The sequence below is a fragment of the Panicum virgatum genome, chromosome 4K (assembly GCF_016808335.1).
Source record: "Panicum virgatum strain AP13 chromosome 4K, P.virgatum_v5, whole genome shotgun sequence".
Classification (NCBI taxonomy): Eukaryota; Viridiplantae; Streptophyta; class Magnoliopsida; order Poales; family Poaceae; genus Panicum; species Panicum virgatum.
The window spans coordinates 38,230,392-38,368,848 of NC_053139.1; the positions used below are offsets into that span (position 1 = coordinate 38,230,392).

General features: G+C 46.9%; 11 protein-coding genes, 1 long non-coding RNA gene and 1 other non-coding gene across 23 annotated transcripts; 7 read left to right on the plus strand and 6 right to left on the minus strand.

The window, feature by feature from the left end:
• The first annotated feature begins 1,113 nt into the window (after positions 1-1,113).
• Positions 1,114-2,571, plus strand: LOC120703872. Its single transcript, XM_039988066.1, has 2 exons — positions 1,114-1,961; positions 2,081-2,571. Exons 1-2 carry the CDS (start codon positions 1,213-1,215, stop codon positions 2,220-2,222), a joined length of 891 nt encoding a protein of 296 aa, XP_039844000.1. The 5' UTR covers positions 1,114-1,212; the 3' UTR covers positions 2,223-2,571.
• A 98-nt stretch (positions 2,572-2,669) lies between these two features.
• On the minus strand, positions 2,670-6,433 carry LOC120703871 (protein WVD2-like 5). Its single transcript, XM_039988065.1, has 8 exons — positions 6,286-6,433; positions 5,736-6,068; positions 5,459-5,641; positions 5,266-5,327; positions 4,520-4,676; positions 4,361-4,432; positions 4,149-4,259; positions 2,670-3,276 (listed from the first exon to the last, which is right to left on the minus strand). Exons 2-8 carry the CDS (start codon positions 5,958-5,960, stop codon positions 3,067-3,069), a joined length of 1,020 nt encoding a protein of 339 aa, XP_039843999.1. The 5' UTR covers positions 5,961-6,068; positions 6,286-6,433; the 3' UTR covers positions 2,670-3,066.
• A 17,619-nt stretch (positions 6,434-24,052) lies between these two features.
• On the plus strand, positions 24,053-29,571 carry LOC120703873 (cyclin-dependent kinase 12-like). 2 transcript variants are annotated; one of them, XR_005687296.1, is made up of 9 exons: positions 24,088-24,394; positions 25,214-25,260; positions 25,889-26,046; positions 26,522-26,699; positions 27,053-27,355; positions 27,507-27,581; positions 27,987-28,466; positions 28,851-29,384; positions 29,453-29,570. XR_005687296.1 is itself a non-coding variant. In XM_039988067.1 (8 exons), exons 1-8 carry the CDS (start codon positions 24,169-24,171, stop codon positions 29,292-29,294), a joined length of 1,911 nt encoding a protein of 636 aa, XP_039844001.1. In that variant the 5' UTR covers positions 24,053-24,168; the 3' UTR covers positions 29,295-29,571. The 2 variants fall into 2 exon arrangements, 1 of the variants encoding a protein (XP_039844001.1); XM_039988067.1 differs by having other exon boundaries at positions 24,053-24,394; positions 28,851-29,571.
• Positions 29,572-33,777: 4,206 nt separating this feature from the next.
• On the plus strand, positions 33,778-37,804 carry LOC120703875 (glucan endo-1,3-beta-glucosidase 14-like). 2 transcript variants are annotated; one of them, XM_039988069.1, is made up of 4 exons: positions 33,804-34,209; positions 34,347-34,700; positions 34,865-35,904; positions 36,914-37,804. In XM_039988069.1, exons 2-4 carry the CDS (start codon positions 34,442-34,444, stop codon positions 36,986-36,988), a joined length of 1,374 nt encoding a protein of 457 aa, XP_039844003.1. In that variant the 5' UTR covers positions 33,804-34,209; positions 34,347-34,441; the 3' UTR covers positions 36,989-37,804. The 2 variants fall into 2 exon arrangements, with proteins under 2 accessions (XP_039844002.1, XP_039844003.1); XM_039988068.1 differs by having other exon boundaries at positions 33,778-34,700.
• A 7,587-nt stretch (positions 37,805-45,391) lies between these two features.
• On the plus strand, positions 45,392-53,280 carry LOC120703877 (phosphatidylcholine:diacylglycerol cholinephosphotransferase 1-like). Of its 3 annotated transcripts, none has more exons than XM_039988075.1 (3): positions 45,392-45,848; positions 46,835-47,333; positions 53,076-53,280. In XM_039988075.1, exons 1-2 carry the CDS (start codon positions 45,453-45,455, stop codon positions 47,312-47,314), a joined length of 876 nt encoding a protein of 291 aa, XP_039844009.1. In that variant the 5' UTR covers positions 45,392-45,452; the 3' UTR covers positions 47,315-47,333; positions 53,076-53,280. The 3 variants fall into 3 exon arrangements, with proteins under 3 accessions (XP_039844009.1, XP_039844010.1, XP_039844008.1); XM_039988076.1 differs by having other exon boundaries at positions 46,835-47,324; positions 53,067-53,280; XM_039988074.1 differs by lacking the exon at positions 53,076-53,280 and having other exon boundaries at positions 46,835-47,501.
• A 160-nt stretch (positions 53,281-53,440) lies between these two features.
• On the minus strand, positions 53,441-59,216 carry LOC120703876 (phosphatidylinositol/phosphatidylcholine transfer protein SFH2-like). 3 transcript variants are annotated; one of them, XM_039988070.1, is made up of 11 exons: positions 58,707-59,216; positions 58,516-58,544; positions 56,408-56,491; positions 56,261-56,314; positions 56,102-56,179; positions 55,234-55,287; positions 54,911-54,970; positions 54,726-54,821; positions 54,362-54,463; positions 54,211-54,291; positions 53,441-54,048 (listed from the first exon to the last, which is right to left on the minus strand). In XM_039988070.1, the coding sequence occupies exons 1-11, from the start codon at positions 58,762-58,764 to the stop codon at positions 53,755-53,757; spliced, it is 990 nt and encodes a 329-aa protein (XP_039844004.1). In that variant the 5' UTR covers positions 58,765-59,216; the 3' UTR covers positions 53,441-53,754. The 3 variants fall into 3 exon arrangements, with proteins under 3 accessions (XP_039844004.1, XP_039844006.1, XP_039844007.1); XM_039988072.1 differs by lacking the exons at positions 58,516-58,544; positions 58,707-59,216 and adding an exon at positions 58,359-58,440; XM_039988073.1 differs by lacking the exons at positions 58,516-58,544; positions 58,707-59,216 and adding an exon at positions 56,590-57,159.
• A 7,079-nt stretch (positions 59,217-66,295) lies between these two features.
• Positions 66,296-70,915, plus strand: LOC120703879 (26S proteasome regulatory subunit 10B homolog A-like). The gene is made up of 10 exons (XM_039988080.1): positions 66,296-66,548; positions 67,625-67,744; positions 67,947-68,083; positions 68,574-68,735; positions 68,851-68,937; positions 69,018-69,102; positions 69,492-69,631; positions 70,110-70,301; positions 70,395-70,493; positions 70,589-70,915. Exons 1-10 carry the CDS (start codon positions 66,449-66,451, stop codon positions 70,661-70,663), a joined length of 1,197 nt encoding a protein of 398 aa, XP_039844014.1. The 5' UTR covers positions 66,296-66,448; the 3' UTR covers positions 70,664-70,915.
• Positions 70,899-82,543, plus strand: LOC120703878 (C2 and GRAM domain-containing protein At1g03370-like). 3 transcript variants are annotated; one of them, XM_039988078.1, is made up of 10 exons: positions 70,899-71,781; positions 72,178-73,539; positions 73,762-73,950; positions 74,081-74,352; positions 74,429-74,545; positions 74,789-75,048; positions 75,315-75,480; positions 75,558-75,830; positions 76,048-76,240; positions 82,256-82,543. In XM_039988078.1, the coding sequence occupies exons 1-10, from the start codon at positions 70,932-70,934 to the stop codon at positions 82,264-82,266; spliced, it is 3,693 nt and encodes a 1,230-aa protein (XP_039844012.1). In that variant the 5' UTR covers positions 70,899-70,931; the 3' UTR covers positions 82,267-82,543. The 3 variants fall into 3 exon arrangements, with proteins under 3 accessions (XP_039844012.1, XP_039844011.1, XP_039844013.1); XM_039988077.1 differs by lacking the exon at positions 82,256-82,543 and having other exon boundaries at positions 76,048-76,439; XM_039988079.1 differs by lacking the exons at positions 75,315-75,480; positions 75,558-75,830; positions 76,048-76,240; positions 82,256-82,543 and having other exon boundaries at positions 74,789-75,052.
• LOC120703880 lies at positions 76,390-78,887 on the minus strand. Its single transcript, XR_005687297.1, has 4 exons — positions 78,482-78,887; positions 76,980-78,373; positions 76,806-76,875; positions 76,390-76,729 (listed from the first exon to the last, which is right to left on the minus strand). It is a non-coding gene; the product is annotated as an uncharacterized LOC120703880 (long non-coding RNA).
• A 4,255-nt stretch (positions 82,544-86,798) lies between the features above and the next one.
• Positions 86,799-86,879, minus strand: TRNAL-AAG. The gene has a single exon. It is a non-coding gene; the product is annotated as a tRNA-Leu (tRNA).
• A 292-nt stretch (positions 86,880-87,171) lies between these two features.
• Positions 87,172-101,650, minus strand: LOC120703881. 3 transcript variants are annotated; one of them, XM_039988082.1, is made up of 16 exons: positions 101,202-101,650; positions 99,982-100,580; positions 99,370-99,556; positions 98,531-99,264; positions 98,352-98,423; positions 92,105-92,176; positions 91,992-92,026; positions 91,819-91,906; positions 91,602-91,730; positions 90,955-91,146; positions 90,801-90,880; positions 89,027-89,099; positions 88,857-88,958; positions 88,485-88,596; positions 87,761-87,845; positions 87,172-87,680 (listed from the first exon to the last, which is right to left on the minus strand). In XM_039988082.1, exons 1-16 carry the CDS (start codon positions 101,521-101,523, stop codon positions 87,500-87,502), a joined length of 3,063 nt encoding a protein of 1,020 aa, XP_039844016.1. In that variant the 5' UTR covers positions 101,524-101,650; the 3' UTR covers positions 87,172-87,499. The 3 variants fall into 3 exon arrangements, with proteins under 3 accessions (XP_039844016.1, XP_039844017.1, XP_039844015.1); XM_039988083.1 differs by having other exon boundaries at positions 98,531-98,727; positions 98,860-99,556; XM_039988081.1 differs by having other exon boundaries at positions 98,531-99,556.
• Positions 101,651-102,428: 778 nt separating this feature from the next.
• LOC120703882 (110 kDa U5 small nuclear ribonucleoprotein component CLO-like) lies at positions 102,429-109,394 on the minus strand. Its single transcript, XM_039988084.1, has 10 exons — positions 107,474-109,394; positions 106,075-106,143; positions 104,800-105,993; positions 104,595-104,693; positions 104,316-104,474; positions 103,970-104,055; positions 103,679-103,877; positions 103,427-103,537; positions 103,123-103,329; positions 102,429-103,007 (listed from the first exon to the last, which is right to left on the minus strand). The coding sequence occupies exons 1-10, from the start codon at positions 108,239-108,241 to the stop codon at positions 102,912-102,914; spliced, it is 2,988 nt and encodes a 995-aa protein (XP_039844018.1). The 5' UTR covers positions 108,242-109,394; the 3' UTR covers positions 102,429-102,911.
• Positions 109,395-130,412: 21,018 nt separating this feature from the next.
• On the plus strand, positions 130,413-133,945 carry LOC120703883 (vacuolar protein sorting-associated protein 32 homolog 2-like). Its single transcript, XM_039988085.1, has 8 exons — positions 130,413-130,593; positions 130,683-130,825; positions 131,641-131,740; positions 132,153-132,238; positions 132,346-132,437; positions 133,032-133,146; positions 133,255-133,453; positions 133,684-133,945. Exons 2-7 carry the CDS (start codon positions 130,739-130,741, stop codon positions 133,447-133,449), a joined length of 675 nt encoding a protein of 224 aa, XP_039844019.1. The 5' UTR covers positions 130,413-130,593; positions 130,683-130,738; the 3' UTR covers positions 133,450-133,453; positions 133,684-133,945.
• Positions 133,946-138,457: the final 4,512 nt, after the last annotated feature.

A 138,457-nucleotide genomic window follows, 5' to 3' on the forward strand; every position in this document is an offset into this window, starting at 1 on the left:
ATGTGTGTACATGTCTGTGCGTTGATGGGCGCTCACTATGTTCAAGGAACGAAAGAGAGGGTTGGCGTCAAAAAGAAAAACTAAAGAGAGGGTTGGTTACTTGGTTTCCTCTTGCTTTGCGAGGGGCGCAGGCGCGTCCAGCAGGCCTGGATTCAGTCGCATGGCATCTTTGATGATGCTACATATATGATGCCTTGCCACACATGCATCGTCTTTGCAAAGAATTTGCAAGACCCCATGCTTTCAATTTTTGGTTTGAAAATTCGAGCGAACACCCAGGAGAGGTCAATTTTCCAATTTACGGCTTACACAAACATTATAAGAGCTTAGACTGTCAATGTCGCTGGGCCCTGGGAGTGCCATGGTTCATGATTGTGATCGCTTTTAGCTATTGCTAAACTACTACTTATCGAAATACATGCAAACCATAATTTGAAGAACTAAAAGGGGTGGCTTCCCTTTTCTACGGAAGTCTGGATTTTGACAATTGAAGCGAGGAACTATCATGGTAAAAAAAAAAATCAGTTGAAGGCTAGCGCGGTGGTTCCAAATTCCAATGGCTTAGAGACAACACAGTACATCAATATATTGACATTTCGCAATTGACGAAACGAATCTAACAAGTTGTGCTGCAGCACGGTAGCGCCGCCAACCTTACATTCTAAACCAGGATCTCCCACCCCATCTTTGAATTTGTCCTCTCCAAAACCATTCTATTCGTGCACACAAGTACACAACTATGACCGATCATGGCGCGAGCTCCACATACCTATACCCCCTCCTCTGGCCTCTGCCGCCGTTCACAAAAATGGCGCCCTCGCCGCGGTCAAGCAAGCACCCGTCCATCGTCTAACCGCCGTCGCGCTCGCCCACCCCCTCGGCGGGCCCACGCCCCGGCGTCCGTCGCGTAGCCCGCAGCGCATTTGGTCCGTCCGCGCTCGGGCCCACTGGCCTCCCCGGGGGCCCACCCCGCGGCGACGCCCACCCCGGTAGGCCCTGGTGGGCCCTCCGTGGACCCACCGCGCGTCCCAGGGCGCCCAATCACCGGCGGCCAAGGAGGACGCCGTCACGTGCGCGGGCCGAGCGGGCGTATAAATATTCGCGGCCCCGCGGCGTGTCAGCGGCGGACACGCAGGCCGCCGCCCGCGATATTTGCGAGAGCGAGGCAGGGAGAGGACGAGTAGGGGGACGGGGAGTGAGGTGACGCGCGCGATGCTGCTGCGGAGCGCGTCCTCGCCGCTGCTCAACTGCGCGCGCGCGCCGGCGGAGCACCACGCGGTGGTGTCGCCGCCGGTGGCGGCGGCGCCGAGGCAGGGGGCGGTGCTGTGCCGCGCGATGTCCGAGGGGGACCTCGCGGCGCAGCTCGCCCCGGCCGTGAGGGGGAAGGTGAAGGACGAGGGGGCCCACGGGTGGGCGCCGAGGAGGCTGTCGCTGCCGGCGTCCTCGTCCTCGTCCGCCTCCATCTCCGTCGAGGAGGAGGACGGCGAGGGCGAGGAGGAGGAGGAGGCCGAGGCTGAGGTCGCCGGCGTGCCGCTGCCGCTGCGGCGGCTGCTGACGAGCACGGGGCTGGACGTGTCCGCGGCCGCGGCGAGGGAGGCGGCGCTGGCCCTCGCGGAGCAGGGCGTCGCCGGGGGCGGCGGCGGCCGCGGCGGGAAGGCGTCCGGCGGCCAGGGCGGGGACGCCGGCGGCGACGGCCGCGCCGCCGCGGACGCGCATTACCGGCAGATGATCGAGGCGGACCCGGGCAACCCGCTGCTGCTGGTCAACTACGCCCGGTTCCTCAGGGAGGTGGAGGGGGACGCCGCACGGGCGCAGGAGTTCTGCGAGCGCGCCATCCTCGCCAGCCCCGGCGACGCCGAGGCGCTCTCGCTCTACGCCGGCCTCGTCTGGGAGACCAGCCGCGACGCCGCCCGCGCCGAGGACTACTACAGCCGCGCCGTCCAGGCCGCGCCCGACGACTGGTGAGTGCCGCCGCCACGTCACCTCTCTGCTCTCCCACCTCCGTGCACGGCGCCGGCGCCGCTACGTGCTGTCCGCTCCTCGGATCACACTGACGACGCTGCTCTCGCTTCTCATGCAGCTACGTCCTGGGCTCGTACGCCGGGTTCCTGTGGGACGCCGAGGAGGACGACGAGGAGAGTGACAACGCCGAGCCCTTCCCGCCGCCGCCTTCACCGTTCCTGGGGGCAGCTCAGCATCCTTCCATCACGGCGGCCTCTTAGACGAACACATGAGATCTCACCCGCCACCGACGGTGTACTAGCTGGATCTGGGCTCTTTGAAGAGCAACACCTGAGAAATCAGAGCAGCCGCTCCGACGACGAGTCACCGCCAGCGGGCTGCCTCGCTGCCGCTGGTGAACTGAATCACCGGACACTTGTAGAACTGAATCTGGAAGAGCACCACTCGTACTATCGGATTGAATTGCAGGGCTATGTATAGTAGATAGTAGATATCTTGGCCTGAGACCATGCAAAGCTTGTACATGCAGAATGTTCTTGGTCACTTGTGTATCAGTATTCAGTAGTAGTACCACTTGTGAAATAAACATCAGAATCGGGTTTTTTTCCAGCTAGTTCATCAGAGGCAGAAATCAAACATCCACAGAATTGATGTGTGGGGTCGCAGCTGGGGTTTGTGTGGGGAGGAGAGGATGGCTAAGAGATTGATTTGGAGCAAGAGCTAGCCCTGGAAACAGGACAATCATATGAAATTATTGCCAACTACAAATGCCTCGTATGTGAAGTTGTGAACAGAAACTAAGACAAACAATACAGGGGGTCACTTGCCATTCTACAAACTCCTGGGGATGAGACTAATTTTAGTACATAATACCAGCCAGCAGTGTACTGCAGAAATAGCAAAATGTGATAAAGGAAGATGGGGCACAACCCTCCCAGGCTCCCATTTCATTGGAGTCGGCTTGATCGGTTTCATCTAGCCAGAGAGTCCAGGTTCATCAGGAGTAACTTGGGCACGGATTGGCTCTCGAACAAGATCTGTCAATGACTTGTTTTCTATCTCTTCTCCGGACGGAAGAGGCGCTGCGACATGAACTTTAGCCGTTTACTCTGATGGCAATTTAGGGAGAGATTTGCGCTGGGGCTTCTTCACTGCATTTGCAGTGGGTGCTTGCTTGACACCATTTAAGGATGCCCTTTCATCGAGGCTCAGACGGGCTGAACGGACTGGAGGATTTGTCTTTCCTTCTGTGCCTGTGGAGGTTGTGTTCTTGGAGCGGCCAAGCTTTGGTGATCTAGGTCTTGTTGTAGGGATCTAAGATCAAAATAAAATAATGTAGCATCCTTCTGAAGTTAGGAACAGTAACCTTATACCTGATAACATACTGCCAAATTAAAGCCCTATATAGCTGTTATTGTAAATCAAAACCAACCATCTAGTGAACACAAGTTCAGAATAGGCATTTGAAACCTCATAACTGTTGCCTTGTTAGCACACTTTTCCAAATGGCTTATGCTTCACAAAGTATGGATTATGAACTTGCAAATAATCAAGCAAAGAACTACATATTAGGGTACAAACCTAATACACAAAATGACCCAAAGAAAGACATGAATTGTATGATGCTCGAGGTAATTATTCATTTACCTACTAAACTAAGTATAAAATAAGAATATTTACTACATCTGTGCAAGTTACAGAAAATATATATTCAGGTGTGCAAAGTGTTATTGGAGAAACTATGTCAATTTCTTAAGCAATGTATAGGCAAGACTGTGTACTTGGACATTAGATATCACTGAATTTGATATCTTTATATTTGAATAGAAGAACGTCAAAGTTCTTTTGTTTACTAATCAATAAAGTAAAAATAAATATGAGGCCCCTTCGTTAACATGTTGAAGGATAATACCAAGATCAATGTTTTCAGTTCACCATGATAGTAAACTGAATTGAAGAGTTAGCAAATTTTTAGACATGATGCTAGCTCTTAAGTCTTAACAGACAGAAATTTTTAGCAAATTAATAGTCTTTTCAGGGTGAATCTTTAGTGCTAAAAATGTTTTCCACTTTAGCAATAAATAAACTAAAATGTTTCATCATTTAGATTTAGCATATCTCTGGGACAAGGAATTCACTGAGGGGGGGAAGAAGAAAGTTAGCCATGGGTAGGGGAACACAGTTACCTTCTTTAACTCAACCTTGGGGGGAGGTGGTTCCTTGTAAAAGCTAGGCATTGGTGCTGCCTTGAAATTTAAACTTTTTCTAAGCATTTTGAGTTCTGCTTCTTCAGCTTCCTGCACAGTAATAACAAACAGATAAAGCTAACAATGTATTCTATGTAGCATTGTGCAATGTCATATCCATAGTTCCATGAAAATAGAATATGGACACGAACCTTTGATTTTGCCTGCAAGTTGCTTTTCTCTAGTTCCTGTGCATGAATCTTCTCCTCAAGCTTTGAGTAGAACTATATCATTGCAGAAATGTGTAAGTAAAGGAATTATACCCTGTTCTGAAACTAAAACCTGCACAGACTTAACTAATGATGAATTACCTCTCTTCTTTTTTCAGCTCTCTCATCACACTTGAAACTAAATCCATAAGCAGGAGTGCTGCCAACCCTTTGAGGTTTTATACTTTCATTTGATTCTTCTTCAATATCCTTTTTGACAGAACGTTGGTTTGATGGCTTCTGAGTTTTCTTCTTCTCTCTGGATCAGAATGAATCGCATGATATTGTAAGAAACTCTTAATATCTAAGTGTGCTCATATAAAAAGAATAAATTTACAGAGAAAAAAATATTTAAGGTACGTCTTGGTTTGAAACAGGCATCTAGAGACAGAGAAACTTGTGTAGAAACTAACGTTACCACTTGACATTAGTACATTACAGAACTCAGTCAAGTGTTGCAAGATGGAAATCGCAAGTGAACGGTGGTTTCCACAATGGCAAGTGCCAACATATGAACGAATTAAGGAAAATATCTGTATCTAAAATGTTTGTGGCGCAAACAACACTAACTGTTCGAAGAAATAAGAGGATCCCAACTCCTAAGGGGGGAAAAACTCTGCATATTTGAGGGAGCAAGTACTTCAAAAGATGCATTAAATCACGTACTATCTTACGCTCCAAAAAAAAATTAGCGAACTTAACGTACTAATAATACATAGCCTTGTCATACTCAAGGAAATCTGGGTAATTAACAGGCCTTGCTTAATTGCATGCTTAGAGCAAAGACTATGAGTCCAGATTCAGAAAACAGAGTCACAAAGTACACAATGAAAAACAATTTAGCTTACTTAGAATCCTCAAGTGATGAGCTCTCCTTGGCAACTGGGCGAAAACTGCTCTTTTCGGCCTTCTGAATGAAAACATTAACAAATATGTATGAGATCAAACTGCAAACTACAAGCAGTATAGCAGCAGTTATGACTGTAAGCACTACAAAATATAGGTATGAATATCATGAGTCAAAACAAAAAATGGTCTCACTTTTTTACTGACACTAGCATCACCATTGCTTGAAGAGCTATCAACAAGATCCGGATCAGAAACTCGTGCGATGGGTGCCTTAGGATAAGGACTAGGAGAGCTTTTCCTAGCTTGACTCTTATCTCCGCCTCGAGGGCTTTGTTGCTGAGATCTAACAACCTTTGGTGAATGGCTTTGACTGTCCTGGAACACATGAAAATGCCAGAAATGCAACTGTCACCAGATCATTGATTGAAGATATCAGCACCGGCAATGAGTAGACATGGCAAACCCTTACCTCAGGAACATGGGGCTTTACGTCCTGCGATGGTGAGGTTGCTTCCCCTTCCACCTCTTCCGATGGGTTGATCACCTCACTCTCACCCGAATGAGCACCATCAGCCAGCGCATCGTCTTCTTCTCCATGCCCCTCTATAACATCACTGGGCGGCAACTTCCCCATCGCCCCATTGTCAATGCTCATTGCACCGATAGCATCAGCAACATCCGGGCTCGCATCCATTTCACGCTATTGCCTCAGGATTTCTCTGGAGCAGATTACCAAAAGAACTCCCAAGCCAGCAGCTTGCACGAGCTATCTGACGCTCACCGCAGGATCATGCTCTACTGACTACTGGTCGGCAAATGAATCCGCGTCAGGGTCGGAGTGGCGGACCCAGCACAGGACACGAATGTACACATGTACACCCAATAATTTTTGCAAACGAAATCGAAGTTAGTAGGTACTAATATATTGTAACTGGATTCAGATCCGAATACAAATAGTTTGTTAGGGTTTGGGGTGCTCCGTCTCGCACAGCAGAAGGAAAGAGAAGGGGCGGGCATACCTGGAGGATGCTCGTCGCCGGCAAAGGGCTGGGCGAAGACGAGACAAATGGCGCCGCCGCTCGCCCAGTCGTCGCCGCCAGTGAAGGAAGAGGAAAGAGGACGGAGGAGAGAGTGCGAGAGTAGGGAAATGTTCTGTCAACGAGCCTTGGCACCTGAGCCCTGAGCGGCAGGGTTGGCAACGAGCCGAGCTCGAGCGAGCCTGCCACTTAAGCTGGAGCATCCCGAGCCGAGATTGATTGAGTCCGAGGTGTTCTTAATCTTAACTATTTTTTTTCCGACTCGACAGGAGCAGTATCTATATATCTTATATAGATTATATAGATAGCACCAACTAACTATTTCTCAATTCATGCACTAAGTGTCCCACTAACTTTCAACTACCTTATTAATTAAAAAAAATGTTCATGTCATCTCTACATTATGCAATACTTTTAATCTTTAATTAAGTAAAGTAAAATCATATACATACTCTATTTTTTCATCACCTATTCTTCTATAATGTGATCAAATATTCTATTGGTGTTTCTTCTTTTAGCTTATCGATTTTTACGAGATTCAATAAACAAGAAAATGTCCATATGACCTCTACTATGTGCATACTTTTAATCTTTAATCTATTAACGTAAAGTCATATACATACTCTATTTTTGCAATACTTTTAATATTTAATCTATTAACGTAAAGACTTATATACATACTCTATTTCTTTGAGCACCTATTCTTTTATAATGTGATCAAATATTCTATTGATGTTACTTTTGTTAGTTTATCGATATCTACCAGATCCTGATAAAAAATAGCATGCAAGCAAAATTCATATCGCCTATATAGCCTATATAGATGACATCCACTAAAGTCATTAACTCTATTTCTCTTAACATGCAAGTTATCCGCATCATATAGGAACCCATTATATCAAATGTCACATCAACGTCCACTAGGGCCATCTATTTATGTTTTCCATCGATTTTTTTGTGAATGTTGTCATGCAATCATCTTAATTTTTCTACTTTCAAATTTCACGTTAAAATTTTATTTAAGAAATCCCGCAGCAACGCACGGGGCATCACCTAGTTGTTGATAGATGAGGATGTATAGAAAATGAATTTAATTTGATAAATAAATAGAGAGAAGCATGTATGAATTCTAGGTTGTTATTATTATTATTATTATTATTATTATTATTATGTGCCTATTTTAAATTGTAGAATACAACAGTTCACTAACTAACAGAAGGCTTTAGCCTCCGGCTATTATTTTAATTATGCATGGTTAGAAATATAGCTGGCTGTTGACACCGTTTTTTGACACGTGTCAAATAAAGTGATTTTTGTGGAGGGAAAGCGGCCGATTTGAAAGAAACCAAAAGATGCATAAGATTGGAATCGGCTGATGGAGTGCGTCCGATGAGCTAGAAGAATATGCTTTGAAGATGCTGATCCGCTACCTTTGGTATCCAGCCGATGGAGAGTTGCCGATGAAGTCAAGGAAAGAGAAGAGGATCCGGACTCTACGAAAATACTGATGATTCGGTTGTAATAATTTAAGTAGTTTATCTTTTAAATAGTCTTTTTGTAAGATCAAGTAATGTTTGCCGTAATCGGCTAGGACTTGATAGCGCTAGACTATATATACCAGTTGTAAGGGACTGGAAAAACTTGATACACATCCAATACAACAAACTTTACAATTCATTTGCACTTTTTCGACGACTTCGCCTTTTCTCTTCTTTTTTCGACGAGTTCTTTCAAGTTGATCAAGAATGCCTCACATTCGAGCGACTAGATTTGCTGGTTAGTTTTCGTTTTACCGAGTATATTTGAGATTTAGCTACCGGGCGCATCGTTGTGGCTTCGTTCAAATCTATTCAAAAGTTATCGAGTTTATCTAGACTTTGACTTCTGGGCGCATCGCTGTCGTCTCGTCTAGATTTATTCACCAATTATCGATATCGGCTAGATTTGTAGATTTTCCTATGCTTTTTGGCCATTATCATATCTAAAAACACACTAGGTCGGCTTTAGTTTTTGGAGTCACACCTTTGTTATCTTAAGAGCCGGTTTAAATCTGTTTTTAGCTTCACATCATCTAAGTTACACATTTGTAACTTAGATCTTGTCATACATACATGATCGGTTATTCAAAGCCGGTTTTATCGTTTAGTGCATCGGCTGATCCTGCCGATGCGATCTTTACTACACGCTTGCATTTAATATCTTTTTGTCGTCTATAGTATCGTCAAAGCTAGCCGATACGCCCATCTGAGAGATATTCGGAATCCCAGCCGATACGCTCTCGAATTTGACTTTGTTTTCTCCCTTGTCAATTCTAGGTCAAATTGACTGGCACGCTTGGTTGACTTTCCGTGACTCGGCGAACACTTGCCCTCGGATTCCAGTGTGTTGATTTTTGCGTCAACACATCTTTTGGCACGCCTTGTGGGACACGAAAGCTTCAACATGGTGAAACTCACAGATAAATCTACAGTTAGTGAAGAAAAACAGATTCATGTTCCTAAAGATAAGCTCAAAGAAGAACAAAAGAAGCAATATGAAGAGCTGGTAGAGAAATTCAAACGTAAATGCCTCAAGTCGTACAGCGTCAACAGATCTGGTGAGGTGATCAAGAAGTTTAATCTTCCATCTTTCCAGCCATTGACAGAGGCTCAACATGAAAGCAAGATGATAGACGCAGTTGGCCAGGCTGTGGCACAAGCCTTCATCAAGAGTGCAACAGTCATGGGCAATACGGCGCACAACGCAGTGGTCAAGACTTTTGCTGAAGGCACGTTACAAGGGTGCATGAGTCCTTGCTATATACAACCAGATCAGATGCAATATACTCCCTTGGAGGTGTCTATGGCAGTAGCCCTGTCGGCTCAAAATAGCCAGGCAGGAACAAGTAACAGTCAAACTCCACCCCAGATGACTACTGCAACATCGGCGGGTACGGCAGATCCTATCTACACAACCACGCCGCCGATTGCTACAACTGTGCAAGGTGGATCTGCGTCCGTATTTCCTAAATGATGGGATCCTGCTACTGGGTATGGTATGCATCCGGATTTCTTTTCTACGCCACCCAAGATGCAGTTTAATGCATCGGCTTATCAGCCGATAGCCTCTCAGCCTGATCAATCGGCCGTTCAGCCGATGGGTGCACAACAGGATGCACTGGCAACACAGCTGAATGCACAAGGCGCATGGAGTCCATAACAGATGACACAAGTTAATGCATCGGCGCCACCGCCGATGACCCCGCAGCAGCGTCTTGCTATCCTGCTCCAGCCCCAGTCTCCTTCAGAAGTGTTGTTGTCGCAATCTCCGTATCAGAAAGGAATCAACTGGGTATTCCACAATCAAGCAACCAGACAGATACGGTGTGTCAATATGCCGTACATGGATATTACTGGTCAACAATCGGCTAACCCATCAGCTACACAGCCGACAATGACTCAGGAGACACCTAATCGGATAGCTCAGCAAGCCCAACAGATGCAATCGGCTGGACAGCCGATGAACCATGTAGCTCAGCAACTTGCAATGATGACCAATGCAGCGAACACAGTTTCCCCTCAGCAAATACCAATAGTTGAGCCGCAAGTTGATTGGAGCACAAAGATAGCTGAAGTGATGAGGGAGCAGTTTGGTTTGAGGCCAAAACAACAATCCGTTATGTACAAGACTCCCTATCCTCTGGCTTATGATCAGATTCCTCTCCCACATAAGTACAAGATGCCTGACTTCACGAAGTTCTCAGGGTAGGGAGAAGTTTCTACGATGGAACATGTTAATAGGTTCCTTCTACAGTTGGGAGAAGCGGGCAACCAGGATGCACTCAGAGTCTGTTTGTTCTTCTTGTCTTTGTCTGGATCGGCCTTTGCTTGGTTCACTACTTTGCCAGCAAACTCCATATTATATTGGGCCGATCTAGAGAGACAATTTCATTAGTTCTTCTTCTCTGGTATAACTGAGTTAAAGTTGACCAATTTGACCGGCTTGAGATAAAGAAACGATGAATCGGTTGCTACTTTTATCCAAAGGTTCAGAGATGTCAAGAACCGATGTTATAGTTTGGTTATGTCCGATCAGCAGTTGGCCGATGCAGCATTTAATGGACTCTTGCCGCACATTAAAGATAAATATGCATCGCAGGAGTTTGAAAGTATTAGCCGGATCGCAAGTCGGATGACAGGAGAGACTCGATCCTACGAGTCCAGGAAGCCTTTTCAGAAGAAGATCAACTATATGGAGTATTCTGCTAATGATGAGTCTGAAGAGGAGCAAGAAACGGTCGCACCGGCTGAGTGGATACAGAACAATAAAAAGCCGGTGACGTGTCCGTTTGGAAAGAAAGAGCCGGAGTCGTATGGGTTCGACATCACCAAAGCCGACAAGATTTTTGACTTGTTATTGTCGGAAGGGTTGATCAAATTGAAGCCATATCACAAGATTCCATCGGAGGACGAGCTCAAGAATATAAAGTACTGCAAGTGACACAACACCACATCGCATGATACAAATGAGTGCAAGCTCTTCCAACAGTAGATTCAGATGGCTTTCGAACAAAGGAGATTGAAATTTGAGGCTCCCAAGAAGACAATAAAGATCGACGGACATCCTTTCACCACAAACATGGTTGATGTGGCCAGAGATGAAGGTTCTTCTCAAGTTAAGATTCTGACGTCATCATCGGCCAAGAAATCTGGAGTTGTTGATCCTAAAGCGCAGATAGCGGGCGATGAGGTCAAAGGAAAGGATCCAATGAGGGATGCTGAACGTTTATCGGCACCACGTAGATGTGTAACGTCTCAAATGCTATTGAACAAGTTTCAGCGTGATCGTGAAAGGCGACAGCGTAGAGAAGAAGAGGAGCGACGCGAGCAAGATCATTGGAGGTGTCCTTTCTTTGTCTACTGCTGGGAAGACGGGTTGATATTGCCATCGGCATATGATTGTCCCGAATGCAATGGTCAAGGCAGCCGATCATATGAAAGGTCGCGTCATGAGCCCTATCGGCGTGAGCGCACTCCTGTGCATGATCGGCTAGGAAAAAGAGTATCAGTGCATGATCGACTGGGGGGCAGGACAATGCTACGTGATCCTACTGGGAGAAGAGTGCCTGTACACGATCGGCTAGAACAGGTGGCCGATGACAGAGTACAAGATGATCAGCCGATGCGGAGAGATCCAGAACATGAGCCTGATCGCACGGATCAATCTCAATGGTGCCCAGGGGGTTTGACTAGGTCTCATAAGCGACATATTCAGAGGTTACGCCGGCTGGAGATCATTGAGGAAGAACAAGAACAGACTCTGAACAAGAAAAGAATCAAATCACAAGTCTGGCGTGTCAAGGCTAAGGCTGATGGTGAATCGGCCAGTAACAGTTCTACACCGATCCAAGCAGTCGGTTCTTCAGAAAGTTCCTGATGGATGAGTTCCTAGAGGAAGAAGGAAAGTTGGGGCATAGGTTTACGTCGGCCGATTTACTAGAGGAAATTGACATCGGAGATGGTGATAGACCGAGGCCGACGTTTATTAGCGCCAACTTGGATCCCAAATACAAGCAGGAACTGAAAAGTTTATTAAGAGAGTACAAAGATTACTTTGCTTGGGAATATTATGAGATGCCTGGCTTGTATAGATCTATTGTGGAACATCGTTTGCCTATAAAACCGTGATATCGGCCATATCAACAAGGAGCGAGGCGATGTAATCCTAAGATTTTGCCAGATATAAAGGCCGAGATTACACGGTTAATTGAAGCTAATTTTATTCGGCAGTTTCGTTATGCTGAATGGATTTCTAATGTGGTTCCTGTTTACAAGAAGAATGGCAAACTACGAGTGTGCATTGATTTCAGGGATCTCAACAAAGCTACGCCGATGGATGGTTACCCTATGCCAGTAGCTGATATGTTGGTAGATGCTGCTGCTGGGCACAAAGTGATCAGTTTTATGGATGGTAATGCTGGATACAATCAGATTTTTATGGCGGAAGAAGACATCCACAAGACTGCGTTCAGATGTCCAGGACATCTCGATTTATTCGAGTGGATAGTCATGACCTTCGGATTAAAAAATACCGGTGCTACGTACCAGAGAGCCATGAATTATATCTTTCATGAACTCATCGGCAAAATTGTAGAGATATACATTGATGACGTGATTGTGAAGTCAAAGGGGCACCAAGAACATTTGGTCGATCTGTGTAGAGCTCTGGAATGCACCAGAAGACATGGTTTGAAGATGAATCCAAACAAGTGTGCTTTTGGTGTATCAGCTAGCCAATTCTTGAGTTTTATGATACATGAACGAGGAATTGAAATTAGTCAGAAGACTATATCAGCTATCGACAAAGTTGAAGCCCCTACAACGAAGGTTGAACTTCAGTCATTGATCGGCAAGATTAATTTTATTCGAAGATTTATATCTAATCTGTCGGAAAAAATTCAGTCATTCAGTTCTTTACTGAAGTTGAAGGCCGATCAGGAATTTGTATGGAGAGAGGAACATCAAAAGGCATTGGATGAAATCAAACATTATCTGGTAAATCCTCCGGTGTTAGTTTCTCCCCAAAAGCACAAGCCGTTTAAATTGTATTTATCGGCTGATGAGCGTGCTATCGGATCGGCCCTTATTCAAGTATTTGAAGGAAAAGAAAGAGCTATTTATTTTGTGAGCAGAAGATTGCTGGATGCTGAAACTAGGTATTCTCCTGTCGAGAAATTGTGTCTTTGCTTATACTTCTCCTGTACCAAGCTTAGACATTATTCATTATCGGCTGAATGTGTTGTTGTGAGCAAAGATGACGTTATTAGATATATACTCTAGTTGCCGATTTTAAAAGGGAGAATAGGGAAATAGATTTTGGCATTGTCAGAATTTGATTTGAGATATGAATCGGCTAAAGCAGTTAAGCGTCAAGCCGTAGCCGATTTTATTGTGCAACATTGTGAACCAGAGCTAAACATGATAGATCTTATTCCTTGGACTTTATTCTTTGATGGATCTTCATGTGGGAATGGTTCTGAAATTGGTGTGGTGCTGATTTCACCTCAGGGGGCAAATTTTGAGTTCTCATTTCCGATTGAAGCCTCTGCAACCAATAATCAAGCTGAGTATCGTGCTATTCTCAAAGGAATTCAATTACTTTGAGAAATCAAAGCTGATGTTGTTGAGATTTTTGGAGATTCTATGCTGGTGATTAATCAGTTAGTTGGGGACTATGAATGCAAAGATGATATTTTATAATTATATCATGAAGAATGTCTCCGGCTGCTGAAAGAATTAAAGAAGGTAACCATCGAGCATGTTCCCAAATTTCATAACAGTAATACAAATCGGCTGGCTCAGCATGCTTCAAGGTATCGGCCGATGGAAAGAATAATGGCCTCGGAGTTAACAGCCGATGACTGGAGGAAAGAGATTATTGATTATTTGAAAGATCCATCCAAAAAAGTGAACAGAAAAATTAGATTCCAGGCAATCAAGTATGTATTATTGGAGAAAGATTTATATTATCGGACGATTGATGGAGTTTTGCTCAAATGCATCGATAAAGAAGAAGCTAAGGTATTAATGGGTGAAATTCATGAAGGGGTCTGTGGATCCCATCAATCGGCCTATAAGATGAAATGGGTGATTAGGAGGAATGGATATTTTTGGCCGACGATATTGGAAAATTGCTTCACATATTATAGAGGTTGCCAAGAATGTCAGAAGTTTGGAAGCGTGCAAAGAGTTTCTGCGTCAGCCATGAATCCCATAATCAAGTCGTGGCTGTTTAGAGGATGGGAATTGATTTGATCTACAAGATATATCCTCCATCCAGTAAAAATCATAAGTTTATCTTGGTAGCCACTGATTATTTCACCAAGTGGGTTGAAGCAATTCCTCTGAAGAGTGTTACGTCGAAAGAGCTGATTGAATTCGTCAGAGAACATATTATCTATCGGTTTGGTATTCCACAAACCATTACTACCGATCAGGGTACTTTGTTTACGTCAGATGAATTTGAGGAATTTGCCACTGGAATGGGGATTAAATTGCTGAATTCTTCTCCATATTATGCCCAAGCTAATGGTCAGGCAGAAGCATCTAATAAAGGAGTCATCAAATTGATCAAGAGAAAGATTGGTGAGTATCCTAGAAAGTGGCATACTGTGCTTCATGAAACTTTATGGGCATACAGAATGGCCTGTCATGGTGCTACAAAGGTGTCTCCATATCATTTGGTATACGGAAATAAAGTTGTTCTCCCATGGGAGTTGAAATTTGATTCACGGTGTGTCACGTTTCAGAATCAATTGACGGCCGATGAGTATTCTGCTCTAATGAAAGGTGAATAAGAGGATTTGGCTGGCCATCGGTTGAAGGCTCTTATAAATGTTGAGGCAAATAAAGCCAGAGTTAGCCGATGGTATGATAAAAAAGTAAAAGCCAAGACCTTTGAGTAAGGGGAATTGGTTTGCAAGTTGATATTGCCGACAGGGACAAAGAGTTCAAAATTCGGCAAATGGTCGCCAACGTGGGAAGGACCATTCAGAGTAAACAGATGCGTTCCTGACAATGCTTATATTTTAGAGACACTCGAAAGGGAAGAGTATTCTAGAGCTCTTAACGGAAAATATTTGAAGAAGTATTACCCTAGCGTTTGGGTGGATGGATAGCCGATTAATTGAATTATCGGTTGAATTGTTATGGCCGACACGATATGTGTCGCCCTTAGTGCAAAAAATCTACACAATCCAGATTGTTCGAATTCGGGTCAGAGTTAGTTTTTTGCCACGTCAATTGGGAAATTGCAATGGAAATTGGCAAGAAAAAGAAAATACTTCATTAATGATACTGTTTACAAAGGGGCCGATCTAAGGATCTGGCCGACACAGCAAAAGATTGTTTCTAGGAAGATGCTACTCCTAGAAATCTAATCATCGACAAAGACGCTGCTGATGACCGCCTCTATGCTGACATCTTCAGAGATGGCGGCGGCTACCATCTCCATGTCGTCGGCGAGCTCTTCGAAGGCCCACCAGTCTTCGCTGCCCAGCGGGAAACGGAACGGTTCAACCTGCAGGAGATCGTGACCGGTCTCGAACTGGGCCGTGGCGAGGGCTACGGCAGTGCCACGGCAAACCCCATGTCCGGCGACCTCCCGAATGTGGTTGGGGATGTCCTGCAGACGTGCGGCGAAGTTGTCGCCGCGCGCGTTCACCGACTCGGTGGCGGTGGCTGCTGCGGAGTGGAGGGTCTGAACCTGCGACTCCAGGACTGAAGTAGGATGTCAGAAAAAGAGTTAGAAAAACAAGAGAAAGCAATGCTTCGGAAGGGGCGGCTTACAAGCAACCCTGGAGTCGGCGGCGGTGAGCTAGGCCTGGAGGAGTGCCCGATCGGATTGCACCGCCCCCAGTTCGGCGGCAAGAAACTGAGACCAGATGGTCTCCTGGGAGTAATTTTGCCGAGCTTCATCCTTCTCGCGAAGGAGCTGGCGAATGTACTCCTTGATGCCCTCTGGAACACCAGGGAAAGGGGGTCCCTCCGATTTGGAGGAACCAGAAGAAGCATTGTCACTTTATAGAAAAAAGGCAGAAAAGTTAGAGATCAAAGTTGAACAAAAGCATGGTAATCCGAATACAGAAGAAAGAAGGGCTTACTCCACGCGGCGACGGATCGCCGGCGGGGCATTGGAAGGACCCTCATCGGGGCGCTTGGAGCCCGCCATTGCAACAGGAAGACCTAGGATTTTTGCTGGAGAAAGAAGAAAGGAGGCTCTGTAGCTAATGGAGACTTGTTGCCGATACAAGGACGGAAGGTGATATTTATGGCCCAGTCTGGGTAAGTGAAAAGACGAAAGGTGAATCGGCGCATTGGATTTGTGCGGATGGAAGGTGAAAGGCCAGGGGCAAAGAAGAGTTTTACCCAGTCGTATGGGGTAAGCCGTATGCATGGGGTACGAGGAATGGCTTTAAATGATGGTTGGAGTAGTTTCGGAACAAAATAAATTATTCCAAAATTGAGGGGCATGTGTTGACACCGTTTTTTGACACGTGTCAAAGAAGGTGATTTTTGTGGAGGGAAGGTGGCCGATTTGGAAGAAACCAAAAGATGCACAGGATTGGAATCGGCCGATGGAGTGCGTCCGATGAGCCAGAAGAATATGCTTTGAAGATGCTGATCCACTAGCTCTGGTATCCGGCCGATGGAGAGTTGCCGATAAAGTCAAGGAAAGAGAAGAGGATCCGGACTCTACGAAAATCTTGATGATTCGGTTGTAATATTTTAAGTAGTTTATCTTTTAAATTGTCTTTTCTTTAGAATCAAGTAATGTTTGCCGTAATCGGTTAGGACTTGATAGCGCTAGGCTATATATACAAGTTGTAAGGGACTGGAAAAACTTGATACACATCCAATACAATAAATTTTACAATTCCTTTGCACTTTTTCGGCGACTTCGCCTTTTCTCTTCTTTTTTCGACGAGTTCTTTCAAGTTGAGCAAGGACGCCTCACATTCGAGCGACTTGATTTGCTGGTGAGTTTTCGTTTTACCGAGTATATTTGAGCTTTAGCTACCGGGCGCATCGCTGTGGCTTCGTTCAAATCTATTCAAAAGTTATCGAGTTTATCTAGACTTTGACTTCTGGGCGCATCGCTGTCGTCTCGTCTAGATTTATTCACCAATTATCGATATCGACTAGATTTGTAGGTTCTCCTATGCTTTTTGGTCATTATCATATCTAAAAACACACTAGATCGGCTTTAGGTATTGGAGTGACACCTTTGTTATCTCAAGAGCTTGTTTAGATCTGTTTTTAGTTTCACATCATCTAAGTTACACATTCGTAGCTTAGATCTTTTCATACATACACGATCGGCTATTCAAAGCCGGTTTTGTCGTTTAGGGCATCGGCTGATTCTGCCGATGCGCTCTTTACTACGCGCTTGCATTTAATATCTTTTTGTCATCTATAGTATCGGCAAAGCTTGCCGATACGCCCATCTGAGAAATATTCGGAATCCCAGCCGATTCGCTCTCAAATTTGACTTTGTTTTCTCCCTTGTCAATTCAAGGTCAAATTGACAAGCACGCTTGTGTAACACCTCAGGTGTTTAAAAATAATTAGCAAGGTCCTTAACCATGTCATCATGCATAATCACCAAGATTAAACTAAATAATACATTTCTTGTATGTTTACAAATGCATGTGTATGTATGTATGTGTATATGTGTATGTGTGCAAGTATAGTGTGCCTTGGTAACTTTTTATAAATAACTCAAAACAATGGCTAGTAAAATGCATCTACACATCCCTAATTACAGGGTCTACAAAAGCCTAGTTGACATCATGATCAAAAATAATGATGACTCCTCATAAAATGACAAGTATTTTTGAATCATAGTTTTAGAAAATTTAAAATAACTTTCAAACCATTGCTCAAATAAAATTTTTCCTAAAACCAAAGTGGTAAGGTTTCAAATAATGAACAACTTTCATATTCAAAGTTTTTTGAGTTTCAGTTGAAAATTTTGAGAAGATTTTGGTCAAACCTCGCTCTCTCTCTTTCTTTCTCTCTCTTCTCTCTCCCCTCACTCTGCTCCTCTGCTTCGGCCATGGCAGAGCAGCTCGCTGCGCCCTGCCGCTGCCTGTGCCGTCGCTGCGGCCACTGCCGGCCACGAGTGCCTCTTCTGCACGCCCCCTGACCTTCCCTATCGTCCCGTCGCCGCAGCAACACGCCTCCCCCTCGCGCCGTGGCGACAAGAGAGTCCTGCCGCGCGCATGCTCGCCACCACTGCAGCTCGCCTTTCCCTCTGCCGTGCCCGACCTCTCCTCCCTTCCCTGGCTCGCCTATAAAAGGGCATGCGGCCCTCCATTGCCGCGCCCAAGACCCGGCGCACACCCACGGCCCCGCCGCCCCGCCATTGCCGCGCCAGCTCGAGCTCCACGCAGAGCCGCTCCTCCGGCCTCCCTCTGCCCGAGCCGGCCCGGGGAACCGCTTCCCCACCTCCCACCGAGCCTCCCCAGCTCGACGCCGCCGCCCGCTCACCGCCGGAGCGCCACCGAACCGGTCCCGACGGCCGCCACTGCTCCGTGGCCGGCCCTCCACAAGCCACCCCGACCCCGATTCGACCCACCACAGGGTAGCTCTCGGTCTCCTCTTGCTCCCCCACCTCTTTCCCCTCGCCGCGGCGAGCCTAGCTGCTGGAATCGGCCGTTCCCCGTCCGCCCCCTTCTTCAACCTCCGTCCAGGGGCCTACCTGTAAATAGTTTCAGGATTTCAAGGGCCTCTGTGCAAAAAGTTCTTTTCCCTTTTTGTTTTCCAAAGCAATGAACTTGTAAAACCGATATAAATTCGTAGAAATATTTGAAAAATGCAAACTCAATTGTTCTGTGTTCCTAGTGAATAGATCTACAACTTTTGTTAGATTCACTTTTTCTTTTGCATAATAGTTTTTGCTCTATTTTAAATACAAAGAAAAGGTAACTTTTATTGTATCTCAAGTTGTATCCACTGAATGTCTACCATTTTTTGTCAGTATGTTTAATGCTATGGGAGTAGACTTGTGTGAAAATTTGGTGGTCATTTGACACTCCGAGCTATAGGATTTATGTAGGTCTTGATGTATGCCTAGGATAAATAGTTATTATTATCCAATTTGTTTTGCTATAATTCATGGGTTGAATCTTTTACAGTACATTTGGTTTGGTTCCTAGTTTCTACAGAAAAATTTTCAGAATTTTTAGTTAAATCCAACTGGACCAAATGATTTTTGGTAAGGAGAAATACATTAAATCAAGGAAAATAGTTCCTATGCCTGGAAAAACATGATATTTTGATCATAGGTCTATTATGTTCATCTAATCACTCTGTAAAAATTTGAGGCTTGGTATCTCAGTATAATGGTCTGTATAAATTAATCTTGATCTATGCCACTATAGTTTGCTTTATTTCTCATGCCTTGTATAATGCTTAGTTAAATCTGAAATTTTTACAGCAGCTTCATAATAGGATAATAAACACTCAGTTTAAATCTCATTATTAGTACTTGCATATTTTTGTCTATACAATTTAATCTTGATTCTAGTAGTAGCGGCTTACACTAGTTTTAATGATTAATATACTTGATGAAAATGGCTGAAAATTTGACAACAAGTTTGTACTCATGTAGTGTACTCTGCATAAAAATTTCACCTTCAGAATTTATCTCTAGTAGCCGTTTTGTTTAATCCATGCCCACTTTTGAAAAATGGCAATTCTAAAATTACAACTCCCACTTGCTTAATGAGTTTAGTGAAATTTATTAACTACTCAATTAATGAATGCCCCTGTAATGATAGCAAGGTTATTCCATAGTTATAACTTGAGTGGTGTTGTAAATAGTTATATACCTTTTACCATCAATACAACTCATGCATATGCATTCATGTAGATTCGACTACTCTCGCTGACGGTACGTACGAGCTGGTGCTGGAGTCCGAGAGTGAGCAGTGTGAAGCTCAAGTTAATCTAATTGAAATTGCTGAAGACCCGAACTAAGTTTCGGAAGAGCCCAAGGCTAGCTACGCTCAGGAAGGAAGCCTCGGAGCATAACCTATTACTTTCAAACTTATGCAATTTAATATTTCTATCTATTTGTGCATTTAAGTTTACAGGAGTTGATTGAAATCTTAGTTGCATGATCCTAGGTACCTATATTTGAACACTAGTATGTGTAGGTCGCTAGATGGCTATGCTACTAATTCGGTAGAAGTTGAGTGATTCCCTGTCACTCGCGAGCTTATAGGAGTTGAATGTCTACTACATGCTGCAATCATAAGGCTCACAGTGGGATCATGGGACCCCGTCGGTTTAGTGACAATGTACTAAGGCCGCAGTGTAAGGTAGTGGTCGTTAAGCGTTTGAACGTACTAACCATATGCCGAGAAATATGGTAATCAGTAAGCTTAAGTATCTGATTGGACCGGAGCGTGGGACATACCACCCCACCGTCAGCGGGTGCAGAGTCGTCGTACTTGTAGTTGAGGGTGGTGGGCCTGTCCCGCGAAACGAGAAGAAAGGGGAAATGTTGCGTGGGTGACTTCGGTCCCCATGCGTGTGGGTTAGATTTGCCTTGCAAGATTAATAAACTCGATTCGAATCGTTCCACCGCTCACGGACAATGAGACTGCTTAACACTTTTGCCACATAGAGTAAGAAGTGGAACAATGATGATGAGGAATATGGTTGAATGATAAAAAATAATTATTTTCCACCATGTATGCTATTGGATAGATGCTCACTTAGGGGGGTTAATTGAACTAGAATTTTGAAGCTAAAATCAGAAATTAAGGATTTACTCTTAGTTGCTTTTTCGATGAAACAAACACATCCAGCCAAAAGCCTTGCATGTCTATGTAGTGGGCTAAGTATACCCATAGTCGGGTAAGCCTTGTTGAGTATTAGTATACTCAGCCTTGCTTGTGGCTCAACTTTGTTTTCAAGTGATACGTTTGAAGATCAGATAACTAGCTTGACTTGGCCGTATACTTTACCACCTGGTTGGTCAGTGGAGTGGGATCCGACTCCGGCCAATGATGACAATGCCGAGTGATGTCATGTACGAGCTTCATCATGACATCTTGTATCGTCGTTTAGAATTCACTTTATTTCCACTGTAGTTGAACTCTGAACTACTTTAAATTTGAATTTCACGTACCTTTCTGAGATTTCGAACTTGGTTTGTAATAATTAAGTTAAGACTCGGTAATGTAATATATTTGTGAAATATTGTACTCTCTGGACTCACCTTCGTGTGAGTTGCATGTAAGCTTTGGGTTTCGATCGACGCGTACATGGATTATTCGGGATTTCACCCGACAGCGCTGCCAGATTACTCCGTTTGAAGTGTGTGTTAACCCGTATTGTCTTTATGGAAAGGGTTAGCGCACTTGAGCCGGATTAATTAGGGATGTTCTGCCATAGCTTGGTTGACTTTCCGTGACTCGGCGAACACTTGCCCTCGGATTCCAGTGTGTTGATTTTTGCGTCAACACTGGCCAAACGGGCCCAGCCCGACGGGCCGGCACTGGCCCGGTCCGGAATAGCACGGTCCGAGAACGGTCCGGCCCGGACCTGTTCGTGCCCGTGCCTGGGCCGTGCCAGGCCCAGTACTGTTCTTGGGCCGCGATTCCGGCACGCGGCCCGAGCACAAGCACGGCCCGTTTAAGACGACGGCACGGGGCGGCACGACCACGGCTCACAGCCCACCTAAAAACCCTAATTAATCTCCACCTCTCTCCGACTCTCTCTCAATCTCACGCTCATGCGCCGCCCCTTGCAGCTCGCCCACGCCTCCTTGCCCCGTGCGCTCCTCCTCGGCAAGCGCCTCCCTAACCCCGCTCCTCCCCGACACCGCTCAGCCGTCGAGTCCAGCGCGCTCCTCCTTGGCCAGCGCCGGTGCCACTGAGACCAGCCCCGTCTCGCTCACCCTCGCCGCCGCTTCTTCCCCGATGCGCCATCGCCTTCCACGGCTCCTTCGCAGCAGCTCCTCGTCGACGCCGGAGGCTCGCCCGCCGCCTAGGCCGCCGCGCCATCCGTCCCCACGCCGCCACCTCGTGCTGAGGCACGGCACGGCACGCCGACGGCCTCTAGGGCCGTGCCTGGGCCGATGCCTGGGCACGGCGGCACTACGCGGCACGACACGGCGGCGCTGCCGTGCCACGCCGTGCCGTGCTTCATCGTGCTAGTGCCGTGCCATGCCTGGGCGGCCCGTTTGGCAAAGTATAGTTGGAAATTTAGTAGAGGTAGTAGGATGTATACACGTGCCATGCAAATAAAAATACTTGAATTTCATCGAATAGCTCGATCTCATATTGTTGGAGCTTGCGAGCTCCAGATTAGACCAAGCTCAGTTTGATTAGGGCGTCCACAATGGGAGGTAAGAAGAGGGCAGTAGTAGGATTAGACCAAGCTCAGTTTGATTCCTAGTAGTAGGATACATTGTGAAGGGTAGGAGAAGAGCAGGTAATAGTTGATGTCGGCAACAGCGTTACTATCCGGTAAGATAAATTAAAAATTATTTTCTCTGGCACCGAACAGACACAGGACTGGAGGAATAGAGTTTGGATTGCTGATTTTTCTATTGCAAGGCCCACCTTCTTACCGAATGCACATTGTGGGAGTTGAGAAATCACTGCTACCTCTATTCTTTGGCCCCACCTTCCTACCGAGGTCGGGAAGATACGTTGCTGCTGCCCAATACAGCTAAGCTTTGAATTGAGTTTTTAGCGAATCAAATTTAAATAGCTCGCAAGTCTCGAGCTTTCCTGGTAGCCCTAATAAGGGATAGGGATGAACCATAAATGCTCAGCAAGCCAGCAGGTATATAAATCAACTTTACCTCTTTCTATTTTTTATACTCCTATATTTTCTTTTCAAAATAATGGATAAAATAATAAAATTAGTTGATCATGAAAAATGTTCTATTTATCTACATAAACATGTTAATTAAATTGGGCTCCTCCAATCATTATTGTACTGGACCAATCTCTTCAGTATTGGCTATTAGTCAAAATCTTACACATGTACACACAACATAAAATTTTAGCAACTAAGATGAGGAAATAACATTACATACAAATACTAATCAGCAAAATTCTAATGACAAAAGGATCAAACATTTACAATATGTCTAACAAATAAGGGAACAATCTATCATCTCCAGCTCGACTTTAGGAACTGTTTGTTTGAGCTTCATAATAATTTTTCAACATGAAAAGCTAGAAGCACAAATAAACGGCGAACTTCCTATGCACCTTCCGAAAAGCCAAAAGCTTGGAAATATAGAAATTTCGGCATTGCTTCTGATAAGCATTTTTTGCCATCAACTGTGAGCAGACAATGTGATTGAGGCATCAAATAGTTGAGTTGTTTATGATTACAGTTATTTAAATATCATGCATAATCCTTCATCTTGGTACTCCTGTAGGCTTTGAGATGCCTCGAGTGTGAGAATGTACCAAAGATTGGTGAAAATAGTGTCTTTCATGATCTGATTGGTGGGTAATATCTAATTTCAAGCACAGTATTTGTTTGCCCTTGAAGAGCGAAATTAGAAATATTATGCCTGATCCCTTCAGTTTTGAGTTGTTTTCTCTCCCATCTTTTCTATTTTCCCAATTTGTGCATTGTTTTGCATGAAACTTGATTTAGTTTAGAAAAAGAAAATGACTAGTACCTAATTAGAGTAAAAAAGGTTACATATTTGATGTACCTAATTTATTAAATCCTATTGCATATTACTAATATATTCCCTGTTTCGTTTGGACCTAATCAAGCGGAAGGTCTCTCAATTCCCAGTGGTGTAGTGAAAAGCCTAAAAACCAGGTGTCCCCCCTCTCCACTTATGCTAACACGTTGGTTCTGCCTTTACTTTCATTGTTCATGTGTGTTTACAGAGTTGTGTGCTAATATTATGTGCCACCAAGTTTGCATAATCAATATAAGGTTTTCTACCCTAAAAAAAATCAATATAAGGTTTTCCATAGTACATTAGAATGCTTTTAAAATTGCGGATAGGAATTTCCAGTTACAAATGGATTTTTCCACTGCCACTAAATGTATAAATTTCACTTTTGAACAGCTCAATGGTATACCGTAATAATATGGTTTTTATTGACGGTATTCCCAAAACTTCAAATTCAAAATTCGAAAGGAAGAATCAGTTGCAGCACAAGCCTTGTCCCCCTCTACTGCTAGACTACATACATACATGTGCATTTGGGCCCTTTTGGGCCCGTCGCTATTAACCCAGTCGCCGCGCCGCCGCACACAAAACTGGAGCGGCGAGAGCGAGGCCGAAGCGGGGAGCACGGAGCAGAGCGCCGGCGAAGCGGGAGGCGAGATGATGGATTCGCGCCGTTGGCAGTCTCCGGCTGCTGCGGCGGCGGCCGCCGAGGCCGCGGAGGAGGATACTGGCGGCGCCGGGGGGCCGTCGAGGCGGCCGGCGCGCCGCGGGGTGCACCGCGCTTCGCCCTACGGCTACGGGGGTGGCCCCCGCCGGTGGCTCCCCAGCCCTCCCGTGGCTTCGAGGATCTTCCCCTCCATGCTTCGCGACGGCGCCCCCGCTGGTGATTCCCCCTCACTGCCCTCGTTGTCCCGCGCCTCTCTGCCGACGGCTGTTGCCCCGTTTCCGACGAGGATTTCAAAATGGGGGAAATCTGCGACGTTTTGCCTGTTCTGCTACCGAGTTTGTCACCATTGGCGGAATAGGATCACCGTGGCTCGCGTTTGTTCATGAGATTGGCGTTGTTCTATCTAGGGTTAAGGGTTGAGCGCCCGTGCTATTTCCACGGTCGCCGTGTATCAGTGCTCCAACCTAGGGTTCGATGTGGTGGGCTTGTACTGAAGGGTTATCTAGTGCCTACACTGCTGAATATGCTAGCGGCCTCGTGATCAAGCGTGACAAAGGTCTATCAACTGACGCCACTTAATTGGGCTCTTTTGCTATGTAACCTGATTATTACTACTAATTTTGAGTTTCAGATTGCTCAAGGTGGTTGTGATTGTATGGCTTATAGTTTTACTCTTTTGGAACGAGCATAATAGTTGGTGTCTACTCAACATGGGATTCCCATTCGTTGTTCTTGGTGTGAGACCATACTGATGACCAAACCCTATTGTAGGGTCATTGAAGTAACAAAAGTAGTTTAAATGATCACATATTATAATATTTTATTGAATTTATATATGAACCCGTCCTTATTTTTGTTCTCAACTGTAGCCTGTAGGCGAGTAGTCTTCATAGTAGCTCTCACATTTGTATCCATGTTATAAATTTTGATGTAGCTATGAAGTTAGATCGCATGAGTTAGTGCAAGAAGGGTTCCATTTAGCCTGCATCTCAATGTTTCATGTGGATCTCTTACTGGTGTTTCAAATGTTTGCAGACCATAATCTAGAGATCCATCGTGAATCACTGGATGCAATTCCTGAAGTAAGCAGAGTTTCTTCTCTTCAGAATAATAATTTCATTCTTCTGATTTGTAAAAGTATGATTTTCAATCTATGGAGTCTACCCTTTAGAATAAATTGTTACAACGTTACCTCAAATAAAATGTTGCAGCTGTTACAGTCAAATGTAACCATGCTAGATAAGGTATGTTCATGCAGTTCATGGTCAATTACTATGCATTGGATACTTGAAAATAGTTAGTACAAGAAGATACCCAATTAAGCTCCCTTCTCTAGCTTAGACCGTTAGATGTTGAAAAAACTAGATCATATTGCTGATGTATCTTGGCTTATTGTGCAGAAGGCACACTTTAGCTGCTATTACAACTTTACAATGATACCTAGGTTTCCTACTCCACATGGTGTACTTTTGATTTCATAACTTTTACTTTATTGTTTCCAAGTTCATATACTGTTGGAGCTAGAATGATTGTGATTGATGACCCTGTTTTCTTTTGCATTTTGTGCATTACTTGTAAACTGCAAGATCAGTTGTCACTTGTCAGCTATCTACCTTGTTTGCCTATGCATTCTCCATTGCATTTCAATCAAGATGCACCTGTTACTGAATGGTGTCTTTTGGTTTCTTACTGTGTAAAATTAAACTGCAGAGACAATCCACAGAATCAAACACCAATGCTGCAGTTGTTGGGCCAGCGATGCATATGAGCAATAAATCCAATCTGCTTCTAGAAGGTGACAGAAATCCAAGACATGGCAATGGGCTTGCTGAGATTGAAAGTATAATCAACCAGAGACATTTTACTAGGCAGGTTTTTCTGCACCTTCTGAGCTTTGACCGTTATGTAATACTCCCTCTGTTTTAGTAGGCTTATTGAAATAATATACTTCCATAGAAATCACTATGATTAACTTTTTTTTAAAAGGGAGACCCTTAGGGGGAAAAGGAGGCCACAGTGGTTGAGTGGGGATCTGAGTTGACCGATTACCAACAAATACTTGGCGCCGTTTTTTTATATAAATGTACTTGGCACAGTTAGTGTTGGCAAAGTATATTACAACAATGTATTTTGTGTTACTTGTGAATGTTGTATCATTTCCATTTATCTTTTCTTCTTTCCATTGATCTCCATAACTGGACTACTATAGTGATTACACATCATATGGAGAAATATTTATCTCCTTAACAGGCTATAGTTGGTGGTTGTCTGGTTTTTGACTTGAGTCTGCTGTTTATTTAAGTTAGGGATTTCTGATGCCTGCTATCCTCTTTGGTGTTACAGGGAAGAGACAGAACGTCTAATAGAGATCGTGCGGTCAAGGACCCCTGATCTTAGTTTTGAAGACCAGAGAGCTCCAGGATCTACAGCAAAGGGTTTTGAAACCACTCCATTTTCAACACCTGCAAAATTGATTGATCCTCAGTCATCTTGGGGTACTGATGCCCTTCCACCATCAAATGTAAGAATGTCACAACTTCACAACAGCCTCGTGATTATTTATCTGTACAGAAGATGTTTGTATGCCCCTGTCGATCTTGTTGCCTTTTTAATTTCTATGGGTTGTAAATTCTGTCTATATGCTTTTGAAGTTCAATTATGTTTGTATCTGAGTAATAGTTTTCTGAAGTATGCTACAATTTTCAAAATACATTGTGATTCAAACATTTATAATCTCTTCTTTTGCATATTAACAGATTGTGAGAGTGTGCGTGACCATAATTTATGCACAGTGCTTAAGCAATACTATGTTAATCCTTCATTTCTGTTTGATTTTTTTTATTATCTGATCTTATGCTTTTATTGGCATTCTAGGTGCTTAATGTTGATTGTTCACCAATTGAAATTGCAAAAGCCTTCATGGAAGCACAGACCTCAGCCTCTGTACATGAGTCTCAGAAGCGGAAATTCAGAGCTTTGAGTCATGGAGTTGAGACTGATAATTCCACATCAATTTGTTTCCCTAAAGTAGCTACTGATTCTTCAGTACGCTGGCCTGGTTCAGTTGTCCGAGATTATCCCAATTATCTTACACCTCAGAGCAATAAAGGAAGGAATCTGCCTCAGCCTCTCTCTCGCACGCCTTATAGTGGCTCTGTATTTCGGAGATCTATTAAGGTTGTAGATTGACCTTACATTGCAATTGATTTCTATACCAAGCTCCACCATGCATCTTTTTGTCATTAGCTGTGTCTATCACTAAATAGGAGCATTCAAATGTCACCTTTGGGAACTATAAAATTAATGTTTATTTGTTTTGTAATTACAGAACAGTAGGCATGGTGACACCTACAATAACTCTGGACAGTCACAACTTTCAACTCCTTTTTCTGTTGGAAGTAAGGTATGAATAATTATATTTTGTGTATTTTACTGTTACCATGATACATCTCTTTCTCTTTTGCTTCGTGAAAACAAGAAACCTTGGGCAGATCAAAGCCCACATAGCTGTATTATATGTTGGAACTATTTGTGCAAGTTTGCAATTACTAATCATCCCATTCTTGTATGGGATGGGGTGATATCGTTCTATGTTTGAAAGGTTGTCAAGCATGAGTACATTCAACAACGAAAAAAGACTACATTCAATATAAATAATTCCTGTAATCCTTTCTCTACAAAACTTTGAACAGTGACCCACAACTGAAAAATGAGTTATTACATTGTGTGCTATGTATGTACAGAGCTTAATGTGCTGTATGTATGCCCATCTGTGCCTTTTGTTCTAATATTCTTATTTAATTTGTAGACAATACTAGAGGATAAACTGGCATCAACAAGTGGCAGTATGGTGCAACCACCATCATCTTCCAGAGCACAGATTGATGTTTTCGGGTCTACTACTTCCTTCTTTCCAAGAGAAGGTTCTGTTGCTAGAAAGAATATTGCATTCAACCTGCAAGAGCCTGATGGCAAAGGCACAATAGAAAGCAGAGCAGCTTCTCAGCGTGCTTTGGCTGTAGATAACATCTCCAGAGGTGCTTCGGTATCTGTTCATCCAAAGTCAAGCGTAACAGCTTTCAAAATACTTCAGCATCTTGACAGAACTATTCCTTCCCCTACATCAAAGCCATTAGAGCTAAGACAGACTTTAGCGAAGAGAAAGGCTTCTTCCGTAGCCACCAATAGACAGGTTCAAGGGCCTGATTTCAGTATTGGTAATGGTCATAGACAGAGTGGCATTAACGAGAGTGGTACCGTTAATTTGGAGATTGCAGATGCAAAGAAGGTATGTCTTGTTTGCTTTTATAGCATAATCTACTGTCACTACTGTTTTCCAAATGCACAAATTTAGTGTAATGAAAGATTTTTAGCCATATACGGCCAATATCTACTCTGAATCGTATTTAAACAAAGTCAATTGGATGTATACACTACTGAATCACTGAAAATGTGTTCTGTGGAATATTATACTAAACCAATTTTAATTGTGGCAGTGCAATGCAAAACAAAGACTTTTATTTTCATTTTGCCCTGATCAATTATCCAAGCTTGTTCTCTGCTGCTATCATACATCAATTATTCACTTCGGATTAGATTTTAAGGCAGATTTCTGGTAGCATCAAATTAAAGATACTCCTAATCAGTTATGTTTTACCTTGTGTATGTTCAGGTACCTCCAAGCAGCCCCAGTGTGCAAGAGTTGAGTCAAAAAATTCAGAGCAGTGGCCCTAACTTAGAGGTTCCCGAAACACAGACTTCTCAGCAACCTTTGAAATCGGACTTGACATCCACCTCAGCTGCTGAGGTCTCGGACAAAAATACTAGCAAAGGTTTCACCTTCACTTTCCCTATTCCTAAAGCCCCAAGTTCTCTCTTTGAGCCACCACCTACACCAACCCTGGCTTCACCACCGAGGACCCTGCCAGTCACTACCGAAGATATTCCCAAGTTCAACTTCGGCTCACCCAGTATGACAAACAAGCTCATTTTCTCCTTCGACTCCACAAGCGGCTCTCTTGACGCAGATGGATCAGTCCCAACCTTCAAATTTGGGTCCGATAAAAAGCGAGAGCTGTGTTTCGACATAGCCGGCAAAGATGCGGTTTGTTTTTGAATTTTGGTAGACGCCATGCCTGTGGACCTGAATTCTATCACGATTTTTGGTGTTCTGATGAAAGACAAGTTGGAACGCACTACCATCGAGGTATGCATCGGGACAATAGCTCATCCGGGACATTCAAGTTTTTTTTTCATATTCATGGTGGATGGCAGGATGTTTCAGCACTCGTGCCCGTGTCATCGTGCACCAGTCTATCCGGTCTACAATCCAGATGCTTTCCTATCTGTATGTGAACGGAAGTCCGTAAAGCCTGATCATCCTTTTTGGCCCTTTTGTTTTTTGCCAAGTGTCGCTGCTGATACACTGCTGATACAATCTGTTGAAAAGACGGTGCTTTCTCCGCGGAAGCCGCGTCTGATCCTGCGCATTTTGACGCACGCCTGCACCAGCCTATTTTCCATGGCCAAAGGGGAAACACGGAGGATGGCCTGGCAGGAGTTGAGTCCGAGTCATGAGAGGCTGAGACTACGAGAGGAGAGCGGCCGGTTGATGCTGAAGTAGCTGCCTGATTGCGTCGTCGTTGGGCCAGGCCACAGGCTGGAGTCGCCTGGACTGATGGCGCCACTGAACCAAAGGCGTGGCGGAACGCAACCCCCTGGAGGCAGGAATGGTGCCATACACGTAACAAGGTATACTACACGCCGTGTGAATCGTGGCGCGAAGAGGGCCCCACGCGTGACGCGTCGACCGTTATTTTGGCCTGGCTCTCAATTTTTCCGCCTCACATATATTTTATAATTGTATCTCAAAAATATATTTTATAATTATTAGACAAATGTTTGGTGAAGAAAGTAAGCAAGCAGGCGAGGCGACGCCATCACGCGGGATGGCGTCGGTTGCGTTGGAGACCTGGACAACAGGGAAGAACCTCGTCCGTGCATTATTCCTGTCCCGGCAGGCACTGCCGGTATGATTGTCGAAGGGAGGGGCGTCAAATCACCCGATTAAGAAGGCTCACCGGCTAACCAATCAACGGCCACGATTTGGCCTCAAGCTATCGTGCTCACTCGAGCAGGTGGTAATGGGCCATGGCTCTTATGGTATCTTCACAGCCCAATAAAGCCCTTAAAATTTTTAGTTCAAAAATACATATGTTTAGAGCCCAGTCCTTTTAAGGCCCGATTCTTAAATTTTCTAGTTCAAAATGTTGGGCCCTTTACCACCTAACTGTACCTTCTATTGGCTATTGCATTCCAGTTGGAGGAAGGAAGAAGAACATATCCTCACCGACTGACATGACACGTTAGTAACCGTGTATCTTTCGCATAAGGCCTGTGGGAGTTTTATGGCACTAAATATTATCAATTTTACTGATATGGCAAGGAGAGAGACGGATAGAGTTTTATGAGATGTGAGGAGAGTTTCATTACTATAAAATTCATCTAATATTATTATTTAATTCTCAGTCTAAATAACTGTGCTCGTAAAATTTTCACTCTGGCCTAAGCACATGGTCCACACTCCACAGGGGATCCAGCGTCGCTTTCTCCGGCGGGCCCCGGCGCGACCCATGCCGCAGCTGATCGGGACGACCCCGTTCATCCCGTCGCCCTCGCGGCCGGGCCCTCCGCCGGAGAAAAAGCTTCCGCACGGGTCGCCGTCGCGCGCGCTGCCGCGGCCAACTAGGGTTCCGCCCCGCAGCTGCTGGCAGGCCGACCACCCCCTCTCCTGTCCAGGACGACGACGACATCGCCATGACGGCTTACCAAAGCTTTTCCCTCCCAGGCCTGCGCCTTCTGTTTGCCCTTTTATTTTGCCCCTCTTTCCAAACAGCATCTTTCCAGGCCTTCTTTGCAAAAAAGAAAAAAACTTAATTCTCCGATCGATGTTCATCTCCAGTCAATGGCGAGGTCTTCGGACGCCTCGGAAAAGAGCTTCTGTGGCGGTGGCAGTGGAGTGCCTGAGTCTGAGTGACGTCCACTCCCAAAGGCACCACATCAGCGTGGCCTCGCAAGCTTTTGGCACCCAGACCCAGTAAGCATTGCACTCACTGAGAGCACTAAGAAAAAACGTTTTGGAAAAAGGAAAAAACGTTTTGGAAAAAAAAAAGGGTGAGAAGGCTTAGTTGCAACAGAAATTGGCTTTTCTGGTGCCACTGAACACGGTACGGACGGAGCTCATCAGGTTCGAGCATGAAAAGGCCAACGGCCAGACGCGTGTGATGGATGCGGGGCGTTTAGTTCCCAAAACAAAAAATTTTTGGATGTCTCGTCGTTGTTTGACCAGATGTCGGGAGGGTTTTTCGAACACTAATTAAAAAACTAATTTCAGAACTCACTTGGAAATCGCGAGACGAATCTTTTGAGGCCTTTGACCGCATCATTAGCACATGTGGGTTACTGTAGCACTTATGGCTAATCATGCACTAATTAGGTTCAAAAAATTCGTCTCGTCGTGTACATCAAAACTGTGTAATTAGTTTTGTTATTTAATTATATTTAGTGGTTCATATATGTGTTTAAAGGGGAGGTGAAAATTTTTGGGTGAAAATTTTTGGGAACTAAACGGGGCCTAGTCGCCTTTCGCTCCACCTGCGAACAACCACCGGTGGACGGTGGTGCTGGTCGTGGATACCAACCCGGAGTTTGCTTGCTGTGTGTTGCAAATTAAATCTCTTTCTTTTTTTTGTTTTATATTAGGGCTTTGCACGAGTGGTCGATCAAGTCGTTGTGCGGCTATACTGATTCGCGAAGGAGAAGAAAAGTTGAAGGAAAAGAAGTGCCGTGCCACAATAATACTTCGCTCAGTACACGACCGACTAGCGTGGAAAGTCGTGACACCTAGGTCCAAATCGCCTGATTTGCTTGGATTTAAGGGGAGCATGTCTAATTATCTGCTAATCATTCCTTGACTTTTGTTTAACAAGCTAACAATTTGCATTCTGTTGTTCTGATTACAGGTTTATAGTATCTACTAAAATTTGCATAATTTTTTTATGTGGAGAGTTTTCTTTTTCTAGATAAACATTTAAAACATTGGCAACTCTACTAAGAGGTGTATATATTCATATCTTTTTTTTAAAAGATCCTAAACTTTACGATTCGGTGTATATTAATAATAAAAAGAGAATTGACTCAATTTATAGGTAAACCCGACTCGAAAACCGTATTCATATCCCATCTAACATGCACTTATTAGAAATAGGAACTAAAAACAACACGATCGCTCTCCACAATTGAGCATTTGAGTCATGCCAAGTAGGATCTACAAGTATCCAACGTGACCTCCATATGAATACTCCTACAAAGTAGCATCCTTCCTTTCCCCGCTCATATGAGGTTGTAATAAGTCCAAAGTTGATGAAATAAGCCGTGTTCTCCTTTCATATCTTCCTTACCCGTGAATTATCATGTCCCGATACCTTAACAATGTTACCTATCCACTTTTGATGCCAATCTTACTTTTTTTCATGAATCCTTATCCTAAGGAAACGTTTAATAACACATCCAAAGTTGAGAACTCTTAACCCACCGGTACCAAATGCATGATCTTATACATCATGAATACAATAAATTCACAGCACTATACATCAATAATAAGTCGTTACTTATTTCACGTATAGTGTGAACACATAGCCCCCACTGAGAGGTTCAACTTAGAAAGCATGTGGATAACCGACACACTTTTCGTACCAACTACTATGCATGTTGCTCCTTAGGTCTTGCGATATTTCTAATTTGATCTGTGCTCATCATATTGTTAGCACGTCACACGGTTAGAGGGGTAAGTACATCTCCTGTTTGGAAATATAGGCAAACAACGCCCATCAATTCTGAAACAAAAGCCAACCGCAAAAGTAGAACAAGAAAGTCCAAGGGCTGTGGTTTCATCAACAAAACCACTACTTATAACTTCAAAATCTAGGGATGGTAACGCGAGAGACTTTTGGACTTTTGAGGGGCAATCCGCAAAACGGCCACACGAAAGCCACCCTCCTCGTTAACCCTGGGCATGAAATACCGAATACCGAGTACCGAACTGAATTTACCGAGAACCGAACCGAAAGTACCGAAACCGAAATATTCGGTTCCCTGTTCGGTTCCTAGTTCTGGGGAACCGAATTTACCGAGGTATATTCGGTTCTGTATCTCGGTAAACCGAAGTACCGAACTAGTACCGAATTACGCAAGTAGCAGCTCATGTTACGTATTTGTTATGTATTTATGGACAACTTTGTTACATATTTACAGTAATCTACTCATGTAGTATTGTGGACTTTTATATGTATGATTTTTATACTATTATTCTCTATGGAATCATGTTGAATTTGTGTCAAAGTTGGCTATTGAAACTTGATATTGCATGTCATTGTAGTCTGTTCGATTCTTTTGGTAAATACCGGAACTGAACCGAAAGTAACGATACCGAATTTCCTCGGTACCGAGTTTCTGCAGGAACCAATCAATTTTGTATGGGTACAGAAGAACCCAACCTCGGTTCGCTATTACCGAATGCCCAGGTGACTCCTCGTCCCCCCACCGCGGCCGGTCCACGACACGCACGCACAGAGCACCACACCACCGCCACGCCGCCTCCTCCTTCTGCCCCTGGCCCCCTGCACAACTGCTGCCTCCGCTGCCCACCCCGGCTGCTTCCTCCCTTCGGCGTTTTCAAAAATCAAACCGAAACGGCGAAACCCCCATCCTCCATCGGAGAGAGAGGGAGAGAGAGGATAGCCTGAGCAGCGGTTGCGGTTTCCCTCTCCGTCGCTCTCGCCGCCCGCCGCCGCCGGTGTGTCCGGAGCGGAAGGCACGGGGCGGCGGCCAGCTCCGGTGCTCCGGCCCCCTTCACCCCCAACCGGCGGCCCCCCTTTGTCAGGTCGCCAATCCACTTCGCCCTCCCACCCTTTTGCCCCCCGATCGATCTCCTTTCTCGCTAAGCAAACCCTCGTCTTAACCCCCCGCCCGGCGCCGGGAGAAAGCTCTCGCTTTCCGTCTTGGCATCCTTCCGCCACTTCTCTTTGCTGCTTGTTACTCCTGCGCTGCTACCCGTACAGCAGGAGTCAAGATTCCTTCTTTGCCCGCCCTCGTTGGTAGTGGCGGCGGTGGCGGTCGGTAATTGCGGCGGCAGTGGAGGTTCGGGTGCGGGAAGTGAGGGATCCGAGATTCTTTCCTATTCTTTGCGATTCTCTTTCCCGTGCGATGGCTGAAGCGGAGGTGGCGGCGGGGGAGAGCAGCCGCCGGTTCCCGGCGTTGGAGGGGCCCCGGCCCGTCTATGGAACTTGCTGCCCTGGCGCCATGCCCCGGACCGGAACCGAAGTGCGCAGCAAGGCGCTGCTTGCCTGCACCTCTCACGCTGCTGGTTCCTGCTGTGGCAGTCTGCTGCTTGGTTCTGCGACGATGGTGCCGCGGATGTTGCTGCTTCTCTGCTGCTTCTGCCTCCTGGCGTTCCCGCCACCTGGTACTGACATTTTCTTTTATGCTACGTATTCGATTCAGTTGTTTATCGTGATCAATTAGTGAGCTGCGCTGCATATGCATTCAATTGTACTAGATGTTACTATGCGACAAAAGAGGCGATTTTGTGGGAAAGAACTGAAATTGGTTGTTGTTTGTCATGTCTAGGTCCGCTAGCGGTTGAAGCTTTTGTCGGGGGTTACGGGATAAACTACGGGAGAATAGCAAACAACATCCCTTCCCCGGATAAAGTGGTGGAGCTCCTGAAAAAGTCAAAGATAAGGAATGTCAAGATATATGACTCGGATCACAACGTTCTTGATGCGTTCAAAGGGTCCGGACTCAACCTGGTCATTGCAATCCCCAATGGGCTCGTCAAGGATATGGCTGCAAACGAGAGCAGGTCGATGGACTGGCTGAATCAGAATGTGAAGCCTTATCTCCCTCAGACGCGCATTGTTGGGATCACTGTGGGAAACGAGGTTCTGGGAGGCCAAGATCAGAGCTTGTACCAGCCGCTTGTTGATGCTGTGAAGAATGTGTATAATGGACTTAAGAGGCTCCACTTGGAGAAAGAAATTGAGCTTTTCACACCTCACTCAGAAGCTGTTTTTGCTAATTCCTATCCACCCTCTGCATGTGTCTTCAAGGAAGAACTCATGCCATACATGAAACCTCTCCTGGACTTGTTTGCAATGATTCACTCGCCTTTCTATGTCAACTCTTACCCCTTTTTGGCTTACATAAGTGATCCAGAACATATCGATATCAATTATGCTCTCTTTAAACCCAATAATGGAATTGTTGATCCAAATACCAGCCTGCACTATGACAACATGTTTGATGCTCAGATAGATGCAGCTTATGCTGCTCTACATGCCGCAGGCTATGATGACATGGAGGTTCGGGTGGCAGAGACTGGCTGGGCATCTAGTGGAGATCAAAATGAAGCAGGGACTTCATCTGAGAATGCAAGGACATATAATTTCAATCTCCGTAAAAGGCTCTTCCTTAGGAAGGGAACTCCTCTGAAGCCAAAAAGACCAGTGAAAGCTTATATATTTGCTCTGTTTAATGAGAATCAGAAGCCTGGACCTAGCTCCGAGAGGCACTATGGGCTGTTCCTTCCAGATGGAAGGATTTCATATGACATTGGTGTCTCTGGTCTACTTCCTTCATCTGCATCCTCATCCATGCTGTCCGTGAAGGTAACCAATTGCTTCTTGTCGTTTTAGATTACTCTGCTGATTCTAGCATGAAGTCTCGGTATCTATTGTTAGTTCTCATTAGATGATTGTTGACTTGGATTGAAGTGTGGATGAGCCCGCCAATCTTGAACCGATATTTCAATTGTAGGAATTTGTGATGGTCGTATTATAGCTTTTAAGATGGTAGGTAATGAACACCATACAGTTGTGGTATTAGTGCAACTTTGGAAGCAACAATTTTCTGCACGCACTAGATGCTGGGCCTGTTATGTTGAAAATTTAATGTTGAGGACATCATGTGCTAGGTTTTAGCCCATAAGTTTGGTTTCATATTGTCAGCAAATATGTTATTAGAATATTAGAAATTTGTACAAGAGAGTATTTTAGTCGAGATGATGGCCATGGAGCTTAACTGATACCCATGTTCAACATTTGGGTGGTTCCTGAAATTGTCAGTCCTTGTATAATTTGTACATACCCACCATCATTTCCATTGTTTGAATAAAAAAGGTTGACAAGCACTGGTCCTAAATAAAGCATGTAATAGTCAGAGTTATCTTCGCTAACTCTTTTCCTATTTGAAAGCAAACAATTTTCTTTGCTTTCTGAAACCTCCTCTGTCAAGTTAGCCTGGGCCCATTCCTTCAACAAATCAGTAGCAAAAACTACAAATGACCTTTTGCTGCCTTTTCTCAAAGTACATTTTTTCTTATCACTAAGCAATGGAAAATTGCTAGAGGTTATCCTCTGATTTCATATTCTGAAGTCCCTAGTCTATTCCAGCAAAGCAAACCACTTTGAGTGTGAAGACACTGTGAATGAAACTTGGTACAAAGAACTATAGGTGTTTTGTACTCATCTATGTCTCATGCACTATGTCATGATGTATCAAACAATGCAGTTTGATTCCTGGATTCTAGTGCTGTACTTATCATGCCTACATTTTGATTCCTGATACCGCAGCATACTGAAAGGTAACCTGACTTGAGCTTGTTATTTCTATTTGCAGAAAATTCGAGCTGGGGGTTGGATTTTACACTATTTGGCTATGGTTCTTTTATCTATTTTCATTTTTGGGCCATAGTGAATTGAGGAAGGGATAGCAAATCTGTAGTAAAGGTACAACTGAGCAAGTTAGAATGTTGGGAATGGGAAGTTCACAATGAAAATTCAAATACTAGTACCATGCCCATGAGTTCTTATTCTTGCAATAACTATTATCCTCATGCTGATCTGCTTTTTGATGAAAAACATACTCAGTTTATCTAAAAAAGAATTCATACATTGGAATCCTCGCTTCATAGTTTCTCTGTACATATTTTATTTTTAGCAATTGAAATGCCTTTTGAAACTGATAACCCCGTGAAATATAATTCTCTATCTCACCAACTTCTAGCCTCCTAGTTTTTTTCTCCATTTTTAGCAATCAAGTTATAGCTCGAGCTTGGATACCTTTAGGTGATTTTATTTATATGTGGGATGTGCATCAAGCAGCCTAGCCTGTCAAGATTAACAAATCATTGTTCTTTCTTCCCCTGTAAGCATTGTATCTTGACATATCAGTTACCATTAGACACTCGAAGCAGATGCTGACTGAAAGATCAGTATCCATTCTTGTGGGTATGATGAAGGATTGCACGTGCACCTATCCTGTGATCTGTTCAAAGAAAGTCTTGAGAAGCACTAGTTGCAGAACCTCACAGATTATATAGTAGATATCAGACAGTCGAAGGATATGATATGTAATTTTTATGCCTCTTGTTAAGCTTTGCTGAGTGGCTCCATCCATTGACTGAACCTCTAGCCTATTTGTTAAGCTTTGGTGAGTGGACCCATCCACTGATGGAGGCTTTACAGAGTGATACATATCGTTGCTAATAATCATGTATTACTTTGCGTTGCCATCTTTGTAAAGAATGGAGTAGGTGCAGAACAAGTATATATGGTCATTGTTTTACTGAATCATTCCCTGTCGTTGTAGATCCACCAGGTGAGCAGTAGTTACTGCTGAAGGTTGAAACAATCATATCTTAGCAGTATGCCCATCAACCCGTGTTTTTTTAAACAAGGTCTAGTGCTGTAGTGGTCACTCCTTTCATTTCCCAGCGTCCTTTTTGCATTCCTCTTTTGATCTTTGCATAAAGAAGAATATAGTATCAAGATAAAAAGAGTAAAGGGAAACTTTTGGCATATCCTATCTTTTTAGCCCCTCCTTCAGACTAAAATTATTTTTTAAAATCTTTTTAGCCCCTCCTTCAGACTAAAATTATTTTTTCTTCCATGGAATCTTTGATGATCTCTCTTGCTCGTTAAGTACTGTGGTACGGTACGGTCGGTGCTGAATTAGTGAGCAACTGAGCTTTGGATGCCACTGCACTGACATGTGCTGTGTACCTAAGGATTGTCTTCTGAATGTGTGCTGTCTATATATGCTATGCTGATGATTCGCTAGAAAAGTTTGGTGCATTGCCGCAAGGATATTTAGAAGCTCAGAGATGGAAGAAAAAAGAAGAGGGGGGAGGGGAGGGGGGATGTCGGCAAAGGATCCCCAGGTGCCATCGGTATTTGGTCTTGAATAAACTAGCAGCTGTGGCCGGCCTATTAATAATTAATTAAGTGCCTGGCCACTGGCGTGGCACCGTCCTTATTGGAATTTGTGGTCCAAGATGTGTCTTCTTCATCCATGCCCATGACAGATGGCACGTCCTCCTTTTCTTTTTCTATTTTTGCTTATTATACGGCAGTCTCTGAGAATTATCACGAAAAGTTTGAAACTACTGATTTGGGAAGTACCACAAAAACATTTGTTTTACACGACTACTCGTAGAGCCAAGTGCAACTGTTTTATTTTTTGAGAGGATTTTTTGAGAGGAAGTGAAACTGTTTGAGTAAGTTGGCTATTGCTTTTGATCTAACTTTTGGGCCCATATTTTTTCACCGAGCTCATGGGCCGATTGTATGGCGCGCAAGAGTCATGTATTGCTTTTTTTTGTTCCAACTTTAGGCCCATATGATTTCACCCAGTTCATGGGCCGATTGTATGGCGGCAGGCCCCTGGTTTAGGCCGAAGGAGCGGCCCACAGGCCTTCTGGCCCAAGGGCGCTCAGGGGCTTGGGCTCATGGGCTGCTCACGACTGCTCATGGGCTGCGCGCATCGGCGTCGACGCACGCGCGACGAGCCCGGCAGCGGCGGGTGAGCGAGGAGACGTCTGGTCTGGTTCGCCGCGTTCCGTCGCCGTCGGAGAAAAGTAGCAGCGGCGAGAAGAGAATTCCCCGCGCTTTGCACTGCTGGTCGGAGCCGGAGGTGTGCCATGCTGCCATGAGCCATGGCTGGGTGGTGCACGCTTGTCCATTTATCATGCCAGGCCATCGCGGTCAACGGCGGTCGCCCACTATTCACTCACTCTCGAGAAGATCCCCGGGGGGGAGGGGACGGACGGAGATGTGTGTAATGCCATGCTAGGCCATTCACGCCGTGGTCGGCTTTTCAAAAAAAAAAAAATTGAGAGTCATGGACTCGTGGTCAACTGGTCGGCACGAACGCTGCTGCTTCCAAGAGGCCATTTACGAGCTGACCAACGCCCTACTTTATGAGCTTGCGTCAGCGTCAACGCTCATGGTGTCCTAATTTGTGCAATCGGTTTTCTCACTGAATTCTAGTGCTGTACTTATCATGCCTACACTTTTTTTTCTGATACCGCAGCATACTGAAAGGCAATCTGAATTGGGCATGTTATTTCTATTTGCAGAAATTTCGAGCTGAGGGTTGGATTTTACACTATTTGTCTACAGTTCTTCTTCTATCTATCTTTATTTTTTGGCCATAGTGAACTGAGGAAGGCATAGGACATCTGTAGTAAAGGGCTAAATTAAGGTACAATTGAGCAAATTAGAATGTTGGGAATGGGAAGTTCACAATGAAAAATCAAATAATAGTACCATACACATGAGTTCTTTTACTCCCAATAACTATTATCCTCATGCTTAAACCATAGTACCATATTTACTCAGTTTATCTATAAAAAAAATCATATGACTCCTCAACTTTCACTGTACTTATTTTTTTAGCAGTTTAAATGCCCGTATGAAACTGATAACCCTGTGATATATAATTCTCTATCATACCAACTTCTAGCCTCCTAGGGATTTTTTTTTCATTTTTAGCAATCAGATTATAGCTTGATCTTGGATGCTTCAGGTGATTTTATTTATATGTGGGATGTGCATCAAGCAGGCAGGCTGACAAGATTAACAAATCATTGTTCTTTCTTCCCCTGTAACTGTAAGCAGTGTATCTTGACTTATCAGTTACCATTAGACACTCGATCAGCATTCTTTCTTGTAAATATAACGAAGGATTGCACGCGCACCTATCCCGTGGTCTGTTCAAAGAAAGTCTTGAGCAGCAGCAGTAGCTAGCAGAACCTCACAGAGAATATATATGTAGATATCAGACGGTCGAGTTGCCACTTGTTAAGCTTTGCTGAGTAGCTCCATCCATCGACTGAAGCTCTAGCCTATTGTTAAGCTTTAATGAGTCGATCCATCCACTGATGGAGGCTTTACAGAGTGATACATATCCTTGCTAATTATCATACATTGCTTTGTGCTGCCATCTTTGTTAAGAAAGGAGTTTAAGTTGTGCCGAACAAGTAGGCTAGGATTAGGAAAGTTGCCGGCCAACGCGCGTCAAAACAAGATTTCGGATCCGGATCTGATTTTGAGGGTCCCCATATACATACACGAAGAAAAAAGGAAGGTGTAGGCTAGGATTAGGAAAGTTGCCGCGTCAAACAAGATTTTCGGATCGAATCCGGACCTGATTTTGAGCATATAAATGAACCTCCTCGTCGTCAACAACGAAACGGAACACAAAGTTGTTTGTTCTTTCTCACCGGCAGGCTAGCGCAGCGAGAGCGGGAGGCATGGCGGAGGACGCGGTTGCTGCAAAGAGACGACGACGGGGCGGGGGCGGGGACCTGTCGGCTTTGCCGGAGCACCTCCTCCAAGAGGTCTTGTCCCGCGTGGGCACCGTCAAGGACCTGTTCATGCTCGCCGCGACATGCCGCCGCTGGCTTGGCCGCTTCACCGACCGGACCTTCCTCCGCGAGATCCTGTGTCCGGGCCAGGGCCTCCTCGGCTTCTTCTTGCAGGACGCCCTGCCAGGGGTGATGATGTGGACGCTGATGGATGCCGCGCAGCGAGCCTCGGCCTGCTCCTTCCTGCCGGCGCCCAGGTCGTTCGGGCCTGGCCCCACGGCTCGTGCCCTCACCTCCTCCTTGGTCGCCGACGGCGGCGGCGCCTTCGACTACGCCGTGCCCCTGGCGGCGCGCCGTGGCATCGTCCTCATGCAGCGTGTCGCCCGCCGCCGCGACACCCACCTCCTCTTTGGCGTCTGCAACCCCGTCACGGGCGAACGCCACCTCCTCGCGCCTTTGGACAGGGACCCTAATCACGTTCACATCTGCAGCTACGCCATCATCACAGCCGCCGACGCCGGCGCCGACGCCGCCGGCCGCTTCACCTTCTCGCAGCTGCTCGTCGCCACCATGGCCTTCAAATGGATGCTGTGCCTCCACCTGTACTCCGCCGCCACGCGCAGCTGGAGCGCGCCCACGCCCGCCCTATGCCAGGTCAACAGCCACCGCTTCTCCCGGGTGGGCCAGAGGTCCGCCGTCGTTCACCAGGGCGCGGCGCACTGGCTCTGGCTGTGCGACACGGGAGCCCAAGATGATGATGGCAGCCTGTACAAGCTCAGCGTGCAGCTAGGAGGAGGAGGAGCAGCAGCAGCAGGGCCCATCTGCTTTACCTTTACAAGGATCCCCGTCCGCGCTGGAGGCGACCCGCACCTCTGCGTCACCGGAGACGGCAAGCTTGCGGTCGTCTGCGTGTACATCTCGCACGTGGCTGTTTCCACTTGTCGTCAGCAACAGCAAGCCGGCGGCGGCCAGGCGGCGGCGGAGGCGGAGGCGTGGGAGCGCACCGCCTTCACAATACCAGCGGTGGTGCCCTACCCGGAAACACCCCCGCTCTGGCAGCCCATGGAGAAGTGGTTTGACTTGAGCGGGGGCTCAATGCTCGTGCTCTACAGAAGCAGCGCCGTCTTCGTCGTCGACCTTCACAACAAGACCATGGAAAAGGTCATGGACTGCTTCCCGCCACTATCCGCGGATAAAATGAACCGGACTGTTGTGCCCTACGAGATGGACTTGATCGACTTCATCATGCTCAAGCTTGGTGGTCTAATAAGCTCTGCAGGATCATCAGGATAGTTATGTCATGCAGGTGCAGCTTGTCTTGGCAACAAGCCGTGTGCCCTCTGCTAGAAAAAGTGCCCCCTGAGGATATCAGCTGAGCTGAGTAGCACACACAGTACCAACTAGTCTGAATGGTGTTGTGACATGGCAAGACTTGGCATGCATCAAACTTTAATCAAAGTCTTCACCATCAAAACTAGTCATGGTCCGCAAAGGGTTAACTATTAGCAACAATTAATTCTAAATGCAACCGACAATACCAAATTGAGAAGAGAAAACAAATTGGCATACTTCCCTTGAGTTGATAACTCCTCGGCGCCTGAAATCTGACCAGCCGATTCTCCCTTGGCATTCTTACCAGAGGTGTCTCGACCGGGGATCCTCTCCTCTTGCCAGTAACTTCAGCCTACAATATAAAAAAAAAATCGGGTGAGATATAATTGCAAAAAAGAAGGGACTAAAAGGCAAATGGCTGCGGCAAACCTTGGCGTAGCGTTTTTTTTTGTCTTCCTGACCATTCATTGAGCTTTCATCTTCAGTAAACTCAACGCCATGAGCTGCTGCAAAATTCGGTATTGCAAGCAAAGAATTGAAAAATAAAAGTGACGCAATTGGAACCTTTGCAAAAAATAATTGTGCATTTTTTTAATATCTTCGAAATATATGGCACAGATAGTTAACATATGAACTAATTACATAAAGAATCCTAAGTTTCATCAAGGCAATCCTTCATGACAAACGAAATGTTACTTCAGTATCAATTTGTTTCGAAACTTTGACAACAGTTAAAAAAAAGAGTAAATTGCACCCACCATACAACAACTTGGTAGGTGCGTGCAAATTGGTCCCAGAAATTGTAAAGTACTCAATTTAGTACAATAACTCTACAGCTGGGTGTAGATTGATCCAACCACTTAGAAAATGCTTAACTTAATGTAATAACTTGATAAATTGGTGCATTATTCATAGTTCAAACGTTACACGACAATGTATTTTCTAACATCAGGTCACAATAAAGAGTATATTCACGTCATAACGTATTATTTGACCACATATTTTCATGTCGCAATGGAAGCCAACAATTTTATTATCATAATTAATTAATTATGGTTTTATAAAAATAATATATTATTTAACCACCATTACAACAACAATAATATATTAAGCACAGTAGATGAACATCTATAATTCTTAGATTTTATAAATAAAAATTATTGATGGTGATCCGGTTGTTGCTTTTCAACTATGTACAATTTTTTATTAGTGCAAGTTCAATCAAATTTTAGAATTACACCATTAGCATCATTGAAACACTGAAGTTGATAAGAGAGACCCTGAAACCTTAGGTTTTTTCTGCGCACTTCTGCTCATGTATTCAACAATACTCATGTTTGTTTCTGTTTATTACTTTATTTAGCTCATTTTCCTTTCTAACAAATATAAGAGGCTTTAAAAATATTTTTGCGGGTAGGCTTTAAAAAGATTTGTACCAAACTAAAAGGTATGAATGGTTTGTATCAACATATTGAATTTTTTTTAGCTTAACAATACATATAATCAAACATATCGAAAACAGTGAGGGTGAATTTTTCAATATTGAATATCAAATTAAATAGTTTTAATAAAAATTAAATCACTATACAATAATAATTAATTTAAAGATAAAACATTAATTTCTAAACACTGAGTGTTCTTATCTTGGCCAAATACATTGCCATACAAGTGTAGCACGAAAATCAATCGTCAAATAATACTTAATAATTTATCCTAACGTGAATATATTCTTTATGGAGACATTGAGTCTGTTCGGCTGACCGCATGAATAGTGTAGGACTTGTAGAATGAATAGTATTTTGTGAGAGGAAATAAGACGAAACAAACTAGGACAAGACAAGCCGAACAGCCTCATTGCGTTAGTTATATTGCCGTGTAATGTTTCGACTATGAATGCACCTATTTGCCAAGTCATTGTATTAGATTGGACATTTTACAAGTTGTTGGACCGATTTGCACTCACCTGTCAAGTTATTGTACTAAATTGAGTATTTACAAGTTGTTGGACCAATTTGCACCCACCTGACAAGTTGTTGTATGGTGGGTGCAATTTACTCTATAATTAATGCACGATTAGTGGTTAGTTACTGTAGCAATTGGTGGTCAAATTATGGAATAATTAGACTTAATATATTTGGTGGACCAGATTGAAGTTTGCATAATTTTTATGAAGAGAATGGTTTGCACCTGATATGTTCCCAAGTTTGAAACTACTAATGTGGAAAGTACCAAAGAAACATTTGTATTACACGACTCAACTGTTGAGTAAGTCAGGTATTGCTTATATGTTTTGACCAAGTTCCTGGGCGGATTGAATGGCGCGCAAGAGTCATGCATGTATTGCTTTTGCTCTAACTTTAGGCCCATACGATTCACCCAGTTCATGGGCTGGTTTAGACCACAGGGGCAGTCCACATCGTACGACTGCGCAGCGAGTGAAAGGTGCGAGGCGTCTGTTTTTTTTTTTCTCGCGGGGCGTTCCGCCGTCGCCGTCGGAGAAAAGTAGCAGGAATTCCCTGCGCTTGCATTGCTGGTCGGAGGGGCAAAGTCTATTCATCGCATAGTCGATTTTCCCTCTCTTATCGCAGAAGCGCGCGGCATCCGCCCATGTCTCTATTCATCTTCTATCTCGAGCCAGAGGAAGGGGCGCGGCAGCCAGCAAGTTAGGGGATGGGGGCCGGGATGGGTGGTAGGTGGGCGGAGCAGCCGCCGGCGAGGTCGCTGGTGGTCGGGGTGGTGGCGGGAAGCGGTGGATGAGTTTTATACTAATGAAACTCTCATCACATCTTATAAAATTTCATCATTCTCTCTCCTTATTATATCAGTAAAATTAATGATATTTAATATTATAAAACTCTCACTAAAACTAAAACTGGCCTAACGCTGATGATCGGCACCTGCATTTTCAGGTCGAGACGCCGCGCTGCATTCATTGCAGCTCCCATAACCGCTCTAGGTGCAGCTCCGCTAATAAAAACCCTCGCCGCTAATCCTCACGGCTTTAATCCCCCGCCGCCCCCGTCTCACCTGGCGGGCAGCCCTCGTGATCTCCGCCCGGCCACCCAGACCCCCCAAAACTCCTATAAAAAAAACCTCCTAAAAAAACCGTCGAAATCCGCGCTCCCCTCGGCTCCCCGCACGCCCCGCGCACGCGACCCGCCGACACGCCAGCTTTGCCAACCCACCCACGTCCCCCCCCCCCCCCAACCGACGCGCCACCCCCCGCCCCGCGCGCACATGCCGCCGCCCAGCCTCGCCGCGGCGCGCGACCCGGCTGCCGCTACCGCCGCGCGCCGCCGCAGCAGCAGCAAGGAGGAGCGCGCCGCGGCCAAGGTCCACCCGGCGCCCGCCGAGAAGGGGACGATGGGCGCGGCGGCGGGGGGCGGCGAGGGCGCGTGGGGGCGGCGGCCCGAGTGGTGCTCGGCGGCGGGCGCGGCGGGGGTCCTGCGGCGGCACCCGCTCCCGGCGCTCTTCGCGTGCGGCCTCCTGCTCTTCATGGCCGTCGAGTACACCATCCCCATGGTCAGCCCGGCCGCGCCGCCGCTGGACCTGGGCTTCGCCGCCACGCAGGGCATGCACGACGCCGTCGCCGCGCGCCCCTGGCTCAACTCGCTCCTCGCCGCGCTCAACACGGTCAGCAACCCCCCTGCCTAACCCCGTCTGATTTTTTTCCCCTCCGCCGCCGCCTCCGCTCTGCGTCCCTGTCCTCCTGGACGAGATTGCCTGGAGCCGTCTGATTTCTAGTACATTTCCGCTGCCTTTTTTGACCCGCAATCGCTCCTACCGGCAACATTTCAATGGAGCAGCGATTCTATTGGGCAGTGGCAAACGTACATTCCAAGCGAAACGCTTGCATTTGCTGGAACCTTATGATTGTGTTCTCCAAAACTACCGTCAGGATATTGCAGGCACATTGTCCACACAATCACACCTCTGGTACTGTTGCACTCGCATGAGCTGGTCCGGTGTTTACACCTTCTTGTGCTCTGTTATTCCAAGTAGCAGTCAGCATCATGTAGACAAATGCACAATCTGAATTATTTTTAGTGTAGCAATTCACGAGCGGATTAGCAGTACTAGTATAAAATTGCATAATTCAGCTTAGTTCTTGTGGACCCTTGGGTGGCGAGGAAAGCAAAGCTTGGCGCTGTCAATGCACCGGCAATGCCGCTGGTGGCTCGCACTCCCCCAGCCAATAATTAGCACCGTACACGACGGTACGAGCAGTAGTTTTCAAGCCAGGCCTGAGCCACTCGTACTTGACCCTGGCAGATTTGCGCCACCGGCAACTGCAACTTGTCATTGGACGGACCTATCAGGCTCTCACTGGTCACGAGCAGAGAGGGAGATCAACAAACCGGTGGCTCTGCTGCATCCACACCACCAACAAATAGAACCAAAATGTCACCTTTTTTTCTGATAAGAACACGCGATATAGTCGTGGCGACGCGCGTTCATGCACCGATTTCCTGATAAGATTCTGCATCTCGCCGCCCGCCAGCTCCTCCACGGTCCCCGTCGGCAGATCTCCGCCGCGGGAATCCGAGCCGAGCGCGACATGAGACCAGCTTGGCACCGACGCTGACAGCTCACACCCGCATGCGTGCGCTGCTCTGCAGGTGTTCGTCGCGATGCAGGCGGGGTACATCCTGTGGGCCATCCTCGCCGAGCAGCGGCCGCGCGCCGCCGTCGCGGCGCTCATGATGTTCACCTGCCGGGGCGTGCTCGGCTGCGCCACGCAGCTCCCGCTGCCGGAGGAGTTCCTGGGGTCCGGGATGGACTTCCCCGTGGGCAACGTCTCCTTCTTCCTCTTCTTCTCGGGCCACGTCGCCGGCGCCGTCATCGCGGCCGCCGACATGCGCCGCGAGGGCCGGCTCGCGCTCGCGCGGCTCTACGACGCGCTCAACTTGCTCCAGGTGGTCAGGCTGCTCGCGTGCAGGGGCCACTACACCATCGACCTGGCCGTTGGCGTCGGGGCCGGGGTCCTCTTCGACACGATCGCCGGGTGGTACTTCGACGCCAGGAGCGGCGACGGCAAGAACGCGCCGGAGAAGCACTGCCGCAGCTGCCAGTGCCACAAGGCTCTCCTCTCGCACTAGCTTACTGATATTGCTGTATGAGTTAAATACACCAGCCGCCCTCGAACTTGTCCCGAGGTGTCACTTGGTCCATGAACTCGCAAAATCGAAATCTGGCACCCTAAACTTATTAAGTTGTGTCACTTAGGTTCATATCCCTTGAGATGGCGCCATGTGGCATGAATATATGCAAAAATACCCTCTAAAAGTGCTATCTTCTACCTTCACACCCTCCCTCCCATTCTCTCTCTCCCCACGCCTCCCTGCTTCCTCCGCAATGCGTGGAGCCGCCGCCGCCCCCTGCCTCCTCGCCTTCCACTGGAGCTCGCGGCCACCGCAGACGCCGCCGCCCCCTGGAGAGCGAACCCCGCCGCGTTGAAGACCTCGAGCTGAGTGAGGTTCTGCAGCCCGTCGACTTGGAAGCGCGGATTCGGGTGGCCCTGCCGCGTGCGCCGCGGCTGGCGGAGCTGCGCGCAGCGGCGGTGCTGGATGGCCGTGGCTGGGTGGACATGCGAGCGGCCGCGGCTTGCGGGGTTGCGCGCGCGGCGGGGCGCGCTGCGGCCGGTGGAGCTGCGGGCGGCAGCGGGGCCGGACCGCGGCCGGCGCAGTGCAACAAGGCCGGCGGAGCTGCGCGCGGCGCCGAGGCACTACCGCAGGCCGGTGGGGCTGAGTCGAGGATGTCGGAGACGAGTGCCGTGGAGCAGATCCTCCGTGTCAAGGCCACCGTGCGGCCCCGCATTGCCGCCGCCGCCTAGCCAACGACCGCCCAGATCTAGCCTTGGTGTTGCCGCCGTCCGGAGATGGGAGCCGCCGCGGCAGCCCACACCCGCTCACGCCGCACAGGGGGCCAGGCCGCCGCGTGGAGGGTGGCCGCGTCCAGGGGCCCGCCGTAGCGGCCTGGCCCCGTGCGCCGGCGGTGGTGCCCGCGACAGCTCTGGCGGCGAGCTGCTCGAGGGTCGACGAGCCGGGACGACTGGTGGGGTGGCTCGGCGAGGTCGCAGTGGAGCCCGATGCCAGAGGAATCGACCGGAGTCGTGGTGGTAGTGGTGGCGGATTTGCCCGGCGGCCAGCTCCTCTGTTTCGCGGGCGGCGACGCTGTCGGGCAGCAGGGAGGTGACTCCGGCACGGGACAGCCTGGGCGACGGCCAAGGAAGCTTGGCGGGGTCTCGACAAGGCCTCACGCGTGAGGAATCGGCGCGGCAAGCCGTGCCTGCGGCGGATTTGTCTGCGGGGGCGGCTTGGTTCCAGAGCAGAGCATGGCGGGCGACGGCGCTCCGCGGCAGGGCCGTGCGGCGCGCGGCGGCGATGGCATCTGTGTGGCAGAACCGCCTAAATTATCCCGGCTCAAGTGCGCAGGCCATCACCATAAAGGCAACATTAGCTTAAACGCACTTCAAACGGAACAATTCTTGGTCTGTCGGGTAACGTCCCGATACAACCACCGATTCTCGGATCGAACAAGCATACCACGCACGAAGGCGAGTCCAGAGATATTACAACCATAAATTTTACAACACAGGCAAGTTCAGTAGTGATTACAAAATAGTTCAAACCATTATTACAAAACCAACTTAACTAAAGCAGTTATACAAATCATAAGGGTAAGTTCAGAGTTTAAACAGCGGAAGGTAAAACACGACGGCTACAACACGTCGCAAAATGGTACCAAGCCAGCCCAAGCAAGGTATCACTCGTCATAGTTATTGCCGGCCGAAGACGTATCCCACTCTACGGACCAGCCAGGAGGCAACGAGCAAGGATAGGTCAAGCTAGCGATCTGATCCTCAAAACTCATACCTGAAAAAGGGTTTCAACAGCAAGGCTGAGTATTCTAATACTCAGCAAGACTTAACCGACAACGGGTAAAAGTAGCCCACCTTAGCTAGACTATGCAAGACTTTGTAAGGCTCTGGTTTTCCTTTGCTGAAAAGCAATAAAGAGTAGGTCCTTACTTTCAAGTTTTAGCTTCAAGATTCTAGTTGATTAACCATTCTATGTAAACATCTACTGACCAAACATGGTGGAACTTCTAAGCAAACATCAAGATTAATAAGAATATTGTTGCTCTTATTACTCTGTGTGGCAAAGAGATCAAGCAGTCTCATTTCATCGTGAGAGGCGGATGATTCTGAATCGAAATTCAACCTTGCAAGGGTAACCTAGCACACACGTCTGGAATACCGTCGGGTCATTCCCAAACAACCGTTAACCTTTCTTTCCGGCTTGTGGATAGTGCCACTCTCCCCGACTACAGGGCTCCAAGGCCGAACCTTGTCCCTAGAAGTCGTAGTGTTGCGCAACATATAATAAAACCTATCCCTACTAAGAGAGTGGGAGGTATATCCACTCCCCGGTCCAATCGGCTACTAGGCTTGCCGCGTACCATATTTACGGCATGTGACTAGTACTTTCAAAAACTTAACCAGCACTACCACACACCGCGACCTTAGCAAGTTCATCAACACAGACGGGGTCTCACATAGGACATGATATCGAACACAACCCCGTCCGTCGTCCTTATATTGATAACAGAAAGTAAACAAGCAATTCCTATAAAGCTCGCGAGTGACAGGCAATCACTCGACTTTTACCGTTCCTATAAGCTTAGCAATTACTCGAACTCAAGTCTAGTGTTCAGTACATAGGTTCCTAGGATCATGCATCTAGGGTTTCAATCCAAATTCTAAGAACTGTAAATGCACAAGTAAGTAATGACAGTAAATGATAATAATTTGAAATATAGGTTATGTCCGGGGCTTGCATTCTCGGTAATTGCTAACTATTTCAGCGCTAGGCTCTTCCGAACTTTGGTTCGGGGCTTCAGTTAGTTCCGCAGTGTTTACTTGAGCGTCGAGATCACCTCCGTCAGACTCCGGGATCAGCTCGTACGTCCCGTCCGATAAGGCAGTCGTGTCTATATGTAATGCAAGAACAAAATTATAAACAAACATGGGCAATCGTTTATAGAGTAGTTAAATAACAAATTTAACTACACAAGGCATCATGATCAACAGCACAAAAGAAGTTAACTAACTTCATAAAATGAGTGGTGGTGATTTCCTATACGATTAAATCATGGTTTGTAAATAAAACAACAACTCAGAGTACAAATAGTAATAAATTCTACCAAAATTACACTAAACAGAACATGAACAAAGTAATCTACCCTGTAAAAATCATGCCAAAACATTTAACCATTTAGTCAGAATAATTCATTTACTCAGATAACATCTAGAACAAGCAAGAATTACACAGTTCAAACTAGAGCAGATCAGAAGCTCAAAATTTAACATGAGATCTACACAGGGATGATTTATCTACTGTGAATTTCTCACGATTTTACCTACAAAGAATTAATTCTGAGAAAATAAACAAAACATACAACAGTTTAGAAAGATTCAATTTTAGCTCCTGTTCTAGCCATTAACTGATGCTCAAACTTCCTGGACAAGTTAAGATATTCTAGATGAACACTCAGGAATATTTTCAGGATTTAACAAGAACAGAAATTATTTATCATAAATAAAGTATACTAAACAAGGATTAAATCAAATAAATAGCTACAACAAAGAACTGATCATGAAATTTTTATAGCAAAGCTAGTGTAACAAGAGTAAACTACCACCAAAATTTCAGAGCAATATCAGCTTTCAAGTATCACATAAGAAAAAGATTAAAGAACTAGTATTTATACACCTAGTAACACAAAACAAAATCTACAGCAAAAACTTGCAACTAAAGCCTAACATATTATGGTTCTACTGCATAGAGCTCTTCAAGAGGATTCCAAAACATTAGGATTTGCTATTTTACGAATTTTCTATGAATTGATATTGAATTTCAAAGATCACAGAAAACTATTACAAACAAGTCCTTAGAGCACTATTCCTCTGAGTCTATAGCTTCGCAGACAGCCCCCTGGGCTTTCTCAAATTCAAGCACGCGGTCCTTGGGTCGGGTCAGAGAGGGGAGGTGAGGTTTGACCGGCCGTTTCCCGGCGAGGGGCTCACCGGCGGCGAGGTAGGAGGGGTGCGTGAGCCTCACGGGTTCAAGGCGCACCTCTGGGTGCTTGGAATCGAGGCTAGGGCGGTCGGAGGTGGGGTGTCGACGGCGAGCGGCGGCTTGCGGGCTCGGAGCACGGCGGCGAGGTGGCTCCGGTGGGATTCGGGCGAGGGGAGATGGTCTAGGAGCTGCGCGAGGTCGAGGCGGTGCTAATGGTGGGGGATGTAGGGGTGGAGCGGGTCTGCAGTGGCGGCTCCGCAGCGGGGTGGAGCTCGCCGGGGTTCAAGCGGGGCGGCGGTGGTGTTCTGCAGCGTGGGAGCGAGGATAGAGCAAAGGGATGCACAAAATCGAGTCCTGGGATATGTGTAGTGCTCGGGCGCTCGCTAGAAGAGAGCGGCGGGCTCTGCAGTGGGCGCTCCACGGCGGCGTCGCGGTGGCGACCGTCGGGGAGGTTCTGGGCGCGGCGGGGGTGCGTGGCGAGGGGTAGAGGCTCCAGCGCGAGGCAACAGGAGGGGGAGGAGGAGCGGCGCGACGCGTGGGTGACAGCGCACGGCGAAGTAATGGCCGGGAAGGCCGGGAAGGCGCTCCATGGCGGCGTTGTCGGTGGCCGGCGACGAGAAGCAGAGCAGGGAGGTGGAGGTGGAAGAAAAGGTTTGTTTTGCAATTACTAAAAATTCCAGGGGCCTCTCCGTAAACAAGCAATAACTTTTAAACTAAAGCTCAAATGAAAAAGTGCCCAACATGAAAGTTGTTCAACTTTTCAAGATCTACAACTTTGATGTTGTGCAAAAATTTATTTGACCAAAGATTCAAGAGCTAAAATTAAAATCATTGAAGAGCTTTTGAATTCTAGGAAATTTGTCTTTTTCAAAGCAATTTCACTTCAACTCTAGACTCAAAAGCAAAAATGGCTGCCATGCATTAAATGCACTGAAATTTTGCAAAAACACCCTCCACTAAAGCTATAATTACACAACCTATTCAACACAACAGCAGAAAGGACCTTGCATAAAATCATAATTACACATATAACCTTTCATAATTACAAAAAGATCCTTTTTACGTAATTCAAGCACATAAAGTGTGGCAAACCTACACAATTACTGTGCAGGCACCTAATTAAATTACTGTGTAAACACCCGGGGTGTTACAATCTGGATGGATGGTGTGTGGCGGCCCCTGCTCCGCCGTGCCGCCGTCTCGAGACCGAGCGGAGGGAGCGGCGAGCCAAGGTGTCGAGACCGCCGTGAGAGGAGGAGCCGGCCGAGGCAGAGCATGATGGCGGACGTGAGCGAGAGCTTGGCGAAGGCCCAGAGCCCCCCGGGGCACCTGCAGCAGCGCATGACGTAGAGCGGCTGCGCGACGGCGATGGCCCAGGACGTGACGTCGTACGCCGCGGCGGCCCCGCACAGCCCCCAGCCGAGGACACCGACCAAGAGCGCGAGCATGGCGACATGCGCGGCACCTCGGGCGCTGCCGCTGCCAGCGTAATGAGCGGCAGCGCCCAGAGCCCCCGCGCGCTCCTCCCGATAAGAGAGGTGAAAGAGATGAGGAGGACGTAGATACAGAAGACGATAAAATTTAAGTTTTTTTTGCATATATTTATGCCCCTTGAAGGGTTATGTTTTTGCATATATTTATGCCCCTTGAAGGGTTATGGACCTAAGTGGCACAACTTGACAAGTGCAGGGTGCCAGATTTTGATTTTGCAATTTCGTGAACCTAAGTGACACCTCAGGACAAGTTCAAGGGCCGCTGGTGTATTTAACTCTTGCTGTATTTTGGTAGCTCGCCAAGTGCCAGCCATCAGCGGCCAATTGAGTATTAAATTCATGTCAATTTTTTTGAGTTTTTCTTTTCTTTTTGGAAGCGTTTGTATGTAATGTAAGAGAACTCGAATGCTACTTACCGATATGTAACTGTACAAATTGTTCCCCATGTGAGCGATAACTTCTGTAATGCAAGTATCAGAAGTTTCAGGCAGAGGACTAGACCGAATCGGAAGAACAAGAACTGAACTCTCAGGCTCTCTACTCTCAGCAGATGGCAATGGCGAAGCGCATCATTCTTTCTGACTGAACACTGCATCTTTTGTAGATCTATGACCACCGTTTAGGACAAGCTAGAAAGTCATATTTCTGAAGCTGATCTCAAAGTGCAGGTACTAGGATGGTTTATTGATATCATCTTCGAAGTTCAGCGTCCATGTGAGAACACAATTGCAGGTTTACAACAGGTGACAGGTGATTATGTCTATCTAGTAGTGCCATACAATATTAGTCCTGTTGCCTCACTCCTGCATCATGGATGGAACAGCAAAAGATTTTGCTATATATCACCTATACTCACCCCCCAGGAAACAGCAATGGCTAATGGGGGTGACCAAGCAAAAATAGAACGGTTGTATCAGAAACGGCCAGCGATGTCTAGGGTAGTCAGGCTGTATTATTAGGTGAGCGCTAGTTTTTGTCGACGCCATTGGCGGACTTGTTCTCCACACCAAGCTTGTGGAACTCAGCCTCAATGACCTCCACTATCTTAGCATCCTCAGGATCCTGCTCGGGGATTTTCACGTGCAAGGAGCCTTGCTTGATGAGCTCCAGGTTCAGTGCTTGCTCCTGGATGACGCTGTAGAGCTCTTTGTGGAATGGGTGGTCAAGAGAGAAGCAGTCATCAGGGTCGGTTGATGAATGTTTGGATGCACCTGAGCCCTCCCGTCGACAGAAATGGGGAAGCGAAGAGTAGTCCATGATCTGCATTGTTCCGGAATCAAAGGTGCTAATGGTATTGTAATGGCAATGTTGAAAATGCTCGACAGTACTCTATTCAAGTTCCATCTTCAATGTTCTGATTCTTTTGTTTGATTTGTTGGCAAACTATTTGGAAAAGAAAATGGTACTAATAGGCGATCTTACCTCTAGAAGCTCGTCTTTCCCACAACCACGCAAAACATGAACCTTCTTTCTTGTTCTCTCTTGCAAAAGAGGCTTCACAACCTAAAATCAAATGAAATGTCAGTGTCTTTACAACAAAAGTAACAGAGTAATGAAATCTCAAACTTCGTACCTTCCAACACGCAGAAAATATATATGGAGCATTTACTATATAGTAGGTCTCAGTCTTTTCAGGATAATTCAAATCATCAACGGTAGATATTGCAGTCACAATCTGTAATACATCAATAATTAGTCAGCAGTAGCGTAACAAAATGTTCAGCATTTGCCTTGTGAGGTTTTATATAAAACATTGACTTGTTTAAGTAGGGTGTTATCCCTGCCCTCAAAACATTTGCATGCAAGTTTATTTATACAGTATATTGAGTTACTTAAATAGGCATATACCCATCGCCTGTCAACCTCTGGACATTACGAAAAACAACTTACACAATTATAGTTCGGAGGATACAATACAATGCCATTGCAGGCTGTACCTTCATTTGGTTTAGTGCTGACAATTTCAGACCAGTCATATCAAGAACCTTTATACAGGTGGTGATAGGCCTCCCATACTTCTTCGTCACCGAAGGCTAGATGAAACAAAAGTGAGCATATACATGTGATAAGAAAGCTCGTAAAGATGATCTAATTGTACGTGGAGCATTAGTTGGACACTCACCAAAATATAACGATCACGGTACTCATTGATCTGAATATGAGATTGCACATAGTAGTTAACCTGAAAGTGCAATATTTTATGACTTATTGTGCATAAAGCCATAAAGTAAGGCGTAAATTCATGGACTGGATGAGTATTGCTTGATCTCAAATACATATGGATGCAATCTGACAAAAGGGACAAAAGCTCTTAAATTCATAAGTAACTCAATTTATATTGCAAGTTAGTAGTGCAATAGTATTTGCTTAAGTTGATTAACATGGATGCATATTGCATTCTGACAAAAGCTGCTAAAACTATTAGGAAGAATCAGAGACAATTACCGAAGCTTTATCATATGTGCTCAGTCCAACACCAACTGCAAATACAGGAATGCCCTGGAATAGGAGAAGGAAAGAGGATGATTAAATAATTTTGCTTATTCATATATAATAACTAGACTGGATATGGCATAGATACCCTAGAATTCATTGGTTAAGCGCATAAGATGAAAGTGCAGATTTCAGGAACTTGCTCTGTATCTAACCTACTAGTTAACAAGAACAGAACACGTCAGAGGTGTACAGAAAAGGACCACATTTGTGCACACTAGTAATAGATAACAGTACTGCATAGTGTTGGTGTAATCCTAGCCTGTCACCAGCAGTGTTCGGAGTGTCTGGTCAATGTTGGCCTGGTCTTTAGTAGGTTGGTTGTTTGTTTAGCCAAGTTGGTTATACAGTTCAGTGAGGCGGATAGAGTCACAGGCGTGTGCCTGAAGTTCAGGGCCACTAGGGCCATGTCCTACGGCTGTTAAGGCCGATCTTTGTGTGTAACTTATTACTAAAAACCAGAGTCAGAAAACGCTGCAAGCACTGGCACCACAAAATCACTGAGTTCATCTTTGAGTGAGCAGAGAATTGCCTTATATATATATATATATATATATATATATATATATATATATATATATATATATATATATATATATATATATATTTATTTATTTGAAAGCTGCCTTACATATTGCATACAATCTTTTCTTCAATAAAGTGTCACTTTCCATTCAGTGTGCATCACATTATACGTCAAAAGAATGTGTCAATGAATATGTACTTCAAGCATATTGTGGTGCCATAAGCCAATAGTAAATAAAGTGCAAACAGCGAGCATGCAAGGCAAATCAATATAACATGTTTAAGAAAGCTGTACCTCTTTGGAGTATCCTGACAATCCAACAAGCTGCGTATCACGTATTGATCTATACAAATCTACTGGGATAATAGGTTTCTGCAATAATCAAGCACAAGCAGATGAATAAGAAAGTGTAAACAAGTTCAATATACAAGCTTGGTCGAGGAAACTACTTACCTCCAGTATAGTATCGATTTCATTTTGTATCCTCCAATTCAAAGAATCTACAAGCTAGCAAAGTAATTTTTCCTCAGGTAAAGAAACATTTACTTATGAGCCATCGATATGAAAAATGAAAAGGAAAATTGCAGCACTAAGAACTACCATCTTTTGAGCCTTATTCACATGCCATTCTCTAGCTTTAAGGAAGCGCACTAGTGTCTCTGTTGGGTAGCCCTGGTGCACATTCTGAAAAATAAATGAAAAGCATGAGAGCTCAAAAACAAACTCCTTGGGATAACAAGAAAGCTATTTTTTTACATCATCTAAGAAAAAAAAACATATACTTCAAAATTTGAAACAACTGCATATGAACGAGTAGGAACTCATGGTTCTTTTCCAAACGGCACCACTGAGGTTGTTGTATTTAAGGATATGCAGTGAAAGAATTCCTTAGTGTTTTTCCCCCCGAAATTGGCATAAACCAGGTGGGCAGGAAGGTTTAATTTGCAAAGATCCTCATCACCAGGATGCTGGCACAGCATTATGGCAAGCATAATAGAAGCATTTCACAAGTAGGGGCATGTGGGTTGACATGAAGAATCAGATACTAGTACAACCTTACATGAAGTTTTTCAAATATAGCTGACTTAAGTGCTAAGGTGTAAGGCATAAGTTTATCATCTGTTCCACTTCCTTATATTCTCCATCGTAGAATCTCATCCCTTAAAAGTTCAATTTTATTATTAAAGAGGAATCAGTATTCTTTTCTCACGGTAGGCATACAAAAGTATACTGCACATAGTGTGTAAGTACCTATAGAACCTAGAAATACTCTTAGCGTTAAAAAACATAAGAGAAGCAATTCACAAACATTTTAAGCACGGAACAATAAGTATGATGGAGTGTCAACTAGACAGTGAATGAAATGCACCTCAATAAAATAAACAGTTCGATTCTAGCGACTCACATGTCCTCAACGTCCTGACCTATTCTTCAGGTTTGTTTCTGTAGAATAGGAGGCTAGTATTGTGCCTTGTACATGTACTATATCTACTCAAGGCCAATACAACATTCAGTGTGTTGGCGCTCTCGTTTCTCCTCTACGGATCTACCCCCCCCCCCCCCCCCCCCCCCCCCCGCTCCTCCCTGCCTCGGTTCACTAACTATCCTTTTTGGTTCAACGGTTGGGATGAATTGGTCTATCACCATCTCATCTCTAATAAGCACAGCCTATTAGGAAATCATGGGATGATCCTGTAACAGATCAATCCACCCTAGGATGATGAGTCCCACAAACCAAGCATCCTACTGAAACCTTATCTACCATTCCATTTTTTAAGAAAATAGTCCTTGCACTTATACTTTCCTTGCCACATGGTATTGTAAGCAACAATTCTGTTGCAAGTGGCACTTTCATTTTGATTCTCACTCCACCAGAATTACTTGGCATCTCCTATCAGAACACAATGCATGCTTAAAGCCTAAACTTTAGAGAGCATTTCATTGACGAAAATATTCTCCTGCAAATTTAAATTAACTGGTAAAATGGCAGTACCAGGACGTGTCTGCACTCTGGGATCACAAGTGTCAAGTGCCATTATATTAATAAAGTAAAGAGGAAAAGGTGAAATCATTCTACAATAATTCGCAACAACCGAAAGACAATTCCATTGACACACAACCAAACACGGGGAAAACCACCAAGGAATACATTAGTACCAACATATCAGGAGGCTCGAGGGGATCAAATATCTCACCGTCCACTAGTTGACATAGTGGACCTCAGATCAGAATATTCCTCGACACATCCATTGTGGAAAGCATCCTTTCCAACTCTCGCTCCCCATCGTCAAACTACTCAAAATTACCCCAGGGATCTCATATGAGTGGCTTAGATCATAGAACATTTTTTTTTTTGCATCCAATCCAATCAACAATCCGTCAACTTTCAACACTGTCAATTTATCCTTAGATCCATATTCATACTAGTTTAACTATATTAACTAACTTCAACAGAGAAAAGCTGAGAAATGATCAACAACGCTCTGATCCAAATTAATTAATAGTCTAGTACCCCAACAATCCAAGAAATGCCAAATATCAGCTGGCTCACCTATATCAGATTGTTTCTTCAAACTGCTAGACTGAACTGACTAACTAAGCAAAGGTTCTGTCCAAGTGCACAAATGCCCAAGCTTGACAGAAGAAGCGAGATTTCAGATATCAAGAAGAACCAAGATCGAGAATCAAGCACGCGCATAGATCCATACCTCAAATGTTTTCTTCAGCGGCGCCTCCACTGCAAGAATCCAATCCAAAGAAAGCACATTAGCACCTGACGAGCCCACACAAAACCCACCACCGACAGTTCCAAAGCTAAACCACAAATCCGAGCAGGCCCGCCCCTCCCAAATCATACAAAGATTCAAACTTTACCGGCGATCCAGCGCGAGACTCTCACCTTGGTCCAGGAGGGCCGCGAGCTGCTCCACGGCGTCATCGCTGGCGCCGTCTGCCATTGCCGCGGCGAGGGGGATCCGGAGCTCGGCCTGCGAGCGAGGACTGACGAGGCGGGAGCGGCGTAATTCGTTTGACGATTTGGCGCAGTCAAGAGGAAAAAAGATTCGCGCGGGGGTGGGAACTGGGGCGGGGGGAGGAATAGAGGAGCGAGGGAGGGGAGGTCTCCTCCGAGTCGTGCTTGGTCGGTTGGTCTGGCCGTTTGCCGATTGCTGCTATGGCCTATGGGCGACCTCAACAGCAAGGGCTACTAGATACTAGTGCTGCAGCAAGGGCTGTGACTGTTGCTGCCGCCGAAGAGGAACTGAAATTGACGGGTGCTTTCATGTGCTTCCCGTTTCATGGTTTTCTACTTTTTCGTTTGATAAAGATATATCTTTGCAGCATCTTTTTCATCAACTCTTGGAGCAATTTGGTTCTAGAATACGGGAAGTATTGAGGGCCCTCTTTCGAATGCAAAAAAGGGAGCTCTTGCTAGAGAGAGGGGGAAAAAAAGAGGGAAGCAGCACTCCGAGAAGATACAGTCCAAAGTCCCAAATGTTCAACTTTTCTGATGTGGTGAGTTAGTGGAGCTCGCACAGAGTGAAGCTCATGGGTTAGGTATACGATGTGCCACCCAGGGTTCACCTTTTCGTTTTTCTACCGAATCCCGCCAACTCCCGGAAACGAAATTTCGGCCGAAATTTCGCCGAATTTCGCTAATTCCGAACGAAAAGAGAATTCAAATTCAAAAAACGAAATTTCGGTGAATTCCGACCGAAATTTCGGTGATTTCGACCAGGAAAATGATGTCCGTTGTGATTTTCGTACTGTTTTGGAGGTCAAATGAAAAACTTTTGAATACCAACTTTGTTCAGTTTTTCGAGATCTACAACTTTTGTTTCAGGAACTTTTTCATTTGAGCAATGGTTTGAAAGTTATTTAATTATTTCAAAAACTACCAATTAAAAGTCTTGTCATTTCATGTGACAACTTCCATTTTCTCTCTTAGGTCTCAACTAGACTTTTATTATTCTTGTTATTGCGGATATGCCTATTAAATTTCAGGGACATTGGTTGATCCAATTGAAAGTTGTTTTAAATCCAGGACAAACATGATTTGAATTGGTTATCAATTCATGTGACAGTGTTTGAATTTTTTTTTATTCAATTTATATAGAGAATTCCTAAAATGTAATTTGTATAGAGCGAGGAGGGGTCTGGAGAAATGCCAAGCTGCGTCGGATACTAAAAAGCTATAAATTCTACCTCATTAGACTACAAATAACCTTGTTTTTCAGCTAAAATACAATTTTAGCCTAGCAAATGATCTTAGATTTGAGTGTGTTCTAGTCCTATTTGCTCAGAAGAACACCTAGTTTTTTATCATATTTTTTCGAATTTTTTATAAATATTTTTGAATTTTTAAATTTGAAAACGAAAAATAGCGAAAAATACCGGAATTTCACTTTCCGGTAACTAGCGAAAACGAAAAAAACACCGAAATTTTGGCGAAATTCGACCGAAAAGTTGAACCCTGGTGCCACCTCCCTTACGAATTTTGAATTTAAGTAAGACTGCTGGGTTCTAGTCGTGCTGGGCCAAGCCCAAGCAAAAAAAAGGGGTCATTTTACTTGATCAAAGTAGGCAAAAAGGATATATTCCAATCCATTTTCTTTGAACACTGAGGAAAGATGCTCCTCAAATGAAAACTGAAGATGCCAAGCAGTGACCAAGCACATCTGCTAAAAAGAATGACTCGTCTAGCTATTTCCCATTGTGAGAACCGCCCAATTTGCACTCGGTTTAAGTGAAAATTATTGATTAATCTATTAAGATGAAAGTTAACACGTGTCCGTCTCTCGACACGCCACGTGTTAATCCACATCTTAGAGGCACTTAATCAACACAAATCATCTAAAACGACCGCAAATCCGGTAGTCCCGGTACGTGTTTGCCACATGCACAGGATTAAGCACACGTACCGTTATACAAGCACGTACATTGCCGATGATCCACAAAGAGCAGTTTTACACATTTAACATTACAAGTTCGATATAGGTGGGTTCAAACTTTCTTTACAAGCCCTGGGCTCACGAAAGACATTTTAAACAGAAACTCAGAGTTTATTGAATTTACATGCTCTCACGGAGTTCGATTACGATAAAAACATACTTAAGATGATGATGCCTTGCTCAAGGACATCACCACAGCCGCAACGACCTACTCCTCCCCCGTATTGGGATCGGCGGGGTAGAAGTGGCCGAACACCACTTTTGACTCACCTGCAACTAGGTTTGGAAAGCAACCTGAGTACAAAAGGTACTCGCAAGACTTACGCGGTTAAATAAACAAGAATCATGCAAAGGCTCAAGTAAAAGCTTTAAGGTTAAGTATTTATTGCATAAGCATTAGCTCTCTACACTATCACCTATCAGAATTAATTAACATTGCCCAAACCCCCATTAAATTTTAGTTGATTAATAGTATAGCATATAAAGTGTCACAGAGGTGCCATGAACCATTTTCATCATAACCGAAACTTTCTACGAAGAGTTCAACGGACAAAGAGCTTGCTCATAACTGAGAGCGCGGCAATTCAAATCGATTTAACTTTGTAAGGGTGTACTACTTTACCCACACGACGCGAGGGCCATACGACTCACCCAACCGATCACGTCGGGCAAGGGGTACTCACGTCAACCGTTCCCAACAAGGCTCGATCATTGAAATCTTCACACCTAACTTACGCGTAGAGACTTAGTTTTCACCGGGGACATCTCTAAACTTTCCTACATATAGGTCCACCAGGGACACCTCTAAGCCTCTCTGCATAGCCCTTAGCCACGTATCTAGGACTGCACATCAATGATCAAGTCAAAGAAGCTAATTGGTTTATCCGTACCATTATATTGGATATGTGGTAGCACGGAAAGGTGCTCAAAGCCGACATCATCCACGGACGGTCCTTAAACGATCCAAGCGGACTTGCCCATGTGACTCCATTCACTAGGCCTTACTATTCCGCTCGAACCTCGAGGCTACCATACCCTTAACAACCAAACCGAACCAGTGCGATCAAAGGTAACCGATAAATGTGATCCTCCAAATTATTCATGTCTAGCGAGCAATATAAATAATCTAAGCAGGGCTAAATATCTAGTCAGGTTAAGTAATTAACTGACTAACTAGTGCCAAGAACAAGGATAACAAATCAAGAAAGTATAATGCACGCAGAAGGTACAAGAATGTAATACATACATACTATATATAACCCAACATTACCCGGTGAGATAACTAATTAAATCAGGTTAAATAGGAGCAATGATTCATGCTTAGCTGCTTGCCTTGATTAACTTCCGGCTCGACCACGAACGGGACTCCGGGTTCAGGCTCGCTGGACTCGGCAGGCTCAACGGGTTCGACCTCCGACGATTCAGTCACTATAATGCATGTATGAGATGCATGCTGATGCGGTGACATGAAAATGACATGCTATGAATGAAACATAGATGAAATAACATGCAATGGCACATACACAATTATGACCACGTCAATCGAGCGTTAAACCCTATCTAGGCAAAATAACCCTAGGGCAAACAATTTGAAACTAGGAGAACAAACAGTTCACACAAATCATGGGATAAACTGGGCACATAGAGGGCATTACAAAGAACTCATAAAAATTGGATTTGCAGTAAAAGCATTTTTCTAGAATTATTTACAAAAATCACAATTTTCAGCTGTCCTATACAAGTTAATTCAGAAAAGGCATGCAAACTTAGCTAAACAAATCCAAGAAAATTACCACAGATACTAGGCATGAATACAAATCTAACAAAATTGGTTTCACCATTTTATCATTTCGCTACAAATTACTGTGTATTTTCAAAATTTACAGCAACTTAAACTAATATTTAAACTAGAGAAAAAATATTTAGAAATATTTTTGTTTGCATTTTTTTGATTTTTCTATGATTTTTTAAAGTTTCAGCCAATTTATTACAAAAGAACCCTTCGCAGCACTATTCACCTGAGTCATGGACTTCGCAAAAAGGCCCCTGCACTTCTTTCTATTGTTGTCTGGGGTCCCTAGTCGTGATTTTTGGAACAGAGGAGGCTCAGGGAGCTCGATTCCGGCGAGCTCGCTCACCGGCGGCGAGAGCTAGGTGGGAGAGGAGCAAAAGGAGGTCACGGGCTACCTTGGGGGTGGTCTTGGAGCGACGAGAGGCGGCCGGAGGCGTGCTGTCCACGGGAGGAGTGCACGGCGGCGGTCGGCGATGGCGTTCTGGCCAGCGGCGAGACGGGTCGACGGCGGGGCGGGGCGGCGCGGCAAGCAGCGCGGCTGGGCGGAGTGGGGGCGCTCGGCGGCCCAGCGCAGGGGCGCGTGCGCGCGGCTCGCGACGAGCAGTAGTTTGCTGGCGGCGGCATGGCTCGGGAACAGGCGCGGAAACTCGCGGAACGCGATGGAACGAGGAGAGCATGAGCTTCAGCGAGTCGAGGGAACTCGATTCTAGCCGTTGGTTGTCGAAGATGATGGCCGGAAGTGGGATTTCGCCGCCAAGTGGATATCGGTGGCCATGGCCGCCGGTGGTGGAGCTCGGGCGCAAGAAAGGGAGGCCGGCATGGTCTGGGAAGGAGAGGAGGGGGTGAGGCACCTGGGCGAAGGGATAAGGGCACGGCGGGATGGGCACAGCATGGGCACGGGACACGTGTCGCGCGCAACGCGTGCGGGCGGCGTTCGTGGCCAACTTGACCACGGCGACGACGAGCAGCAGACAGTCAAGCCAATTAGTTTTGGTTAAGCATGTTTAGGGTTTCACTAATTTCGTAGGAACCCCTGGGGTGTTACACCCATGTGCTGCACACTGGTGAGTCCCATGGTCATAGGTCCAATGTGCTTTGGAATATTAGGTGCAGTAGAGAGCGATCGAGCAACGCGCATCTCAAATTTCTTCTTTGAAAATTTACTCGAAATTTTGTCCCTAGTTTATAAGGCTCATGAATCATGATGATGGAACTTGCAGAGAATTGACCTCTAGGGGTTTAGAGTTCAGAAAACACTTTAAACCTTCAAACAGTAGAGCTCTCTTCTTTGGACTTGGAGTGTAGTCTTGAGGGGCTTAGTGGATTCCATTAATGATTCTAAAATGTAGTAAACCCGCTTATCAAAAAAAAAGTGAAATTCACGGGATTCAGACAAAGAAGGGTCTTGTGAGAGGGGGGCAAAAAAAAAAGCAAACCAATTGTGGCATGGAAAATGGACTCCGTCCAACGTTTTTGTCTTGTCTCGGCCGGGATCGGGGATCCCTGCCAAAGAGTTCCAGATCCTAAAAAGCTGAGCTGTCAATGAATGACTGAATACTGATGGTGATGGACTCCCAGTTCAGAAGCAAGAGGACAAGCACGAGCCGAAAAGCTTGCACACCGCGTCTTGCTTAACCTGACAACTATGGTTACCAAGCAGACGTGCGCCTGCCGTAGTGTGCCTTCGTCTGCGAGTCAGGATGCAGATTTTCGTGGGTCGACCCAATGACCCAAATACCCAATACTCAAACTTTGGTGTAAAAACTCATCGGACCGACCCACAAAAATTTGGTGTTAATTGGTGTCAAGAAATCTGGGTCATTTGGGTAACCCAATTCTCACTTACCCAGGCATAAAATCGCAATTGCATTCCAATCTTCCCATCCGGAGCGACGGCGTAGGCGCCGGCCTCGCGCCCCTCGACTGCACCGGTCTTGCGTCACTGAGCTTGCCTGTACCTCGAGCGTTGCCGATGCTGCCCCTCCTCCATGGGCGTCGGCGTGTCCAACGGCCCCTCCTACGAGGTCCTTCTTTCTGGAGACCTTACCGCCATGACTAGTGCCACACAAGCAACGTTCCGCTCCACCGCACGTCCGCACCTAATCTTCTTTTTCGCTTCCAATCTCATCCCCTCCAAGCTGTTGCATGCACGTCCGGCTCCAAGAAAAATCGCCGGCGGTCAGCATCCCACCTCGCCAGAGCTGGCCCTGCCCGCACTGCGAAGGAGCTCGCGGCTCCAGCCGGCACGGCCACGGCAGCGCTCGGCGGCACCCGCTCGCACGGCAGTGGATCTCGCAGCTTGACCCCGCCCGCAGGATGGCTGCAACGCTCGTCGTCCCCGCCCACATGGCGGCGGAGCTCGCGGCTCCAGCCGGCACGGCCACGGCAGCGCTCGGCGGCACCCGCTCGCGCGGCAGCGGATCTCGCAGCTCCTGCTGGCCTAGCCCAGATGAGGACCCCGCCCGCGGGATGGCTGCAACGCTCGTCGTCCCCGCCCACATGGCGGCGGAGCTCGCGGCTCCCGCCGGCACGGCTACGGCGGAGGTCGGCGGCGGCGGCGCTTGCGGCCCCCAACCGGGCGGCGGCGGAGCTTGAGTAAAACGTTCGATGCTGAATCGGGTATTTGTTGGGTCAACTGGTTTATTTATCACGCTGAATCGGGCCAACCCAAAACGGCAAAACCCATAATTATGTCAATGGGTTATATGGGTCAGTAACTGGTTGACCCAATTACAACTCATTTGCATCGTGATCTGCGAGCCAAGGTGGAGCGTCATCAGGCCAAGAGCCAGACCTCTTTGCAGTTTATTAACAGAGGCTTACTAGTCACTGCAGTTATTAGATAGAACCCTTGCCTTGCTTGCCCGCAAAAAATAAAAATAAAAATCTTGCCTGCTAGCCTGTAATGCTTTGCTGTTTATTAACTACTATTGCATCCTCCGGCAATCTACCATTCTCTAAAAAAAAGTCCTCATCAGCGAGCAAAGGTACAAAAAGGCCGTGTTTTTTTTTGGAAACGTAAAGGGCGTGATTTTTCGTGGCACATGAATACATGATGGGAAAAGTGTCACAGGTAACATGAAGAGCAACGAGCAGTACCCAGTACGGGCGAGCTGGTAAGGTTTTGGTGAGCACGTGCATGTGAGGTTTGAGTCGTGGCCTCGATCTCGTGGGTTCGTCACTTCATCTTCTATTTTTTTTTAGAAAAAATACATGAGCTCGTCTTTCGGAAAGCTTTTTCGTTCAATTACTAAGCAATAGGAGGCCCAAAGTGATGCTACGGACAGTAGCAACTTGCAGGAGGCCCAAAAGACCTCACCACATACATAGAGTCTAGGCCAGCGTAATCCTTTGCAGCCCAGTTACAGTTGGGCTAGACTCCGATTTATGCAAAACATCTGGAATTCCGATTCACGAACAAATCAACCCAAAATTCTATTCGAATTCTAAAATGGAAAACCACTGGAAATATATCTGTTTATGTATTTCCATGTACTCCCTCTGTCCAAAAAAACCAAATCATTCTAAAAATTCTAAGATAAATTAACACTAATAAACATATCTATCACTATTTATTATTCACATTTGACACTAATTGATTCCTACGTACCCACATACTTTTTAAAGAGAATAAGTAACTTATTTTTTAAATAAATTTTAAATTCTAAAATAACTTGTTTTTTTTTTACGGAGGGAGCAGCTCTCGAGTCTCGAAATATCGCGCGGACCAAAAAAACCCCAAACGGCCAAACCCCTCTGCTCACGCTCACGGCCCGGCTCCGCCTGCTCCGCGCGACTCGGGTTCGTCTCCGCTCTTCTTCTTCTTGCGAGAGAAGCAAAGCCAAGCGGCGCCGCCGCCACCGCCGCCGAGGGTAGGTCGCCGGAGGGGGTTGGAGGAGGATGGCCGAGGGCGGGGAGGACGCGCGCCGCCGCGCCGCAGTCGCCGAGTACCGCAAGAAGCTCCTCAGCTGCCGGGAGCTCGAGGCGCGGGCCAAAACAGGTAACGCGCCGCCGCCGCCGCCGCCGCCTCGTCTTCCGCCCGTCTCCCCGTGCGTGTATGCCCCGGCCAGTCTGCGGGGCTGGATTCCGCTGCTCGCGAGTGGCGATCGCGATCTGGTTTTTTGTGGTGGTAAGGCGGTAGGGGTAGGGTTTTGGTCGGCTCAATTCGGGTTCGGGGGAGGCCCGGCGGTAGCCTGATTGGGCTTTGCTTTGGGTAGGTTGCCGCTTAGGGTTTTTTTGGAGGCGCGAAATTGCTTGCCAAGGATGTGATGTTCGGCGGCCGTGTAGAGTGAGGTTTGGGTGAAGTTTGGTCGTTAAACAACTACAAGTTGGGGGCATTTGGGTGCAAGTGGTCGGTGATTGCTCGATAGGTTTGCTCTTTTCAGTTAGCAGGTGATGTTACTGCCAGAAACAAAATTGGCTGGGTTTGCATTTTGTGATGGCCCTGATCTGCTGAAGATATGTCTGTAGTCTATAGCCTATTTGGAGCAATTTTTTCTTTCGTAAGTGAGTTTGCATTCAGAAAGCAAGACTTGTTAGTTCCAGTGATTGAGATTCTAGGTAGTCACTCTCCCTTTCATGCAAGAGTCCTAGGTTTGTGTTGTTTTGTGCCAAGCAGCTCAGATTGGTTATTTGGTTCTATCGTGCTTTATCATTTAGTAATCTGAGAGAAGCTCCATTGCACAATTTGGCTACTAAATTAGTTTTGGATGATGTTTATGACTTGTGGGCCCATGAAGTGTGTATCAAAAATACTACTATGTTTTATCTTATGCAAAGGTTAATGCCAGCCTTCTTCTAGTTTATTTTTTTTAACTTGAAAGTGTGGTGCCGTACTGCTGTTGAGGTGGTTGAGTTGTGTTTGTTTTTATCTTTTCCTGATCATGTTCCATCAATGGATGGTTTTTCTTGTCGTTACACTCTTTACGCCTTTATATCTTTTATATGTGGTATGGTAGTTCAATGTGACATGTTATAATAAGAAAGATGTGATAGAATACATTTTCTTACTGATAGCATAGACTTCTACTTTAGTTATCTTGACTTTTTTTTATGACATTGTGTATTTGGATGCAGGGAGGGAGAACCAAAAAAATGCAAAGAAAGACTTGGAAAAAACTGAAGAGGATCTCAAAGCATTGCAAAGTGTGGGCCAAATTATTGGTGAGGTCCTTCGACCTTTGGACAAGGAACGATGTAAGTGAAGAAATGTTTTTGATGTTCGAGCAGAATATTTTTTGTAGGAATAATTAAAGAATCTGGATTATATACCTGACCTTCAGCTATATTTCATTACAATGCACTTTTTTCACTCGTGCTAAAGACTTTTTCTTGCTTCTCAACTGAATAATAATGCATCGAGTTTTATCAAAGCAACTGAAACATGTCTTTCTTGAAGTTATCGGGAAGGCCAGCAGTGGACCACGCTATGTTGTCGCCTGCCGAAGTAAAGTTGACAAAGAAAAGTTGATTGCTGGTACAAGAGTTGTTCTTGACATGACAACGCTTACTATCATGCGCACTTTGCCACGCGAGGTATATATTTAGGTTCTTTGCTTATGTTTTTGTTTGATTACTTAAGGATGGAGGAGGTCACTATTGATAAGATCTAGGAATCTGCCAATGTTGAAGACTATGGGCCACCAATGGCGCATAGGACCTCACAGCGAGGGGCGCAGTAGCAGCCAAAAAAAAAGTGGTACCCAACGGAAATGGACAGTGTAGCGAATAGGTGTCCATGGGCAATCGATTTTGCTAACTCCTGCTAAAGTTTGTTGGCTGGCAGTGATGGATTTGTGGAGGGTGGCACTGGGTTGACTGGGTGCAGAGAGAAAGTGAGGAGGAATTTTGGAAAGTTACACTGTGGCTGTGTGCTTTGTGAGACCAGAGGAAGGGTTAGGCTGGATGGGCTATCATCATAGAAGCCCAAACACAACCTTGTCGACCTGTATTTCTGGTGGTTATGATTTGGACATTATTAATCCTTGACGCAAATACGCAATATCATTCTTTTCCTGCTTCTCAGGTTGACCCTGTGGTTTACAACATGCTACACGAAGATCCTGGCAATGTTAGTTACTCATCTGTAGGTGGCTTGTCGGATCAAATAAGGGAACTCAGAGAATCCATTGAGTTACCGCTTATGAATCCGGAACTGTTTCTCCGTGTAGGGATTAAGCCTCCAAAGGTAAATTCAAGAAATAAATATGCTTTGAAGTGCAATATCATGCAGTTATCTCAAATTGATGACAGTGCATTCACATAATCCTGGGCTGTATTAAATTTTACTTTCCTCATTCAAGGGTGTGCTACTCTATGGTCCACCTGGAACTGGGAAGACACTCCTAGCTAGAGCCATTGCTAGCAACATCGATGCTAACTTTTTGAAGGTCTGGAACTCTATTTTTGCTAGTAAAATATCACATATATAAAGCATATGTTTTTTCACTGATGTGCACCTTTTAAACAGATAGTTTCAAGTGCTATCATTGACAAATATATTGGTGAAAGTGCACGCTTGATTCGTGAAATGTTCAACTATGCACGTGAGCATCACTGCATCAGGTAAGCTTTGTTTCATTCTGTTTATCTGTATATACCTGCCATCCTGATTCTTTCATTTATTTTGGGAAATATGTCAATAGCATAGCTTTCTGTCCTTTGACTCCATGAGTATGATTTAACTGTGAACTAGATAGCCTGTTCATTCAAAGGTGGACTTTGAAGAAATAAACTACTGTTTACAAAGCATCTATAGCTCTAGATGTACATTATCCAAGAATAAACTGAGAAACAGCCTTTTTCATTTTAGTTACTATATACAAACCTATTTGCTTGGAAAAAAGAAATAGGCGCACCTGTGGATGCATTTGTCTATCTTTGCACATAATCAGTCTAGATACAATTGCCTCTAAAATGTTTTCTTTGGTTCAATCTTGTACCTAGCCATGCATCATTTTCATGGATGAAATCGATGCCATTGGTGGCCGAAGATTTAGCGAGGGCACAAGTGCTGATCGTGAGGTTCAGAGGACATTGATGGAGCTTTTAAATCAGCTAGATGGATTTGATGAGCTTGGGAAGGTATTCTTTTCAGAAGTTTTTTTTTTGGGTCAATCGTCTGCTTATTTTTCATGTGGAAGTGTATTCATCTCTTAGAACCAGTCCTATGGTGACATGTTTTTTTTTGGATTCATTCATTTTAGTGCTGAATTTTAGCTGTTAGTCTTGTTCTTTGTGTTAGGGGTCCATAATTCACTTGCATTGTTGCAAAAGTAATTCACATTTTGTGATGTTTTGCAATGAACATAGCTGTGCAGAAATCTTGGTAATTTGTTCTTTGTTGCCTAGACGGTGAGCATATTGGGGAGTTGATAACATATTAAACTCAGTTGCAAAGTTATAATTTGGTGCAAGACAGCAAGAGACTTTATCGCGAACATGATGATGCACCCCTTGACAAATTTGAGATTATATCGATTGTCCCTGACTGTTATTATTGTGCTGTCTGTGTGCAATGACTTCTTGAACTGTATGACAAGAATGCTCTTGCTTAATATAGGTGAAAATGATCATGGCAACAAACAGACCTGACGTTTTGGATCCTGCGCTCCTTCGGCCTGGGCGATTGGACAGGAAGATCGAGATCCCACTCCCGAACGAGCAGGGGAGGATGGAGGTCCTCAAGATTCACGCAGCTGGCATCGCCAAGCATGGCGAAATCGACTACGAAGCTGTTGTGAAACTGGCTGAGGTGAACCAATCTTACCTAAGTCTATCATTCCTATAACACACTAACATGCTTGGCATCATCTCCTGGATCCTAACTCCTGCGGTTCTGTGCCAGGGTTTCAATGGCGCTGATCTGCGCAATGTCTGCACAGAAGCTGGCATGGCTGCCATTCGAGCAGAGCGCGACTATGTTATTCAGGAGGACTTCGTGAAGGTGCGCTTCCACCACCTCTCTCTACATCTACCTCACCACAATCGAGCTTGCTTGGTGCTCACCGTGCCTCCCTTTCCATGTAATAACGATTTCAGGCAGTGCGCAAGCTGAACGAGGCCAAGAAGCTCGAGTCCAGCGCGCACTACAGCGCCGACTTCGGCAAGGAGTGAAGGGGGACGACCTGATCCAGAGACCTTCTGATTTTAGTGGAAACCCTGTTAGGCCATCTCGGGCGGGAGAGCTCTCATCCTGACGCTATCGGTGGCGAGCAAACAAGTTACTCTTCGTTTATTTATTAGTTCCATCAAATAGATTTCAGGATGGATGTAGGCCATGTAGCTGCAAGCAGGTCGGTGTAGTGTAAACTTCGAATTCACCCTGAAACTGATCTGATCACGTTGAGGATGTGCATCTTGCTTGCTTCTCTCGGTTTCTCCTATGTTTGGCACGTGGGACCCACTTGCCAGTGGCGTAAGGCGTTTGATTGGAACCTGGTTCCCCATCCATTCTCCTTCTCCCAGGAGGTCTCGTGTCTATATTTGGAAAGCTGAACCTGAAGCAGCCCATGCGGCACGGAGCCCAATCCCATCTTCTCCCACCGATCCGACGGCCAGCGAGCACCCATCCTCGCGCGCACGAATTTTGACGGCGCGGCAACGGCTCAGAACAAAACCGGCGAGCGCTCGGCCGCGGGGAAACTCCCCTCCTCTCCCGCCGCTCCCGCCACCAATTCCAAACCAGCCAGAAAACCACCGGCCAAGAAATTTCGTTTCCTTTTTTTCCAACGGATTTCTCGTGTGCTCGCATCGACGAGGGCGAGGATTCCGCTTTGATGGTCGTGGCTGTCGCCGCCGCCGGGATCTCGCGATGACGAAGCCGTCGAGGAGTGCGTCGACGCTGTCGGAGGCGGCGGCGGAGAACGCGCGGCGGGTGGCGCCGATGAAGCTGCTCGTGCGCGTGGTAGAGGCCAGGGGCCTCCCCGGCGTGCACCTCAACGGCTCCAGCGACCCCTTCGTGAAGCTCAAGCTGGGCAAGCGCCGCGCCAAGACGGCCGTGGTCAAGCGCAGCCTCGCCCCCGCCTGGGACGAGGAGTTCAGCTTCCTCGTCGGCGACGTCGCCGAGGAGCTCGTCGTGTCCGTGCTCAACGAGGACAAGTACTTCAGCAACGACCTGCTGGGCCTCGTCCGGCTGCCGCTCTCCAAGGTCATGGAGACCGACGACCTCTCCCTCGGCACCCAGTGGTACCAGCTCCAGCCCAAGAGCAAGAAGTCCAAGAAGAAATGCCGCGGTATCATCGCAGTTGCGCGGTTTTTCAACCTCCTTTTCTTGCTCTTCCCTTCTTTTTTTTTCGCCGCACCCCAAATGCAAACCCATTGATGTTTGTTTCAAAACGACAATGCAAATTCATGCGAATAGTTTTTAACATTGTCATTGAGTTTGCTTGCAGAATAATAATTGAGTATATTTGCTTGAACAGTCATGAGCAAGATGCATGAAAATGTTCAGGAATGTAGAGCACAGGAAGCAATTACTGCAATTACTAGCTGTTTTTTTAACTGTTTTATTTAGAACAATACATTCTGCTAGCCATTGGGTTATGCTTTTTATGGAATTTTTTTTTTGTTACCGCCTCGGTTTAGTATCAGCGGTAATTTCAAGATCATGTTATTCTGTTTTGTTGCAGGAGAGGTTTGCCTACACATATCATTGTCTACAAGAACCCATGTATCTGACGAATCACAGAGTGTTCCACATCCTGCTTCAGATGACTTAGCGTCCAGCTCAGACAGTCCCAGTGAGCACAAAGTTGCAACATTATCGGCAACAAGTAGCTACATCGACCTATCAGTCGTTTCCAGCATCGACCGGACATCTCATAGCAGCTTCGAACGATTGCCATATAGCATACCGGAGCTACCAGTCCGGAGCAGCACGGAACAAGCAGCCCCTGAACCTGTACCAGCTGCAGATACTGATACAATTGCAAACCCATCATCAGTGGTAGAGGTCTTGTCCCGCTATTTCTTTGGGAAACCTGTCGAAGCTCCTGTGCATTCGACCACATCAGAAACTGAGTCCATTGAGCAGTTCCAAGAGCCAAAGGTGAACTCATCAGAAGTTCGTGAAAACCCTGAGAAGAGCACAACATCTGAGTCAAGTCTTGATGAACTACTGAAGATCATGGAGTCAAAAGATCAAGGCACTGAAATGCCAGCGAACTTGCCTGGTGGTGTACTGGTTGACGAATCTTATGTTGCTGCACCAACCGAGTTGAATTCCCTCTTGTTTTCACCGAATTTAGATTTTTGGCCAGCAGTATCAGAGCTTCAAGGAACAAGTGGGTTTCAGATTGAGCCATGGAAGCTTGACAGTAATGATACTTGTGTGCAAAGAACATTAAGTTACACAAAAGCTGCAAGCAAGTTGGTTAAAGCTTGTAAAGCCACAGAAGAGCAGAAGTACTTGAAAGCATCTGGAAATTCTTTTGCAGTGTTCTCTGTTGTTAGCACTCCTGATGTTCCCTGCGGAAATTGTTTCAAGGTAGAGATACTGTACTGTATTACACCAGGCCCCCTGCTACCTTCTGAAGAACAAACATCGCATCTTACTGTAAGCTGGAGGGTGAACTTTGTTCAGAGCACGATGATAAAAGGAATGATTGAGAATGGTGCAAAACAAGGCATGACCGAAGGTTTTACACAGTTTTCTGAAGTACTGTCCCAGAAGCTTAAAGTAGCTGAGCTTGATGATGCTAAGTCAAACAAAGAAAAGATTTTAGCTTCATTACATGCACAAAAGGAAACAGGCTGGAGGTTAATTGTCCGCTTTCTCGGGAACTTTACATTTATATTCTCCGTTGCCATTGCACTATATGTTATAGCTCACCTTCATTTATCCAAGCCCGATGTGATGCATGGGCTTGAGTACTTTGGTCTTGACCTTCCAGATTCAATTGGTGAGGTTGTAGTTTGTGCAGTTTTGATTCTTCAGGGACAGAACATTGTCAAAGTAATACGGCGCTTTTTAAGTGCATGGAAGCAAAGAGGTAACTATCTCAATTCAGTATCATTCCCCTACTATGAAATCCTTGTACACAAAAGTATATTTATGAATAAGGGTTTGCTGTCGTGAAAAGAGCAAATGCACTGTTCTGAAAAGGATGTCATGCGTACGCCCTATGATCCCCACATAGCCACTTCTGTTCTACATACTTGTTTCGATCTTGTCTTGTAATTTCACTTGGGTTAAACATTATGACTCTTTCCAGTATTAGGTAGTGATCATGGGGTCAAAGCTCATGGTGATGGCTGGTTGCTGACTGTTGCGCTTATCGAAGGCACTGGCATAACAGCTACTGGTTCATCTGATCTTTTTGATCTCTATGTTATTTTTACATGCAATGCAAAGAGGAAAACAAGCTCAATTAAATTTCAGACATCAGAGCCAAAATGGAATGGTTAGTTTCTTTCCCCTTCCCTTGTGTTTCTTTACTCTGAATGGTGGGTAGCTGAAATTCAAATTTTCTAGAACAACTAGAACTGATATTTTCTATCGTTTATTGACTGATTTGATATTTACCTTTCTAGAGGTATTCGAATTTGATGCTATGGATGATCCTCCGTCAAGGATGGATATTGCTATATATGATTCAAGCGGACAGTGTGTCATTGGTCACACGGAAGTGAACTTTCTGAAAAACAATTTGTCAGATTTAACTGACATATGGCTTCCTCTTGATGGAAAGTGTGATCAAGCAAGTAAACCTAAATTGCATTTGAGAATATTTTTGAACAACTCAAGGGGGACTGAAGTTGTCATGAATTACCTAGCAAAAATGGGGAAGGAAGTTGGTAAAAAGGTAAGCTGAGCAAATTTTATGTGAGATGATAATCGGTCTATTCAGTTGTTACAGTGATTTAGATCATACTATGCAGATAAATTTGCGGTCAACCCAAACAAATGCAGCATTCCGGAAGCTATTTGCTCTCCCTCCAGAAGAGTTTCTCATCGACGATTTCACCTGCCATCTAAAACGGAAGATGCCACTTCAGGTGTGGTTTTCTTCTTGTTACTTGTCTTTTTATTTGAAATTGAACCTCCAAGTGTCCCAACTCTCAAGTGGTTTCTCATGTGTAGAATGTTTCATTGAATCTTGTGATAGACTGTACCATTGCAAATAAGTGCTGTAGTTTTGAACTGGTTGATGGTTCATTTGACTTTTGCCATTGTCTATTTCCCATTTCTTGAGGCCAATATTTTTTTTTAAAAAAATTAAACTGTTATTTTTTTTACAGGGACGCCTCTTTTTCTCTCCAAGAATAATTGGATTTTATTCAAACATATTCGGACACAAAACCAAGTTTTTCTTTTTGTGGGAAGACGTTGATGACATCCAGGTTATCCCTGCAACACTGTCGATTGGTAGCCCATCATTGATGATCATCCTCCGAAAGGATAGAGGTTTAGAAGCAAAACATGGTTCCAAGGGAACAGATCATCAAGGAAGACTCAAATTCCATTTCCAATCCTTTGTTTCGTTCAACGATGCTTACAGGTAGCTTCCATTTGTTCTCTTTTTAAATGCTTCTACTGTCAGACGCATTGTGCCTAAAGAAATTTAAAATGGCAAGTTGATCTTCATGGACTATTGTTGAATGTTAAAACCTAACTACCTCGTATTCTAAATATTCTTTATACTAATCATAGAACCAGTAGTCAGGCTCTTAATCTGAATTATAGTTTTCCCACTAGCACCACTTATCAAAGTAGTCTGCTACTTATCTAATGAATAAATCACATCAATAAACCTAAATCTCACAGAATAATCACGGCGATATGGAAAATGCGAGCACTTGGTCCAGAACAGAAGGGGGAGGTGATTGAAAAAGATGAACCAAAAGAACATCAGCCTGAAGAAGGCGGAACCTTGTTCACCCATGCAGATGTCAAAATGTCTGAAATATTGTCGTCAGTTCTTTCTGTTGACGTGAGTGTCACTTTTGCCTTCAAAGTGGTGTTGCAAAACACAATCTGGAGCTTCCCTATAAAGATCTGCATTTGCAGGTTGAGTCCTTGATGGAGATGTTTTCAGGAGGTCCCCTGGAACACAAAGTGATGCAAAAGGCTGGTTGTATAGACTACTCTGCAACAGAATGGGAACTTGTAGGCTGCAATATACAACAGCGGCAAACGAGCTACAAATTCGACAAAAGTTTATCACGCTATGGAGGTGAAGCAACCACGACCCAGCAGAAGTATAGCCTGGTGAACCGAGATGGCTGGGCTGTTGAAGAGGTGATGACCCTCCAAGGTGTACTACTTGGAGATTACTTCAATGTAAGATTCTGATTCTCCATGCATCATATACAATATTTTCTTTAGGAGTTTTTCTTTATTTCACTTTAACATATGATTTCTTTTAGAGTTTCTGACTCTTCGAATTGAAAAAAAAACTTAGTTAACATTAATAGTGTGAACTAGAAAATCAACATTGTGTTATTTTCCTCCCAATGTTTTTCCTGAATTTTTATATGAAATCATGGCAACTATGCAGCTCCAGCTGAAGTACCATATGACGAATGTACCATCGAAAACAAACACCTGCAATGTGCAGGTTTTGTTGGGGATTGCATGGTTAAAGAGTACCAAGCAACAAAAGAAGGTCACGAAGAATATCATTTCCAATTCCTCGAATAGATTGAAGGAACTCTTTGCAGAAGTGGAGAAGGAGCTTACATCAAGAAATGGTAGCCTTCTTAATGCAGTAACTGGTCCCAGTATTGCTTAAACTAGAAACAACACGCGGCATTGCCGCGCTAAAGCCATTGTCTACCTTTGGTTTTGACGCATATGTGTAAATATTCTGTGGTTTTGAATTTGTAAAAAACAAATGTACTGATCTGCAAGCATCATAATTGCATTGAACCACCAGAATTCTAAATGTTACATGGTTTTATAAGGATCCTGGCTTTACATAGGGGCCAAAAGATTGTTGTTTCAGATGTACTGGGCAAAAGATTGATGTTTGCCACTGCACGAACAGCATGTTGTTACCAAAGATTTGTGTACCACATTAGCAAAATACAAGGGTCATATTATCAGCTTGTGGAGAGCAAAATATCATTCTTCAATGTTCTTTCCATTTGTAGTTCACAAAAGGTAACTGGATAGTAGTAAACCAAATATTTTGATGCCAAATGTGTTTCCATCTCCTCCACTCCTTCGTTCCTTGATATCTGATTCATATGGAAAAAAGTAATTAATACACACACAATTGAAGGGAAATAGTAGATTATTAATACTGCAATTTACCATTAACAGTTAGGTATTTTTTTTGCCTTTTGGTGTCCTGTTTTTCACCGTGTTCATCATCTCGATTGCCCTAGCAACATAGTATGAAGACATTGATGGAACCAAGTTAATTATATAAAAACTGTCAAAGGTGTAATAATTTAGATAGTGACCCATGGACTAATAAATAGTTACCTGTTGGTAATAATGGCTCTTGTCCCAAGCGCTGTAGGTAAAAGGTAACAGTTAAAATCATGCAAATAGAATATGTGCATATGCATGAGTGTGCATTTCAGTTGTGATCTTACATTACTTAGTGAAACATGCAGTTGTAGGCAATAATGTACAAATAAAATGCTATAGTTTCCATGATATTCTATCAATCTAAGATACAGAGCAGAGATGATGTTATAGCACTACATTTTCAATGAGCTGCATATCGGGTTACCCAAAGATACGCCTGTCCTTGTCCTTCTCTCTTTTAGAATTTCCATTTAACTACAACTACAAGCATTAGGTAGCTAAGTATGTGTAGCATAAGTTCCCTTGAAAATTATTAAGTGTAGCATAGTTTACCCGTATGGTGTTGATAGAATTTGTGGATATAAACAATTCAAAAGCTTACACTACGACAATATTACAAATAAATGGATTATAGGTTAAACCTGATGTACTTTCTAGACTGGCTTTTTCACATTCAGAAGGATATAAACTGACAGGTTAGAATCCTATTTTCAGTCTTTTCCTGCTAGAAATGAGAACATTAGGAAAATTTGGAAGCCTAAAAAGACTATATACTGAGCACTTAATTTTCCAAAGCAACATAGATGGGAAGCTCTTCAATCACCAATACACTCAAGAACACTACGAATTTGATGAGCACGGAGAGATTTTGGTGCCGTAAAGATGCAGCTTTTCTGTTTATCTTGCTCGCTTAATTATAAAGTGAAATTCATGGGACTGATAGGTCAAACTAATGGCCATATGGATCATTGACAATCAGGACATGTGGTGCATGTGAGGTTATGTGTTGTTTATCTGAACTCCAGGAAATGGCTCAATGACTAAACTGCAGTAAAAAAACTTAGAATATGGGAAGAAATGAAATGCTAACATAACTTCAAGTACAGCTGAATCAAATTTAAAAAGATAACATTTCACAGTTAACAAATCACCATGCATAGTCACTACAATAGTAGGCACTGACACTTATGGACATTAACTGTTGTCCACACTTACAAGGCAAACAATGCCCAAACAATTAACTTTATTAAATTCAACAAGTCATGTTATATTGATCCATGATATAAATTTTAACAATTTGCAGACAGAAGAGGATCATGAAGAAAGTTATTTAGGTCAGAAGATGGCAACTGTTCTTGAAGTTATTTTTGCTTTGTCCTACCTAAATTTTAACTAATGCCAATGCCATTAAACTGATCCTAAGTGAATGTAAGGGGCAGCAAGATTCTGGAGGTGGTGGTGGCGGTGGAGGAGATGCTCCTCTGGCCGCGGCCGCCGTGCCCGGCTGACCTCGCGCCGCCCACTGGGGGAAAGCGAGGGGCCTCCGATTGGTGACGGCGCTGATCCTGAAGGGGGGGGGGGTCGTTAAAAACTTAATATCAGCAGGTGACTCCAATGTCAATCAAAGATAGTGCACTAATGTTTCTTCAGTCTGTGCTAACGGAGGTGGTTACCATGCTGCATGGGATCAGGGATGCATATTTAACAGGAAGCTGAAGTCAGCAGTTTTGTTACTTCAGTAGGCATTTCCTCGAGTGGTTGGTGGGCGGCTGAGCGTCATCTATTTTTCCACCAGTAGATGGTGCATTGAAGGGGCTTCAGGGTGTCGGGATGAGTACTGGTGGCGAGCAAGAGAGGCAACCAGGTTGAGCTCGGCCGGGTGGAGGGCTAGAGGGGTCGGGGTGTTTGGGCTCGACATGGGAGAAGGAGGGAGGTGTGCGGTGGAGTGGAGGTGGGCACTGACCGACCGGTAGTCGTAGGCGCAGGGGCTGGCCGGCGTCGAGCAATTGGCGAGGGAGAAAGGCTCGTACGAAGTGCACGTGTTGGAGGAGCACGCGATGGGCGCCTATGACTTGGAGGCCGGGGTATATCCGGTGCAATCACCGAACTGGTGAAAGCACCGTGAAAGCAAACTAAAAAGATTTTCAAAAAATTCTGAAAAAAATCATGAATGTACATCTCGGTCTACCCCATCTACATATAAAATTTTATGATCAAATTCATCTTACTCTAACAGTTACAAAAAAGACAAATTTGGACTGCATTTGAACGTTAATGATTGTCAGAAAATTTGTCTTTTTTGTAACTGCAAGTGTAAGATGAATTTGATCGTGGAAATTTATATGTAGATGGGGTAGACCGAGATGTACATTCATGATTTTTTTCAGAATTTTTTGAAGACCTTTTTAGTTTGCTTTCACGGTGCTTTCACCAGTTCGGTGATTGCACCGGATATGCCTCCCTTGGAGGCAGCGGGCCGGAACTTGCGAGACGGTGATTGCGCCGCGGCACTTGACCAGGTGGTGGGGGAGTTCGATGTCACGGGCGGTGGCGAATCTCGAGGTGGCGGCAGAGCTACAGGTCGCGGGCGGCGGCAGAGCTCAAGATCCGGGCTGCACGGGAGCCCATCCTCCGGCGGTGCGCATGGAGACCCAGGCAGGGGCAAGCGAACGGCGGCGCGGAGGAGCCGAGTAGGCGGGGCGTGAGGCCGGCCGCGTGGTCTAGCAGGGCCGTGGCATGGATAGCGGGGTGGCAGAGGAGCGCGGAGGGAACGGGCGGAGCGGCCGGCTCGGAGGGCGCAGGGCCGCGGCATGGACACCGGGGTGGCAGAGGAGCGCGGAGGGAAGGGGCGGAGCGGCCGATTCGGAGCGCGGCGGTGCGTTTGAGGAGCAGGGGCGCCGCCGTCGCCTGTTACTCGGCACGATAAAAACGTAGAATTTTCTAGACGATCTTCGAAACGCTGTTTGTAGGACGGAATATGAGACGCTCGATCCAGATCGGACGATTTTGAAAAGCCTTATGTCGTGGCACAACCAGAGCCCGTTTTATTGGCCGTGAATCGTAGGTAGAGACTAGAAACACAAGCGCGGCTTTGCCGCGCACACCATGAAGCTGGCCAGTTCTGGCTTGCGAATTATGATTCATTTCCAGATGGATTAGCAGTGTAATGTACTATTCTTTACTTAAATATAAGCAAATTCACGGTTGTTGACAACAGATGGTAAGTTGGAACAGTAATTGTTTATTTATTGTATTCATCTTTAGAACGTCAGTACACATCTTTTGAATACGTTTTGTGATTTACATGCTTTGGGTTTCATGAGGAGAAACAGCTCCATGGACGTGTATGAATATGAATGACTTCTCATGAGCAAAACTATGTAATTCATACTGATTTATTTCTGATATATTTTTTCCAATAAAATGTACAACCAGCTTCAAGATAGGATCTCATTATGACAGTGGTTAGATTTCCTATTTGTACCTTAAAAGATTGGACGTTCTCGCTTAATATGAAAACATTGCTGAACAGTGAACATGTAAATCGTGCATATTTCAAGTGCTCTTCACGAAACCATCCATGATTCTATTAGGTTAAAACACGCCATGATGTGTTCCGTGGCGTGTACTTGTGTCTAGTGTGTGTGTTTGTGTCGCTAGGGTAATTGGTTCTCGAGCGTGAGCTCGTCTTGTCGCGCTGTGCGTGCGTGCCGTGCTGGTGTTGCGTGCGGGGCGTGGCGCGTTCTGGATTGGGGGTCACGTGCGGTAGGCTTGCTCCGCTGTGATCGGGTCGAGTCGTAGGTAGTTGGAGGAGTGGTGTGCATGGCGTGCGATTCTGGGGGGAGGCCGCGACGTCCGGCGAGCGTGTGGGTCATGGCGTCGTCGAGCGGGTCCTGCAGATCGTGGCACGAATGTTGGGCATGGAGAGACGGCTCCACGAGGACCCGGCCTACAAGTAGCCCTTGCGCTCCTCATTTGTAAGCTGCCGAGTCCGTTTTATCAATAAAAGGGCCAAGATACAGGTGCTATTGGCTTCACGGTGTTCGTCGCCGATAAATCCTATTGTTCATCTTCTACCTCCATTGCCGGCGAGGGAGCGAGCTAGGGCCACGTGTTCACGGGTGTTTCCAACAAATTCATATTAGTCTGTGTTTAATACTTATTAATTGGTGTTCAAATAATTAGTCTTGGCACATACGCAGTATTGCGCGTCCTGCTGGAGCCGAGGTGGATTAATTTGAGGTGCCTGGCCGCGCCGAGGTGGATTAATTTGGGGCCTGGAAGTAGAGTCAGGTCCTGTTCTAAAAAAATTTCTATAGTAACGTCACATCGAATGTTCGAACATATACATGGAGCATTAAATACAGTTAAAAAATAACTAATTACATAGTCTAACTAATTATCACGAGATGAATCTTTTAAATCTAATTAGTCCATAATTAAATATTATTTGTCAAGTAATAATAAAATGTGTTACAGTACCAAAATCAACAGCCTTTAACCAACTAAATAGGACCTCAAGGTTGCTGAGACATTGACCTAGCTGCAGCCCAGGGCGGCATGTTTTTTTTTTGATCAACAGGACGGCATGTTGGGTATGGGAGAAGCGAAAGGAAGGGTGTCCTCTCCTCCAGCCCTGGCAGCTAGAGCTAGCGGAGGCGGCTGGTTCGGAGGCGTACTTCAGACGAAGGCCTGTTTAGTTCCCTTCAAAATTCCAAAATTTTACAATATTCCCCATCACATCGAATGTTTCAACGCATGCATGAAGTATTAAATGTAACTAAATAAAATAACTAATTACACAGTTAAATTGTAATTTGCGAGACGAATCTTTTGAGCCTAGTTAACCCATGACGGGACAATAATTATCAAATACAAACGAAAGTGCTACAGTGTTTTACACCCAAATCTTTACGCAACTAAACAAGGCCGAAGTTGAGGAGTCACGCGAGGTCTCTGGAAGGGCAACAGAGCTGACACAACAGAGATGACAGAGGAATGCAATGGACAGTGGGAGATGCGTTGCTGGTGGATCCAACGGCAATACGAAAGAGGCGACGTGGACAAATGAGGCGCCAGAGAGTATGGTGCAGGTTTCGTTCGTTAGAAATGTTATCAATAGTATCATATGAAAGGTATTAAAAAATTCACATCATAGCAATTCCAGGGAGTGTCACAAAATTTAATTATCATGCAGGTAAAAATTGATGTATGGCGCAAAGGTAATCATACAATTACAATGCCTTGCAGTCAACTCAGTTAATTAGTAGTAATGACAACTTTCCCTATACAAACCAAATGAAAACGAATCTGGTTTGAATTCTGCACGATGTAGAGAGTGAACCTTATTTCATTGATCTCTGAAACCTTTACTCTTGTGCATGAATGATATTGATTCTGTTCAAATGAATGATACATATTTTTTTTCTTTGGACAACAACTTTCAGGTGGAAGCTAACACCTGCACACGCCAAAAGTAGATTGAACATTCCATCAACCAAATTTTTTATGATGAACCCAGCAGAGTTCAGGGGTTGCCGTGATCTCTTCCTGTTCACGTGTGTCCTGCTTCAGCGCTTTTGCATTGCCAGTAGATTCTTACAGAGATGGGTGCTAAAAGTTCTTCAATGTAAATAGATTGTTTCAGGAACGCTTCATAGGAAGTGGTGCAGAGTTGTATGCCAGCTGACATACTACACGCAACACGCATGGTATAGTTAAAGAAGCTAATTCCATTCCTTGATGTATCATTTAAAACAGGAAAAGCAGGGTGTCAGTACCCTGCAGCTGGGGTAACCACTGCTACTGTGTCAAGACTTGCGTAGTTATCCGTAACTACGCCCTAAGAAGCTGAGCAGCCAGACCCTTGGGGTCCGACTCCATCTCACCGGACCAACGGTCCCGGACCCGCTTCCCACTCGGGGACGGGTCCGGTGTCACCACGTGTCCCAGAGGTGAAAATGCTCAGCACCTGTGACCGTGGACCTCGACCCCTGCAGGTGGGTCCGGGACCTCCACGTGCCTATCCGGGCCCCCGTGAGCTCTCGGCTTAGCTAGCTGCTCGGGAGGGGTCCGGAGCCGCCACGTGTCACGCAGACACGGGCGCGGGCGTAAGCCTTCCGCTGGAAGCTCCCTCACCCACCCGCATTAAAGGCGAGTGGTTGAGGCAGGCTCTGCTGCCTCTGGGTACGGGGCAGCTTTTGTCAGTCCACACTGTGGATCGCCAGTTACTGAGGCGGCTCGTCAGTTACCAAAACAAGCATTAAAGACTCAGCGCCGCGCACATGGGCGACGAGTCATGATGACCAGCTACTGACTGAAGCAACAGTGCACGCTGCTACAGTGACTGAGTCAGTAGTTCGGCGCTTCATCATGACCTCGACGCGCGGCTGCAGAGGCTAGACTCTACTCTGACAGGACAGCTCAAGACCATCCCTGGTCAGAAGCTACGCACGGAAGCCGACGACAAGATCTCCGGATCTGAGGCATTGAAGGCCAAAGTGTAGTTTATAATACATCGCCGGGTCCACATGTCGGGGGCCAGCTCAGTGTACGTGCTCCCCTTGGACATATAAAAGGGAGAGCACGCCCGCTAGAATACAAGCACGCTAGAGCACACTCAGACACATGCTGGACTCAGCTCCAGGCTGACCCAGACTCAAGCAATGCAACACACAGTGGACGTAGGGTATTACGCTCCGACGGCCCGAACCACTCTAACTGGCTGTGTTCATCGTGTTCTTGAGCGAGATCGAACTAGTCGCTAGCTAACCCCCTTGTACTCACCCTCTGGACTTAGGCGGGTGCATTCCGCTACCCGGCTGTGATTTGCCACACCACGACACAGGGAATATGTAAGACCACATTTCGAGTACACTTTGCCCTTTCTTTCTGTGCTGCGCTTGGCAAGAAATGTGAGAAGGCCTTTCTTTCTGTGGGCCAGCGAACGCTAGACCAGTTGGTCGAGCACTGTGCTTGGCACCTTGCCGGTTAGAGTTTGAACCCCCACGGGGGTGGAGGTGGCGCAGTTTATCTGCGTGTTGAAAAAAAATCCCCTTGCTTGTCTATGTCCAAAGCATAGTTGGGTTTGTCCTTTCTCACGGGTACCAGATCACTATGTACAGGTGGGGCAGGGATTCGGGGGTTTTCTTGACATGTGTGAGAATGTCTTCTTTTGAGTACAATGCCATGGGGGTGGTCTTCCCCCGCAGGTCAAGTTTTTTTTCTTTCTTTCTGTGCATTTTTCTTGATTCCTTGCATATGTGCCACTTAGCAGGAAATGTGAGTTTTTGGACAAAAATGCATGAGTTTTGAAGGAATATATGGTCGTGGAGTTCAACAGAATTTTTACACATGACATTTCAGTTCATGTGCGTTTTGATGGGCTACCGTAGTTTCTTAGAAAAAGAGTTCAGCTAATGTAAGACTGTACCAAAACCAATACACTTTTGTGACTCATAAGCCATGGGCAATTTGGTTCTTGCTCTTGCCTCTAGTAATTAATCGACAAAGCTTCTGCCATACTATTTTTCAAAAAAAGGAGTTAGTATTTAAGTCAAGACATAAAAAAGGGATCATTTCATGGATTTTGAAAATATTTTTCAATCCAAAAGAAATCACTGGAAGTTCCCCAATAGAACTCCAACCATATAAATCTATCATAAAAACACATTGTTCCAAGGAATTCTTCGAAATAGGAATTTTTCTTGAAACTGCCTCATGGACATGGAAAAGGATATTTATGTTTAAATTGGATTGTTGCTTATTTGTACATTGAAAATATAGTTGGTTTGATCTTTACTTGCCAAGTTTTGTAGGATGTGTTCCTTTTTGAGAACGAATTGTGGGGTATGTCATATACTGAGGACATTATATTATCTAAAAGTGTAACATACTGCAGTGTAGTAATAACAGGCATGTGAATTGCTAACGTTAGCACATAATTTTGCATTGCCATTTACTCCATGTTGAAAACAATTGTGGAGTTTATTCATATTACTGGATTCATCATGTCAATGTAGTTGTCCATAAAGATATAAAAAAATGTACTTCTTCTATCCCATAATATAGCTTAGGTTTTTCCCTAATCAAACATTTAAAACTTTGACACGAATAACAAAAAATCGTAAATATTGACAAGATAAAGATGATATTAGTTGATCATGATGGAACCAACTACCATAACAATTAACATGTAACCTTTTTTATTTTCAATTAATTATTTTTGGAGATATTTTTGGTCAAATATGAAAACATTTGACTTTGACAAATTCTAAACATAGCTATATTTTGGGATGGTGGGAGTAGCTTTTATAGCTTTTATAGGTTTTCGTGTTAGGATACATCAACATGTGTATGCTAGCTTCTAGCGCTGAAAGTAAAGTAGAACTTTATGTGCAGCTCAGGAAAATCCAGGAAGCATTTCTAGATTATTATTCATCCTAACCAAACAAACTTGAAGGCATTATCATTTGTTCCTAATTTCTATGTGTTCCATGACCACTTTTGTTTTCTCATTCGTGTGATTCTCGGTTATTCTTCTCCGAATAGGGGATAGAAGGTCGTGAACTTCAAAATTGGCTTTACGACACCGCACCCTTTGCCTTCTCAGCCAAATTGTGAATTTAGCAACTTGAAAATAAATCCAAGTCACACATTTTCCACAACACACTAAATTTTCGGCCAAAAACATGTTGGCTTTGCGGAGCCCAAATATAAACTGACCCCAAAATAGTGGCTCCAGTTCATCTTCAGCAGCTGTGGCCTGGTCATGCATGATCCACAAGAATTATGCACGATAAAAATAGTCGCTTTGACCTTTATATAGGCTTATTCATCCGTACATCACTCTCTTTAATCCCCCTCGATCTCCATTTCGTTACTACTACAACCTCCTATATCCCATAGAGATAATTTAGTAGACCTAGTAGGCTAACTCCATACATTGCTTGATTGATTTCGATACGTACAGGGTAAATCTTATGTGATGTGCCTCTTCTTGTTTGATTGCTTTATGTAGAGTGTTGACTCCATTTTAATTTGCGCCAGTTCTTGGCTTGCTCGGATTTTTTTTCCCCCCAAAAGGAATCGGTTGATCAAGATCGTCGGCGCTCGCGTGTTGGGTCGACCATGGGGGATCATCTGCAGGCGCACAGGCCGGCGTCGATCGAGAAGATCGCGTTGCCGGATAAGAAGAAGGCCCTGTTCCACGCCGGCGCGCCGTCGCCGGGGCACCACCACCACGGCGGCGGCGGCTGCGCCTCCTCCACCTCCTCGCACGAGGCTCCCGCCGCGAGCATCACCACGCCGCGGACGGCCGCCGCGAAGCAGCTCCACCTGGCGGGGAGCCCCCGCGCGTGCCTCTGCTCGCCGACCGTGCACGCGGGCTCGTTCCGGTGCCGGCTCCACCGCGGCATCGGCGGCGGCGGCGGCTCCGGCTCCGTGGTCTCCGGCCTCCACGAGATGAGCAAGAAGCCCGGCGGCGTATGACGACGATGCGGCGCGGGCGGCGACGACGGCGGGGGTCGTGCCCGCAAACGCAGACACGGCACGAGGCGGGCAAGAACTCAGACCCGCGGCCTCGTACGTGCATGGGCCAGCTATTTTAGCTTGCCTTTTCGTCCACATTTCCTTTTTTTCCCCGTTGTGTACAGGGGAATTGGCGAGACATTTTTTTCGCTTCTGCGCCTCATTCCTTGTAACGACTTTGCACACACACATACACACACACGCGTGTTAATATTGTCAGCCTATATAAGTGTATATGCTATTAAAAAATTCGAGGTACATGTTCTTGGGGATTATATTTCAGAACAAGTAATGAGGAAAACTAATCGAAACAGCACAGGATGGCAGTATGAAAAAAAAGGCAGCATTATAAACTAGGCAAACTTATCGATATGAAGCGGGTTTCTCTGCGTGGGTCTGCACAGTTGACAAAAAATAAGCCTGAATTAACCCCAGTTGAAAAAGGGAGAAAAAAGCTCAAACTGTTGAGAGTGGGATTTGAACCCACGCCCTTTCGGACCAGAACCTTAATCTGGCGCCTTAGACCAACTCGGCCATCTCAACTGTTGACAAGTTATGCCGGAGTCATTTTATTAAAGAGAGGAACATCCACCCAGCAATTGGCATTTCGGCTTACCAAAAAGACGGGGAAACTACCATGTTACAAAGGTTATCGACTCCTCGACTCCTTAGAGCAGCTTCAATGAAAAAAAATGGTAATACAATTACTCGTGCACTTTTCAACCGGCTGACTAGTAATTTGCAGGCTTACCAAAAAGATACAAAAACTACCATGTTACAAATGTTATCGACTCCTTTGAGCAGCTTCAATGAAAAAAGGTAATACAATTACTCGTGCATTTTCAACCGGTTGACTAGTAATTTGCATTTCGGTTAACCAAAAGTAGATACGCAAATGACACCATGTTTATAACAAAAGTAGATGGACTACCAGCTCCCTCAGTGCTGCTTCAATACAATGGCAGCTACAGGGATTTGCAGTAACCAAAACACTTGGTTAAAGATGTCATTCCACTAGCAACAACAAACCCACTCGACATTCTGATATATGGATCCGAACATCTACCAACAGCTGCACACCTACATACAGAAAACTGATAATGCCTACTGCCTACACATCTGGATGATGTCTACTTTCCTACATGCTGTACTCCAGTTATCACTCAGACTGGCAACGAATTGATCAGCCGAGATACCATCCGGCACAACCGTAGTATCACCGTGCAACCAGGTTCCAGGTTCCTTATAGAAGCCATGGTCTCATCTACGCTTGGCTGTGCTAGTGTTGTCTGTGTTTCGCAAACCTTGATCGGCAGTTCAGATGGGTCGGAAGGATAGACCGAGCTGTTCCAAATCAAACAAGGTTTAGCAGTAAGTATACAGTATAGCAATGTAGAAAGAAGGTTTAGTCATACTAGACGAACCGGTTCAAGTCTGTCATGTCGATGATGAAAGCAAACTTCTTGCTGCTCATGAAGCTCATGAAGCAGAAGCGGAGGCCAAGTTCACCTATAACATACAAAACAGCGCAAACATTAGTAGCTATTTAGTTCCTGGTTAGGATAGATAGTGTACTGGAGCTAGTCAGAACTTGATCTGCAATTGGTGCCATATTTATGCTTCTTAGATAGATACTCCATTCCACATTGGTGGTTGTTTTGGCAATCTAGATACAGAGTTTTTGCTATTTATCTAGAAATAGCGTGTATCTAGGTGCATAGGAAAAGCTATGTATTTAGAAAAGATAAAACGACCTACAATTTGGAATGGAGTATTACATTGGAGAATTTAATATAAAGTCAGTTCAAAACATGTTACATATCGCTATAACCTGAAACCATTGTTTCAATCAAATGATGTTTTTTCTCTGTTTCTTTCAGAATGCACTTTCGTCTATAAAAAAATGGAGAAATATCCATTTCTGCATTGAGACAACAGTTTTACTGGACAGCTACTGCACATCATCCACCTCCTCTCAATTAACGTAAGAAACAACTGCTTATGCATTTCAACCCATTGTCGCCCGTACGGGTGTGAACCTAACATTCTATGAGTGATATACAATGTTAAATAAACATTTCAATATCACTGCTTCCTGACAAAATCACACCAGTACTTGATAAAAGGTAGACAAGATAGATAGCACACCTGTCTGGGACTCCAAGACAAAAGCAGCAGAACTAAGATTTAGTAACTCCATTTTAGCTAACTTGATTTCTTCTAAAACGTCAACAAGATTACCCAGAAGCAAACTTGTTTCCTGCAAAAAATAAATGATGCATGTTAGTAAACAGGACTCTTCTCTATGTATATGAACACATGACAGCCATTTCAAAACTTTTGGTATAACTATGCTTAAACAGATAAAATTGGTTACTGATGTGGGATAAAGGGATGATGTCCACAGATGTTCATACAAGGAAGGCATAGCTAATGGAATTTGATGACAATAAGCATCCCTTAAAGTGAACAGCTAGAATTAAGGCACAATGAAAATTCAAAATTCAAAGATAAGCTTACCATCGTGGTCTTCTGCAAGGATTGTAAATCACAAACTCTCTGGTTCTCCTCAGTTTTGAAAACAAAATTGAATGCCACAGATGCATCCAAATTTGGGAATGTCTGACCAAGAGTCAAGTGTCATGAAATTGATTGCATACAGAAGAATGAAAATAGTTTGATCATCTCACCTGTCCTATTTTGGTTCCATTCAGTGAATTATTCACAAATATGCTAGACTTATCACTGATGTTTAAGATGATCCTGTCAAAGGAATGGTAGGAAACAAAATAAGTCACTTCAAATGACAAAGCAAAGTGTATTTATTACCTTGCTACAATGATTTACAGAAGCAAAGACAATTGCAGTATGCTTTATCAGCTAGGAACCTACCATAGTATGACTCAGAACAGGGATTTATTTGGCTGGTAGAAAGTTTTTGCTCATAATAATTTTTGTTTGCATTATTATTGCATAGAATATTATTTCAAAAACAGTGAACATAAACAGCTGCAACTTGTCAAGTCCAAGCAAGTTCACCCGAATCAAAGGAAATCACCTAGATTTCTGTTGGAAAAGGTCATCCATTTTACTACCAAGAAAAATCCACTTTGCCGGCTTGACCTTCTATACACAATTTCAGCACAATCCCCCCCAAATTATTTCAATTTTGGGACAATCTACCCATAATAGTCCTTTTCCTTTTCTCCATGTATAAGTTGAATTTTAAGTTCAATTTATGTGGGACGATAGATGACATGATATTTTGTTAGAAAAATATTTCAAGAATTTTTCAGGCAATTTTGTATCTCCAGGGAAATTTAGTACAAAATGCTCCAAACCTATGAATGTAACCATGAAAAATCCGTGATCTATTTATTTTTTAAAAAAGGTATGATGTCCCGATCATTCCACAAATTTTGAACCTAAAACACATTGATACACAACAACAACAACAACAACAACAACAACAACAACAACATAGCATTTTTTCCCAAGCAAGTTGGGGTAGGCTAGAGATGAAACCCGAAAGAAATAAGTTCAAGGTTCAGGCACATTGATAGCTAGTCTCCAAATGCTCCTATCCAAAGCTATCTCTTTAGAGATATTCCAATCCTTAAGGTCTCTCTTAACCGACTCATCCCACGTCAGTTTAGGTCTACCTCTACCCCTCTTTACATTATCGACCCGCTCAAGAACACCATTACGCAACGGCGCCTCAGGAGGCCTTCGTTGGACATGTCCAAACCATCTCAACCGATGCTGGGTAAGTTTCTCCTCAATTGGTGCCACTCCGACCCTATCCCGAATAACTTCGTTCCGGATTCTATCCCTCCTTGTGTGCCCGCAAAACCACCGCAACATCCGCATCTCTGCTACACTCAGTTGCTGGACATGTCGCCTTTTTGTAGGCCAACATTCAGCACCGTATAGCATCGCCGGACGAATTGTTGTCCTATAGAATTTGACTTTTAGCTTTTGTGGCACCCTCTTGTCACAAAGGATGCCAGAAGTTTGCCGCCATTTCAACCAGCCAGCTGAAATTTTATGCCTAACATCTGCATCAATGTCGCCATCCTTTTGTAGCACCGATCCTAAATACCGAAAAGTATCCTTCTGGACCACCACTTGTCCATCTAGACTAACGTCTCCCCCCTCATGCCTAGTCGCGCTGAAATCGCACATCATATACTCGGTCTTGGTCCTACTAAGTCTGAAATCGCACATCATGTACCCTTCTGAAAACACATTGATTGGGCCAAGTGAAACATTTTTCTGGAGTAAATTGAGCCGACATTTTGTTCATGGTGTCAGGCAGACAAAATAGATTCTTTGGGATAGTAAATGGGCTTTCTTTTCTATTAGAAACTTGCACCTGAGTTGGAGACAGTTAAAACCAGCAATTTGTTTAAACCAAGAACCAATGATGCAGCAATTCAATTCCAAAGTTTGCAGAATGATTACCTTTGGAACAGCAAATTTTGATAGTTGAGGATGAGCTCACGCTTGTTGTCCCTTTTAACTAAGTCATTCAGTTCGCAGAGCTGAATAAACAAAAATAAAATTGTGAAGGGGGGGGGGGGGGGCTGCAGGTACAATGTAGGAGTATAACCAGTACCCCTAGTTGCTGGTGGATGAAGTGACACCGATTTCTCATCTTCAACTGCTCCTCAGCATGCCTCATAACACTATCACAACTAATGTCGCCTTCAATATTGCGAAAACAATCAAGGGAACTCCTTAAGTCCTCCACCTTCTGTTGAATATTGTTGAGTTCAAGCTTCTTTTCAGTCAGAATAGCAAGCTCTTCCTGGGTAAGCAGAAGAAGTATAAATGAACAAATAGAACTTTGTATGAAAGTGGACAAGTTTCCGCATAAATTTCACAGCCATGCAGATCTCCACTTTAGTTTACCAAATGCAAGTTTAGGTGAAAGTAGAAGCAACAGGGTATTGCCCAAGTTTTGAAGGATAAAAGAATAATGAGAGCAATGGAAAAGGATGATTGCAACAACATAAGTAATAGAAGCTATGGAAGTAGTTCACAACAAGCATGACTACTCAAAATCCAGAATTGATAGATCAACACCATGGCACTGAAGAGGCATTTACATGATTGGGGTGCAGATCAATAGCTTAGTTGTCTGCTCTCTTATAGATGGATATAGATGCTGGTTTGCAAGCTGAAACTAACTAGGAAATTTGGATTGTGTTATGCATCGCTGTAAAAAAAAAAGAGACAGAATGCCTTGCATCAAATCATTACCTGTCTATCACTGGCATTGATTGAAGTTACTGCAGGAAGACAAGCATCCTTCATTTGTTGAGCACCCAAAATCTTAGATTTCAGAAAGCAGCACTCTTGAATTCCATTTTGATATAGCTGAGCCTCATTCTGTACCATAATGGAAATAAAGGACTAAGATAGCATCTGACTGCAACTTACAGGTCATAAAAGTTTAACAAGATAAAGAAATTCCTACTTGCAGTTTAGCTAGCTTCATATTATTTATTTGAAGCTTTGCCTTCTCATAAAAAAGCTTCTCATGGAGAGATCTTGCCTCCTCTATTCTGGGAACACACATAGAGTTATAAATTAGATTTCATCTCAAACAAGCCAGCAATGTATGAAATATATATGGCAATCGATAAGTACCTCTTTTGCTTTTCACCACAACAATCTTTGCTCCTCTGGATACAAAGAACAAACATATTACCTAGATAAGTGGAGTTGTTGCCAAAATTAGAAGATAAAAGATGAGAGCATACCACAGCAGTAGAAAGCCTTTTATATTTTCTAGCCACATGAATCTCATCCAGCTTATCGCTTAGCATATCAAGCTTCATTCAAAAGAAAAACAGAAAATAACATTAAGTACGACATTTGTCATAAACATTTTAACAGAACACCTGGAGAGCTAATTAGCTTGTCCTAAATGTCCTATGTTTAAACGGAGGGAGTATATGTGATATGCTATACGAGAAAATTCATTAATTTTTCTGGATAGAGAAATTCGCCAAACGAGTCTAGAGAACTGAAGATTTTGAACATCAGTTGGAACCTGTATTAATAGTTACAGGCTCAAACCTGACGAGCCCTCACGAGCACAATTGTGATTGCCAGTATGTTTAGGGTCAGAAATATGCAGTTTCTGTATAGTCATATAGATGTGCTTGGTGTTGGAGTATTATTGAGCCCATGTGTATAGAGGCCCACCTAGAGGCCCTTGTATATGTTCTATATATACCCACCCATCTAGGGTTGGAGGAATACAAGCAATCATTTCCTCCTACATGGTATCAGCTAGCTCTTCCTTCCTCTAGCCGCCGCCGCCGCCATGGCTGGCTGGCCACCGGCGCCCCCTTCCCTCCTCTGCTCCTGCGCCGTGCGCGTGGAGCAACCCTGCAGCCGCCTTTGCTGCTGCTGCGGGCAGCCTCCATGGCGCCCCTGCCGCCGCCGCCGCCACCTCCATGGCCGGCCGGCAGCCGACGCCGCCTCCCCCCTCCTCCTTCCCTCCCCTCTCCTCTGCTGCTGGCCCGTTACCCTCTGCTGCAGCCTCCTCTGGCGTGTGGTCGCCGGCTGCCGCCTCCTCTCGCGCGCCCAGATCTGCTGCGCCGGGCACGTGGTCGCCGGCCGCCGCCTCCTCTTCCTCTGCTAGCGCCGCTATGCCTGTGCCGCACACGTGGAGGTCCGCCGCACCGCCCGCCGCGCCGGCCCTGGTCGTCCTCAACCCCTCCCTTGCTGGATCCGCCACGGGAGCAGTAGGTGCTGCTGCCCTGGCTGCGCCTTTCCCCTGCGCGTCGCGCCAAGGGACGCCCGCCAGGGAGGAGCCACTACAGCCGCCGACCTCTGCGCCGCAGACGCCACTGCAGCCACCACCAGGGCTGCAGCTGCCCGCGGCCAGCGCCTGGCACGCGCCCTCCTCTGCCTCCCCTGCTCGAGCTGCGGGGCCCGGATCCGCCGCCGCTGCCCTGGCTGCGCCTTTCTCCTGCGCGCCGCGCCAAGGGGCGCCCGCCAGGGAGGCGCCACTGCAGCCGCAGACGCCACTGCAGCCACCACCAGGGCTGCAGCAGCCCGCGGCTGTCGCCTGGCGCGCGCCAAAGCTCTGCTGGCGCCTGAGCTGCGCCACGGACCCCGCGGCCTGCGTGGTCTTTGCTGCCCCGGCGGCCGGCGCGGCTGGGGGCTGCCGCCGCCCCTGCCGCGGCCTGGCGTGCCATGCGACGCGAGCTGCACTGCGGTTTGCTACACGAGTCCAAAGTTTACGGATGCTGTGGCTGCCCCGCCCGCGACCTCCCCTCCTCTGGGAACCGACGTCCCTCGCAGGCTGCGCGGGCCGCTGCCTCCCTAGCCGTCGTGTACACCGCGCAGGCCGTCGCGCCTAGGGACCCCGCGCGGGTTGCTGCCTCCCTCGCCGCCGCGCGCGCCGCGCAGGCCGCCGCCCCGGGCGCGTGGCTGCCCCAGGGCGACGCCGCCGCCGCCGCTCTCCAGTTCGCGCCGTTCTGGACCCCGCCAGTTCCTCCCAGCCAGCAGCCGACCTGGCCTGGGGGGTGGGACCAGGCCGCACTGGCGCAGTCCTTCAGTGCCACGGGGCAGACGCCGCCGGTCAGCACCGAGTGGATCGCCGACTCGGGTGCCTCCTTCCACACCACCCCACATGCTGATATCATCTCTTCTGTCCGACCCCCACACCCCTCTTGTCCTTTTTCTATCATGGTTGGTGACGGGTCTTACCTTCCTGTCACCGTCGTGGGTTCTGCTCCTCGCTCTTTTTGTTTTCCCAATGTCCTTGTTGCTCCTCAGATGGTTCATAACCTTCTTTCCATTCGTCAGTTTACATCTGACAATTCTTGTTCCATCGAGTTTGATTCTTCTGGCCTCACTGTAAAGGATTCGGCCTCCCGGCGTCCGCTACTCCGGTGTGACAGCATGGGGCCCCTTTACACCCTTCGCCTTCCTTCTTCCGCTACACCACTCTCGTCTTCTTCGCCCTGGCCGTCTTGGTCTGCCCCTTTTGCCACGACGCCGTCTTCCACCACCTGGCACCGCCGTCTTGGTCACCCTGGCCGCGACGTTCTGGCTCAGCTCAGTTATAGTACCGATGTTTCTGGTACTAGGTCTCCTGCTGAGCCTCTCTGTCATGCGTGCCAGCTCGGTCGTCATGTTCGGCTCCCCTTTTCCTCTTCTTCTTCGCATGCGACGCATGCATTTGACCTTGTTCACTGTGACCTGTGGACCTCTCCTGCACTTAGCCTTTCTGGTTATAAGTACTATCTGGTGGTTGTCGACAACTTCTCGCACTACTCTTGGACGTTTCCTTTGCGCGCCAAGTCTGAGACCTTCCCCACCCTCCTCCACTTCTTTGCCTGGGTGTCCACTCAGTTCGGCCTCACCGTTAAGGCCGTCCAGTGTGACAACGGGTGGGAGTTTGACAACTCCATCTCCCGTTCCTTCTTCCTGTCTCGGGGTGTTCAGCTGCGTATGTCTTGTTCGTATACCTCTCCTCAGAACGGCAAGGCTGAGCGGATGATTCGCACGACGAACGACGTCGTGCGCACCCTTCTGATCCAGGCTTCTCTGCCCCCGCGCTTCTGGGCTGAGAGCCTCCACACCGCCACCTACCTGCTCAACCGCCTCCCGTCCACTGCTTCTCCTGCTCCCACTCCACACCACGCTCTCTTCGGTACCCCTCCTCGCTACGACCACCTTCGGGTCTTCGAGTGTGCGTGTTACCCAAACACCTCCGCCACCGCATCTCACAAACTGGCTCCCCGCTCGACTCGTTATGTGTTTCTCGGGTACTCCCCTAACCACAAGGGGTACCGATGCTTTGACCTCACCTCTCGCCGTGTACTGATCTCCCGACATGTCGTCTTTGACGAGTCGGATTTCCCCTATTCCGCCTCCTCTACACCTTCTCCTGACCCCGAGCTGGGGTCTCTGTTTCCGACTGACCCGGTGGTTCAGACACCGTTACCTGTCTGTCCTTTTCCTGCAGGTTTTCCCGGAACGCCGGCACCGTTTCCGGTGATCCCTGCTGCGCCGAGCGCGGCCCCGGTGCCCGCGGTCGTGCCACGCGCGGTTCCCGGACCTCCGGTCGTGCCGCGCGCGGACCCGGTGTCTCCCGCTGCGCCACGCGCGGCCCCGGTGCCTTCCCCTGCACCTGAGCGATATGCTCAGCCGGTGCAGGTGTACCGGCGTCGCTCGGCGCCGAACCCAGCGCCGCCTCTTGCTCCGGAGGCTACTGCGACGCCGACACCGGCGCCGTCGCCGCCGCCGGCTCCCGCTCGAGCTGAGCCGGAGGTGTACCACCCGCCAGTCATCCATCGGGATCCTCGGCATATCCATCCCATGGTGACTCGGCGGATGGCGTCTCAGGCTGCGACTCTCTCCGCCACCGAGGGAGTGCCGCGGGTCTCTCCGGTACCCTCCTCTGTCCGCGACGCTTTGGCGGATCCTCACTGGCGTCGCGCGATGGAAGAGGAGTATGCGGCTCTTCTTGCCAACCAGACGTGGACGTGACTGGCAAGTGGATCTGGACGCGTAAGCGTCGGGCTGATGGCACACTAGAGCGCTACAAGGCTCGCTGGGTTCTCCGGGGGTTCACTCAACGGTCTGGTGTGGACTATGATGAGACCTTCAGCCGGTCGTGAAGCCCGCTACGGTGCGCACGGTCCTCTCGCTTACCCTCTCGCGCACTTGGCCTGTGCACCAGCTGGACGTGAAAAATGCGTTTCTTCATGGCACCTTGTCGGAGACTGTTTACTGCTCTCAGCCAGCAGGATTTGTGGACTCGAGTCGTCCGGATATGGTCTGCCGACTCAACAAGTCTCTCTATGGATTGAAGCAGGCTCCATGGGCTTGGTACTCTCGGTTCGCCACGTTCTTGCTGATACTGGGGTTCACTGAGGCCAAGTCTGACACGTCTCTCTTCGTCTACCGCCGTGGGGATGCGACAGCATATCTGCTGCTATATGTCGATGACATTGTGCTCACAGCTTCCAGTCATCAGTTGCTTCAGAGTGTCATCTCCTCTCTGCAGCAGGAGTTCGCTATGAAGGATCTCTGTCAGCTCCACCACTTCTTGGGCGTCACTGTTGAGCCTTGCCCGTCTGATCTTCTCCTTCACCAGCGGCAGTACGCCCTCGATATTCTGGAGCGGGCTGGGATGACTGATTGCAAGCCCTGCTCCACTCCTGTCGACACTCAAGCGAAGCTGTCTGCTGATATGGGTGATCCGGTGGCTGATCCTACTGCCTACCGGAGTCTGGCCGGCACTTTGCAGTACCTCACCTTCACCAGGCCGGACCTCACCTACGTTGTTCAGCAGGTTTGTCTACATATGCATGATCCCCGGGAGTCACACCTTGCTGCGCTGAAGCATCTCCTCCGGTACGTCCGTGGCACTGTGGACCTCGGCCTGGTACTTCACCGCGCGTCCTCTGCTGAGCTGGTGGTCTACACCGACGCTGACTGGGCTGGCTGCACGGACACTCGTCGCTCCACCTCCGGCTACGCCATCTTCCTGGGCGGCAACCTGGTCTCCTGGTCGTCCAAGCGGCAGCCGGTTGTCTCCCGCTCCAGTGCTGAGGCGGAGTACCGGGCTGTCGCTAACGGCGTGGCGGAAGCGTCCTGGCTACGACAGCTCTTGGCGGAGCTCCACAGCCCGCTCGCCAAGAATACGCTCGTCTACTGCGACAATGTCAGCGCCGTGTATCTCTCCACCAACCCCGTCCAGCATCAGCGGACGAAGCACGTGGAGATCGACCTACACTTCGTGCGCGACAGAGTCGCAATCGGCGATGTTCGGGTACTCCATGTCCCTACTACCTCCCAGTTTGCTGACATCTTCATCAAGGGGCTACCCTCCTCGATCTTCTCGGAGTTTCGATCCAGCCTCAACGTAGCTGGTGGCTAGTTGTGGCTACGGGGGGTATTTGCCCTTTGTACTCTCTTCTTGTCCAGTCTTGAACACCGCTGCGTCGGTTGTTCAGACTGCGGGGGGTGTTAGCTTTCTTGTTGTCCAGTCTTGAACACCGCTGCACCGGTAGTTCAGACTGCGGGGGGGGGGGGGGTGTTGGAGTATTATTGAGCCCATGTGTATAGAGGCCCACCTAGAGGCCCTTATATAGGTTCTATATATACCTACCCATCTAGGGTTGGAGGAATACAAGCAATCATTTCCTCCTACACTTGGAAATATATTGAATGATTTTCCAAGGGATAGAATAATGGCATTAAAGACCAAATCATGAACAACCATTTTAAACCATCATGCATCATTTAAAAGATGATGCCAGAGCATGTATTACCCAAATAATTCCCAGACATCAAGTAGATTGACATCATTTATTATTTACAAGCGTTTTATATCCTCAAGAGACAAGAAAACAATAAAAATAGGCTAGAAAACATTGGTGACATTGACATCATGAATCCTCCAAGACACTAAGAACGGAACATATAAATTATTCTTTATGTAGCTACACTTATGTAGTCTAGATAATCAGAAACTATGTTTTAGGAGAACATTTCTCAAGCTACATAACCTCTATTCATGTTATGTTTATTGCAAACCACAATTTTAAGCTAACCGTGTTTACACAGCAATTGACATCTTGCTACTAGACATATCACGCGGTTAGTTGGAACTAGACCTGTATTACATGTGGGCCCAGGATATCAGTTGAAGTCCAAACTCCAAAGTAATGCTGTTAGTTACAGAGCACAAGTCACAGTAATATGGACGCACTTGTGTGGTTTTGGATATGGCTTAAGCACAAAACTGTTTTTATGATAATTCAGGGCACAGTTGTAGTTCACTTAAATTTAATTTTTATTAGGTTTATCTACCAAAGAAAACAGGTATACAATTCAGTCGACACTATAGGATACTAGCTAGAGGCAATCTGTTTATTGCAAAACCTTCAATAGTGAAAATAGTCCACTCCATGTAAAAGATCTTTTTCCTAACAAAAAAAATCATATTACTTTACTACAGTAGCAGGGGAGCAATACCTGTTGTAAATTAAGCTTACTTATTGATGCTGACAAAACTTGCTCTGTTGCATTAGAGATGGTACACAGTATCTGTACAAAAGAGAAAAATCCTGATTTTTTTAAAGAAGCTAACCACTTCAACAATCAAAAACTTTGTGTAGTACTTAAAGTTTAGATATATAAACTTGCAGTTTTACCTTGTCCCAATCAACATTCACTGATTGCCCATTATCAAAAGCGCCATTCTGTTTTTCTTCAATCATAAGAGAAGACTGAGATACACAAGAAAGCACTTTTCTTGATTTTCTAGGGCTTCTTGCTGCCTTAGCTATTTCCTCAGGACGTTCTTGCACAGCATGACCATTTTCTGTAGCAGTTTTCTTTCTTCCAACATCTAAGTCCAGGAGGGGATTGCATTCATGACTAGGTTGGCTATCCAAAGTAAGGGCATGACGTGAAGCATCCATAACCCTAGTGGCTTCATTTAGCCCTTCTCTTGAAGGAGTGCCTAGGATAAAAGACTCACCAGTTTTCTTCAGTTGGTGTCGTGGAACAGAATTAGAAGAAACAGATAAGGTGGAATCATGATCTTCAGTATTTCTGAGCATGTCATTTGCTTGATGACCAAGTTCATTATTTTCAACCAATGGTAACCGGCGAGCTGCAGGCGATTCTTGAAGCCTGGTCTTCAGCGCATTCTTCAGAGCAGATATTCTCTTGCCATGTTCAACAAACTCACTACCCAAAGAACAAGCCTCCTCACTTGCCATTTTACTGGATAGAGGAGTACCAGTGAAGAGTTTCTGCCTTTTCAAGCGTAGGGAGGATATAGAGCCTTGTAGAACTTGCACCTGCTGACCTACAGTTCTCGGAGTATGTAGAATGGTTTCTGTATCGATCACTTCATTTTGCTGGTGCGGCTGCTCAGCATCTGTCAGCAAAATGGCAGGAGCAGCATTTGTCAGTTGGGAAGCATGTGTAGTGTTATTTGTTCCAGGTGATTGATCCAACAGATGGGGTTCCATGTCAACATTACCCATAGAGGAAACACTTGTAGTGCAATTTGATCCAGATGGTTGATCTTTCACCACAGATTGATGTAAGAGATGGGATTGCAAGTCAACATTGTTCACAGAGGATTTATGTGCTGGAGAAAGCTTTGCAGGAGCTTCTACAGTATTATTGACACCAGGGTCAACAACCATGCGGTCATGGTTGCAGTTCTGCAAAATAGTTGAATTACAATACACAGATAAGAACCGAAGTGATAGATGCCCAATAAATAAAATAACCAAATAATAGATGCCCAATAAATAAAATAACCAAATAATAGATGCCCAATAAATAAAATAACCAAATAATAGTAACATGAGAAACAAGAATAAGGAAAACCCAGTCAGAGACATAATCTGGCAAATGCAACTGAGTGAGACAACTCAGCTTGACTACAATTATGAAGGATGTTAGTCCTTCCTATTCCAAATACATGTTTCCCTAGCATCTATCCAACATGCCCAGTCAAAAAATTTCTGGAACATCAATATATCAGGAAGTGTTTAGGTGCTCCAGTTACTTACAAGTTCTAATGTATAGCTAAAAAAGCATGAAGCAAGTTCAATATACCAAATCAAAGGATCAAGTACCTAACCTGTGAATTCTCATGATCATCAATTATCATTTCATTATCTACTTGAATTGGATATGTTCTGGTTGAAACCTCATCACTCATGGAAATGTGCTCTGCAATAGTATTAACAGAGCCCAGCTCATCATAAGATATACAATTGCCAATGCATAAGTTTCCTTCCCTATTTTCTTCCTCAGATGAAGGCAAGGTTAAAACACAATCAGGAGTTACATCAGCTATTCCAGCTTTAGGAGACTCTGTTTGCTGGCCCCCCTTTACCTTCTGGATCATACTGTTCAGTGTGGGTGTTAGCTTACCGTAATTGTAACTTCTGGGGCTACCAGTCAACAAACTCATGTCATACCGATCACTACGCAATGTTCTTCCAGGATCAGATGCAGTAAGTTCTTTCAGGGGTCCCTTAGATTCCACATTAGGTGTCATTAGACTGGCAGCTGAGTTGGCTGTACAGTCATCTGGTGGATCAATGTTGCGAAAATGCATAGAGAACGTCGTGGAATCCATAGTTATATCATGGTTGTCATCCTCTGAAATTCCAGAATCCGATGGTCTTCCTGTTTGAATAAAGCTTGTTGATACAGGTCCAAAGAAATTATCATCTGTCACAAGAATGGCCATAGTGAGAAGAGAACCTTTTCCACGAAGAATATGACATTATTGTTAGCATATAACTAAAAGAATGGTAGGTTCACACACTCACACTAGATTCATGGACACATGAAAGCAAGACCCTCCCCCCATGCCATATAGTTTTGTTTAAGTTGTAAAACTTCTAAAACCAACAAAACCAAATAGAGATAGTTAAAGCACTGGCATCTCCAAATCTATTAACAAAGATTGGTTTTAGTGATCTTACTGAACAAGCACTAAAAGAATGTCTGCTGACTTAAACACGTTCATTTTAGATCCCTATTTGCATCTAAACTCGCAATTTAGCACTTTGCGCAGCAAATTTGCCAAATATACCAAACAAATAACAGGGCATGCCACGTCTCACATCGAACGTTTGGATCCAAAACTGAAAGAGTAAGGGGCTCCAAGAAGCGAAGCTTAAATAATTGAATTGACGAATGCAACAATCTGAGCATCTGAAGTTTGAACACAAAGGAACTAATTCCCGATCAAATATGGAAGCCAGCAATGTGTCGAACGTGGAAATAACAAAATCAAACGTGCGGTTAACAGAACTTCTCATTACGAACGAAGGAGGGGGGTTTCACCATCAGCTGAGGCGATGGATCCGGCGGCGCTGCTGGGGGACGATGACTCGATGTCCGGCAGGAAGATGACCGGGGGCGGGTGGAACTCCTCGGTGTCGTCCCCATTCTCCCGCTCCGCCGAGGACCTTGCGGGGGACGGGGACGCCGAGCCGGCCTCGCGCTCCTCGGGGGGCGTCTCGAAGTCCTCGTCGCGGTCGAACACATGCACCGCGGTGGTGTCCGCGAAGCTCACGCGGCGGGAGCGCCTCCGCGTCAGCTTCTCGTCCTCCGTCCCCGGCGATGAGATGATGCCGCCGCGGCCACCGCTGCAGCCGAAGTCCATGGTTACGGGGGCTTGGGAGTTGGGATTGAGAACGAGGGCTAGGGTTTAGCGTTCGAAATTTTGGGGATGACGGCGAGCGAGAGCGACGGGCGACGGGCGTTTTTGGAGGGAAAATTTTTCGGTGTTTTATCGCATCTCTGCTGACTCCCATCGGGCGCTGCTCTCGGTCACGCGCCTGACCCAAGTGGATGGTTACAGCAGCTTAGGGCCTGTTTGGTTCGTTGCTTAGCGGAGCCAGGCTCGCACGGAGTCAGCCAGGCCAGCTTTGCCCAGACCGTGTGCATGCGACAACACCTTGTTTGGTTACCTGAGTCATTTCAACCAGGCCAGTAGCAGCTGTTGTTTGGTTCATCGCGTCCATGTATCTCTATCTCACGAACCGTGCAAGGATTCAGGCTCACTTGCACCAAGTGAGCCAGGCCCGGTAGATACGGCCGATTTCTGCGTTTCTGCAGAGCCTGGCTACGAGGGGAATCTTGCACGCGCAGAGCTAGGTCCGACAGACACGCAAACCAAACAAACATCTGCTCTTGCACGCGTAGAGCTTGGCTGAGTGCTGATGTAGGCAACCAAACAGGCCCTTACTCCTTTCAGAATTTCGTGATTTGGGTCAAAAATCGATCTAATAAACAGGCTCATTACCCCTTTCAGAATTTCTTGGTTTGAGTTTAAAATGGGTCTAATGAACAGGCTCATTCGTGTTTTGCTGGAACAAAATTTTTGTTACTGGAATAAAATTTTTATTGCGAAACATTTTTTCAATTATTTTAGCAACAAAAAAGAATGTTCCGACACCTTGCACATACTGACAAATGACCATGTACTACATACCATGGATGAAATATCTTTTCACAAGGATACATCATACTACATGATTTACATACTCGCAGACAGGAAACAGAGACTATAAAATGGCACCTTTTCAAAACCATGCATTTATACTTGAGTAACGATTTCAAGAAACGCAGCAGGAAAATGACAAGAGATCAAGCCAGTCAAAATCTCAGGCTCTACATGTCTACATACCCGAAGATGTCATTGCCGCTCAGAGTTAAGACAGTAAACAAAAAAATCTCTTAACCCTCAACGGGTCGCGCTAGTTCGTTGGATGATGTAGATGCAACAGAAACCGTACATACACAATTGGTCATGGTACCCAATCCTACAATGGTCACTCCCTAGTCCCTACATGATATCAAACAACAATCCAGGCACAACACACGCAGTCAAATGACAGCATATGGAGGTGCGATTGGAACTTCCGATGAGCCGGGCGATTCTAGCTTCCCATCTGCAGTAAAAATGCCAAGGACTCATTTGCGTCTTCTCAGGTGTGACCATCTTGGATCCAGTTTGGTCAACCAAGCACATCTCATGTCGCTTTTGAACTACATCTGAATATGGAGATCAGCAGCCTGTTGAGCAAGCTCATGCATCATGGCCTCGTCGAAGAATTTACTGATGCTCACATCCTCACTCATGCCCTGAAAATATAATAGTGCATACAGTTAAGGCCATTACTAGTAACACTATTGAGGATCTTAATGATAAAAGCTGAGTTGTAAATTTGCTTAAGATCAAGACAGCTATATCTCTTACCTTCCTTCGCCTGGTCTTTACCATGAACTCACGGGCAAGGTGCTGTATTGGTGCTGGTTCCAGAGGGCGGAGGACAATACTCTTGTCTAAAGGATCACCAGGAACAATAGCCCAGTGATCGAATACTGACACACAAAATGCTTGCCCCTGTGTATGGTATCTGAGATCTGTCTCAAATCCAAAAGACTCTATAACAGGTAAAAATGCCTGTAAAACAAAACAAAGAAACAATATCATCAATAAGAGTTACACATGTTCTCCAGAAGGTAAATGAAGATTGGATAGAGATCATTGTGTCCCTTACCTTGACAATGTATATAGGAGTGCCTGGCTTGGGTACATCAGCTGTTACATGACCACGTCGGCGAGATAGCACCGTATAAATAGCAGAGACACAGTCAATTGGTGTTTGGATCTGCCAAAGTGCATACATAAGATCATCAGACTAGGCAGAAAACTAAAATATGTTTCAAGCAGCAAAAGAAGAACTAAGTAGGGTCAAAATTTGTGCATGAGTACATATGCGCATTATTTACAGATAATCAATGTTACTGACCTCAACATAATACACAGGTTCCATAAGGCGAGGATTAGCCATAAGGAATGCAGAATAAACAACACGACGTGCTGTGGGAATTATCTGACCTCCACCACGGTGCAATGGTTCTGGAGCTATGTTTGCATGTAAGATCTTGAATTTCACATTTCTAATTGGCTCATCACACAAAGGACCTTCTCTAGCACCCCACTGAAACCTATGTATAGGTTAATAAATAAACTTGTTAAAAAAGATAGTGGAATAGGATTTGAATCGGACCTCGAGTTATAGAAAAGTGCAGACCCCTACCCTTGAACAATTGAATCATTGATTGCATTGAGCAAGTTCTTGTCCACTTCAACTGAAAGTGTGTCATCCAGAAGAATGTTAGGACCCTGCATGTCAAGTAAGATGCATTAAGTACATGGAAATGAGCTACTGCAAATATAGTGTTAATCAAACGAAAAGGCTTTGGTGGGTGCTTCATGGAATGGGAACAAATCAATGTCAATTGCAAAATGAGCACTAAGATTGCTTGTGGATCAGCAGTTCAATAGGGCGATGGGGTCATGAAACTCCATAAACAGGTGGAGAACAATTGAGAAACCAAGGTTCCAAGATAATACCAGATCAATAACGTTTTATGGCAACTTACCTGCTTGTCAGGTCCAAAAGCCCATATTGACCTTGCTGCAAGTACATCCCACTGGTAGCGCTGGCGAAAGAAGTCAGTGATTTCTTTCTGTCTGAAATCAAGGTTAACAAGGCCATTCTCAATATCTTCTGCCAAGCCCTTCTCTAGTGGTTCAGCAACCTGCATTTCATGTCACAAATATAAAAGGTTCAATAACATCCCTTGTGCTTACATTGACAAATAAGGATCCACACAGGAATGTTAAAGCAAATACAAAGAATGCATTGAGGAAAAGCTTACCATAGTAATTTTGTTCCTCTTGTTAGGTGTTTCAGCAAAACATTTCATCGAAGAAGTATCAACAACTGTTTCACAAAATGTAACAACAGGATCTGCTACCTGCATGCCAGCAAGTCAACAAATCAAATCAATTTGTTCTGCCCAAAATAAATATTTAGTTTACCAAAAAAAAAAGGGAAAGTGTAGTAAAGTGCATCATGCATACCTTCACCTCAACCTCTGAATAAAGCTCTCTGAGGTCCTTCATTATAGAATCCAGATATAGCTCACCAGTCCCCAGTATAGTGTGCTCTCCAGACTCTTCTACCTTAGTAATAGCAAGAGGATAGCTCTTGCTGATTTTACGAAGACCTTCCACCATCTTAGGAAGCTCACTTGGGTTAAGAGGCTCAGCTGCTATTTTTACAACAGGCAAGGTATTGAACCGTAGAGGTCTAAATATGTACACATCTTCATCAATGTTCATAGGACATATTGTGGCAGTTTTCATGATTGATGCATCTACACCTTCAATAAGAACCCAAGAACCAGCAGGTGCTTTACTAATCGCAACACGGTACCGTGCTTGATAAACCCACAATTTGGTCACCTCTTTAACAGTCATATCCTCTTCATCATCTGGAGAATAACCTTCTCCAAGGACCCTCACAGTCTGTCCTGTCTGTATCGTGCCACTATAAACTCGCCCGAAGGCATCAAAGACGCTGCAGTCAGACTTGGGATATAATTTTGTTACATTAACCATAAGAGGTCCATTGGGATCACATTTATTCATAGCATCCACAATAGAGGAATCTTGCGGGCCAGTGTATATGTGGTCTATCTTCCTTGCAGCAGCATCCTTCACAGAGGGTATATGCTTCACTAACATATCCGTAAAACCAGTAGCAGTGCCAAAAATTGAGCGGCAAGCTAACCTCAGCAAAGGCCTAACATTCAGCTTATAAGCTGCATTGCTCAGCGTGACGCCCAACTCAGCAAGCTTTGATTCAACATTCCCCTTCTGCTCACCAACAACCAGACTATAGATTTTGTACAGAGGCTCAAGGATAAACTCAACAAATGATCTATTAGCTCCTTCCTTTGGCGGCTTCTTTTTGAAGGTTCTCGAATCAGGGTGAAAATACAAGTCTCCCCATAGGCGCGATGCAAATTTCTCATGATCAAATTGAATCCCATGAATCTTTAAATAAAGATGGGCAAAAGATTGTAAGGTAAAAGACCAGCCAGCAGCACCACTTGCAAAACATACATTTCCAGCAGCAGGATCCACCAGCTGAGTGCCACCTACTGTAGTAGAATATGATGAGATAAGATCATTAATTGCCTCCAGAGTATGCCGCAACTTGAAATATGCATCATTTGGAGGCAGCTTTAGCTCTGTTATCAATCGGTCAACCTGTAATAGAGCACAGTAAGCATAAACTTCAATTCAACTTGCTAGTGGAACATAGTAGAAAACTGAGCAGCAAAAACGTACCTTGTTAATCACAACAACAATGGGAAGCCTTTCTTGGATTGCATGACGAATTGCCCTCTCAGTATTAACCTAATCACCAATGGAGGTAAATAAATAACATGATACTTTATATTTCCATATAAGCAGCACAGAAAAATGACAGTACAGAAAAATTTATTTCCAATGTTCTTACATCTTTTAATTTCTAAAGAAACCCCTTCTAGTCACATCTCATGTTCTCAGCATAAACATAAGCAGCACAAGCTACTTACTTTACCAAAGTCACAAAACTGCATTTTTCTGTACAACAAAATCATCGATTCATGTTATCTGGGTACTTCAAATTGAGGGAACATTGATTCACATTTAGCTACCCTACTTCTGCCCGTAGTGAATGAAATCTTTTAAAGATTCATTTGCAACAGGTTAACACCTCTGTAGGTTAACACAATGCTTCATAGGTTGATCATTACAAATAAGAATATGGCCTTTTAGTATAAGCCAAGAGACTAAGCATGTGATATTCATACATGCTCAGTTCATCAGAATCCTCAGATACACTGACATCCTACTCCCAAACTAAATCATCATAAAATCCCAATTTCCCCTCTTCATGAACTGATCCCATATCAGTAGAGTGTGTGTACACAGTACACACCTCAGGTGAAGCTGTTTGTGAGACACATAGAGCGTTACTACATTGTTCCCAAGCACACAATAATGTGTAGTTTGACAAATCTGGCAAGCAAGGTATTAACATTACCAATCTGATTCAAAACTGTAAACACAGACACTTAATGTTCATACATGCTCAATGCGTCAGAATCCTCAGATGCACTGACAATCTTACCCTCAAACTAGACCCAACTTAGCATACAAATCCCAATTTCAACTCTGCCTGAATTGAGTCCACATCAGTAGAGCATGTGTATACCTCACAGGTGAAGTTGTTTGTGAGCCTCAGGAAGCATTACGACACTGTTTGCAAGCCCACAATGAGGTGTATTTAGACAAATCTGGCAAGCAAGGTATTAATATTACCAATGTGACTGAAAACCTACACAGACACTAATTAGTCTATATACCAGCAGCCAAGTCACATTTCATCACATTCAGCAGGGTCGCCTGTTGCTCATTTAGAATGCATGGGTGACACATTTGGAGTAGTTTCTGTGACACTACACGATACAATTTACTCCCTTCCAATGGAAATGGAGGGTGGAGCACTCTAATTTGGACGGAAAAACAGTTGGATGGTGAATGTATTCTTTAGTGAATTTTTGTTTAAGTGAATTAGGTTGACCAAACTGTATTCCCCATGATCCAAGATTTTCTCTAAAATGTGTGATGAATAACAATTTAAGCATCATACATTGCGATAGCAAAAACACTGCTGTAAAGCAAAGGATGTGTACATTACCATTACTCCCTCAGCAGCATCAACAACAAGCACAGCCCCATCCGCAAGCCGCAGTGCCGCAGTCATCTCATCAGAGAAGTTCACATGCCCTGGCGTGTCCATGATATTGCACAGGTATGACTTGCCATTTCCCCCCTCGAGCACGAGCGACATTGGCACAGCCTTGATGGAGACCTGCCGCTCCTGCTCGTCCACCCTAGTGTCTGTGAACCTCACGTGGCGCTCCCCCTCGGAGTCGAACGTGTCCACCTCGTGCGTCTGCTCAACGAGCATGTCCACGAACACCGTCTTCCCGTGCTGGAGGTGGCCGACGAGGGCGACGTTGCGCACCAGCGCGGGGTTCCCCGCGAGCCCCAGGAGGAAGTCGGTGGACGCGTAGGTGGACGTGGCGGCGGCGCGGGTCCCGACCTCGAACTTCACGACGCGGGGCGGCGCGACGATGGGCTGCTCCAGCGGCTGCTCGTCCTCGTCCATGACGAGCGCCTCCACGCCCGGCCCGTACACCTCCTCGGCGGTGGGGTAGTACTTCTTGTCCTCGGCGAGCACCACGGCCTGCTGCGACGGGTCGCCGTCCTCGTCGTCGTCGACGTCCATGAGCGCGGCCGGGCGGGAGGGGGATCCCGACGGGGAGCGCGCGGCGGGGGACGGCGAGCGCGACGCGGCGGGGGACGGGGAGGCGCCGCCGGCATCCGAGTCATCGTCGGCGTCCGAGTCGGCGAGCTCCGGGCCGATGTAGTTGCCGAACTCGTCGTAGAGGCTGTCGTCCATCGCGGCGGAGGCGAGGAGCGGCTAGGGTTTTGCTCGGCGGCGGAGCGGGCGCGAGAGGTTTGGGATTTGGGAGAGGAGGGAAGAGGCGAAGAGCGGAGAGGCGCGGCACGGCGAGTGGAGAACGATAGAACGGGCTGTGCAAAAGTGAAATTGCGAGTTATCGCGATATTCCGAGGCGCTGTGGAGTTTCGATTCGTATCTCTTTTTTAACCGACGTACTGAGAGCCCAGCCCATCGTTTGGATCTTCTCATCTTTCTCCTATGGGCTCAGTGCCTTCTTGCCAAGAACGGAAAGAACGGAAAAGCCGGCCTCAGCGTTATAGAAACCATCTCCAGTAATTTCTATTTTTTCTCCCTAAATCTTATTATTTACCAACTTCCCAAATAAATATGAGGAGGAAAAAAGTTCATCTCTAAAAGTTCCATGGCTGGCGGATGGGAGTTTCTTGCAATTGCTGGCGATTTAGGGCACGAGAGGACATGAAATTTGGCGAGAAAGAAAGAGGACGACGAGAGGAATCCATTTTACTTCTTATTTTGCCCCGATGATACACCTGTGGCGTCCGGAATCGGTGCGGGAAGAAGGGGTGGCGACCTGATTTGTGTCGAAGCAGGAGCCCAAGTTCTATCTCATCGGCTTCTCCATAGGCGGCAGGTATGGGTGGGCATTCGGATAATCCAAAAAAATTAGGTCGGATTATTCGGGTTTCTAAAAATTCGGGTTTTCAAAACTCAAACCCGAAACTATCCGGAAAAATATGCAGGTTTCGGGTAATCCAAACCACCCGATAGCAATTTGCGGCAACTCAAATTCAGAGCCTTCCAAAGGTCTATGCACCTGAGGCCTGAGCCAGAACGCCAGTGGAGGCAAAGAGGAGGAGGACGCAGGTGCCGGCGCACCGGGGAGAAGTGGTGGGAGCAGAGGACACCTACCGGGCGGCACGATGCGAGGTTGGAGAAGACGCCGGCCAAAGCGACCTTGATGCCAAATACGGCTGGAGAGGAGGCACGTCGGCGATTGGGACGACGCAAGCAAGATGGATGCCGGGAGCGGGAGGGCAAGAGGCGTGGACGGTGGCGCCGACGTCTGGTCACAGATCGTTGGATAGGATTAGCTTCTTTGCATCTGGAGGCCTCTAGGGTGCAGGGTCGTGCAAGAGATTGGCCCTGTTTGGTTCCCTTATAGGAACCCAATTTTAGAAAGGAATCTTGCACGCATGGAGTACTAAATGAAGTATATTTGCAAAACCTCTTCGCGGATGGGTGTAACTTTTCGCGACGAATCTAATGACGGTAATTAATCAATAATTGGCTAAAGTGATGCTACAGTAACCATCCTCTAATCATATGGTCAAAGGCCTTAAGATTCGTCAGGGTTCCTAGCGTAGGGGTTCAGGAGTTAGTTTTGGAAACTGTCTTTATTTAATACCTCTAATTAGTGATCAAAGTTGTGAATAGTTTCACTTCTAGAAAAACTAAATGCGGCCATTGGGTTGGGGGAGGTGTGGATAAGATTTGAGGGGCTTTGTTTTGTGTGGCAGTGTGGAGATTGGATTGGGCCAAGAGTGCAAAATGCTATGATGGACTGCTGTACAGATGAGCCTTCCAGTGAATTTTGGGTTAATCGGGCTATTCGAGTACCGTGGTCTAAAACCTGAATTCCATGTATTAATTACGGGTTTTAGAATTTCCTACTCGAGAATGTATTTTGGGTATCAGGTATCAGGTTTCGGGCTATACAGGTTCGGACTCGGGTTTTTCGAGTTCGGACTTCGAGTCTCGGGTTTCCTACACACCCCTAGCGGCGAGATCATATGGAGTTGCCTCAAGTACATCCCCGCACAGGTGGGTGCTAGTACCACTAGCCTAATTCAATCAATCGAGATGAGACGAAACAACAGATCACGATGACTGCATGGGGAAAGAAAGAGGCGCGACGAAATAAATGTTGCAGGAGTCCGAATGGGAGTGACAGAGGTGTGTGTATATTTATGCACAAGGTAGGCCGATTGGGAGCGACGGAGGCGTGCGTATATTTACGCACAAGGATCGATCATGCCGCCGGTGGCAGCTATAATCCTCTAGTCGCCATTGTCCCACCTGTCTTCGCTGTTCGTCATCATCCCCCATCCGTGCTCACCGTCGCCCGCGATGGAGATGATGGCAGACCCCATCAATTGCCAGACTTTTAAGACACTTTAATAGACTAATAACAGACTCTTGACACTTTAAGACACTGATACAAGCATATTCTAGTAATATGACATGATACAAAGACTTGAATATAAAAGTGGTGCTTTAGCATGGGCACCAGCCTTCTTCTATCATTTCTCCCCCTAAGTCTTGTGTACGACACCCCCACTGCGGGAATGGCAGCCCCCATTGCTTCGTTAGCATGCAGGTGTCGCAGAACTGCTCGACATGGTCGATGTGCGGCATCCCCCACACCATCTCTTTAGCACCAAGTTGCCTCAAGGCCTCAAAGTTAAGGTGCCCAAAGCGCTCGTGCCAGCGCCACCCATCATCATTGCGTTGAGTTGCAAGGCAAAGGGGCTACACCACCTCGGCATGGAGGATGTAGAGGTGATTGCTCCTCCTACTCACCTTGGCGAGAAGATGGCAGCGAGTGTCCCGGATGGGAACAGCCCGTGCTCGATCTCCACGCGCAACCCGTTGTCATCAAGCTATCCCAAGATGATTATTGAGTTCTGTAACGCTAGGATGTAGTAGACACCGATGAGCATCCGATGCTCCCCAGTCCTCGCGACGAAGATGATGGATCTGGGACCTTCGATCTCCACGGAGGAGGCGTCCCCAAACCTGACGAAGCCTCACATGGTGGAGTCTAGGTCAGAGAAGTACTCGTGCTGCCTAGTCATGTGGAGGGTGGCACCGGTGTCAAGGTACCATCCATCAATCTTCTCATCGCCCGCGCCCTTCCCGAGGAAGACGTGAGCTCACGACTCGTCAAAGTGGAGGAACGCGGTGCTGGCCGGCACAGGAGGGAAGCGTATCTCGACACTTCCGTGCATCAGGAACAAGGCCAGATCATTGAAGGCGCGAGCCTCGGCGACGTGGGCCTGATCGTCATGCTTAGGCCATGTGCAGTCCTTGGCTCAATGGCCAACCCTGCCACAGCTGCGGCATGTGTCCTCCCTATTCGCCTTGTGCTCGCGGTCGCCACTTCCGCGGTCGCCCCCACGCGGACGTGGAGCCTTGCCCTTGTCCTTCTTGCGGGGCCGGCGTGCACGGCCGCTCGATGAGCTCGAAGCCTCCCTCTTCTTCCGCTCACCCTGACGAGCATGCCATTGCTCCTCGGTGAGAAGAAGCTTACCACCCGTTGTGGTCGGCTCGATAGGAGACAGCTTGCAATCATCGAAGGCTATGAGATGGCCCATCACCTCCTCGATCGTGAGCACAGAGAGGTACAATATCATCTCCACCACCAGAGCAATGTAAGTGTACTTGTCGAGGACGATGCAGAGAAGCTTCTCGACCGCCCGTTCCTCGTTGATGTTGTCATTGACGAACATCTCCAAGTTTTGCATCAAGCTGGCGAAGCGGAGTGAGAAATCATCAATGTCCTCACCCCGGCCAGAAGCCAAGCGATCCCGCTACTGCTGAAGCTTCTAGAGTGTGGACTGCCATGGACGGTCGTTGTCGACTCGCATCAGGGCAATGGCCGCCCAAGGAAGCTTAACAGTGGGCTTCCTCGTGAGGACTGACGCCATCTCCGGTGGGACGGATGCAAGAAGTGCCACGAGGGCATGCCGATCCTCATGGTCGTCGATGTCATCGTACTCGACTGTATCTGTCGGATTGCTTATCTGGCAAGTCCACCAGGGGTATGCCCGGCGGTAGATTTGTAGGTGAAGAGAGGATTCCGTAGGTGAAGAGAGGATTCCGGAGCCAAGAACTAGATGGTTGCAAGTTGATGCTAGGGTTTAGACAGGTTCGGGCCACTCGGGAGCGTAATACCCTACGTCCTGTGTTTTATGTATTAAGTTTGACGATGAGATGATTGATGCTAGATTAGATGCGTTCTATGGGTCCCCTCACGGCACCTTTATAGGCCAGGTGACGTGCGTTACAAGTAAGGAAAGGCATCTACTTGGGTTGTTACATGGAATCAGGTCGGTTTAGATCCCTAGATATCTGGAATACATATCCGTGCCTGGATCCTGATCCTCGGAGGAACCTTTCGACGTCCAGCCGAGTTCCTGTCCGCCGGGTAGTCGTGCAGAGTGGTCCTGGCCGAGTAGGTACCCAGTCAGGAGATAACTACTCGACTGGGAGGTACCTGGATGTACCTCCGTCAAGCCCCCGAGTGCTGAAGATCTTGAGCTTGAATCTTGATGTTTGACTTGTGCGAAGTTCTTGGGGACTCATAATGATGTCTGACTCCCTTCAGTCTTCAACGGGATGCACCCCTAGTTGCACCCGTTGGGTGCAGCCCTCGAGCCTCGGAAGGTTTCGAAGAAGCTTTTCGAGGGTCAATACAGAAGTCTTACTCGCTTGAATTCCTAGGTAGCCTGAATACCCAGTATGTCATGCCGTCTTGTTGTTCCCTGATCGTTTGTCTGACCAAATCCACCCAACTCTGAAGTCATGGCGCCCAGCCCCCAAGCAGGATCGCTGGTGGAGTCGCAGAGCCACGCCGAGTGGTAGCAGCGCCCAGCCCCCGATCAGGGTCGCTGACGAGGTCGTGGAGACACGCCGAGCGGTAGCGACACCCAGCCCCCGAGCAGGGTCGCTGGCGAAGTCGCGGAGACACGCCGAGCGGTAGCGGTGCCCAGCCCCCGAGCAGGGACGCTAGCGGAGTCTCAGAGACACGCCGAGGGGTAGCGGTGCCCAGCCCCCGAGCAGGGTCGCTGGCGGAGTCGGGGAGACACGCCGAGCGGTAGCGGCGCCCAGCCCCCGAGCAGGGTCAGTGGCGGAGTCGTGGAGACACGCCGAGCGGTAGCGGCGCCCAGCCCCCAAGCAGGGGCGCCGGCGGAGTCGCGGAGACACGCCGAATGGTAGCGGCGCCCAGCCCCCGAGCAGGGGCACCGGCAGAGTCGCGGAGACACGCCGAGTGGTAGCGGCGCTCGGGTAGTTTGTATTTTTACCATTTGGTCTTTACTGCGACGGGCAGAAAGTTATCGTTGGGGGCCCGCTCCTTGTTGAGTACGACTCAGGCTGCTTCTGGAAAGTCCATTCAAATTCCGCGCGATCTTCGGGGTTGCCGTTGCAAGCGCAACTGATCCTCTTTAAAAGGGGAAGGGCCCGGCCCATGGAGGGCTACCCATTCCCTGGCCTTTTCGCTATTGCCTTCTTGTTGTTGCCTCTTCGCCTTCTCGCCGCCAGTCATCCTCCCCGCGTCCCCACAGATCCGATCCACCCGCCGCCACCCGGAATGGCCGCCAAGTCGCCGAAGTCTTCTTCCTCCGTGTCTGGAGGCGCCGCCGACGTGCCACCGCCCTCAGAGGTGTGGGTTCCGAGCAACCTCCGGGAGGAGGACATCCAAGATCTGGTGGAGCGCGGGCTCCTCCCCGAGAAGGAAATCTGGGGGTGGAAATGCTGCTTCGGGGAGGAGTTCCCGATGGAGGACCAGACGGAGACTGTCGTCTTCCGGTCCTTCTATGAGAAGGGCTTCGCGTTGCTCACGGGGGCCTTCTTCCGCGGGCTCCTTTTCTTCTACGGCCTTGAGGTAATGCATCTCAAGCCGAACTTCATCGCGCAGATCACGATTTTTATCCATTTGTGCGAGGCATTCCTGGGAATTGCCCCGCACTTCAATCAATGGTGGGCTTTGTACCATCTGAGGGGGTACCCGTCCGCCACTCGCCGAGACGTGGAAGGCGGTGCCACCTTCTCACTGCGCCAGGGCCGATCATACCCGGCCCTGGAGTTGCGCGACAGCAACAAGGGGTGGCACAAGGAGTGGTTCGTGGTGTCGAACCCGGCCCCTTGTCTGCCCGCCCGCACTGGTCGCGCGCCGGAGCCTCGCGCGTGCTGGGAAGAACAGCCAACCAAGGAGGAGATGGTCCAGGTGGATCTCCTCCTCAAAAAATCGCCGGCCTGTCAGCCCAGGGACTAACGGGCGCCGTGGTGGCCCTGTCCTTCAGTAAACGGCTGGTGCAGCCGATTCGGGATAGGGTGCACCCCAGCTTTGAGTACAGGGGTCGTCAGGACCCGACCCGGGGGCAGAACCGAAAGGTTCCCCGGGAAGAAGCCGCGAACCGGGTTGCTCGCATGATGCAAGGGCCGATCTGCGACCGTGGGTGCCCGAAGACACACTGCTTGAAGCGGCTGACCAGAGCCGTAAGTCTTCTTGTCTCTTCCGTGTTGTTCTGCTTTTTGTTCCGAGTTGTTCTGTTTTAGCCTTGGAGTCGTTTCTACCCTGCTTCTTCGTATGCAGGGCACCCGTTGGGTTGTAACCAACTCGGAATGCCTTTGTGAATGCAGGAGAAAGTTCTGGAGTTCTGGTCTCCCGCTCCCCTGCCAGAGGGGGATGCAGGGAAGGACGCCATCGCCCCGGCCAATCTGAAGAAGCCGGAGGCAGCAGATCTGGAGGTGTCGTCTGACTCGTCCGTTGGGGATGGGTCAGATGTTGAAGTTACAGGTGCCAGCACCCCTCCGGCCGCACCGAGGCGGAGGAGGCGGCACCGTCAGGAAGATCCCGGCCTCCAAGGCTGGCTTGAGGAGTGCCCTACCCAAGGGGGGCTCCGCCGCCACCTCGAGGTCAGGGACTGAGGAGCTGGGGGCGGAGGATGCCCCCGAATTGTCAGGTGAAGGCGCCGGCGCTGACGCCGGGCGTGGTGAAGGGGGGGCAGCGGCCGGACTAGCGCACCTTGGAGGGATCGGATCTCCTCTGCTCGTGCCCCGACCGCAGCCACCCGCTGCGCCGCTAAGGCTGTCTTTCACTGCTCGCCGGAGCGCAGGGTAAGTGGATTTTGTGCGCACAATCCCTTGTCGTTTTGGGTCACGATTTGTCTTGATGATGCACGATTTTTTGCTGCATAGGAAGAGGAAGATGGAGGAGTCCGCTGATGAGGCTCGCCGGGCCAAGGCGGGAAGCTCTGATCCGTCGGTGGAGAGCCCGCCGCGGTCCCGCACTCGTCGGGAGGCGACACCGGGCGAGGTCGAGGCGGAGGACACCGGGCGATCCGAGGACCGAATGGCCGCACCGATGGGGGTGGCAGAGGTGCATCCTGCGCCGCCGCTGCCTCTGCCGCAGGAGACCCCGAGCCGGGAGTTGTTCCCCGCTCGTTAGGGCCCTATTCTACCCGGGATCCTGGTGGCGGAGGGGCAGGAAGCCGAGGGCGACGAGTCGGCCACGTTGGCGGAGGAGCTCCAGGCCGCCGCCCGCCGTGTGGCGGAATCGGCCGAGGGAAGCTGATATCCCTTGCCTGTGTAGTTGTTCGTGTTGTATTGAATTTTGATCTGATTACCCTGTCTTTATTAGGCACTAGCTGGCCTGAGCCAGCGGGCCGCTGAGAGGGTACGGGGGGCGCCGGCCGCGGACGGCCGACTCAAGCAGCTCGAGTCCCGGCTGGCCAAGTTGGAAGCGCAAAACCGCCTGCTGGAGAAGCAGTGAGTGGAGACAGAGAAGGCACTCGCGGACGAGAAGCGGGGTAAGAGGCGTACCACTCTTTGTGCCGACTCGTTTGTGTTCAAGCTAATCGATACCCTCTCAGGGCTGGAGAAGGAGGTCCGCGCCCTGAAGCGCGACCTGGCGGCCTGTGAGAAGGCCAACACCGAGCTGCAGAAGACTCGGGAGGCCGCGGAGGCTAGGAACGATGCAACGGAGGGCAAGCTCCGCCTGGAGCGTCAGGCGCGCGAAGGTATGATTCTGGAATCACCCTGTTTCCTTTCGGATCCAACTCGCGGGGAGTTAATTGGAACCATGCTGACAGGTGCGGAGGCTCGGCTTGCAGCGGCGGTCGCGGCCCTGGGGCAGCTTACCGGCAAGGTGAGCGCCGTCCTTGCCGCCTTTGATCCGTAGGGCACGGCCGCGGCGGAGGAGCGGGACGCACGGCTGGAGGCGGCGCGCGGGCGGCTCGGTGTCTTCGCCAGGGGGTCACCGAGGACGTGGCCCAGTACACCCTGTGACTCGTGAAGTCCCACTTCCCGGAGGCCGACTTGGAGCCAATGGGAGACGGGATGGCGCCGGAGACCTCAGACCTCGCCTGGGCCGACTACCTCGCCGACGCCCGGCCAATCGCGGAGCGCATGGCGGCCGACCTGAACCTGTAATTGTAGGTACTGAAGAAAAATGGTCAGCGGGTGGCCAAAAGAAACAATATTTATTTTGTATGTAAATAAATTTGCATGTGTTTCTGTTGGGTTCTGTAATCCAAGTTGCTGCTGAGTTGGCCGAGTAGTTAGGAACAGACGACCCTGCAATGTGCCTTTACTTGCCGGGCTGAGAGCTGATCATCAAGCGCGGGGGCGGTAGAAGGTGACGCAGGGTGGTTCCATGACTAACAGGGTTGTGCCCGCAACGACTAGTTACGTTGGGGTGCCTGCGCTGGGCAGACTTGGACGAGTCAGACTGGCCGAGCCCAGCCCCCGAGTGTAAGAGACGAGTCGGGCTGACCGACACACAGCCCCCGAGCGTACTGGACGAGTCGGGGGGAGTAAATACGAATAAATAAAGACTTTGGACTTTATTAATAACTGATGAGTAGGGTACATATCTTTCTCTCTTTTTTTACGGATAAAAGCGACGAAGGTGTTCAATGTTCCATGGATTGCCCACGTTCGTTTCGTCTTCGCGCTGCAGTCTGTAGATTCCTAGGATGACTACACTGCTCACGATGAAGGGCCCTTCCCATGGGGAAGTTAGCTTGCCTCCGGGGGTCTGGACCCATCGGAGTACCAGGTCGCCAACGTTGAAGTCGCGCTGCTAGACATTTTTGTCATGATAACGGCGTAACTGCTGCTCGTACCGGGCGTGCTGGAGGGCTGCCATCAGATGGTGCTCCTCGGCCAAGTCGAGGTCTATTTGCCGAGTTGTTTCGGCCTTGCCTTCGTCGTAGTTCTGGGTGTGTGGAGCACCGAAGGCAATATCCGTCGGGAGGATAGCCTCAGAACCGTAGACCATGAAGAAGTGGGAGTAACTAGTAGACCGGCTTCTTTGCTTGCGCAGCCCCCATACTACTCTGGGTAGTTCCTAGATCCACTTGGAGCCATATTTTTTGATCGGGTCAAAAATCCTGGCTTTGAGCCCCTGAATGATCAAGCCATTAGCGCGTTCCACCTAGCCGTTGCACCTGGGGTGGGCCATAGAGGCGTAGTACACATCGATGCAGCTTTCCTGGCAGAAATCCCAGAATTCGAATCCGGTGAAGGAGGTGCCTAGGTCTGTGATGATCCAATTGGGCACTCCGAACCTGTGCGTTATCTCCTGGATGAACTCGGCTGCCTTGGCTGCTGTCGTGGCGGAGACCGGCTTCACCTCGATCCACTTGGTGAACTTATCGATGGCGACGAATATGAAGGTGTAGCCGCCTTGCGCTGTTTTCAGGGGTCCCACCATGGATGAGGGCCTCATACTCGGCCGCCTTATTGGTGGTCTTGAAGAGTAGCTGCAGGACATATTTTAGTTACTCACCTCTCGGGGAGATGAGGTTGAGGGCGCCATCGAAGTACATGACCCAGTGCTCGGGTCGCTCGTCAGGTGGTGGATCCTGAATCTCGGTCCACTCGGCGATAAAGTCTGCCAGGGCTTGTGACTTGATGGTGGAGCGGAGGAGAAATTCGATGGAGAGGGCTCCTAGCTCCACCGACCACTTGACGACTCGGCCATTGGCGTCCCTGTTTTGAAGTATGTCACCGAGGGGGAAGGAGGAAACCACCTTGACATTGTGTGCCTGGAAGTAGTGGCACAACTTCTTGGACGTGATGAGGATCGCGTAGAGGAGTTTCTGCACCTGAGGATATCACAGCTTGGACTCGCCGAGTACTTCACTGATGAAGTAGACGGGTCGTTATACTTTGTAGACATGGCCCGGCTCGTCTCGTTCGACAACCAGGGCAGTGCTGACCACGTGCGTAGTTGCCGCGATATATAGGAGTAGCGTAACTCCGTCTTCTGGAGCTGTTAAGACTAGTGGAGTTGTGAGGAAATCCTTTAGCTGCTAGAAGGCTGCGGCGGCTTCCTCATTCCACTCGAATTTATTCGACTTCCTGAGAAGTTTGAAGAAGGGCAGGCCTCTGTCACCGAGTCGACTGATGAACCGACTCAAGGCGGCCATGCACCCTGTAAGCTTCATCAGATCCTTCTTGCACCTGGGTGGCTTCATGAATCTGATAGCGTTGATCTTTGTTGAGTTGGCTTCGATTCCCCGGCTGCTTATGATGAAGCCGAGTAGTTTGCCTGCCGGGACACCGAAGACGTATTTGGTGGGGTTGAGCTTCCATTTGAATCTCCTGAGATTTTCAAATGTTTCTTGTAGGTCGGCAATGAACTGATCACTGGACCTAGTCTTGATGACGACGTCATCCACGTAAGCCTCGGCGTTGCGCCCAATCTGCCCCTGGAGGCATTTCTGGATGGCCTTCTGATAGGTGGCACTTGCATTCTTGAGGCCAAACGTCATGGTGTTGTAGCAGTACCCCCCAAAGGGCGTGATGAATGATGTCTTCTCTTGATCCGACTTCTTCAAGGCAATCTGATGGTAGCCAGAGTAGCAATCAAGAAAAGAGAGAAGCGCGCACCCGGCTGTTGAGTCAACAACCTGGTCGATGCGCGGGAGAGGAAAAGGGTCTTTAGGGCAGTGCTTGTTGAGATCCGTATAATCAACACAAATTCTCCATTCGCCATTTTTCTTTTTTACAAGGACTGGGTTTGCCAGCCATTCTGGATGTGTGACTTCTCGGATAAAACCAGCGGCTAAGAGCCGGGTTACCTCTACCCTAATGGCCTCCTTTCGATCTTGAGCAAAGCGATGCAGCCGCTACTTGACGGGTCGCACCTTCTCGTTGAGATCCAAGGAGTGCTCAGCCTCCTCCCTTGGTACGCCTGTCATGTCAGAAGGCTTCCTTGCGAAGATGTCCTAGTTGGCGCGGAGGAAAGAGGTGAGCACGAGTTCCTATGCGGAGTCGAGGTCGGCCCTGATCAAGGCTGTCTTGTCGGGGTGATTGTCGCTGAGGACGATCGCCTTTGTCTAACTGTCGGGGTGCAGCTGGGACTCTGGCGCCGAGTTGTTGGGCGGCTTCTAGAGCTGGTCCATTGTGAGGGCCTTTGCCGCCTGAGCGACCATGGCCTGGTTGTTGCTTCTCTCCAAGGCCTAGGTGGTGTTGATGTTCTCCGTCTCGCAGGAGTGAGACATCTGGATGTCGCCGTGGATGGAAAGGACTCCGTTTGGAGCCGGCATCTTCAAGGGAAGATATGTGTGGTTGGGGATCGCCATGAACTTGGCGAGAGCTGGTCTCCCCAGTATAACATGGTAGGAAGTCTCGAACGGGGCCACCTCGAAGATGATGGACTCCGTGCGGTAGTTGTCCCGGGTGCCGAAGGTGACGGGGAGGGTGACCTTGCCAACCGGAGTTGAGCCTGCACCCGGGATGATGCCGTAGAAGGCCTGGTCTGAAGGAACCAGCTTGGTCATGTCGAAGCCTATGTCCTCCAGAGTCTTGGCGAAGATGATATTGAGGGTGCTGCCCCCATCAATGAGTACCCTAGCCAGACGGATCTGGCGTATCATTGGGTTGACCACGAGCGGGTAAGCACCTGGCCTGGGCAGGTGAACCCAGTGGTCGCATCGGTCGAAGGTAATGGGGATTTCCGACCAGCGAAGAGGTTCAACCGGGTGCCTGAACACCGAGTTGATTTCGCGATTGTGCAGCTTGATGCTGCGCTTGCAGGATGGGGCACTGGAGCCTCCGAAGATCATATTAACCACCCGTTGCTCCTCCTGGAAGGTGTCGGGTGACCTGTTGCCCTTCTGGAGCTACCCGGCCTTTTACGGTCATCGAGCCTGGGCCACTTGGGTTCCTCTGGAGCGACGCTGTTGGAGAGGGCACGACATTCTCGCACGGTGTGGTTGGCGTCTTTGTGTCAGGGGCACTTGGAGTCGAGGAGCCTGTCAAGCTCCTCCTGGTCGAGGGAAGTACATTGCTGAGGCCGGTCGGCGACGACGACGGTGTTGTCGGGGCTGTGCTTGTGATCGCAGGCCTTGGATGACTCGGCGCAGTCACGGTTCTTGCCATGACGTGGTGGACGATCCCCGCTTGGGGGAGCCGGGTTGTCGTCCCTTTGGCGGGGACGATCGGCGGGCTCGCGGCGATCCTTGTGGCGGCGATGTGTGCGCTCGGCGTCCTCCATGTCGGCGTGCTTGTTGACGATGGCCATCATGTCGGAGATGGTCTTGGGGTTGGACTCAAACATCTTTCTCCATAGGTCAATGCTATGGAGGCCTTGGTGGAAGTGGTAGATCACGTCACTGTCATCAACTTCCGTAATTGTATTACGGTTAGCAAAGTACCTTTTGATGTAATCACGCAGAGATTCGGAAGGCCGTTGCGTAACGCTGCCCAGATCCCATCTGGTTTTGGGGCCCGGGCAGGCTGCTTGGTAGTACTGGACAAAGGCGGTGCAGAGGTCCTGCCAGCTATTGATCGAGCCGGCAGGAAGAGGCTCGAGCCAGTTATGTGCTTGCCGGCTCATCATCACCGGGGAGTATGCCACCATGATGTCGTTGTTGCCGTTTGCCGCCGCTTGGACGGCGATGGAGTAGGTGCGCAGCCATGTCTTGGCGTCGGACTCGCCATCGAATTTTTCGATGCCGACCGGCTTGAAGGTCGCAGGCCACTGGATGGCTCGCAACCTGTCGGAGAAGGCGGAGAAGCCATCCAAGTCATCCGCCAGGTCGTAGTCGTCATTTCGGAGTCGGCGATCGCGGTTGTTGCGGATGCGGTCGGGTGCACCATGCTCGTTGTCGTAATGGTGGCGTCGTTCCCGCTCATCGTTGTCCCGTTGGCGATGACGGTTGTCGATGCGGGGTCGAAGATCTCAGCGGGCGAGACGGTCGCGAAGGTCGGGCTGGTCGACCTCTTCATCACGGCGATGAGGACGCACCGAGCAGTTGGAGTTTGATTGCCCCCGGTGGTTGGAGTACTCCCTTCTCAGGCTCTGGGCCTGGGTTGCTGCAACATGCAGGCGAGCACTAGCTTTTGCAATCTCGGGAGTTTGGGATAGTCCCTCGAATACCTGGAGGACGGCGGCCATGTTGGCGGATGGCGTGGCGAAGACTTGATGACCGTCGTAATCCAGGACGAACTCGTTTTCGAGGTTCCTGGGCCTTGGCGGCGATGGACACCTCCGTGCAACCCTGGGTTGCGACGCTCATCGTTATCGAGATCTCCTCGGCCTGGAAGATGACTCACTTGTTGGCTCGACGGTCGGCGCGGAGGCCGTTGCGGTGAAGACGTTCCGCCCTCTGTTGGTCGTCCTCGCTGGTGAAGGATTCGGAGTCCACCGAGACGACCGAGATTTGGCGCCGACCGTCGGGGTTGTTGCGGTTGGGTGGGAGGGTGAAGACGACCGCCTGATACCCAACCTCAATAGATGAGGGCGGATCAGATTAGATCTGATCCGAGTCGGACTGGTCCAACTCGGTGATGCGCAGGTTACCCATACGTACTCGGATATGATCCGAGTAGATTGCGGAGCCCGTGCGGGAGGACAGCCGAACCGCCTGGACGACCCAGCACTGTCTCGCTGAGTTGAATGCAATCGGCAAGGGACTTGGTGACACGATCTATTCCGGAGATTAGATCGTTGTTGCAGATGACCGTCCGACGCGTTGCCCTCAGGCGAACGATCGGAGGTTCATTGATGTCAAGTTCGGAAACTCGGCGAATGATGGAGCTTTGAGCCATCAGATCGGATTTGACACTGGTGGAGTTGCCGCTGTCGGTGATCGAGGGGTTGGTGGGTGGGTTCCGAGGAACAGTAGTTTTCGGGAAACTACCAAAGGTGAAGGCCAATCCGGCGGCGGCCTCCATCTGGATGCTCGACGTTGGCGGAGAAGAAGACGCCAGATCTTGCTGCCATCGAGCTCGCTGCAAGGACTCCTGTGAAATCTCCCCTACCTGGCGCGCCAATTGTCGGATTGCTTATCCGGCAAGTCCACCAGGGGTATGCCCGGCGGTAGATTTGTAGGTGAAGAGGGGATTCCGAAGCCAAGAACTAGATGGTTGCGAGTTGATGCTAGGGTTTAGACAAGTTCGGGCCGCTCGGGAGCGTAATACCCTACGTCCTGTGTTGTATGTATTGAGCTTGACGATGAGATGATTGATGCTAGATTAGATGCATTCTATGGGTCCCCTCACGGTGCCTTTATAGGCCAGGTGCCGTGGGTTACAAGTAAGGAAAGACATCTACTCGGGTTGTTACATGGAATCAGGTCGGTTTAGATCCCTAGATATCCGGAATACATATCCGCGCCTTGATCCTGATCCTCGGAGGAACCTTCCGACGTCCAGCCGAGTGCCTATCCGCCGGGTAGTCATGCAGAGTGGTCCTGGCCGAGTAGGCACCCAGTCGGGAGATAACTACTCGGCTGGGAGGTACCCGGATGTACCTTCGTCAGCATCCTACATCTGTCATGCCTGAAACTTGACCTTCATGACTGTAACATCCCACCTCCCCGAGGCCGGGCCCGCTTACATCTGGCAGCTTAATTAGGACACAGACTATCCTCACAGACCAATATATGTCTTTTCTGTACACTTTGTCCTCACTTGTGCGCACCCGGAAAGTATTTCCCGGTCGGTCATCCATCCCGAAATTGCTCCGGGCCAAGCATGCTCAACTTCGGAGTTTTTTCGAGACCGGCTTTCGGAAAAGAAGTTACAACTTGTTGGTATGATTATCCTATTAAGCCCTAGGCCGGGGTGTCACATACTCACCCCCTTAAGAGACCGACGTCCTCGTCGGTCAATCCCAAGCCAGGAACGTCCTCTCTTGGCCACGTCCCGTACATCCAGTGACAGCAGCCCATGTGCCATGTCCGTGCGTCCAATGCCAACGATCCCTGTGCCATGTCCGTGCGTCCAGTGCCAACGGCGCATCCCAGATGCCCGCGCACTGACCCGCCACGCCCCTGTGTACATGCCGGTGGCATCTGCGCCCCCACACACCCGTGCTCATGCCCGCACACTTACGCCCGTACGTTCCTGTGAACCGCGAGAGTCGGCTCTGATACCATTCTGTAATGTCCCGCCTCCCCGTGGCCGGGCCAGCTTACATCTGGCAGCTTAACTAGGACACAGACTATCCTAACAGACCAACATATGTCTTTTCTGTACACTTTGTCCTCACTCGTGCGCACCCGGGAAGTATTTCCCGGTTGGTCACCTATCCCGAAATTGCTCCGGGCCAAGCACGCTTAACTTCAGAGTTCTTTCGAGACCGGCTTCCGGAAAAGAAGTTGCAACTTATTGGTATGAGTATCCTATTAATCCTATTAAGCCCTAGGCCGGTATGTCACAATGACCGACCTCCAGTCGACGTAGTTCGTCTCCGTAAGCACTAGCCACGACGTGCCACAACCGGAGACCTTGAAGACTGTCTCCATGAGGGGGGATCTACCCCACTACCTGGGGCAACGCTAAGGCCGCTCCGGCGATGGAGAGGCTCGATGACACTGCTTCGGATGTGGAGAGGATCACCACCGCTGCTCTGGGGAGGGAGAGATTTGCCGACGCATCTCCAGGGGTGGAGAGCGACGCCGATGCCTCTCGAACTCTAGGACACAGTTGTCATCACCGGCGCCGGCCTCCACCGCACGAAGCACGGCCCACCAGGCTTCCACGACATGGGTCTCGCACGCCTCTACTTCCCCCGTGTGCTGGCCGTCGCATCGTCGGGCTGCTGCAACCTCCACAACCATCCGCTTGGCCTCCTCCTCGACCTCGCGAGTCTCATGCTGCAGCCGCTCTGTGCATCCTCTTCGCGTTGGCGCCTCGTGCTTGGCGAGACAGAGCTGTGGTGGGAGCCGTGGCTCGATGCAACAGAGGCCATGGTCGGAGAAGAGAATAAAGCAAGTACAGTGGAGGAAGGAGAAGCCGCCTAGCTGCCGGATTCACCGGCCGCCCACGCTACTCCATACGTTAGTGCAGCAGCAGCTGCTGCTCCTTCACGCCGCGCTGCTCCCGCGCATGCCACCTGCTCCTCTTGCACCCGCGTGCCTCCTGCACCCATGCGCAGCTGCCGCCGGTTAACCCACGTGCTCAGCCTCGAGCCAAGCCGGATCTCCGCCCGCACGCACGCCTTCTGGCTGTCCGCCACCAGACCTGAGTTGCTCACACCTCTGGTCGTGCAGTGCCGCATAGTGAGCGGAGGCGGCGAGAAGCTCTGCTCCACCTCTGCTCGCGTCGCCGTGCCGCGAGCTCTACTCCGATGCGCGCGCATATTGCGCCTAGGAAGAGGGGAAAGGGGAAGCGTGTCGGGTGGAGGTGCCACCGGGGTGGAAGCAGGGGAGGCACATGGGTAGAGGTAGGGGTGGTGGCGGGGTGGAGTCGTGACAGAAGGGAAGAGCATGTGGGAGAGAAGAAAGAAACCCTAGACTCTGATACCAATTCTTGGCCCAAAATGGGTTTGATTTCATTCAAAGAGGTCCAATAGACAGTCTTGATACATATATGTACCGCTAGACAACATAGGCCTTGTTTGGTTAGTTCCTGGGCTAGGAATAGTACTATTTTGACTGCTAATTACGAGGTTAAATAAAGTCAGTTTACAAAATCAACTTCAAAACCCCCTGCGCTAGGAACCATGAGGAATCTAATGAGGACTTTAAGCGCGTGATTAGAGAATGATTACTGTAGCATCACTATAGCCAATCATCGATTAATTACCGTCATTAGATTTGTCGCGAAAAGTTACACCCATCCTTAAAAAGGTTTTGCAAATAAATTTCATTTAATACTCCAAGCATGCGAAATTCTTCTCTCGGGAAACATGCGCGCTAGGTTTCTAGCAGGAACCAATCAGGGCCATATTCTAGAGAATATGCTGCTAAACTCTTAAGACATCTTAAAAGACTCTTAACACTTTAAGACACCGATGCAAGTTTATTTTAGTGAATATTCTATAACATGATACAAAGACTTAAATAGAAAGTGGTGCTTTAACATGGTCACCAACCTTCTTCTATCAGATGAGGGATCTGCACTTTTGTTTGTTGTTCTTATTTCTGTTGTTAAGATATGCCTTGCATCCATTAGTTATGATAGATCAATATCCAATTTGGTCATGCCATTTTATATCATATCTTGTTCAATGCATATTATTAAATCTTTCACCATAAAGGTTGAGGATCTGAAGATATTGGAGGAGGATCATGATGTTCAGCAAATCAAGGAGCTTATTCTTTACCGTGAGCGCATCGAGGATGTTGTTGAGGGCATGCCTTATGAAGACGCTGCTCCACTTCGGCGTGAGATTAAGCTCCTTGATTGCTCCATTACTTACCACATGTGCCACATAGTATTCGCATTGAGGGAAGTCCAGAAGATAGACTACCACCTCTCGTGCAAGTACAGAGCTTTGGGTTAGTGTTTCGTGTTCTTGTTTGCATTCAATCCTTAGCTTGCCGAATGCAGAACTTGTATCTCATTGAGACATAACCTTGTATATATACAAATGATGTGATTTAGACTACTTCTGGTGTTTTCTAACGGCAACATCTAAAGCCGTATTGTGGACTACTCCCGACGTTCTCGATAGTGGACTACTCCCAGCATTCTTGATAGGCTATATCTTCACTAGTTCGATGTTTCGGGTATTCACTACCTTAGTATTTTTGATACAATGCTTCTCTAAAAGTGTAATGTAGATACAATGTATCTGGTGGGACTACATACACATCTGATGGGAAACTGACGTTGTCTGCATGGTAGAACATACCGGAGAGGATGCAACATAAATACATGTAGCTCTGTGTGGTCGATTTAACTCTGTAGGCAGAGCTTACTCTTATGAAATGCTATTTCTGCATGACATGTTCTCGTATGTAATTCATGGTTGTACGTATTGTTATGTCATGACTGGTTATTCTTTTATTTGGAAGCGGTAGTGATGCGGTGACTGGCTGTCAAAACAAAATAAGTAGCAGCAACCATATAATGTTGAGAACAGTGGTGCCCCAACCCTAACATTGACACTGATTTTCGAGAAGCGGTACCAAAGTAGTGTGATATCATTTCTTTTGCGGACTCTATACCCACACTGCAGCAAGAAAACTTTCACCTAGACACCAATATAGGAGTTATCTTTATTCACCATAACATAGTACAACACAAGACTCTTACCCTCTTTATGTGGCTACTCTATCATTACACTACTATACTACATGAAAACTATTTATAGAACTCCATGGCTCATATGGTTTTACCATATGTCAATCTTCGACGGATTTCTTTATAAAATATCTAACTCTAGAATTGTTCTGATGCTTATTAAAATATATAAATATCTAGTATCTAGAGTATTCCACATTTCACCATCAAGCATGACAACTATGATTCATGCATACTCTTGGATCTTCTAGAATCTTCTCACAAATATGCATTGCTATTTTCAACAAATTCTCTTCAGATAACTTAAAATGAATGTCAATGCCCTTATGTCCGATTGATCCGAGATGGGAAGGATGATGACGTTGTGCCCGCCTGCGTTGTTAGCGTGTTGCACGGGCGCTCCTACATACATGTAGACGACGTTCTGTTGCCCAACCTATGCAGGAAAGGCCAGGGGGAGCACCTAAGTGTTATGCCGTGTGCAAGCTAGGGCTGTGGTGCTACGCCTACACGCTGGGATGAGATGCCGCCCCACGTGTGGACAAGGAGCGACATGTCGTCGAGGTAGAAGCGTGAAGGACGGTGAAGCCACGAACAAATGAGAAACAGAGATGAGAGAGAGGGGAAGCGGATGTCAAGAGTTGCTAGTGGCGTGGGGAAGAAGGGCTAAACATTGAGGCAGTAGTTGCCGACGGGCGAGGGGGGATTTTTAGCCGCGTTGCGCGGGCAAGCCGGATATCCCAACGGCTAGCATCACATCTAGATTTGCATGATGTGGGGCCTGTTCCATACCTAACAATGTATTTTGGTGTAGTGACGGTGGTATACTCCAGCAACCAATTATTATTTAGAAAAAGTCTACATCACCCCCTCAACCATGAAGGGTGGAACACTTCACCCCATGAACTACAAAACCAGCTATTCTACCCCCTCAACTATCCAAAACTAGTCAAATAACCCCTCAAGCGGTTTTGAAAATTGAACGGTGGTTTTTGACATCGTGGCTGTTGATGTGGATGACGACGTGGCGATGCCCCACATGTCAGCTACCCTGGCAACATAGTTGAAACCTGGTCCATGAGCATCTTTAAGAGTCTAAGGCAACATAGCACCTTTTAGAAACTGAGCCAATATATTTTGAGATAATTGATGAGGAGATAGCCACATATGCCTTGTTGTCGATGGACAAGTCGCCAACAACTAAAGCCATAATTAGGGGAAAAAATGCGAGCAACCCTTTAGTTGGTGACTTGAACTCGGCCGAGCAAGTTCCATTATACGAAATCTAACCAACCAAGTTAGTGAGTTATGCTTAGTTGACATGTTGCCATCGGTCCTCTAAGATTAGGGGGAATTTGAAAACTGGCAATGTCAATGCGTGACTAAACTTCCAAGGGTGCTGATTTAGATGAGATGCACCCACTATTTTAAAATACAATGTATATTTTAATTTGTTTTAGATACTTTAAAACAAATAGGTAAACTAAAATTATGCTTATTAGTGCACGAGAATGTACAATTAGACATATTTCGAACTGTTTACGTGCCATATTGATTTTGTAGCTGTAATGTTTCTAGATATTTTAACATAAAATAGGTAAACTAAAATTATGCCTATTTGAAATAGGTAACTATGAGCTGATATTAAAGAGAGCATCCAGTGGCGGACTTAGGATTTGAAACTAAGCTAGTGCTGATAAAAAAAATTAAAGCACAATCAAGGTTTTAAAAAACGCTAGACGCTAGGTGAACGCTAGCCTATGGTTTAGAGTTTTTTGTGATTAAACATAGATTAAACGTCTTTTGTAATTAAACGACACTGTAATTAAACGCAACGCTAGGCCAAAGTTTAGAGTTTAATCAAGATTAAACGTAGTTTTAAAACATTTTTTAAAACAGGGAGCACAATCCACTATAATCTAATAGCAATTTGATAACAATACGGTACATAATAAGTAGATTTACAATAACATAGCTACAAAGATCCCATTATACACTTAATACAATAATGCCTACATTCTTCATAGCTAAACATCCTGATAGCATACAACAACAATACAAACGGATGCAAATTATTCAATCAATCACATAATGTCTGAATTCAGAAGTGAGATCGAGATGGAATAGAGGGAGAGAAAAAGTAGTACACACCATGGACGGATTGTGATTGAGCAATGAAGAAAAACAAGGAAAAATGAAAATGGCATGTGGGTCCCGCATACCAAGGGAAATGATAGCAATACTCGAGGAAATTAAATATTAGTTGTTCATATATAATTAGAAATAAATATAATATTTGTTTGTTCCAGACATTGTTTATACCAGCACAAGCTAGAACACCTTTTTTTCCCTTAAACATCTTTCTTGAAAGATTTGCACTTGTAAGCCTCTATAATATCGTAGTTGTTCCATCTTATAGTACATGTACCATCACTCATTGGTATCTCTTTAGATTCTGTATGTGGAAGTCATTGTTTGATTAGATTTCAATTGTTGGTCACTTACGAGAGTTCATACTGCTACTAGGATATGATATTTTTTTTTGCCTTTGTCACCTACAAGTTAATACTGATACAAGTTAATATTGCTACTAGGAAATGTCATTTCTTTATAATATTTTTTTCATGCAAAAAACTTTACACTTGCACGTCAAATTAATACCTCTTTACCTTGATGTGACTCGAAACACCATCTAACTAATATTGGATGTTTTCTCATGCTCTTGTGGCTCGAAACAAACACATTACTAATATTAGATGTTTTCTCATGCTCTTATTCTCCCGTAGCAACACTGTCATTGAACTAGTGTAATAATAAATGTCAAAAATTGCAATAATAAACAGTTGGCATGGGCCCTTATAGGCACTGAGCTAATTTGGTTTTTTTTTTGAGAAAAAGAGCAGGACGTTTATTAATACATAACTTTTACATCCAAACCCCTCATACCGAGGGACCTCCGAAAGAAAAGAAAATTACATTGACACCCATTAGAGGTCCACAGTATCATCTTCGTCGCCGCCGGTTGGAGCTGCCTCTCGGTGCTCTGCCTTGCCACAGAGTGGAAGAGAAAAGCACCAAAGAAGAAGCTTAAAGCTGACACCCAAGCAGACGAAGAAACTTCAAAGTTTTGAATCGCGATCAGTGACACACCAAACATGGCATGTACTTGAACCACTGAACGCTCCGGCGTACAACACTCCGGCGGAAGGCCAACGGCCGTAGCTTCGTCGCGATGAAGGGGATCAGACGCCTGTCGCCTCAAAAGGAAGCCCCAATCGGCGGAGAACAAAGAACCCAAAAAGGGGAATTGGACACCCGAACCCGAGCTCACGAGTTCAAGGTAGAAAGACCCTAGCGAGGGGAGAAGAATAGCATCCACCCCACCCGCACATAGGGTAGAAGTAGCGTACCCAATCTTATCCGCAACAGAAACAACACCGGAGGTCACCACCGACGGCGACCAAACTGAAACCGACGCCACTGCCGCGGAGGACGAGCACGGAGATAGAAACCGCATCAAAATCTCCTCGATGTGGAGAAACACGACCCAAAAGGTAACTAGACTACTTAAAGTATTTAGTAGATGTACACGGATCCGCTGCCGATCGGCCTAGCCCCTCGCACTCCGACGCCGGCAAGGCCCCGGAGGCGAAGCGCCGGCCGAATCGGCAGAGGAGACAGGAATCGCTCTTCTGTCGCCGCTCTCTCCTGTAGCAAGGGGAAAGAAGACTCGAGAAGGAACTCCCTGAGCTAATTTGGTTGGAAACCAACAGATAGTAGGCCCTATTTTAGCCCATTTTATTCGGATCGGCCCGGCCTTTTAATAGACACAAGCCCGGACTCGGCCCAACCCACTGCCACGCGCACACCCATCCCGCCGAGTCCCTCACAGCCTGACTCCATCTTCCTTCTCCGGCCGGTAAGCAACAACTCCGCGTCCCGCTACCCTTTTCCCCGCACCGCACGGCGGAGACCACGACCCCCGCCGGCCGACGAAGTAGGGATCGCGAGTTGCGACGAGGAAGGAGAGGAGAGGAGGCTCCTCGATCCCTCTGCAGGTATCCGTCTGCTAGATCGCCCGATGAATACCCAACCCAGTAGCTGTTTCTTTGGCTGGCCCTTACCCCTTGTGTTTGGGTCTTCGCAGATTCGTTTCGATCGGGGGTCGCGGTGATTTGGTAGGAGCCTTGGGGAGCAGCGGCGATGTCGGGCGTGTTCGGCAGGGTGTTCGGGAAGTCCAAGCAGCAGAGCCAGGCCACTGCGCTGGCCTCGCTCGACAAGCTCAACGAGGTGAGTGAATCTATCGGATGATATCCTTGCCCGTGTCAGATTAGGTTTCTCAGGGGTTGAATTTATGAGCTATTGCTTTCTGTTGTGATTATATGCTTACATAGGGATTGATCGGTTGATTTGCAAATTCTATCCATGTGGATATGTACCAGATTTGTTGCAGTTTTCTGTAGTTGTTACCTGAATCAGTCTTTGGGCAATCTAAACCTATCTGACGATTAATCCTGTTGTCCATTCCTAACTCTGTTCTAAGCAGTGACTAGACGCTACGTGTTGGGGAAGCTAAAATCTTTTGTGATTGCAAGGGTTGCTGCTTGTTTTACTTTTGGGAAGGGAATATTGCTGCCAATTCGGGGTTAGGCAAACCCAATCTCTGAATCATTCAATGCATGGGAGTGTTAAATGCAAACAGCATATGTTTTTGCAAGCCCAATTCAACGCTGTACTCAAGACTGAATGTCTTTACTATTTTGCGTTCCTTATAGATGATTTCTAGGTTTTAGAGCAGCTTCCTCTCTTTCAGAATAAAGAGTTTGTTTCGGTAAAGCGTGTAACTATGTAAGACCTAAGCTCACTCAGGTACGGAACAAGAAGTGAATCTAAGAGGGGACCAGTAAATGGCATCCTTGCACCAAAAGAGGGCAAAAATAATGTCCAACAAGTTTACCTTGTATATATATGTGTATATAATAATAGTATAGATAAGCCATGAAGGGGGGCCATGGCTCCCCCTGGTCCCCCTATTGGTTACGTCCCTGCTTAAGACTGTTGTTGTAGTTGTTATCTGTAAAACTAACTTTCTTAATATGCTTCAGACACTTGAAATGTTGGAAAAGAAGGAAAATTTGCTAGTGAAAAAGGCGAATCTTGAAGTCGAGAAGGCCAAGAATTTCACCAAAGCCAAGAATAAGAGAGGTATAGTATAACAATTCCAAGAATCTGGAGTTTTTGTTTTTCCAAATTACCATCCCCTTCATTTACTTTTGTTTAATGTGTTGATTTTTATTTTGCTCCATTCCACCTCATTCATGAATTTTCAGTTGCTTGCATTCCTAGTTTGACACTGCTAGTGGTAAGATTAATAGTGAGCTGATGGACCAGGTTTCATACTTGGTGACCTCGTGTCATACCACCATGTAATTAATAGTTTACCATATGATATTCAACCAATCTTATAATAGGCTAGCTAGAACTGACAAGTTTTCTCGTAAGTCATTGAGGCGCAGATTTTATACTCATCAGAAATGACAAGTTTTCTTTCTTCTGTACCAAAATGAGTTTCAGTTGAAGCATGGCTTAACTGTTAGATTTGAACTTTGCATTGTAGCCGCAATACAGTGCTTGAAGAGGAAGAGGTTATATGAGCAACAAATTGAGCAGCTTGGAAATTTCCAGCTAAGGATACATGATCAGGTGAAGACACAAATAATCATAATCATTTAGTTAGTTTTCTGTCTAGGCCTTATTGTTGATTATTAAGGCTTCTTGTGTTTCTTACTTGTCTTACCTTGTCTTTCTAGATGACTATACTAGAAGCCGCAAAAGCTACGACAGAGACTGTGGATGCGTTGAGAACTGGAGCATCAGCAATGAAAGCTATGCACAAATCAACGTATGTACCATCAGCAATGATCTTATAGAATCAATTATCGTGCTTTTAAGTATTTCTTGGATTTAAAAAAAGTTATTTAAACTGATTTAGTGAATGTATCTTCTCAGAATCTTAGGCACCACTCTCTATTAACTTGGACCAAGATCATTTTTTTTAACTATTTCAAGGGGCTATCACACTGATTCTTAAACTGAAATGATGCAACAAAGCATGTCTACTTAACTTACAGATTAAAATAGAAACATGTTTACAGTGGAAGTCTTAGAAAGAGTTCACGTAGTAGAAATGAGAGTTCATACCCACCTAAACCTTCACAGTTTTGTACTTTTGTTGATTTTTTAGGTTGCATATCTGGAAATGTCACATAATATGGACATTTTTTACTGTTCCATGGTTATGCGTTGATAACAAACTTCAGTACAGTCGTGCTTACATGTTAGATCAATAAGTGTCTATGCTTGTGTACCTTGATTTGTAGTGTGCACTCCTATCGTGGTGATCAATAGATATCAGAAGCTATCACTTTTGCTGCTTCTTGGTTTGTGGAAATGCTGTATTTTCCCTCTTTATTAAAAAATCGTGTTGCTTTTACAGAAATATTGATGACGTTGACAAAACCATGGATGAAATCAATGACAATATGGAGAACATGAGACAAATTCAGGATCTACTGTCAGCACCTATGGGCGCAGCAGCTGATTTTGATGAGGTATCTCTCTCGCTCACGTAGTCACGCTCATGGCCATGCATGCATATTTGTGCTTTCGGGCATGCAAAAACAAGGAAAAAGGATCCTAACCTGTTATGTTTTGAATAGGATGAGCTGGAAGCTGAACTTGCGGATCTTGAGGGGGAGGAGTTGGAGGCTGAGCTGCTTGCACCTACCACGACTGCTCCTACCACCGCTCCAGTGCGTGTGCCTACTGCACAGCAGTCCTCTCGGCCATCGGCCCAGAGTAGTAAAGCTGAAGATGATGAACTGGCAGCTCTACAAGCAGAAATGGCTATGTAATTAGGTACTTCTCCATCTTTTGTTCCAAGTTAGGTCCATGGTGTTGTTTCACTCTTTAAGAATTAATATTCACAAATGAAACAACTCACAATTAGCAGGATGCATCAATCACCAACATGACAGAAATTATTTTATTATTTGTCAGATTACTAATTTGCAACACGTTAGTTTTTTTCATGGCTATAGACTGCATGCATCAGATCTGTTATTAAGTAAAAGACTTCTATGTTGCAGTTTACAGTCATTGACATGGTCAATGTTGGAGTCCAGATACTACTGCGAATATCTTGGAACTCGGGTATACTCATGAAGATCTTCCTAGGAAGATGTCAGAACTACACAGAGAGACACACACTACACAGAGAGACAAGTCGCATGCCAGCCTGACAGCTGATGTATGATATCATGCTATGCTATTGTTTTGTAATCAAACACCTCGGATGAGCTAATAAACATATATTCTGCTAATAAATGGGGGGTATTTCAGTAATGTGTATTTCAATTTCTGCAATATCTTTCTAGTGCCAATTTTGATTTGATTAAACTGTCGCATAATTGCCTATTTGTTCTTCATGGTGGAGTTGCTGCAGCGTCTGGATCTTTGAGCTCATATTTGGTCAAAACACGCCCCTTTTGTTACAGGGACCTGCAATTCAGTTCTCTATTCTGTGTCTGTGAAGCAGGATTTTGTCTCATTGTGTAAGTTTGATGCAACACCTTTGTGTTTATTTATCCGACCAAAGGTGGATCATTAAGGGATTAGTATTTTTTTTTTCAAAAATCCATTTATGAATGCTACAATAATTGTGTTGTTGCAGCTGTTGCTCTAAATTTTTTTCAGAATGTTGCACATGACACTGTTGCTGTTCCACCAGCGCAGTGATGAGAAATTTTGGGGACAGTTGTCAGAAAAGCTACCTGATGTAAATGAAAGTATAGAAGCAGAATGCTTACTTCATTGCTAGCCCAAAGGGACATATTTATACCGGTACAAGTCCTGAAGTGTTAAAATCTAAGTTGACTACTGCTACTTCTGCTGTGGACAGCAGATATACTTGCTAGTTAAGGAAACTACATGTCACTGCTGACCTCATATACTAATATAGGTCATGGGTGACATCACAGAATTATATGTGCAGCTTATACAATGCTGCTAGTGCCTTAAGCTAAGACTTACTCATCAATCACCCCCTAAGTCTTGGCTTCTTCTAGTTTTGCAATTTTGATCATGCCAATTTTGTTGTGTAGCTCTTCAAATTGGATCCTTCCCAATGCCTTAGTTAGGATGTCAGCTAGCTGATCTTTAGTGTTGATGTAGCTCACCCTTGTCTTCCCTTGATCAACACAGTCCCTGATGAAGTGGTATCTTGTGTCGATGTGTTTGCTGCGCTCATGGAAGACAGGATTCTTGCACAGCTCGATTGCTGCTTTGTTGTCCATTCTTAGCTCAAAGGGAGCAGGTTCTTCATCTTGGAGCTCCCCAAGCAGCCTTGACAGCCAAATGCCTTGGCAGGCAGCAGATGTGGCTGCAATGTACTCTGCCTCACATGAGGAGAGTGCCACAACTCGCTGTTTCAGCGAGTACCAGCTGATAGGACAGCTGCCGAGGAAGAAGATGCAGCCACTCGTGCTCTTGCGAGTGTCAATGTCACCAGCCATATCACTATCAGTGTAGCCGACCAGCTTCATGTTCTTCTTTTCTTCTTCCTTCTTGTACTGGAGCCCATAGGACAGAGTTCCTGCTAGGTAGCGCAGAATGCGCTTTACAGCAGCAAGGTGCTCTGCTGTTGGGGCTTCCATGAAGCGACTGACATAGCCCACAGCAAAGCTGATGTCAGGTCGAGTGTGTGTGAGGTAGCGCAGGCTCCCCACAATGCTTCTATACAAGGTTGCATCTGCTGTAGGTGCTGAGCTAACCTTGCTCAGCTTGAACCGTGGCTCCATGGGCACTATGCAGGGATTGCAGCCTTGCATTCCACCAGCAGTGAGGATCTTGGCAGCATAGGCAGACTGAGATAGGGTGATCTTGTCCTTCTCCTGTTTCACTTCAATGCCAAGGTAGAAGGAGAGCAGTCCCAAGTCACTCATCTTGAATTTTGCCTTCATCTCTGCCTTGAATCTTTCAATCTCCCTTGGATTGCTGCCGGTAATGATGAGATCATCCACATGGATCCCTATTAGGAGCCTTTGATCTCTGCAGCCACGTGTGTATATGCCATGTTCAGTGGCACACTGCTTGAAACCGAGTTCCAGCAGGCTGGCATCAAGTTTGATGTTCCATGCGCGTGGTGCTTGGCGTAGGCCATACAAGGCCTTGTCCAGCCGATAGACAAGGTGTTCCTTGCCTTTGATGGTGAAGCCCGGTGGCTGCTCGACATAGACCTCTTCTCGGAGCTCGCCATTGAGGAAAGCCGACTTGATGTCGAGGTGGTGGAGTGACCAGCCGGCGTGTGCAGCTGTAGCGACCAAGAGCCGAACAGACTCAAGTCGGGCTACCGGCGCAAACACTTCATCGAAGTCAATGCCGGCGCGCTGCACATATCCCTTGGCGACGAGCCGGGCCTTGTGGCGAACAATGTTGCCAGCAGCATCCTTCTTCACCTTGTAAACCCACCGGAGCCCAATTGGCCGATGTCCTGGTGGGAGTTCAACAAGCCGCCATGTCTTGTTCTCCTCGACTGCCCTGATTTCTTCATTCATTGCTTGCTGCCACTCCAACTTCTTCTCTGCTTCAGCAAAGGATGCAGGTTCCAATGATAAAACCATGTGCAGCTCACCTTCAGCCAGCTCACGCTCCGCCATGCCGGGTAGTAGTGCGTCATCGCCGAGGACATTGTCCAGACGGCGGAAGCGCACAGGCGTGTCGCTGTGCTCTGCATCAAGCTGGTCTTTAGCATAAGGTGGTGGTGTGGCGAATTCCACCGGAGCTTGTTCTCCAGTAGGTGCTGCAGATGGCGCTGGTGGTGGTGTATGAGCTGTTTGCTCTGCACCCCCATCAGTTGGAGTCGGTGATGCTGCTGCTATTGGTGTTGGAGCAGCAGGTGCTGGAGCATTATACAGCATGGTGGTTGACTCGACGGTGAACTCTTGGGTCCGCCACTCGCCATCTGCTGATTCTTCCACCTTGCTCCAGTCCCAGCCTCTCTTCTCGTCGAACACCACGTCTCTCGTGATGTGGACGCGCTGGGACACAGGGTCAAACACCATGTATGCCTTGGTTCCAGCTTCGTAGCCGATGAAGACAACAGCAGTGCTGTGATCTTCCAGCTTGGACTGATGAGGCCGCGTCTTCTTCTTGAACGCCAAGCACCCGAAGGTGCGGAGAAAGCTTACGGCCGGCTTCTTGCATACCATGCCTCATATGGCGTTTTGCCATTGAGCGCCTTGGTTGGCGCTCGGTTCAAGAGGAACACGGCTGTTGACACGGCTTCTCCCCAAAACTTGGCGGGCATGCTGCGTTGCTTGAGCAGGCTGCGCGCTGTCGCCATGACGGTCTGATTGCGCCGCTCCACAACGCCATTCTGCTGTGGCGAGTATGGCGCCGAGTGATGGCGCTGCACCCCCTTCGCCGCGCAGTAGTCACCAAACTCGAGGGAGGTGAACTCCCCACCATAGTCAGTGCGTAGGATCTTCAATTTCCTCCCGCTTTCAAGTTCTGCTGCAGCCTGGAACCTTTTTATGGCTGCTGGTGCGTCGCTCTTTGCTTCCAGTAGAAGCAGCCACATGAAACGGCTATAATCGTCGACTAGCAGTAAGAAATACTTCTTGCCGCCGGGAGTTGCAGGCGTGACGGGGCCACAGATGTCGCCATGAACCAAGTCGAGGCGTGCTCAGCGCGGAACTTTGCCTGAGCAGGGAATGGCGTCCGCTTCTGCTTGGTGAGGACGCAAGTGTCGCAGAACTGATCTGCGTGCTCGATCGCTGGCAGGCCGTAGACCATCTGCTTCTTCGCCAACTGCTGCAGGGCGTTGAAGTTGATGTGGCCGAAGCGTTCGTGCCACTTCCAGGCGTTGTCGTCGGCACGGGCAGCAAGGGATAGAGGCCTGTCGATGTCGAGGTGCAGGGTGTAGAGCCGATTGCAGCCCCGCTCGATCCTGGCCAGTAGTCGCTGATGCTGATCCCAAATGCGCATGACCCCACACTTGATCTCCACCGTGGCATCACTCTCATCAAGCTGCCCAACACTGATGAGGTTGCTCTTCAGGCGTGGGATTAAGTAGACGCCTGTCAGAGCTTGCTGCTCGCCGCTGGAGGTGGAAGACGACCGTGCCTTGGCCCTCAATGGTCACCAGCGAACCATCGCCAAAGCGGACTGTGCCGGTGATGTTTTGGTCAAGTTCGGAGAAGACATCTCGCCGGCCAGTCATGTGGTTTGTTGCGCCGGTATCGAGGTACCACTGATCAGCATGACGGTTGCCATCAGAGTTGAGGTGGAGTTGGGCGCGTGGTTCCTCCAGATGGATTTTGAACAGAGCAGGGGTGCTTTGTTTTGGTGAAGCAGCGTCCGCCTCCTCTGTTTTGGAACAGCAGAGCAAAGTGCTCTGTTTCAGCGGTGTGCAGACCTCTGCCATGAGCAGGGCTGGGCCATCATCTTCCTCTTCGGCAAGATTGGCCCGTTCCCGGCGAGGCTTGCGGCAATCTTTGGCCCAGTGGCCGTATTTGCCGCAGTTGAGGCACCGATAGGACTGCCTCTGATCGCGAGGTGGATCGCGAGAGGAATCGCGGCGGGGCGCCCTGTAGCCTCCTGAGCCACCTTGCTTCTTTTGCTTGCGTGGCGGTCGGTGATGGCCGGTGTGGGTGGTCCTGCAGCCTCCAGCAGAAGACCCCTCGCCGGAGTTGCGTTCCTTCCAGCGTGCCTCCCACTGCTCCTCAGTGAGGTACAGCTTGCCTCCTGCTTGAGGTTGTTCCACCGAGGAAGAGGTTGCTGCAGGGCGCTCATCCACCATCTTCAAGCGCTCGGTCACCTCCTCAATGGTGAGTGAGTCGGTGTCAAGTAGCGTAATGATAG

Bases quoted from the DNA above. Each gene is read 5' to 3' on its own strand.
- LOC120703872 (XM_039988066.1), top strand. From the start codon at position 1,213: ATGCTGCTGCGGAGCGCGTCCTCGCCGCTGCTCAACTGCGCGCGCGCG. The intron at 1,962-2,080 runs GTGAGTGCCGCC...CTTCTCATGCAG, and splicing joins CAGGCCGCGCCCGACGACTG to CTACGTCCTGGGCTCGTACG.
- LOC120703871 (XM_039988065.1), bottom strand. From the start codon at position 5,960: ATGGATGCGAGCCCGGATGTTGCTGATGCTATCGGTGCAATGAGCATT. The intron at 4,260-4,360 runs GTTCGTGTCCAT...ATTACTGTGCAG, and splicing joins ACTTGCAGGCAAAATCAAAG to GAAGCTGAAGAAGCAGAACT. The intron at 3,277-4,148 runs GTAACTGTGTTC...TTTTGATCTTAG, and splicing joins CCAAGGTTGAGTTAAAGAAG to ATCCCTACAACAAGACCTAG.
- LOC120703873 (XM_039988067.1), top strand. From the start codon at position 24,169: ATGATGGATTCGCGCCGTTGGCAGTCTCCGGCTGCTGCGGCGGCGGCC. The intron at 26,700-27,052 runs GTAAGAATGTCA...TTGGCATTCTAG, and splicing joins ATGCCCTTCCACCATCAAAT to GTGCTTAATGTTGATTGTTC. The intron at 28,467-28,850 runs GTATGTCTTGTT...GTGTATGTTCAG, and splicing joins AGATTGCAGATGCAAAGAAG to GTACCTCCAAGCAGCCCCAG.
- LOC120703875 (XM_039988068.1), top strand. From the start codon at position 34,442: ATGGCTGAAGCGGAGGTGGCGGCGGGGGAGAGCAGCCGCCGGTTCCCG. The intron at 34,701-34,864 runs GTACTGACATTT...TGTCATGTCTAG, and splicing joins CCTGGCGTTCCCGCCACCTG to GTCCGCTAGCGGTTGAAGCT. The intron at 35,905-36,913 runs GTAACCAATTGC...TTCTATTTGCAG, and splicing joins CATCCATGCTGTCCGTGAAG to AAAATTCGAGCTGGGGGTTG.
- LOC120703877 (XM_039988075.1), top strand. From the start codon at position 45,453: ATGCCGCCGCCCAGCCTCGCCGCGGCGCGCGACCCGGCTGCCGCTACC. The intron at 45,849-46,834 runs GTCAGCAACCCC...GCTGCTCTGCAG, and splicing joins TCCTCGCCGCGCTCAACACG to GTGTTCGTCGCGATGCAGGC.
- LOC120703876 (XM_039988070.1), bottom strand. From the start codon at position 58,764: ATGGCAGACGGCGCCAGCGATGACGCCGTGGAGCAGCTCGCGGCCCTC. The intron at 56,315-56,407 runs GTAGTTCTTAGT...TTACTTTGCTAG, and splicing joins TGAATAAGGCTCAAAAGATG to CTTGTAGATTCTTTGAATTG. The intron at 54,971-55,233 runs GTAATTGTCTCT...TTGCACTTTCAG, and splicing joins GCACATATGATAAAGCTTCG to GTTAACTACTATGTGCAATC.
- LOC120703879 (XM_039988080.1), top strand. From the start codon at position 66,449: ATGGCCGAGGGCGGGGAGGACGCGCGCCGCCGCGCCGCAGTCGCCGAG. The intron at 66,549-67,624 runs GTAACGCGCCGC...ATTTGGATGCAG, and splicing joins CGAGGCGCGGGCCAAAACAG to GGAGGGAGAACCAAAAAAAT. The intron at 68,736-68,850 runs GTAAATTCAAGA...TCCTCATTCAAG, and splicing joins TAGGGATTAAGCCTCCAAAG to GGTGTGCTACTCTATGGTCC.
- LOC120703878 (XM_039988077.1), top strand. From the start codon at position 70,932: ATGTTTGGCACGTGGGACCCACTTGCCAGTGGCGTAAGGCGTTTGATT. The intron at 74,353-74,428 runs GTAAGCTGAGCA...CATACTATGCAG, and splicing joins GGAAGGAAGTTGGTAAAAAG to ATAAATTTGCGGTCAACCCA. The intron at 75,481-75,557 runs GTGAGTGTCACT...CTGCATTTGCAG, and splicing joins CGTCAGTTCTTTCTGTTGAC to GTTGAGTCCTTGATGGAGAT.
- LOC120703881 (XM_039988081.1), bottom strand. From the start codon at position 101,523: ATGGACTTCGGCTGCAGCGGTGGCCGCGGCGGCATCATCTCATCGCCG. The intron at 99,557-99,981 runs GTTAGGTACTTG...ACTATTTTGCAG, and splicing joins ATGATCATGAGAATTCACAG to AACTGCAACCATGACCGCAT. The intron at 87,681-87,760 runs GTTCGTCTAGTA...GATTTGGAACAG, and splicing joins GACATGACAGACTTGAACCG to CTCGGTCTATCCTTCCGACC.
- LOC120703882 (XM_039988084.1), bottom strand. From the start codon at position 108,241: ATGGACGACAGCCTCTACGACGAGTTCGGCAACTACATCGGCCCGGAG. The intron at 104,475-104,594 runs GTAAGCTTTTCC...CATGAAATGCAG, and splicing joins AGAGGAACAAAATTACTATG to GTTGCTGAACCACTAGAGAA. The intron at 103,330-103,426 runs GTAAGGGACACA...TTTGTTTTACAG, and splicing joins CTCCTATATACATTGTCAAG to GCATTTTTACCTGTTATAGA.
- LOC120703883 (XM_039988085.1), top strand. From the start codon at position 130,739: ATGTCGGGCGTGTTCGGCAGGGTGTTCGGGAAGTCCAAGCAGCAGAGC. The intron at 131,741-132,152 runs GTATAGTATAAC...TTTGCATTGTAG, and splicing joins CAAAGCCAAGAATAAGAGAG to CCGCAATACAGTGCTTGAAG. The intron at 133,147-133,254 runs GTATCTCTCTCG...TGTTTTGAATAG, and splicing joins CAGCAGCTGATTTTGATGAG to GATGAGCTGGAAGCTGAACT.